Source organism: Thermochaetoides thermophila, assembly GCF_000221225.1.
Source record: "Thermochaetoides thermophila DSM 1495 unplaced genomic scaffold scf7180000011822, whole genome shotgun sequence".
Lineage (NCBI taxonomy): Eukaryota > Fungi > Ascomycota > Sordariomycetes > Sordariales > Chaetomiaceae > Thermochaetoides > Thermochaetoides thermophila.
Window position 1 is genome coordinate 2,836,562 of NW_006383038.1, and position 136,567 is coordinate 2,973,128.

The window sequence follows — 136,567 nt, forward strand, 5'->3', positions numbered from 1 at the left end:
GCCTGCCTTGTGGGCGCCCCAGCACTCCTTGACCCGTTTCCATGTGGAGCCCATCCGAGCCGCTGTGAGAGGCATTGATGATGGATGACAGACCCGGATGTACCTTTGTACCTCCGTAGCCGGGTACCTCAAGCACCCGCGCAGGCCGAGCAAAAGCGGGCGGACCAGGATGCTCCAGGAGCGCAGCAGGCCACACAGGCATTAGACTAGATGGGCCAGTCGCAGCGCTGAACGGCTGGAACAACTGCGGCGGCACAGCGCCCCCCTTGCACCGCACCAAGGCCCGGGGACAAACACAACGACATCAGACCTGGACCAGGGAGACAATGGAAGAAAAATTAGTTTTGCGGCGACCAGGACTAAGACGCAGCAACGCACCTACGCAACCACCTCACATGGATAGCCACCATAGCCTTCGGAATGGATGTTTTCACTGTATGGGGATCTGCCTTCCCCATCGAGGCCACTACATGCACTGCTCGTCCTCCTCTTCCATCTTGTTCTCCTCCTCCGCCATGTCCTTCAAAGTGTGGCATGTCCTCCTTTCCCCCAGCAACATCACTGCCCTCGCTAGACACGACACTCCTCCATACCAACCTCAGCCCTCTCTGATCGTGCCGTGAGCCTCGCGTGCCCGTGCCTGCGTCATCCCTCGTGGCCACTCCTTCCGTTGTCGGTCTCGCTGACAGACAGACCGAGACCTCATCTCCCTGACCCAAGCGATTCTCCCTAAAGAGTCCTCGGCCACCTTCAGCTTGGACCTGTCGACAAAGACAAGCATCCCATCGAGATCCGCAAGGCGTATCATCACGTTCCCCACGTATAACTGTACACAGGGTGTCCGACAGCTCCAGAAGTGTCCCGCGCCCTCGACTCCCGTGCCTCTTTGAGGAGGCCCAGTTCCAACCCTGCGGCGTGTGATGACGAAACGACTGAAGTGTCGTTAATTTTCGTTGATGACGGACTGCTAGAGAGACCCCCTGCTTCAGCAGCCTGAACCCGCCTGTGTGCAGCAGAGCCAGTGACGCTTGCATGACGACCAGGCGTACCTCAGAGTTTGGACGGTCTTCAGATGACACGTGAATGCAGGAGCGTTCTCAAAGCAGTTTTGCAACAACACTCTCCCTCACAGCTTCCACAACTTTATAGCAGGCTTCGGTTCGGGCTTTAAGGAAGGAGCCATCCGATTTTTCCTCCCAGTCCCATTCGGGTCTGCGTGACGCGTGTGTTCTCTAAACTCCCGGCCATTCAGGAAGCCCGCGCCTTCCTATTGTTCCTTCGCAGGCCAGCAAGCCCGAGTGCCCTTCCCCCTCCTCGACCTTCGACTTTAGCCCCACGAAAGACCGCTCGAAGTTAGAAAACACTCCATGTTTTCCGATTCGCGCGGCCAGAGTTTCACCAACCCCGGCCTTGCCCTCCCTTCTCCAGCAGGGTCGTTTATCTGCCATTCCAGCTTAGACGCCATCAAAACCTCGCAGCCACAAAAGCCGCCACAACGCTCGCTACCCGTTGGCCTTTCCACTCCTCCCGCCGAGACTGACAACGCAATGGGGACGACCTACGAGGTGCGGCATCTCGCCACGTGCGAGAACTATCCTCTCTGCCACTCGTCGATTTATGCGTCATCCCTCGCTTCGTCTGATGCCTGCCGCAGCGCACTGAGCGAGAGAGTTGCGAACGAACAGTCTTGCACTCCGCATCATCGATACGCTGCCTTTCCTTCAGCGCAGCCACAAGACTATGCAACTTCGCAGCCATCGATGGTTTCGGCTTCGCGCGTTTCAACTCATAAATTAACCACGGCTTCCTCGATCGAGCAGGATGTCGGTTCCCATAACCAACAATTCGACCCGAGATGCCTTTCACGTGCATCGCCATCCCCGTTGATTAGGTCGGAATCAGACGACATGGAGCCAAACTCGGAGGATTCCAGCTTGACTATCCACAGTATGGCTGTCCCCGGGTGCATCAGCCCCAATGGCGGAAACCTGGCCGACTTTATGGCAGAGATGACGGCGCTCTTCTGGTTCGTGAGCGACAACAAGCTCGCCAAGCTTGAGAAGACGCTTCCGCTTAGCCCCGGTGCCCGGATCGAGCCATTGACCAGCACCGCCGCGGCCGACCATTTCAAGACCTGGGTAACTTCGGTGCTGTCGACCACTCAGGTAACCCTCAATGTGGCCATCCTGGCTCTTCTGTATATCCGCCGGCTCAAGCAAATGAACCCGACCGTTAAGGGCCGTCCTGGCAGCGAGTATCGGCTCCTAACCGTGGCTCTCATGCTCGGCAACAAGTTCTTGGACGACAACACTTACACTAACAAGACTTGGGCCGACGTCTCTGGGATCCCGGTGAAAGAGATCCATGTCATGGAAGTCGAGTTTCTGAGCAACATGAGGTACCGGATGCTGGTTTCGGCCGAAGAGTGGGAGGACTGGATCAACAAGCTGTCCGACTATTGGTCCTACCTGCAGGCGAGCAGGCGTCAATGGTCGCCGTCGCCGTCCCCGTTGCGCATTCCGTCGCCAACACTACTCAGCTTCAGCTCTCCGCTGCCGTCGCCAACAGCCCCTTCGCAATCGACATCGAGCCTGTCTGCAGGTACATCCTTCCAGAGCAGCTCTAGCTCTCTCTCCCCGACCGACTCGTGGAACGACTCTCCGTTCTTCACGGTTCCTCCATCGTCTCCTCTCGCTCTGAAGCCGCAGACCTCTCGCTCGCTCAAGAGGCCGTGTTCGCATGAGGACCTAGTTGAGCCGCCTACCAAACGGACGAATCGGGTTCGAGAAACCAGCATGCCAAGACCAACTCACTCGCAGCCGGTACCACAATGTGCAGCCGTGACGTCTACGAGCTCGCAGCCCCTCACAAACGGCCTGCCTAGCTGCCTGCCGAGTGGCCTTCCGGTTACCTCAAGATCCGCGTCCGTCGCGTCTTCGGATCAAAGTCGTCTGTCCGTGCCCAGCCTGACGCTCAATACGAATCAGGCGCCCGTTACCCACGGTCAGACCTACCCCCCTACCACGTATGTCCCTCAACAGTCGTCGCCGCTATCGCTGCCACCGCTGGTTCCCAGCGTCCGGGCCATGTCGACTGTGTACCCAGCCACGACTTGTTCCTCGTCGCAAGCCATGGCTGCTACTTGCGGGCCGGTGACGACCCCTACCACGACATTCCCTCCCGTTAGCTACAGCACTCCGACCAAGCGGCTCTCTCCACAACATCCTGCGACAACCGTGGTCTTCGGCAATTCATCTCCCATCGTGGATGGAACTAATCCCCCCATGTCGACTCCGAACGCGAATGGCGCCCATACACCGGTATCTCATTCTCCTTCTTACTACCTGCGTCAGCGCAACAGTCCCTATGGACCTGTCCGCCACGTCAACACTTTGCTCTATCCTCCTCCCTCGGCTTTCCTTCAGCAATACCATCTACCAGCCTCTGTCCTGCCGAATCAGATGCATTACCGGCCTCTTGGGAAGCGTGCTGAGTACCGCACCGGCATCGTTCCCGAGTTTACCTCTGGCGCTGTTGTGCTGTCGAACTCGAGTCATCTGGCAACGACACAGGCCACGAATCCTTCCTCGCGTGCTACTGTGTCGGCTCCTACGTCCTATGCCCCTCGATCCGCAACGCGTCTGGCTCCGTATTAGGGCCAGTACTGAGCGGGTTTCCTCTCGCTTCATACTTCTTGCTCTGTACTACTATTTTTTCTTCTACCAATGGGAACATTTTTGCATCGTTTGGCGTTTTGGGGATTCAAGGGCACAAAATTTTTTGGGGTTATTGTAATATATATATTATGGCACAAGAACACTGGGCATTGGCGTTCTAAGACGGGACATACACACACCATGGGAGCATTGCATCTTATTACTACTACTACTGCTGCTGCTGCTGCTGCTGCTGCTACTACTACTATCAAGGGTCGGTTTTACGGCATCAGGCGGTTTACTATTATTCTTATGGGTTTGTGGACTCTCAACGGGATAGGCATATTGAGCATGCAATACGATGATCACGGCGAGGCAAACAGAAGAGATATACTACTTGAAGTTGTCTTAGAAGAAATATATGGTTGCGCAAACGTTATCGAGCGTGGGCTGGATGAGGATGCATTAGCAACATTGATACATGAAATAACGTAGTAGTTGGTGGAAATATAATTGTGGTATTGTGATACCTACTTAGCGGTTTCTTATGATGCACTTGGTGTTATGTGTGTTGCGTGTCATCCCAATCTGTCAGAGCAGGTAGTTTTGTTGATTCGGTGATCTTGTCCCTCTCTGCCCCTTTGCTCCTCCTGACCTCCCAAAACTGCATCATTACCTCACATCTTGACAGGCCCAACAAAGCAGTGCACTCATTCATGCACATGCTTTGCTTACCCAGGCCAATACTCGATCGAGTTGTGTGGATGTTCTAAAAGCCTTGGCACAATATCTATGGAATCTGTGTCCGATGTCATAGCTACCCCTACTGTAATTGCCCGACAGCCTGCTTGCTTGTTCGTCACTCACACCCCGACTATAATCACATGGCAGCAATTAGAAACTGTTAAGAGATGTCAAGTCAAATGGCATTGTGGAACCTACGCCTATGTGATGTGATGTACACTGCATGCAAGCTGTCCACAGGGCACTGCTCAACACAGCTAACTCTCCGTACGTAGAGAATTATGTGGTGTTCAACTCTCCCCCTTTCCCTCCCCCCGGCCCCGGGGCCCTCTTTCGTGACACTTCGGTGTTCATAGGAAGTATGCTCAATAATTCCGATCCATTCATTTTTTTTCTTGCAACATCATCTGATCTATTGAGTTAGTTCCATTAATTCTTGTCTGCCGTTGTTGCCTTTCCCTTCTATCTGACGACCAATTTTTCAAAATTCCTGCGAGATTACACCCCTAATTAATGACCTTAGTCAGTTGAGCTTACCTACCCTCACTACAGTCGTCAGTCAATCTTAGCCCCTTGAACGGATGTATCGTAGTCAAAATCGGAGTCTGGTATCCGACCGGTATTCCTTCGCAAGCAGTCGTCGCTTTCTTGCCTGAATCCTCTTATTTTTTAAGGTCTCTCCATCCTTCCCTGCTGTTTTTCCCTTGTCTGTCGCCTACTCATCCTCATTATTGGATGCATCATCTGGGTTTTTTTTGGACATGCCTTGCATCATTCAGAGATCTGGGCGTCATTGATTTGATGTGCACCAGCCTCGTCATCAACAACGCTGTACTAAAGATCACTCAGGGATGTCCTTTGGACGCGGCAGGCTCAGTTAAAATATGGCATGGACATACCTATGCATTCCTTAATCATGCAACAACTACGTCCATTCCATGGTCACCTACTTTGATACACTATCAGATATGCATGTAGGTATAGCTTATGCGAAACAGCTAAAACTAATCCCAAACCGCCAATCCCAACGTATAAAAAGTAACAGAAGAAAACAATGCCACACCGTGATGAGTGCATCCATCCGTCTATCCAGAGGGGGTTAAGCAGGAGAAATGCTCCATCAATAAACCAAAACTCCTAGGGAGGGGAAAGGGGAGAAATTGTATGCAATCCATCAAATGTGCCAAACGAACGTCAACCCAAGCCCCCGTCTCCTCTTCTAATTAACGCCATCAGATCATGAGCTGCCTGCCTGCTTGGCTACTGAACAACCATATCCTAAATCGGTCAACCACTCCTTCCTTCCCGATCCCTTATACTTGGGCACCAAGCACCATCAGTTATTCCGAGCCCTCCTCCTCAACACAGAACTCAAGCTCAAATCGAGCCTAATCACTGGGCGCTCAATATCCAGACTCCGACTAGGTACCGACCTTCCTCCTGGAGTTCTCGGATTCGCGACATTCACTCGTCCCATTCGGTGCGGCCTCGCCGGGTCGAGCGAGTCATCCTCTGCGCTGCTATCCGACGAGGATAGCGTATCTTCTTCGACGGCGGCAGGGAGACTTCGTGCTCTGGCAGTGGGGGTTTGGGTTGTCGATGATTCAGAGGCCGATGCTTGAGTCGTGACAGTCTCGCTCAGAGTTGTGCTATCCTTTCTGGAAGAACTTGGAGCCGTTGCTGGAACAACGGCATCAGCCTCGCTCTCTCTCACGCGCACCCCAGTCTCCTCGCCCTGACCCTGCGTCGTAGTCTCTAAAATAGGTGCAAGCCTACCACCACCAGGTGCGCTCATCGGCATACTCAGCCCCCTCTCTTCTACCCCATCCTCCCCCTCAGGCCCTCTTTCCAACTCCGCAAGCGGAGCGGACGTAAGAATAGCAGCAGCGGGGCTCTCCAACACATCCGTAGCTGTATCTTTCGGACTACTCACATCGCCCTGCTCCCCATTTGCCTGTCTAGACCGTTCATACGCCGCCAGCCGCACAAAATAATCCGCTAGCCCATCCACGCTCGGCGTGCCCACAATGACATCATACCTCGGCGGGGGACTCAATAGATCATTCGGCAACGGGGGCGGAGGATCGTCTGCATCAAACGCAGGGGGGTCGTATGAAGGAACCTGAACCAACGGCGGGGGAGCGGGATCGTCTTCCGCCGAGTGAGGGGGAGGGGGGGGTGTCGTGATGGTTTCAGCACGGTTCCCATTCTGAGCCACAGAGTTTCTAGTCTGGATATTTCTCGTATCTAGACGGAGTCTTCTCCGAGGGAGGATATCCTCTTCGATTAGGGCTAGGGCGCCGACGGCGCCAGAGGCAGATGGATCAAGGAGTTTCGCATCGGGACAGCCGCACGACTTCTGCGGGCGTTGCTCGGGAATTGGTATCCCATCGGGCCCGCTATAGCGCGGTAGGGCAAGATTTGCTTGGGTAGCGCGGCAGTTGAGCACTGTAAATGGGCTGTCTATGCTGATTTCGAAATGCTTACGACGTCTGCCGTTGCTGTCGCTCTCGTCAGGGAGGGAGACACGAAGGACGATCTGTGCTGTTAGCTTCCATGTTCCATCCTCTGGAGACAGGTAGGTGACAAACCTTGAGCCAGTGGAACACATTCACATTTTTCCAGCTGCAATCCGGATGCAGCTTCAGCTCTTTCCTGCGCTCCATCATCTCGCACGTCGGTAGCGGCACAACCACCTCCATCTCGGTCGGCCCCCAAAAGTCCTCCAGCCCGAGATCCAGCGGCCCGAGTAGATTCTCAGCTACTTCGGGTAGCGACTCTGGCTTACCATTGCTGCTCCTAGCTCGTTCCCTATCCTTGTTCCTTCTCGCAGCCGCCCTGCGCCGGGCCTCCTCACGTTTTTTCGGGTCCGGCTCGCCGCCCGAAATGAAGCGGAATTCACAATTCGAGTACTGATCAGCAATCGGATGCCCAGCTGTCTTCTCGAAGAGGAGGATCTTCCTGGATGGATCCTTGCGCGTAACATGACGGTCATTCGTCCAGTACTCGATGTTTTCCGTCACGAAGATCTTAATCTTGTGAATCTGCACTTTCGCAAGCGGCGTGAGCTTGAACGAGATGGGTATCCTACTGCCGATCGGGAAACTCTTGCCTGATATCGTTATATCGTAGTGCAGCTGGTCGTCCCAGCACCGATTCACCGAGATAGGCTCCGTAGTCTCCAGCGACATCTGGTCCGGGACTCGCACAATCAGCACCTCGCGAGAGCCTTGCAAATTCGGCTTGAAGGCACCCGCCCGCTCAATCCTCGCCTGGAGCTCCCACTTGACTGAGCCATATTGCAAATTGGCCGTCTCCAGCTGGTTGTGATCGATGGGTAGTTCAAACGCATACTCGTATGTCCCAGGCCGGAAGACCTTGTACCCTTTCGCCTGGACCTGGTTCGTCAGGGGCGACTCGCCTTTGCCAAAACTGCGAGAGTTGACCGACTGCAGTGACAACCGTTTCAGCTCCTTCGCAGTCAGCGTACCAGGGACGCGACCGAGGCCGAGATGATGCAACGACGTTTGCGAGACGTTCCCCTGAAGCGACTGCAGCAGACCGGTCGGGCTCGCGCGATGGGTGTACGTGCAACGGTAGCCGTACTCGGTATCCCACATGCCGTCATGCATAGCATGGAAGAAGACCAAGGACTGGGAGCGCAGAATCTGCTCCTCGAACATCTCCGTCTTAGTCGGTGGGATGCCTTCGGGCCATTCTGTCCTCGCCTTGCCGACCAGTTTCAGCGATACGGACTTGATCTTGACATTCTTGGATACGTTCAGCAGCAGCTTTCCCCGCAGGAGAGCGCTGGCCGGGGTCCCGTTGCGCCGGCTACGATGGTCATGGTCGAAGCCAGTCAGATACACGCTAGGCTCGGCAAGCAGAATGGAGCATGAGATGCCGCTGCCCGAAGCAACGGGCTTGTGGGCTTCCGGTACAGACGACCCGGCTATCGTTTTGAACGACCGCATGGAAATGATGCTGTTGCGGTTGTTCTGGGGAAACGCACCGGCAGGCGTGTAAGGCCAGTGTAGTAAGGGCCCTGCCATATCAGGGGTTTGAGCAACCTCCTGGTCTCCTTCTAACACAGACTCAATAGCGACAACGCCTTCGTTGCGTGAAAACCTGCGGGCGAAGCTAGCAAAGCTGGATGGGCGAGGCTGACAACTCCGAGGTCGAGGTCTTGGAGTCGGCGCCGCGGAAACAGGAGACGGTTGCTTCGGGGTGATGGCGAAGACAGCCAAGATCTTGCTGAGGACTCGTCCAACCTTCTCACTACCGGGGGGTAGGGACCTCAGCGACCTTCGCTTCTCTTGCTTCTTGCTCCGCTCCTTTTCCTCTTTCTTCTGCTTCTTCCGGGCCTGCTTCTTGCACTCGCGGTTGGACTGCCTTCTTCTCTCTGGGGATCCCGGAGGGGGCTGGCGAAGCTCGCGTGGCACAAATCCAGAGGGATACGAGATGATATGAATGGAATGGGGACGTCGTTGGCGCGGCTCGATCAGTGGCGGCGGGAAGTAGTCGGAATGTGGGCGTTGCTGTTGTTGCTGTTGCCGTCTGGCTTCGTGATACCGGCTCGGGGAGTAGTAAACAGAACCGTGTGCGGACTGAAAGAATGGCGGGGGACGTAAGCGGTCGTGTTCAGGACCTACAGCGGGCACGGCGCCCCGGTCAGAGAAGATTCTGTATCGCGACGGCATACGGGTGACGTTGGTCTAGGGCTGGCCAGGGACGGGCAGGTGACAAGCAACAAGACCAACAACATCCGGTGAAGGGCGCAGGGATAACAACACGACAAAAGGAGGGAGGGAATAATCACAAAAAAAATTGGAAAAGAAAGAACAACTAAGTCAGAGGTTGAACAACGCACAGCAACCGGGCACAAACGGCGAAAATGGGCCCTCCGGAGCATCCAGGAGCAGGCCGGATCCGGACAGCAGCAGACCGTCGGGCTCAGTGTAAGTGGAGAGAGTCCTCGGGGCGCAACCGTCGGCATCGGCAACGAGGAGATGTCGTTGGGGTGAGATGAGTTGTAACGCAACATTCAGAGGAGGTGAGGATACCCATCCTCCGGCGTGGCGGACAAACGGAGAGAAGCGAGGATGGTCCCGTCGCGTCGCCATGGCCAACAGCAAGCATGACTACGTACGGCAGGCTGTTGCCCCTGGCGAGTTGACGTCGACGGGATGGCGGGCAGTTGGGACGAGGACCGGGAAGGGGCAGCGAGAACAAAGGAAGAACGACAGGGGTGTATCAAGTGAAACACTCAGCAGGCATGACAACAGCGAAGATTTACAAAGAAAGCGAAAGGAAAGAAGAATGGGAGTGGGAAATACAAGAAAAGACCAGCACAACATGACTTACTTAAGAGTTCTTGACTCAAGCAAGAGTAGCACATACCTCAGTCTGAGCGGAGCGGTGATTCATAGTACCAGTATTATTGCTTGCCATGCCACCTCAGGGAAGGTCTGGTAGTGCTTCTGGGGGTGCACTGCTGCTGTCGTGTCAGGGTGTCGATGCGTGTCTTCCGCACCACCTGTTCCGTCGTCATCGAGCCCGGGACGGGTCTAAGAGGCCGTAAAGTCCGAAATGTCTTGAGATATCCTGGAGCTGGCGGCTCTTGATACTCTGATAGTGTCGGCGGGTCTAACGCTCGCTATCTAAGCTTATCTACGGAGTACGATGCTGATAGACGATCTCGTAAACAACCTAGGTCTAAGTGCGCCGATCTGGCCAACGGTTTTGGAAAACCTTGTTGGATCTCAGTCTTTGTTGCAGGCCAGTGTTTGCGGTCTCGACAGCGCGGCGTATGTAGTCTGTGTGTGGCGGCGGCGGTTCTGCTTTCGGAGGTACGTACTGCCAAGCGGTTGACGTCGACGGTATGACAGGTTGGTTGACAGGATGACAGACACACTCAAAGAAGTCCTAAGTACGCCAATGGGACGACAGCGTGCCGCCAATACAACGGTGATGGAGCCGTCTGTGGTATCGCTGGCGATCCCTGGAAGCAAACTCTGGGTCCTGGAATACCGGTATAAAGCGGGAGAGAAAAGGGCAGTCCCTGTCTTAAAGCTAGGCTGGATATCGGATGTTTAAGGGGGATTGGGGGAAGAGGGGGGTGGGGAGGAAGGGAGAAGGGAAGCCTCAATAATGGCGCTGTCGTACTGGTGACCTCTCAAAGTTTGGGGCGCTCAGGGTGATGGCGATCAGGGACAAAGCAGCAGCCCTGATCTGCCCTGGGACTGCCACTGCGACTGCGGGAACTGGCCAGAAGCAAGGTTTTGAAATCGCCTTCTATTCAGCCAAGATTGCCACTGACACCAGTCAATGCACAAATCCGCAAAGAATGGGAGTGGGGCGGGATGAACGAGAGTCGACCGTCAAGAACAACAGAAATTGAGAACCAGCATTCAACATCGCCATCCGCGCAGGATGCGAGATGGTGATGCGAGTCCATGATCAGTCCTTTTCTCGATTTTCGTCTCTGTCTGCAGACGAAAAGTGCGATTATGCAGTCGAGACCGCGGTGTCCTTGCAGCACCTGCTGAGACTTTCTGTAACGCTCCCTCCAGAGTCCCCACCGTTTCCATTGCGGGGCAGCGGGGCGGTCCAATCAGAGGTTTCTGCGTCGGTCCCCTGCTCCCCTCACCGTTGAGGCCCCACTTCTCACCTGCCCACCAACTGAAGGGGTCACGTTGTCGAAACTCACGAGCCAGGGTTGCTGAGGGTCTGGAAATGGCTTGGCCTGGGGTTTAAAGTAATTCCATTGCTCCATTCAACCCATCCACTCTCCATCTGTCCGCTGTCTTGGTCGAATGCCCCTGCCATCGTCAGTTGATCAGGTCGTGCGGCGTCTTTGGGGTTGGGTTGGGCTTGATCAAAAATTTTTTTTCTTCCAGGGGTTGGAGACCTTGGGTATTGAGAGCCCTAGCAGCACAGGCAACACGTCCGAGTCTATGGCTTTCTTATCCCCTCGCTTTGATGCGAACTGACCGATAGCAGGGACGCGCCAGAGCAGATCGTCGACCAATGCCCACTGGACGACCGGACGCAAAGCCAGCTGCAACTGCGCAAAAACGCTCGAAACGCAACACTTCATCCCAAGTTACATTATATTTCGAGTAGCACGACGCCCCAGCTAGCCCCCATCAGCGGTACACCGAGGTTGAAACAAGCCAGCAACAGAACATCAATCATACCAAAGCCAAAGCCAAAGAGCGCAGTGGCAGGCAGTATGTAAAAAAGCTGCATGTGCTCTCCAGACTTCGAGTCATGTGAATCAAAAACGCAACACTGCTAGCCACCATCTCGGCTCACTCCTATACTCTCAAGTGAATACTGCATGCGCAACCGTGGCTCTGATTCGCTACCCGAACCCATTGCCAGAGTTCCAAAGGTCTAAGGGCATGTGGAAATAACAGTCAGCGCCGAGAATGCAAATCAGTACCAGCCTCACGTTGCCTCGCCCGGATGTGCTGGAGAAAATGTCTTGGCATCCGATCGCCCAATCACCAGGTTCACCCCGGTTTCTGCGCATGATAATGTTTCCCTTTGCCTGACTGACGCATCTATTATTTTTTTTTTGCCCGACCCCCGGGCCGGCCGACGAGGCTCTTCGGCATCCCGTCTTGACCCGAGCGTGGCCAAAGGTATTCATCGCAACCTTTTTTGCTCCTGCGAAAGCTTGGATTCCAGGTCTCTGCTGGAATGACGTTCTTGTCATCAGCGCCAGCGCAACCACAGCTCTGGGCGAACCCAGCCGACCGGAGTTTGCCGCTGATTTGGACAGGGGGCTCACAGCTGACATCTTACGTCATAGCCTGGCTGTTGGTCACAACCGTTTTGGGTCGTTGGGTTTGCTTCCTCCCATGCTTCTGGAACTGTTCGGCGATGGCACAGCTGAAAGCCGTCTTTGCTTCAGGCTTCACCCATCCCGAATGCCAGTTCCTATTGGAATTACAAGTCTTGGACATGGAGCCGAAGTTTTCTTCTCACGCCGGAAGACATTGATGCATCTTTAGCCGAGGAGTGCGGCTTTGTTGTCCTAGTCATTTGGAACGATGCACTGATGGTGCTCATCTACTGTTTGCTGTCTGCCGTGTCGTTTGGCAACTAGTTTTGCAATCCGACTGTAGTAGTGCATTCATGGGTGAGGCCCAATCTTCCGCAACTTGCCATCCCTCAGCATTCCTGTGGCATTATGTGGCGTCGATGTGAACTAGAAAATGCTGAAAATGCCATCTCCTCCCTCACTAGCAGCCAATGTAGCCGGTGAATGTTACCGAAACAAGGCCTTAACCGCCCAGTCTCCACCTCCGACCGCCTCTCCGGATGTGTGTCTCCGTATGTGCATTCCGGAATGCTAGCGCCGGCACAGACATCCTGGGTCTCAGTGGAATTGCTCTGGGTACGGTATGATATAAATTGATCGACCCCGCGCGACTACACTAGTTGTGTTGTGGGATTCTGCATGGGCAGGATGGGAATCTCAAAAACGCGAGGAGCGAGCTTTGGTGGGGGAATCGGGAGTCGTTCTCCGCTGACAACGTCCTTGCCCAACGATGTAGCATCAAAGCACAAATAGGATAGATACAATTTTAGCCAACATTCAACGTTTCTCTGCTTTGAGGCCGGGCTGGTTGTGCATCTCTCTATCGCGAAGTGATCAATGCCTGTCCTGCTTGCCATGGCCCAACCAAGCATCCCAACCCGCCAATTAGGCCGCGATGGCCCTACCATTCCCATCCTAGGCCTTGGTCTCATGGGGCTAAGCAGTATGCCTTTACCTTAGCTTCAACATCTCCTCAATGCTGACATCTTCTCCTTTGCAAGGCTTTTACGGAACCCCTCCTCCTGAAGAAGAGCGACTCCAGTTCCTTGACCGCGCCCACGAGCTTGGCTGCAGGCACTGGGACACCGCTGCCCTGTATGGAGATAGTGAGGAATTACTTGGGAGATGGTTTGAGAGAACTGGGAAAAGGAAGGATGTACGTCCTAAGGTACTTTCATGCCTCGGTTGAGTTACGGTGCTGACTTTGAGTCTATATCTTCCTCGCTACCAAATTCGGAAACTACGTCAGGTCTGATGGCGGGAGAGAATTCAGAAACGATCCAGAGTTTATTAGGCAGGCTGTGAAAGATGCTTTGAGCAGGCTGAAGACGGATTATATTGATTTGCTCTACTGGTAAGCCCTCAGATTCGACTCCTCTCAGGAAGAAGATAACAATGACTGATCATTCACAGCCATCGCATCAGCGGCAAAACGCCCATCGAAGACATCGTCTCCACAATGAAAGAATTTGTCGTGTATCACCCCCCCCCCAAAGAACATCTCCCTCGAACCCTGGCACTAACCCCTCTGAAACTGTCTAGCTCTGGCCAAGTCCGCTACCTAGGCCTCTCCGAATGCGGCGCCGACACCCTGCGCCGCGCCGTCCGCATTCATCCCATCCACGCCTACCAAGCCGAATACTCCCCCTTCACACGCGACATCGAACACCCTTCTCTCAACCTCCTTTCAACCTGTCGCGAGCTAGGCATCGGCATCGTGGCGTACTGTCCTCTGGGAAGGGGCATGCTGACTGGGAAATATACTTCCCTTGAGCAATTTGAGGCAGGGGATTTCCGGAAGGCAGTGCCTAGATTTATGGGGGAAAATTTCGAACGGAATATGGAGCTTGTTAGGGCGTTGGGGAAGGTTGCGGCGAGAAAGGGATGCACAACAGGCCAGTTAGTGTTGGGGTGGTTAATGAGGCAGGAGGGAGTGTTCCCCATTCCGGGGACGAAGAGGGTGCAGTACTTAGAGGAGAATTGGGGGGCGAATGCGGTTTATGGGGGGTTGACTGAAGAGGAGGTGAGAGAGTTGAGAGAGCTGATCGAGGGGATGCAGGTATGGGGGGAGAGATATCCTGTCGCGATGATGGGAGGTTTGTTGAAGGATACGCCGCCCAAGGAGTGAGGGTTCATCGCGCTCAAGGAGTCGTGTCATGGATCGATGAGGCTGCACATAAGAAAGTATCCTCAACATTCAAGAACCTATAGCCTATCCCCTCCCCCTCCCATCTACTCCCCCGTCCAAACTACCGGGCCTGGCGGCGTGTACTTCTCAAAGGGAATATAAATATTGAAAAACAACCCTTTATCCCCGTATGTGTACCCCTCATTGAAGTCAAACCCCTGATCCGGCCTCGCCTTCCCGTTCCCCCCAACCTCAACCTGTACACAATTCGGATATGACTCGGCCCCTTTGTCAGGATGCTCCGGATCATCCCCTCTAAAATCAGCCATATGCAGCGCCAACAGCTCTTGCCTGATAAGATACCTCCCCGGTGCCAGATTCCTGGGTAACTCGACCTGCACCCTACCCCCATTAGCCCTCATTTTGATAGTAGCCCACTCACCCCCATCAAACCCCTCCTGGTGAATCTTGGTCCACCTCGGTCCCCTCCCATCCCCTTCGGTATATTCCGCAATATATGTCAAAATCGCCCCTTTATGCGACGGATCGAGAATATCATTTGGATCGTCTGGGTTCCAATGGAACCAGCGGAAGGTCAGTGTATCGCCGGCGTTGACCTCGACGAATTCAGGGACGGGGACGCCGCCACGGGTGTTGCAGACTAAGTCTGGGCTGGCGAGATCCTTGACGGGGGAGTTGGTGAGGGGCGTGCGGATGGATCTGTTGCGGCCGTCGAGGAGTGGTTCGGAGTTGACAGAGACGCCGTAGAGCATGGTGTGGGCCGAGACCACAGGGAGGAGGGTGAGAGTTAGGGTTGTGAGGGGAAGGGACAACATGGCTATGTGTATCGAAGCTTTAGTCGCGAGGGGCTCGAAAATGTAAAGAATGGTCAAAGCTAATCATGGTAACCATTAAGCGGTGATGAGCATCAAGTGTTCATATATCATTGTTGAATTAGTCTATTCCATGGCTGGGCAAGGCCTACACGACGGCTCACACAAGCTTCCCGAAGGCTGGCTCTAAGGAGCCGCTCACCAGCTCTGAGACCACATAGCTCGGCCACATTCCTCGCAAGCTTGACACGTCTGCGACGCGTGAAATGAGTCTGTGGTTTAAATGGCCACGACTAAGCCGTCCTAAAGGTGAAGTAGCGAGATCAACTGATTCTAAGCTGACACAGCGCAGTAGACCTTTTTGTTAGGTCCCGAAGGGCACGGACTGAAGAGCGAGCAGTTGCTCCGGGTCGCGGGGTCGGCCGTCCCGAGATATGTGTCGGGGTCGATCCTGAGAGACAATGTGAAACGGCCGGGCAGGCTGTCAACCGTGACCGCAAAGCCCTTGCATTGAGCTGGTTTCATGAATGGGGGCGCAGGCTTTGGATCAGGATACGTGGTGTGGGAATCTGGTACAATCCTGGAGTCCCAGGCTGGGCTTTATCACGTTCCAGTCCGTCGGAGGGTTCAACTTCGATGACTCCTCAAGCCACATACTGTACGGAGCACCATCGGCTATAGCTTGCGATGGCATAATAAGCGAGATGGTTCAGAACATGACGTCTGGAACCAGCAGTCTGCGGTACTGGCTTCTAGCATCGCAGCTGTATGAGCTCCTCTGGGACCTAGGATTTGACTTGGGCATTCTGGTCGCAAGTCTAGCAGCTGGCTACGATACCCGCTGCGCATGCGTGCCCGATTATGGACCACTAGCTCAACTCTTACACCATCCAAGCCTATGGAAGATTTGGGCGCCTAACACGTCTAGTCATGGGCGTGTGTCCAGTTCATGCTGCCTTGGCACAGCAGATGTCGGTTTATCAGGAGTCGGCCATTAAGACTCGCTCACGGAGTATCCATCGGATTCGCCATCTGCACCGGCGTTGGCCGATCTGACCGAGGGGCCTCATTCCTAGCTCTCTGTCTGTCCTGCAGTGGGCGGTACATCACCCTTGGGTCGTTGTATTGCACCAGCCGATCCCACTCCTCTAGCGTCTTACATGGGCTCCTCAACCAGGCCCTCAGCTCATGTAGAAAAAGTCGGGCGTTATCGCGGCCCAGGAACTCTGACACCAGCTCCTCTGCCTGGCCAGCACTCCCCTGGGTATCCATAGCTTTGAGGATTGCCACAATGTATTCTAACAGAAATTCGGCCCTGCAGGGCCTTTGCACGCGTACCACATCCTCAACACCTCGCAAGTCTTCGTCATCGTTGGTGTACAAAAACCGGAACACGCGCAGCTCACGGCGGATAAACATCCTCGCGCGGGAGATAAGCTCAGACTCTGTAGCAAAGCGTTGCAGCGATAGCTCGGTGTATCTCATGCCGGGCGGTTGGCGGCGGTTGGAGCCGACATGTAGGGAATAGAGACCATAGCGGTAAACCATGCGCCGTCTGCGGATTGCATCGTCTTCCCGAGACGCAGGGGACCGCGGCCGACGACGGCGAAGGTGCTCTTGCACACGATGGCGGACGGTTACTTCGGCACGTCGGACAACGGGTTGTTGGTCCTTGGGCGGCGCGCGCTGGGGGATGGCGTAGACCTTGCGATACTGCCCGTCTTCAGCCAAGTCGTATCCGAGTTCGATGACGTCGCATTTACAAAGGGGACAGGTGGTGCGAGCCTCGAGCCAAGTTGCGAGGCAGACAAAGTCGAAGTTGGTGTGGCCACAGGGTCGGGCTTCACAGGGTTCGGTCAGGTCCCCGAGGCAGATGACGCAGCATTCCCGTTCCGCTCCCTCGGCCGCAAAGACCGAGATTTGTCGGAGGGTGGCTTGGAGGATATGCGCCCGCTCTACATCATTGTCGCTCATGGCGGACTGGCGGCATTGTTCTGGTGGTTGGGGCAATTCCGTCGCGAATCATGTAGTTCGAAAGATTAGTCAGAGCAAGCTTCTCCTGAAAGTCAGCCTTGTCCAACATCAGCACTTCCCGCTCCTGGCTGGTATGTTGTTACAGTGTATGTTACCGTAAGATACCGTTCATACCGTGTAAGGGTTACTTGAATCATATTGTACGTTTGTGTGCAAGCTGGAGATAATCATCGGGCCAACGAAGTCACAGTCAAACTGCAGGATTACCTTGGAAGCTGTTGGTTACCATGAAACTATGAACTTTTCCATTGCTTTTTCGCTGGTAGTTGTTAGCACCTATCTACCTACCCATGCAGCTCGAGGCTTGGACTGGAGTCATTCATACGTGCTTTGTTCTCACATCATGTACCTTGCACAAAACACACAAGCCTGGAAGTCTGATCCGCTCAAGCAGGAGACTTACATTTCCAAGGGCTCCTTTGTCTGTTGAGGAGGCAGTTGTGATGCTGCTCGCCATGCATTGTGTCTGTGGTCAGTTCACAGAACTGCCAATTGTTAAAAATCGGAAACCCAAGGATTCAATTAACATCCAAGAAACTATTATAATTGGACTTTAAAAAACATCTGCGACAATGACTCTCATAATGCCACTGAGCGGGTGGGCAGGCGGGTGCCGCTTTTCATAGAGAGCTTCCAACGCTCACCTGTAGAGATAGTAAGAAAGTCTTGTTGAGAGTTTGACCAGGCGATGGAGTCGATATCACTAAGACGACTTGATTGTATGACCTTCAACTAGTAGTTTGGGGCCTACTGCGCTGCAGAATCCGATTCCTTAGTGTGTTACATTTGAAGAATTGTTAATAGACCATTTTACAAACATCTCTCATCATTTTGCAGCCTGTTCCTGGTTTCCAATGGCATCAATGATTATCATTTACCCGTTTAAGCCCTTCCTTCACTCCTTGCTGATTGAGGTTGATGACTACTGGCTTCATGACAAGCTCCACTCCACTGAACACCAACAACTTCTAACCGAGGGGGCTAACCAACGGGAGGGTGCTGAGTTGACAAACACAGTTATTAATTAATTTATGATCAATTGATTTGCTGGCTATCGGTCAGTCCCCAGGGGGTAATTGTCTGCGAGGTTTCTTTGGATGAGTCTGGCAAATTGAAGTTCTTTAAGACCAGGTCGGTTCACGATTGAAAACAAATCTCACTTTAGACCTTAAGTGGTCTATGATGACAAAACAGAATTACAGAAACTGACATACCTTGTTCTAAGGTGTTGAAAGCAATGTTCAGAAGTGTGAGTAAGCGGTTTGAGCTCCCAGTTGGCCTTTGCAGATGTTTAATACTCATTTACAAGGAAGTCAAACCCGGAGCATAATGGGTCTGGTATGTTCGAAAATTGGACAAATCCAGACAGTCTCGAGCAACTTGCAATTAGGTACGCCTTACAAACAATCGACCGAGACATTAGTCCCAGTTCCAAAGTCTGTGGTCTTTCCATTATATTTCAGTTTACTAATTCTTGAATCTTGAGAAAACCGTTTCTCTTCATTCTCAAAACTCCTGAAACAACTAACAAAGAGCTCAAAGTCTTATAAGGCTCGGTAGTGTCTAAAGAGGTTCTCCTTGGAAGAGAGTTACAAAATTGGAAGTCAGAGAACCCACCCTACAGCACTTATGATATTGTAATCGATTCACTATGTGCGTACCTAACCCATATTGGTGTTTGCTACCGACCCTGGCATCAATTTTCGAAGAATAATGGTCCAAAGATAGTGTGCATTGCTCTCGACCTTCAGTAAAATGGAATGATCAAAGCTAGTACAGTACGGCTTTGCTATGCCAGGATCTTCTGCGCAACAGAATGGCTATCAATCTTGACTACAAACTGTGCATATGATTACCCTGCAGCGTAGAGAGCAGATTGAAGCTGCAATGGCCAAGAAAACTGTGAAAGTGAGGGGGAAGACAGCACTAAACTTTAACTAAAGAGACTGAAGTCTTTGGGAAGTCTGAAGAAGAAAGCATTCCTTCGCTATGAAATCATATGCTCCTATGCAACCAAAAGTTTGAGCTGAACCCCAAAAGCTTGACAGCTAAGGTATCATAATGTACGCCAAGAATTATCATATCACCGCAGTAAAAGGGATAGAGTCAACATATGATTGTAAGCTAGAAGACAAACTATGATGTTCATGCCAAGTTATGTTGAGTTCGATAAGAGAAGGATCATCAGGTATTGGGAACAGATAGATGTACTAGCTACGGGGTAAAGTTGTGGTCTGTAACGACCCATACAGAGCTTCTAGAAATGACAAACACAACCAGGGCAACTTGTAGATATTGGAGTAGTTTGAAAACCCAGACATGTTTATATGAATCTGTATCATTGATAGTTACCGAAAGCATGCAGTTCAACCCTGAAATTTTTTTGTTAGCACAAGACTTATGACGGGGATTATTGTAAGATTTCATATCTACAACCATTGCTTTTTGAGCATAACGCCTCTTAAATTGAAGAAGCACTCAGATGGAATCAAGAGGACTTTCTCTACCTGTTAATGCCGAAATATCCTTCCAAAGACTGTGTTTTCCTACAGAATTTTGAAATTATAGTGTTAATCCTTGTTACTAAGAACTGCGCTAGCGAACAAACAAGGGTTGGATTGTACGCTAACTGAAATTGGCCTCTTTCAACGAGGTCTATTGAAGTAGTTGTGGTATCATGCAAAAGAACATGAGAATGTATGTAGAAGAGGTGTTAATAGGAGGTTGGTTGCTCCCAACTGCATGGCTCTCTTGTAACGTCAGTTTAGGATGCCATTTGTGGGTGATAGGTCCGACCGGTTTTTGATCTGGAAAGCGTGCTTGTGTTTGGTATGGACCCCTGCCTCCAAGGTCAACGACCCGTAGACCCTGGGCAAATGCGCCAAGCCTCGGACGAAAGATGATTGGTTTATATGACAAATCTTGGCTCCACACACTCAGCTGTCTGCTCAGCCGCTCTCGTTCGAATTTCCCAGCAACTGGAGGATGGCAACCTTCTGTTCTCACGCTTCTGCGGCACCACTGCACCCACAAACACCAGCAGCCGCGGAGTAACCGCAGGGCCGGTACATGGCCAGACAACCACCGAGTTTATGACGACCTTTTGTTGAAATTCCTCCGCTCGTTGAGACACATCGCGTTTCGCTGATACTGCCATACCCCCCTTCGACCGACCCTCTCTCGACAAGTCGTTGTTTGATTGAATCGTCGCATTCTGCTTGTCTATCTTGACTGCTTGCCTGCCTTTCGCTTGGCGCCCTCGAAAGTGGACGCTTGGCCGATCGCGACTTCCAGCGCCGATTTCGTTCACGACCTTGATTGATTCGTTCGAATCCTGGATCTCAGTGTCTGAGGTCGTGGTTTTCCCCAGCCGTTTCGCTACAGTCCACAGTCGAGGTCAAACCCGTCCCTATCCTTATTCCGTCCTCCCTGTTCCTTCCTGCACGGTGACACCACCATTCCCCTGATCGCACATCCGACGGCGGCGACGGCAACGAACCAAGGCTACGAGCCCTACCTTGCCCTTCCTCTCACCAAGCTCCAAAGTTCCCACCATTCGTCACGGAGAGAGAGGCCCTGACCGGCCTGTCCTCCACGGACCCCAGTAACCATGGGCGCGTTCGGAGACTTCACCAACATCTGCCACATGGCGCCGCTGCCGCTGTGCTCGTCGATCGGGCCGCGGACGCTGATTGCCAGCGGCGTGGGCATCGAGCCAGACTGCTATGCGCGCAACATTGAGCTGGCCAATACTATCATTTTCCAGGGCGCGTCCAGCGCGATGCATATTGTTGCGCTTGGTATGACGGTTGTGATGGTGCTGCATGTGAGGGGGAAGTTTACGGCTGTTGGTATGTTCAGAGCTCTATCTGGTCTTAACATTGCATTTAGTACGCATTCTGACTTCTGCCTCTAGGACGCAAGGAGATCACCAGCTTCTTCTATCTCTATATGTTGCTCACTTTCCTGTCGCTCTGTATCGACGCTGGCGTGATTCCACCCGGGTCAAAACCATACCCATATTTTGTGGCCGCACAGTCCGGTCTGACGTCGGCGACTGTTACATGTCTGCTTATTAACGGTTTCGTTGGCTTTCAATTATATGAAGACGGAACCCCTCTATCATTATGGATGCTCCGCCTGTGCTCGGCCGCGGCCTTCATCGTTACCTTCCTTATCTCGCTGGCAACCTTTCAAAGCTGGGCAGGTCTGAACCCCACCAATACGGTTGGTTTGTTTGTGGTGCTGTACCTGCTCAACGCGGTTCAGCTATTTGTCTACGTGGTGCTGCAGATCCTCCTGGTTACACGCACGCTCCAGGACCGTTGGCCGCTGGGTGATATCGCCTTTGGCGTGTTCTTCTTTGTTGCCGGCCAGGTTATCCTCTACGCTTTCAGCACACCCATTTGCGAGGCAGTTAGTCACTACCTCGATGGGCTGTTCTTCGCCACGACGTGCAATCTTCTGGCAGTTATGATGGTGTACAAGTACTGGGACTCGATCACTAAGGAGGATCTCGAGTTCTCGGTCGGCACCCGCATGAATAATTGGGAGGTCAAGGAGTTGTTGCCTGAGGAGGATCGTCGCGCCACAGTTTACCACGACGACCCATACGGCCACTCGACCGCTTACGACACCGGGTATTCGTATCCGAGCCCGAACCGGCTTTCGCGATATTAGCTGGAAAAAACAAAAGCCAATAATCGAAGTCGAATGGATATTTCTTTCCCGCGTTTAGACGAAGTAAAACGACGCTTTTTTTAAAAAAAAGGACGTCAGTCTCAATAAACGGGGGGTTCTGTCTAGAACGTAATCTTTCTGTTCTGTTTTCCCTCTCAATTGCTTCCTTCTTGTTCCTCTTTTTCCCATCAGCATAGGCGCGTCGGCTGCTTTGTGTGGATTCTCGGGCGTTGGTTTGGTGTGCTTGTTAGGAATGGTGACTGCTCTCCTGACTGTGATGGACGGGAAAGCTCGGTCGAACATGACGTTGATAATACTGCTTAACCGCATTTCCTATCCGCTTTAGGGCATGATTGTATATAGATTACATCCGTATTTGGGGACGATGCCTATGTTGTGCCTTGTGCTTCAATTGATTCCCTCTGCATAGCCGGCTTGGACGAATATTGCTACAATCTGTGGCACTGTGCAGTTGTAGTGGGACTTAAAGTATGCTGTGTCTGCTAATTTTGCCTACTTTAGTTGCTGGTTAACCTGCCTCAGTGTGTTTGACATGGTCAGCAGACGGATGCAAAAGTCCGAATAACAGGCGATTCCAGGACCCAGCAGTTACGTTTGGCCGGGGAGATGGTGCAACCAACAAAACACGATAGGGTGCCAAAAGTTCAAAGGTGCAGCATTGTGTTGGCTCCTTCGCTCGACTGCCCTCCAAGCGATCGACCAGCGACCAGTAATTTCATTTTGGGGCCACCGAGCGAGCGAGCAAGGGGGTTTGTTGTCCACTTGTGCACACCTCAAATTTCTCATGGTTGCGCTGTCCGCTGCCACCGAACGAGCCACAAAAAGTAGCGTCGTCTTGGAAGTCTGGTCTTTTCTTGGGCCCTGGATTTGGTATGCGCCGATCTCGTGACGAACTTATATAGCGAGCAGCCGTAGATTGCCGCGCCTTATTCCAGGATTCCACTTAGGTCCTGCACTGTTCGGATAGGCTCAGAGTGGCATCCACATCCAAGATGAGGCCCCTCCGCGCTAGGTACAGTAACCAGTTCATCCAATTCGAATAATAATCCTCTTGACGGATACCTTTACCGTACTAAATACTGGGTCTTGTGATGTTTTTTTTCGTGTCAAAGCTCACTTCGACTGGTAGCTTTGACCTCACTGTATCTTCCATTTTTTTCGTGTTCCTTCTGGGTGGCGTCGCGTAAGTGAACCTAACTTAAGGGAGGGCCAGAAATTATATGGGCGGAATTCATCGGCAGCGCTGCCTATCACTGGAGCCAGGTCTACGCCTTTGTGCCTATCAGCGTCCTCGGAAATTTGACGCAACTTTATAGGCTATCAGGCTTCACTCCTGAACTTTCTCATCAACTTCCTATTTTCAAGCTTGCTTGCAATTGCGAATCGGAAGTGAGGAAGCTCTTTTTTTGTCGTTTCCTTTACCTGCCTAGGTCAGTGCTCGGTCGCTGGCCTTTCTGTGCCCGTCCCCGTGTTGCCATCTTACTTTGCTCACCTTCCAAAATTCCATCCATCCATTTAAACATTACCTGCCTTGCGGCGCTACGAGGCACATACACGCCGGCTGAAGAGCAGCGCCGCAGCCAACAACAGGCAGGTTACGACGGCGCCGACGGAACGCTGTTCTGCTCGCCTGCAAGTACACAGTAGCGAGCACGGGTACCGTACCTTACACCGGTGACGTTACCTATCCGGGTAATTTCCTTCTGAGCACTTCCATCCGCAACCACAACCACGCTTGCTCGTAACCTATTCCCAGTTTCCTGGCACGCGTGGGATCTCTCGTCATCAGTCTGGGCCTATCGGCTTCCTCGGTGCATGCCTGAAACATCTCATCCTGCCTGGAACTTCGGGATTGCTAGGGAGCTACAATATTTGCCTGACATAGTTCGCACGACAGATCATAGGTAAGTGATACTGCGTTTAAGCCATAACCGGTTACTGAGATCTCCTATTTTCCCCTATTCTTAGCCTGGACCTATGGCCCTATCATGCACTTTTCTTCTTCAACACTATTTATCGGTGGCGTTATCGTTTAGTTTGGCGCATAGTGCTAAGCACGACACTGCGACTTGCTGGGCTCATGACTCTTGATTGGAGACACTAACGGAGTTTACTCCGAGGGCCGCGTCATTCAGGCACTGGCAATTTCCGACTCGAGGGACTGTGTGGTTTGGCATTGCAGTGCAATCAATCAACAACTGGCATAGTAAGGCCACGCAGTTTGTCTGCTATCAACAACAACCAAAAACGTCACTCATCGAGGTGTTTCTGTTGAGGACGGAGACCGGATGAACGAACTTGGGTTCCCTGAGTCAGTCTTGGCCGTGATTATCTTATCCCCCTACCCCAGAGCAGTCTAAACACCCCAGATGTGGAGAGTTGAGACTTGAGCTTCTTTTCTCTCTTTGTTGCTTACCGACACTTGTCAGCACCACACCTTACGTCAACCCAACACCATCACGAGGTGAAAAACCAATTCCATCAGCATTTTCTTTTTACGAAAATAGAGACGAGAGTTGGGTTCAATATATCTCGGCCCTGGCATTTGGCTGATCCTTGTCGCGTCGCCCTAGCTTGATTTCCCACTGTCACCGCGTCCCTAGGGCTAGGTGGCACCTCGCAACTGGAGAGGCCTAGGTCAGTAATGCATCATCCCTCTGCAAGACTGCAACGGCCTTTCTTGGCTTATCTAGACCCCGCGCTAACTTGTCTAAGGCAGCTTCGTCCGACCAGCTGGTCTTTCATTTCAGCCCGCGATTTTCAATCAAATCAACCATCCGCGCATCGGTCTTCATGCGCGCCAACTCAACATAGCACATCAGCAGTCGGGATTTCTTCCCCCATTCTCATTACGTTCATCTCATCAGACCTCTGTTCATCAATCGATTGATTTCCGCTGGCTGAATCATCACAATGGAATCAAATCCTGCATCGCCAGCGCTCTCTGCAGCCGATGCTAACGCAAACTCATCTCAGTGGGATGAGATCGAGGCCAATTACTTCGCCTCGATGCGCGAGCATCGGGAGAAAGAAGACCAAGATCTTGAGGCTGAATTCGGCGCCAAAATAGATGCCATCAAGCAGGAGATGATAGAGAATTATAATGCCCAGGCCAAGTTGCTCAAGGAGCTGCAGGCTTTAAGAGATGCGTACACTGAGCGCCAGGGCGCTCTAAAAGCTCTTGAGGGCGAGTTCAACTCTGCTCGCGAGGCTCTTGCTGCCAAGCGTGCTGAGGAGGATGAGAAACGGCGGGCGTGGTTCAAGACGTTCCGGAGAGGAGGGTTGGCTTACCGCTCGGCTGATGAGGTTCCAGCTGAGAAGGGCGGTCAGCCAGATGGGTCAGCATCTGAAGACAAAGAAGATAATAATGAGAGCAAGTCTAACCACGAGGAGGAGCCACTCAAGTCAAAGAAAAATACACAGACTGTCTCCCAGGCCGCTTGGGATAGCAATGCTACTACCGTTTCCCCTCAGGAACATGCTGATGGCGAACAGCAGCAAGTCGCAGAGGAAATGGAGATTGAAAAGGCTGGGCCTCAAGCTTCTAATCAGGATAAGATGGATGGGGTTGAGGCCACCGATGCGAACGAACAAGTCGTTTCTGAAACCCAATTGCGAGCCAAGCAAGCTGCTAGCTCAGAGCAACTTACAGATAACCAGAAGTCAGCAGGACAAACCGATGGGGACGTTGAGATGAAGGATGCCCAAGCTCCCGCAGAAGATGACAAAGACAAGCCGGATACCGACAGCGCCAACAATCCGAAGCCCTCCGATGACACTTCTTCACGGCCTGTCCCTCCTCCCATCTCGGTCCCCTCACCAGCGTCATCATCAGAACTCAGCTTCCGTCAAACCACCCCAGAACTGGACACCCCCGTGTCACTCCCCGGCAGAGACCCTAGTCCGGCTCCGCAAGAAAAGCCACCCGGCAGGTCCGGTCCTGACAAGGTCATTACCATCGTCAATGGCCAAAGCGACATAATCGGCATGATGCCCCTCACGGAATCGAGCAACCCTCTCGCGAACCGCGTCATCCAGCGGCCCGTCAAGCGGGACGTCCAGCTACGTTCCATTCGCAAGCTCTCGGCCCACGATTTAGAGGTTATTTCCCGCCCGTCGGCCGCCGACATGAAGGCTGTCAAGTGGCTTGGCTTTTACATTCAGGCGACTGGTGAAGTGCAGGGACAACCATGCTTCAATTGTGGGACAGACGAGGGGCCGTTCCAGGAGTGTGTGAGAGTTGATGACCCGGAGTTACGGAGGTGTGGGAATTGTGAGTGGACGAATAGCAGGTGTGAGGGGGCTGATCTGGTGCCGAGGCCACGGTCAAGGCATTCGGCCAAATTGTCGCCAGTCAAGGTGTCTGGATTTACGGCTGTTAATAGTAGTGCCGTGGCGGCCAAGAAGACGAAGGCAGAAACCGAGGACGTGAATGGTAAAGAGGGAGAGGCTGAAGCACCGCCTGTCAAGAAGCCTCGGAAGTCTTTGCCGACGAGCAGGAAGTTGTTCCTTCAGCCGTCTACTCCCAGTGGCCCTACTGCGAGCGCAGTGTCAAAGCCTGTGATGTCTGCTGAAGAGGAGCTGCCTGAGATCACGAAGGAAAACCTCTGTCTTCGCGACAACGGTGTTGTTTTTACCGATCCGCCTCTCATGCGTGGCGTTCCCCTCGAGAAGATTAGCCCAGAGCATCCCTACTGGGAGGAGAGCTGGAAGAACATTGAAGAGCTCGTTACTCCTCAGATGGAGAAGTACCAAAAGCGGTTTGAAGAGCTTGACAAGATTGGGTCCAAGCATCGCGATAAGCACTTGGCAAACCGGGATGCGAAACGCGGTCGGACGATCCTCAGGTTCCTACGGGAGGGCGAGTTTCATCCTTACCAGCTGGTCGCTAAAAAGTACGTCACTCCCAAGCTGACCAACTACGATACTCTCTTCCGGATGGCGCAGTTGATCCTTGAAGAGCTGCCTAAGTTCAATCTGGACGTCACCCCGTCTCAATGGCTGCGGCACCGTATCTGGGAGGTGTCTCAAGAGCAGGGGGAGAAGTTCAACCTTGCCGCTTGGCTTGAGAAGGCCTACAATGACCCCAAGATCGAGCAGATCCGCAAGAAGTGCGGCTTCCACAGCGTTGGGCGGCCCCCTGTGCACCGCATGTCAAAGGGCGCTGACACTCCTGGAAGTACCGGCGGGAGTGCTAGGAAGGCGGCGCAGCCTCGGCCATTGAAGCGCAAGGATCTGCATTCAATGCCTACAAAGAAGGAAGAAGCTGGGGAGGGTGACAGCATGATGGTGGATGAGCCGCCTGCTTCGGCGACGCAGCAGCAGGACAAGGGCAAGGGAAAGGTGATCAAGCTGGTAATTCCAGCAGAGGATAACGAGGGAAGTGGTCCCAACAGCGCCGGAACGAATGTCAGCGATACCCCTTCGTTTAAGAAGCCTCGTGTCATGCTCACTATGCCACTCGAGCCTGAAGACAAAGACCATGAGGGCGACCGCGAGGATGAAGATGGCAACGATAATAAGGAAAACGAGAAGGAAAACGAGAAGGAAAACGAGAAGGAAAACGAGAAGGAAAACGAAAAGGAAAAGACCAAGGACAAGGAGAGAGACTTCCAGTACACTACCACACCCGCTGCAGCCTCACCGGGAGAGGGACCAGTCTCCCCGACGGCCTCAGCCTTCGAGCATGACGGCTATACATCCACTGACTCTATCTCCAAGGATAACCTCATGGAGATCGACTGGCGTGTACACCAGGTCAAGACGAGACTGATTGCCAGCAACACTCGCGTAACACAATACTGGCACTGGTTGGGCGGAAACGAAGGGTTCTTCGAGCACCAAGTTCTCCGGTCAGTGCGCCCGCCCAAGTGGTCCGTCTTCAAGGATCCGTACGATTTTCATTTGCGAGTGATCAACATGGACAGGGTGGTTTTTGCACGCGGGTCGAAGTACGTGGTGATCGTCTCCAAGCAACAGAAGGAAAAGCAGGGGAAAGGGCATCGAAAGGGCGGCAGTAAAGATCATGGAGCCGGTCACGGTGCCGGAAGTGATCGGGGCGATGTCATGGCGAAGTTTAAGAGAGAGAGGACCAAGAGGAGGTTTTTGAAGTTCCTTCAGGGTCAAGGGGTTAAGTTGGAAGAGGTGAGCGTGTAAGTTTTCCCATAAACGTCCTAGGGCTTGGATGATGATGATAATAGGTATTGACGATGTGTCTATAGGGACAAAATTGAGAGCATGTGGAATTCTCTGAACCCTGAGACGTTGCCATGTGGCGACGAGGACTGAAGCCTCCTCTTTTTCGTCTACTCGATTGCCGTTGCCTGCTCCGGAGCTTTGGACTGGTACTCGAGTTCGCCAAAAAAACGTCGAGTTGATTAACAATATCGGGCGATAAAGAACAAACGGATGGTTAATGGGAAAGCAGCGCTGAGTCTGCGGAAGACATTTTCCCTTTCGGGCATCTTCTGATATGCCCGGATTCCCAACTGCGTTGACTTTCTTGTCATCCTTGGCTGGGGAATAATATTTTTGAATGACATTAAAGTGCCTCTAACACACCGCATAGCCCAGTCACTCTGTAATATTGCATGCTGTTCCATGCTCGTTTGATTTGGTCTTGAGTTGGAAGTTAGGCATGCAAACGTTTGGTGGCTGTGGATGGACGCTTCATCAAGAAAAAAATATAATACTCTATACAAAAATGTAATAATATCTTCTTTTTTCTGTAAAATCAACCATAACAGTTTCCGTTTAGTGGCAGGGCTGAAGGACATCTTCGTTGAGAAAGTTTTGATGCTGGATTCTCCGAAATTCTTAAGACTGGCCTCCCAGCTGACGTCAGGTGTCCAACGGTCGATACCACCCACCAAGAGTGGGTCTGACCTTCCCGAATGGATGGGTGGGCCTATCATGGGGGTCTTGCTTAGTCATCCGCCAGCTGGGCGACCGAGTCCACTCGGATTTTCTGTCGCGAACCTCATCTGCGAGAGGGCTCTTTGGTGGTTGAACAAGCCCCCTCGTCCGTTCCCTGCGCCCTCCCCTCCTCTCCCTTCCCGCGATGCCGCCGAGATTACCTCTCGCCCAGGCGACCCGCAGCGCAGCTGCGGCCGCAATTGACACCTCCGTTTGCAGACCAATTGCCGCCGCCAGCAGTCTCGTCTTCCTCTTCGCCGGCCTCTCGATCCAGTCGTCACAGCAGACTCGCAGCGCCTCGATTCTTTCTAGTCTGTCCGATAATCCCGGGGCGTATCACAAGCGCCAGAGGGTTGGTCGTGGTCCGTCGTCAGGTTATGGCAAGACTTCTGGCCGCGGTACCAAGGGCCAGTGGCAGCATGGAAAGGTCAAGCCTTGGTTCCAAGGCGGCCAGACGCCGCTTATTGTGAGCCATGGTAGGATGGGGTTTATTAATCAGTGAGTTTTACTACTACGGATGGGTCGCATGCTGGGGGAGAGATTTCGTAGGCTAATACTACTCTAGCCGGGCGCCGGATATGCACGTCGTGAACCTCGACCGTCTTCAGGAATGGATCGACGCCGGCCGGATCGACCCCACTAAGCAGATCACTCCCCGTGAGATCATCAAGTCAGGCATTGTCGGTCGTCATATCAAGGACGGCATTAAGCTTCTCGCTCGCGGCAAGGAGAAGCTCAGGACGCCCATCGACATCTGCGTGTCGCGTGCCTCTGAGGAGGCTATCAAAGCCGTTGAAGCTATCGGCGGCAAGGTCACGACCCGTTACTACACCAAGGTCGCTATCAAGCGCCTCGTGCAGGGCGAAAGCATTCACACCGACCAGCCGATCCCCTACGGCAAGCAGCATGTTAAAGAGGTGCTGGAGAAAGTGCGCAACTCGGATAAGTACTATTATCTCTTACCCGACCCGACGAGCAGGAAGGATATCGAGTACTACCGCGATCCTGCGCACCGGGGTTATCTCAGTCATACTCTGAAGCCAGGCGAGTCGCCCAGCTTGTACTTCAAGGTACCAAGCACTACAAATGAATTTGCGAAGCCCAAGTCGAAGAGGAAGCAGCAGGAGATGGAGTACAAGCTGTTCTAAGTGGGTTTAAGCTGGCTGTGGCCACTGTATTTTAACGATTTCACTTCTTGTACAAATACAAAGCGCTGGGATGGAAATGGTTGGTATGTTATGTGCTCATTTGGTTTTCATAGGGCCTCGAGTTCCATGGCATGGCTGGATGGATGATATTACAGTAGCTGCTGCTGCACCCTTCTATGTAAGTACGCCGGACTCGGCATGGAACCACTCAGAGCACCCCACTCAACCCACTATCTTATCAGTATCACGGGCTACGCTAGCGTACCAACCACCACACCCCTGCCTGGTGACGCTTCCCTTCCCCCTCCGCAATCGAGGTGGTTGGTCTGGACCCTCTCGCATCATCACAACAATCCTCTTCCAAGGCTCCGAATCACTGGACCCGGTTCCTGGGACTGTTGGGATCTTAGGATCGTGTCGGAAGACCATTGGAGAATTGGATCGCAGGCTTCACCGCCTGCCTTGTTTATTTTGCTTTGCCGACTTCCGTCCGGCCCATCCACTCACGCAAGCGAAAGAGGGGCGCGCTCTGCGGGACTGCGATACTGCCTGGATTTCTCTTCTGCCGGTCTACTCACTAGGGCTCCAACATCGTCCACAATCGTTAATTTCGAATTCTAATTGACCATTCAACAAGTCGACGAAGACAACGAACACAAAATGTCCCTTTTCGGTAGCTCACCGACAGGCGAGTCCTCCGGCCTTCGCTCCAGCGCCTTCGGTCGGTCCTCCCTCTTCGACGACGAACCCCCCATGACAAGATCAACCACGACAGCCCTATTCGCCGACGATGATCCAAACGACTCTCCATGGGACATTCCCGCGCCGAAAAAACCCCAGACCCGCGCCGAGCTGATCCGTAACCTGCTGCCGCCCTCGCTCATCCCGGACAGCTACATCGAGGCGTTCGATAAGATATTTAGCGAGGACGGGAAAGCGGGGAAGATCACGGCTGCCGGGGTGACCAGAACGCTGGCGGCAGCGAAGTTGGGTGCCGATGCTCAGGCGAAGATTATGTCCATTGTTGGGCCGGAAAATGAGAGCGAGGAGCTGGCGCTGGATCGAAACCAGTTCAATGTGTTGTTGGCGTTGATTGGGCTGGCTCAGGAGGGCGAGCCGATTAGTCTTGATGGTGTTGATGAGAGACGACGGAGTGAGTACACGTTACCGTTGAGAAGCTCGGAAGGACCCGAATTGTGGCGAGCTGTTAGACAGCGTTTTGTCCCTGCCTGAGATCCAACTCAGGCTACTCATGAACAAGACGGTCAAGAGCTAACGTTGCCTTTCTGACTCTTTAGATCTTCCACAGCCTGATCTTCATGGCTTGATTACCAAGTCAACGGCAGCTCCATCCCTTCCAGAACTGACCCCGACGTCCCCCGAGCGACCTACCTCATCGTCAGCTGCTCTGAACCCCCCATCTCCGAAACAACAGCGCGCTACTGTCAGGAAACCGCCAATGGAGTATCCTGAAGACCCGTGGAATACTCCAGACCTCCACAAAAATCACAATCATGGCCCCGAACCGTCGACAACAAACGGTAGCCATGCCCGGACCAGTTCTGCTGTATCCAACGGGGACAGTTTGTTCAGTACCAGCCCGCAAGATACATCCCGGAGAAGCACATCTGCCTTTACCACTGGCAATATCCAAACATCAGCACCTCCCTCTGTAGTGGATAGCACAAATGCTTGGGGTTCGCTGGATGGTGTGCCCGCAGGGCTGGGGGGATTCGGTGACCCAGCACATCAGAATCCCTTCGGTACTGGTCCATTGGGTTCGACGACGGCTCCCAATAGGACCATTGGCGGCGGACGGACCGTGTCGCCTGTGGAGGAGACAGTCACAGTCACATTGATGCCGGAAAAAGAGGGCATCTTCCTCTTCCAGCATCACAACTACGAGATTACCTGCGCGAAAAGGGGGAGCAAAGTCATCAGGCGTTACAGTGACTTTGTTTGGCTTTTGGAGTGCTTGCACAAGAGGTACCCGTTTAGGGTGTTACCTTTGCTGCCACCGAAACGGATTGCTGTGAATGGAAACCATTTTTCGAACGATGGGGCTTTTATTGAGAAGAGGCGTCGCGGACTTGCGCGTTTCCTCAATGCGCTTGTTCGGCACCCTGTCCTTAGTCAGGAGCAGCTGGTGGTTATGTTCTTGACTGTTCCTACTGTAAGTGGCAGAGCGCTGTATTGGGGAACCTTGGCTGACTTTCGAGTACCAGGAATTGTCTGTCTGGCGCAAGCAAGCTACCATTACTATTCAAGATGAGTTCGCTGGCCGCCCGATGCCCCCTGGGCTGGAAGAGTCACTCCCGCCAACCCTAGAAGAACTCTTCAGTCGGACTCGTGCTGGCGTTCAGCGCAGTGCAGAGTTGTACATCAATATCTGCAACATTATGGACCGGCTGGTCAAGAGGACGGAGGGCGTGGCAGCTGACCATGCTCGTCTTGCGCTCTCCCTCATATCTCTCACAGAAGCGAGCAAGGATACATACGCAACTGATGCAAGCGACGTGCCGATGCTCAATGATGGGCTTCAGACCATGAGCCGACACCTCCGGAATGCCCAGACCCTCATGGAGGATGAGGCTCGTGCCTGGGAGGAGGGTGTTTTGGAGGATTTGAAGCGCCAGCGAGATGCGCTTGTTAGCCTGAGGGATCTGTTCGACAGGCGAGAGAAGCTGGATAAGGATAATATTCCGCAGTTGGAGCGGCGCATCGCTGCGAACGAGGCCAAGCTTGCGGCGCTACGGTCCAAGCCAGAGGGGATGGTCAAACCGGGGGAGATTGAGAAGATTGTGGAGATGATTATTAAAGTGAGCATCCTTTCCTAGCTTTATTGAAGTCTTCACGAAGTGCTCAAACTAACAGGTTGAAAAGGACAAGGAATCGATCGTCAACCAACACAACCGGTCCGTCTTCATCAAGGAGTGCATCCGCGACGAGCTTATATACTTCCAACACACCCAGTATAATGTGTCTCGCTGGAACCAGGACTGGGCCCAAGAGCGCGTTAAGTACGCAGAGATGCTGGCTGACAACTGGCGTCGACTCATGGATGGCCTCGAGGGCATGCCCTTGGGTCCTTGAGAAGGATTCAGGGGCACGCCCTCCCATGTTGATTGAACCCCAAATTTGGGGACTCACCTCGCCCTACCGAGGGCACACACTGCACTCCCTTGCCCTTTCTCTGATCTTATGTCATGCACATGCACATATCTCTTTCCCTCGTCACTTACTTACCTAATGACGGCGTTTATGATAAGTTTGTACATGTCGCAATGAGCATGACGTTATCAGGTTGTGATACCCATGGCTCGAATGGCTTTCGAGAAGTCATCGTTGGTCCGTTTTTACTCAGGCTGTTGGCTCATGAACTGTTGTATAATGTCGGAATAGCAATGAAATATGTGTGTTAATGACCTGTGATGCTGGGTTGGATGCTGTGATGTGTGGTGTTGATGTCCTTGATTTCAACAGGATGTTATGATAACCCCTTTGGAATGCTCGGAATGCTGCCTCTTCCCGCGAGGTATTGTGACCTCCAATATGCCGCTGGATAGGCCGTAACAAGCTTTATGATGCTTCAAAAAAAGTGTCAGCTTGCCGCGCAGCACCAGGCCAACCAGCAGGAGGTTACCCCGCCAAGTCGGGCAGTCGGGCTTCATATAGCCGCCTCCACTTTTCTTCAGAACCCGTCCGGACCCCGCCATGACGTTTTTCCCCCAGCCTTCAGTGCTCGCCAGGACGTTCAGGTTCTTTCCCCGCCAATTCTCTGGAGAGTAGACCCTGGACAGCGAACGAACAGCTGGATCTGGAAACGTTCTCCAGCTTCGATAACGGTCTCTTTTCCAACAACTCTGCGAACCCGATTCTCACATCCCTGGGCCTCTCCAGCCCCTAATAACCTCCAACAGTCTCCCGCCTCGATCAACTCGTCTTCTGTCGTGATACCCGACTCGACCGAGCCGATCTCTTTCCCCACGTCAGGTCGTTCGGGTCTCACAGTCTCCTTTTCTTGGCAGGGTCCGTTTCGTCTAGGGCAGCCAGCCTTCGCTAAGGTACTTACAACTTACATACATCGCCGCCTACTCGAGCAGGCAGACAAAAAGGGCTGTTGGGAAATAGCCTAGACCGAGATATCGAGGAGGCCCCCTTTGATTGCAGCGACAAGACTTGTTCTCGACAAGACTTGACACCACCCTGCCACATCAGCATCCGATTTGGTCACCAGCTCGGAGGGAGTACAGCCGCGAACTCTAGAAAAAACCAGAGCCCATCTCAATCATGCCCAGCATCTCGACACAGAGACAACGGGAGTTGATCTCCAAGTTTATCGAGCACACCAATGCCTCGAGGGAAACTGCACTGAATGTGGGTTTTGTCCATTCTTTGTTATTTGCAGCATCTCATCTTTGACACTGTCCCTCGCGGTCTCGCACCGTCCCGACATACACCCTTACCGCTCAAATCGCATGGCCGAGCAGAGGGTCGTCTTTCGGGCCGATACCGATGGACCTTTGATCCTTGTTGCATTAACCTCCTGTTGCTCGTGAAAACTGACTGCGATGCTGGATGCGACAGTACCTGGCTAGCAATAACTATGACATCCAACGCGCGGTGAACCAGTAAGTCACAAATTCCTTCGTTCATGACTTTTTCCGTGTGGGCTTATTCTTGGGATTGCGAAAGGCTGGCTTCAAGTGAAGCCTCTTGGCTGGCCTTGATCTCTTACATCCCCTGCCGCCATCGCGTCCTGTGCGACGGTACGACCGTGGGACTTTTTTAAGTCCGTCGATCATAGAACCGCCGGATGTAGCAGTGCAAGAATTGCCGTCTACCGCGTTCCTCCGGGCCCGTCCGGTGTGTTAGGGCCGACCATTGGAAGGGTTTTGGAAAACGGCTTCGGCACTGTGACGCGAGTGTCTCATAACCTTCACCATCGCCGCCACCAATGCAGGCGTCCATCCATCCCTGGATTCACCTTTAGTTTCCATTTATTCTGGCCATTTTGCTTCACTTCTGCCAATTCAAGGCTGGTATCTTTGGCCGAGACATAGTTCCTTTTGCCTCCTCCTAGAAAAGGGCTCGATCGCTGGCTCCAGTGGAGTCACTCATCGCTTGGATGAATAATCCACGCGCTCATTTCACTTGTGAAACCTCGTGTGGCTTTTATCGCTATCATCCTCACCCTCACTCCTTTTTTTGTGAGAGACTCTCTTATGAGTGAGGCTGATACAGCCAATGTGCCGGCCATGTTCCGGCGTCTCTTTACTTCCTGCTTCCAAAGAAAACCTCGTCAACCTCCCGCTCCCTCAAAGTCGCCCCACTTGAAAGGTGCGACCGAGACGGACAGCAACCACAAACTTAATAATCTCCAATCACCATTATCGTCATCCAATCCCTGCTCTTCTTCACTCCCACCAAATCAGAGGTTAGAAGCCACCTCGCCAGCACCTCAAGAGGCCCAACTGCATTCCTTGCAGGACCAACCCTCCAATATCGCTACACCCAGTATGCCCAGGACTCCCAAGCCGAAGGCGAATGCCTCTCAGCAAAAGCCTTATGCGAAGGGGACTTCGTCCGCGCGGTCCGTCACGATGTTCGATCATGTTATCAGTTGAGCTCTTGATCCCGACTGAGAGACTAACGACGCGCTTCCTTGCAGATACTTCGATAGCAAGGATGCCGGGTATGCGAGGGGATCGAGGGAAGACCCTACTGAGAAGGCCCTGAAGCAGCTGTTTGACTCGCTGTCAGGTGGTATGTTCTGCCTGCCTTGAGAGCGTTTACTGGACGCATGAGTTGACCGACTCTCAGGTGCGAATGAGCTGGGGCTCGAGCAGATAGCAGGCTATGCTGATGCCCTCGGCATCGACGCGAACTCCTTCGAGCTATTTGTCCTGACCGACCTCGTCAAGGTCGAGTCCATGGGCCAGATCACCCGCGATGGTTTCGTCAACGGTTGGAAGCAATTCTACGAGTCCAACCGCCGCGTCACCCCATCTCTCGAATCCCAAAAGCAGCACATCCGTGGCTGCATCGACCAGTGTCGCTCTAATCCAGAATACTTCAAAAAAGTCTACCGCAGCGCCTTTCTTGCTGGCAAAGAAGCCGGAAAGCGCGAGATGGAAATCCCGATCGCCTTCACCTACTGGGAGCTGCTCTTCGAGCCGACGCTGCGCGGTTGGCGTTCGACGCACGTCGATTTCTTCACGCACTGGAAGGAGTTTCTGCGGCAGCGCTTCCGCAGCGAGGAGAAGGCGCGCAAGGACGCCGAGAAGAGGCATGCGGTAGACCCGGACGAGCCGCTTGAGGTGCTGGAGACGGATGGTTGGACAAGGACGATCAGTAAGGATTTGTGGAATCAGACATTGTTGTTTGCGTATAAGACGCTTGAGGACGAGACCTTGGGGTTCTGGTCGGAGGAGCAGGCCTGGCCGGGGTTGATTGATGATTTCGTTGTGTGGTGCAAGAAGAACGGGGTTGTGAAGGGGGATGGAATGGATGTAGATAACTAGGGGGGTGGGGTTCATAACGAGGGGAGGATAATGATTTAAGGGGGCATACTGGTGGAGAGAGTGCGAATGCTAGGGTGTAGCCTAAGGCGGGAGGTCAACGAAGCGTGTATGGCGCTCCGGTCCTTTTTCTCTGACTGGAGCGGCAATGTGAGTTGGTGTTTGGGCAGGGCTTGGGGATGGAGGGCAGGATGGCTAGCACCGGGGAGCTACCTTTGTGTGTTACAGTGATGTTCAATGGCGATACGACTGAACATTGCATGGGTACACAGAATTAGACTAGCAGGAACAAAGAATGGGTCTAGGTGGGAAGGCCTAACAGCATAAGTGTATGCAGGCGAGCTGGCGGTAATTGGCGAGCCGGAGGCTTCCCGGGAGAACCTGAGAAGTCTTGTCGACACAACTGAGCCATAGCCAGCAAAACGCGAGCTCCGCGATTAAAGTCCAGATCATCCATTGTTTCCAACCAGATCTTCCTCATTCCTTACTCCGTCTATCATCCCGTATGGTACACTTGAGCTTGAGTCGGAACATTATTGTACACAGAAACATTTCTCTCACATAATTCCTCTGACAAGGCTCCCACCGACTTGGGGTATCACCAAGAACGCCGTCAGCTCAGGTCTGCTCAAATGGGTATATCCCTCCTTTTCCTGGTGCGGCACTCCTTCAGCCGGCGTGCTGCGGGTTAACGACGTCGTTTGATGTCTGTCTTCAGCTGACCATAATGCCAGCTTATCAAGGGATAATAGCACTGACCATCAAGTCCGTCACACCCAAACCATTTCCCCCATTTTCCCCCCTTCCCCCCAACCTTCACCGGGGCCCCCTCCGTCTTCTGCAACCTTCTACTCCAAGGCATTCCACTGAATCTGCCCGAACTTGCTCAACGTCTCGAGCTTGCCATCTCCCAACTTCACGCCACCGGACCGAATTACCCGCGGGTCGACCTTCAGCGTGTTGGTCACGGCCTGGTGCGTCTGGATCGAGCAATCATAGCGGATCACGAAGTAGTGGCCTTTGTTGTAGCGCACCTGGTTGCGCGAGACGGAGCGGGGAAGCATGAAGACGCCCCAGTTGGCGATGTCACGGATCACGCCGCCTTGTCGGAGGATGAGTTGGCCTGCGGTGAGGACGATTCTGTTTTGATCGGGAGGGGGCCGTTAGTTGAATGTGGGAGGTCGTTCGTTGTAGGAGGGATGGGAAATTGGTTGGGTAGATAGCTCGGAATATCTATGGTCTATAGAATCGGACAAGGAGGGTGGGGACGTACTCTTTCACCTCGTTGAGGGAGCCCGGACGGACCTGGAGTTGAGGCGAAAAGCCTATCAGTAATGAACCTTGTGGGAAGTGGGTGGTCTGGCGGAGCGAAGGCACTCACAATACCGATCGTCTCGTACAGCATCTTGATTGGTTTTTTTACCACAGCGGCAGCAAGGTGTTTACCGTCAGTGAGTGTCTATCCGTTGGAGAGGTACGTCCCCTGGCGATTGGCGGCGGCACTGAACGAGCGAACGTCACGGCTTTCTCACTGTCGCTGCGCTGGATGTCTGGACTCTCTGGCCAGTGAAGGGTCGCGGTCGATGAACAAGGATCTGAGCGCATATCCTGGCGGCGGAAAATTCGGCGGCAAGTTCCGCGATTCTGCCACATGGCTCGCTGCTCACCGCCTGCCGTGTTTAGACTGGAACATGCAACAGGTACGTTGACATCGCGCTCTCAACACCAACCCAATAAGTTTCAATTCGATGTTTATTTGTCGTATTATCAGCTGATGCCAGATTTATGTGGAGATCCAGTCATACAATGATATGATTACATGTTCAAATTCCAAGTGCAGGCCGCTATGAACAGAAAGTAGTGGGCGTGAATTCAGCTTGACCTTGTTTGGGTAATCTGCAGTTGTAGTTTAAAGTTTTATTGATTACTAGTGTCTGGTGCTGTAGAAGAGTCCAGATGCACATGCCAACGGATCAGTGCACGCTGGTGTTGGAACGTCCCTGGCAGTTTTTTATTCGACTCTAACCTCGCATTGCTACTCGCGGTCGAGCCATCATTGGTAATGAGAAGGATTCACGGCGCCACGCCATACCTCACAACCACATAGTGTCAGTTTCATGATGACAACCAAGAGGTTTGCAGAGTAATAGAACCAGAGGAGACAGTCAATGTGTTTTTTTACAAAGAGAAACCTTTAATTCAACTTGAGGGGCTACCCACTGGTATTCGTATCCCAAGGATGTCGGTAACAATCGAACTAGAGCTGAATAACAGCTTCAGTTTTGACTGTCGACGTGTCAACCAGAAGAACGTTATTGTTGATCGTTTTTGCTCCTCTAGCATGTTAGTCGATCATCGCTTTTACTGTATCTTATCTGTTGGACTCCTCCTTCTGTGATGCTCTCCTTTGAGTCCTCGACAAGTATTCTGGGAGTTATGCTCGCATGGTGACAAAAACGAAAGCCCCTAATCGTCAGTGGGACTTGCATACGGATTATGGAATAGTTCAAAGATGAGCGAACAACAAGTGGCAAGGAGTGGGGTATGAACACGAAACAGCCAACCTCGAAGCAGTTCTCAGTTGACCGCTGCAGCAGGGGTAGGCCGGATGCAACAGACTTGCAGTCGATATGCCCTATTAGGATGTGACTGATGGTGCCATGCATGCAGAGTGCAGATGGTCGCCCAAGGCTCTGCTGGCTCCCGCTAGATCCAGGGCTATAAGCCGTATACTTTACCTTGGTGTAACCCCCTCCCCCAAATCAGCCTCTTCCCCAAACCTTCAATTCCCGCTGCAGAGAAACTTGTGTAACTGTTGACATCAAAATTGTGCGTCCCTGAGCACTTTAGTTTGGCATTTATCCGACTCAAACCACATCGTGGACTTCGCCTGTAATTACATATACCATGGTCGAACAGTCAAGCCACAAGACCGCCAACGATACTCCATCTGCCGGCATTCTTCCCGCATCTCACTGGGCACATGTATGTTACTCACTTCCTCATATGAATCATGAGTTTATTGATCATTTACTTATAACAACGCTCTTCTATCTAGCCCGATGATGAACCTAGCGCTGCAGGAAATGACGACACCTCTTCTCTGTACACCTCAGACTCCTTCTCGAGCACTACTTCGGTGGCAAGCAGTCTGCGCCGGTTTCGCAGTCTCCATGGCCGAACGTATCATTCGGAGATAGGCAATGCTGTGTCCTGGACACCAAACGACCAGAAGCATATCGAGATGCTCGATTTAATGCACGCCACTTGTTTGACAGCCATACATGAGAAGCTGTTTTTAGCACCTCTTGATACTGAGAAATTGAAAAGTGTCCTGGATGTTGGCACAGGCGCAGGCCATTGGGCCATGTAAGTGTGACAAACCCACCCGAGTGTCGAATAAAGTCAAGAGTGTTTCTGATTCTAACTATTACTACCGCCAGCGATATGGGTGATTTATACCCGAATGCCGAGGTCATTGGCACTGATATAACGCCCATGCAGCCGTCTTGGGTTCCTCCCAATGTGAGCTTCCAGATCGATGATGCAAACCTTGAGTGGACCTTCTCCGATAATCGTTTTGACTTCGTTCATTTGCGTTTCCTTGTTGGATGTATAACCGACTGGAATGCTTTTTATCGTGAGGCATTCCGTTGTACCAAGCCGGGAGGTTGGATAGAACATTTCGAGGCCTACGTCCACTGGTATGACGACGCGGAACCGATTCCTGAGGGGAGCACGCTGGACATCTATAACAAGGCCTTCTCGGAAGCCGGAAAAAAGGCCGGGCGTACCTTCGACGTACTTCCGGACGACATACAAAAGAAAGGAATGGAAGCAGCTGGCTTCGTCGATATTCAGGTAAAGGATATCAAGATCCCCTTCGGCCCTTGGCCCGAGGATGCGCATGAGAAGGAACTCGGTCTTCTCGCCAAAGCGTACACATTAGCAGATCTCGAGGGTATGCTGCATTCGCCTCTCCTTCCCCCCCCCACCCACCGGAGGGTACCCCCCGCGGTGAATTTTTTTATACCAGTTCCCAGTCTGAGAATTGTGTGCTAATTCTACCCAGGATGGTTGGTCTTCACCTTCACTGAAATTCTCGGCTGGGAGCCGGAATATACGCAGGTCTTCATTGCCCATGTCAGGAAAGAAATTAACAACCCCAAACGAAAGCTCTCGTTCAGATATCGTGTGGTTTACGGCAGGAAGCCTGAGACTTCGTAAATATAAGCATTCTAGGTGATCTTTTTTCGGCTTGTTTCCATGGCTTTGAAAGAGCAACATTACCTACACCATGAAACTGGGGTTGGGCTTTTGCGGCAGCTGCGTTTGGGCCAGATAGTCATCAGTAGAAAATGTTGGTCCAAAGGCATGCAAAGATTATTGTCAGCTGGACTTCTCACTGTAGCGTAGGAAAAACAATAAACTTTAAGCGGCTTAAGAATCCAGATGCAGAAAGGTTGTTGAGGCCTATATATGTTCGGTCAAGCTGTACGCAACTCCCTGGGCGAAGAGTTAGACGAGGCACCTAAGAAGTTCAGGAACCAACCCGTCTTTAGAGTTGGGCTGTTTGCTCCTCCATTGCAGAGCAGGATCACAAGTTCAAACGACTACGTCCTCGTTCCATTTTCGATATCAACAGGAACCAGGAACCTGTAATCTTGATAATTGGCATAATTGACATTTCTGCAAGTTGTAATAGTGTGAAACATCATTAGCTACCGGTACTGCCGAGATATCAGCAAGCCCCGCGCCCATGATAGGATGCATTCAAACAGAAAGATTATGTAAGTTGAAGCGAATAGATCATTGAATGACTGTATACATGCAGAAACTCGGGTGCGTCCACGACAGGTTCAGTGCACACATCATTCCATGCCGCGGTTTGACAAATCGCGATTCCCAATTCCAACATGCTGCCCATATCCTGAAGTTAATATACCGTGCACAACGGCAAGACTTTGCGCCAACCCTCAATTGGTTTCGGGCTTGCGACCATATACAACCCGACGTAAGAAGTAGAGATTGAGCTCCGGATCATGCAATTGCTTTCGGACATGTGCCAAAAAGACCTGGCTTTCTTCTGGCTTCCAGTTCAGGATATTGTTCAATGTGTAAAGCATCCATCCTAGGTGCATTAACTTAGTATCCTTATTCTCGCTGACTCAAGTGCATGAAGCATAGGTAGTGATGCATGTCTTAGTTCTTGGAACAGAGAGAAAGGGAAAATGCTTACCATCGAGGTCTTCCATGAATGCAGCCTTCGTAATGATGCCGAGCTCTTTCTGGAGCTCATCTTTTGGCCAGTTCCCGAACGGCACCTTGATATTTCGAACTTGGATGTCCGTAAAACCGGCGGATTCCATGCCCTTTCTCTGGAGGTCGTCTTGGTATAAGGTGAACGAACGGCCTGATTTTTGTCCCGCTTCCGCAAAGATAGCTTCTAAGCGACCTAGCGGACTATCCGGGGGGATCGGCTTGACATCGGATATGTACTTCAATTGTACCTCCGTCTGTTCGAACCAACCGCCAGGCTTGGTACAACGGAACGCCTGTTTATAGAAGGCGTTCCAATCAACAATACAGCCTAGCAAGAAACGCACGTAGATAAAGTCGAACGTATTGTCTGGAAATGTCCATTCGAGATTGGCATCATCAATCTGAAAGCTAACATTGGGGGGGACCCAGGATGGCTGGATTGGGGTGATATCGGTACCAATGACCTCCACATTAGGATGAACATCACCAAAATCACTAGGAAAGCACAGTTAGAATTGCCCACGAAACGAGATACAATGGTCACTTGAAGTAGAATAGTCAAAATCCATCATTAACGTAAGAATTGTGACTCTCACTTACATTGCCCAATGTCCAGCGCCGGTGCCAACATCGAGTACCTTTTGTATCTTGGCCGAGTCGAGAGGGGACAGATGGAGTTTTCCATCCATTGCCAACAAGCATGAGGCATGTCTATAATAGAAACAAGCACTAGTTAGTGGAACGAGCAACTTGACGTCAATAGACTCTGCGTTTGATGAAAACCGTACACTAGGTCCTGAACCTCAACATGCTTCTCATCATTCGGGGTCCATGACTGGGCATTTCCAATCTCCGAATGATAAGTACGACCATGAAGGCTTCGGTAGTGCCGAAGGCTGCTTGCGACAGATGTGGTGCTCGAAAGAAAACTACTCCGAAACGATGAAGTGTCACTTTGTTCATCCTCAGGCTCCTGCGTGGTCTTCTACATCTCGACGCAAGGTCACTTAGTGAGCAGGTGATAACACACGAGTAATTTCAAAGGACTGTCAAACATACCTTCCCCCAATGAGATGCCGGGAGAACACCTGGATTATTATCTGACTTTCCCATTGTTGAGGATGAGATCAATTGAAGGACCTGGTTTGCTTAAGATTCTTGACGTATGTTATAGGAATAATAGTTGATGGACAAAGAAACCTGCAAAGAGACAGCTTTTGTATGATTTTGACGGAGAAGTTTAGCGAAAGCTCGGAAGGCTGGCCGCTTTGACGATCTTGGGTATCTTAAATCCTCAGAGGTAACGTTCTCGCTTTGGTGACAGAACCGAGTGACCTCGGGGGACTTTCCCGATAACCCCTGCATGCATCGGAGGGGTTCCTCATGTGGGGGTGTTTTCTGCAGGACAGCAGCAGCCGAGCTGCTGTGATTGCAGCATCAACCTACATATTGTTACATATTTTTATTCTTCTATGGCATTGTATATGCATATGCTGGTATGCAACAGGTTCTGTTGGTTCTGAACTTGATAAGGGTGCATGTGCTTGGTTGCTGAAGAGCAAATATCTGATGATTCCAACTGCATGTATGCATTAACAGCTGCTTGAACCGTGGGGGAACTTTGGTTACGAGACGCTGAGGCATGTTGGTATGATTGTATACATGCAGATGTCCATGTGAGATCCGTAGACAACAGCCACGTCGCCCTGTCGGCCTTCGCTCTGTTCGCTCTGTAGGCCGGGACACCGTCTGTGATTGAATACCTACACCTTCAGAGCAAAATGAGTACTGGTGATTTATTGAGACGTGTTCGTACCTTTAGTTGAGATTCAACATTCTACAGCAGCACCAGACGCCAGGCTGCAGAATTTTCTCTTGCCAACAACTCTATCGTTGCGGCCATCGACATTCTTGAACCAGACAACTGCTCTCGAGATTGTGACCACGTCCTTAACGATGTTGGAGTCAGCTAACAATTCTGGCATCTTACCAGCTTCTCATTGGGCAAATGTATATTCTCCCCTCTCTTCGATGTCAGTTCAAGCAAGTTAGGAGAATTCTTTGGGCGAGGGGCAAGCCCACAGGCATAGGATACGTAATCAACAGGATTCGGATATGTCAACTGACTCTTTTGCACATATATTCTAACAACGCAATCGCAGCTCGGGATCGAGGCAGTGTAGCAGGACAAGGAAGATGAATGGTCCGATATTTCTTCGGTACGGGGTAGCCTTGCATCAAGCACTACCTCCATCGCAAGCAGTCTCCGCCAATATCGAAGCCTTAATGGCCGAACGTATCACTCTGAGATTGGGCAGGCCGAGTCATGGACCCCAAACGATGCAAAACACGTCGAAGTATTGGGTCTCTTGTATGTGATCGGGTTGCTATCTGCGCATCGTTGTTTCAGAAACTAATCAGGCTCTGTCCAAGACATGTTTCATGTTTATTAGCCTTGGATGGGAAGCTTCATCTCACTCCTCTCGATGATACAAAGCTGAAAAAGGTCCTTGATGCTGGAACTGGTGGAGGGCATTGGGCAATGTAAGTATTGAAACACCTATAGTAGTTATATGTAAGCTAATCAGTTCCCAGAGACTTTGCCGACCTTCATCCAAACACAGAGGTTATTGGCACGGACATTACGCCAATCCAGCCATCTTGAATTCCCCAAACCTAACTTTCGAAATCGATGACGCCAATCAAGACTGGACATTTCCAAGCGATTCCTTTGACTTTATTCATATCCGTTTCCTCCTTGGCTGCATTTCAGACTGGTATGCCTTCTATAAGGAGGCCTTCCGTTGCACCAAGCCCGGTGGCTGGCTTGAACACCAGGAAGTTGATCCGATTTGGCGTAGCGACACACCATTCCCCGAAGATAGCCCTCTAGGTCAGCTTAACAAAGTATACCCCGAGGCTGGAAGGAAGTCCGGACGTTCCTTCACGCTATATGCTGACAACGTGCAACAAAAATGCATGGAAGCCGCCGGATTTGTGGATATCCAAGTTATGGACATTAAGGTTCCGTTCGGGAACTGGCCAGAAAACAAACAACAAAAAGAACTTGGTATCGTAACAAAAGCTGTTACACTGGCAGATTTGACGGCAAGTCTCCCCTTAAAATTTCAGAACCAGGCTTTGAGCACAGATATCCTTGTTATATCACATCAAACGAATAATCGCTAATTTTATTTCAGGGTGGTTCTTATATGCAATGTGTGAGACGCTGGGCTGGAAAAAAGACGAGGCTCTCGTTTTTCTAGCCCATGTCCGGAAGCAGTTAAATCAGCCAGGATTGAATCTTTACTGTATACGTCGTGTTGTCTACGGTCGTAAGCCAGAGACTTGCTGAAAGCCGGTCGAATGTAGCTTGGAGGGAAATGCAGTGTGTTTTGGTCTGGCCATTGAATCAAAACTTGTTATTCTCAACAGCCCGTAGTCAAACTCCGCTGTGGACTCGAATGTAAAACTAATGCTCCGGTTTATGTGCCCACCCATACTGTGTAATCCCTCCTGCATGAGTAGTCCGAAATATACACCGTGTATCGTCTTAAAAGTTAAGCAGATGCCACTGGGTACGACGTCATGCACTGCGTAATTCAGCATGCAATGTTGACCTAGCTAACGAAAAGTTGCATTGCATGCTGCGTGGGGAAGTGATGCGTGCAGAGATATGCGGCAGGGTTCAGAGTTACCCGGATGCCTGGTCGAGGGGCAGTTGAAGTGGATATATAAGGACCTTGAGCATGCCAGCCAAAGATAAATCAGTGTCTGATTGAACGGATCGCTTTCCTTCTAACATCGGATCATTGCAGACACTCAAGCCTTTTAGTGAAGCCACTTCTGGCCAATATCATTTTCCACTCTTAATAATGACACAGAAATCCAATGATCCTGGCATTCTTCCAGATTCCCACTGGACAAATGTAAGCTTTGATCACAAATTCCCTACTGCTCCCCCGTCATATTCTTATTTTCTTACACTGTTTATGATCTCAGCTCGACCCTGTGGAAATTGAAGAGGGTCCGGACAGCAAAGAAGATGCAGAGTCGATTCTCACGAGTACTGCTTCAATAACAAGTAGTCTTCTGCGCTTCCGCAGTCTTCATGGCCGGACCTTTCACTCTGAGCTTGGTAATGCACAGGCCTGGGAGCCAAACGATAGAAAGCATATCGAGTCATTAGACCTCCTGTATGTTTTCTCCGCTTGAGCATTGGCCAATTTTTTGCTTTTCCCTAAGGCCTATCCGGATCAACTAACTCAAGTACACTCATGCAGGCATGCCTCCTATCTGCTAGCAATGGACGGAAAACTGCACTTTGCCCCTCTGGAATTTCCAAAGGTTAAAAAAGTTCTCGATCTTGGCACAGGTGCAGGCCATTGGGCAATGCAAGTGAAACCATCATCCGATAAATAAACAGCCTTCTCGTGGCTAACGATTTGCAGTGATTTTGGTGATCTTCACCCTGATGTCGAGGTAATTGGCACAGACATTACACCTATCCAACCAACCTGGGTTCCCCCAAATGTCAGCTTCCAAATCGACGATGCAACCCGCGAGTGGACTTTTTCGGAAAACACATTCGATTTCATTCACATCCGGTTCCTGCTTGGATGCGTCATCGACTGGGATGCTCTTTACCAGCAGGCCTTCCGTTGTCTCAAGCCTGGTGGCTGGATTGAGCACCAGGAAGTTTCTGCACACTGGTATTCTGAGAAGGGAATCGACGAAGATAGTCCGCTTGGTCAATATCCCAAGATCTATCGGGAAGCTGGGAACAGAATGGGTCGTACCTTCATGCTTTATGAAGACGAAATCCAAAAAAAAGGCATGGAAGCCGCTGGGTTTACTGATATTCACGTCCGAGATATTAAGGTTCCATTTGGCGACTGGCCAGAAGATGAACACCAAAGAGAGATCGGCCTTATTACCAAGGCTGGAGCGATGGCAGACCTTGACGGTATGTTCTTTTCCCATATCTTATTCATTAACACCTAGAACTAATCACGATCTCTTGCTCTTAGGATGGATCATTTATGTATTGAACGAGGTTCTCGGCTGGCAGCCTGAGGCGTCGCAAGTTTTCCTAGCCCACGTGCGAAGGCAGCTTAGAGAACCAGGATTAAACCTCTACTGGATGCGCCGTATCGTATATGCTCGCAAGCCTGAAACTTCCTAAGCGCTTTCTGAATGAATTCAACTCAATTGTTCATGGGATTTGGGATAATGCGGAAGCCTCAATGAGTGTGTTTTCTATTTCCAAGGCAAGCGAGCTTACGCTGGTCTCGCAATTATTTAGACAATGTATACGAGACTCGCATTTTGAGGCGATCTTTTAGAAGTCAGTTTGGAATTGTTGCAATCTATATGTTACTATCTCTTTGTTTACATTGACTGATCGATTCCGAGAACTGGTCACTGTTTGGGGTTTTTCTCTTCACGACACTTAATTCTCTTATACCAGAAACACATCTAAAGTCCGCTCAACAGCCCGGTAGCTCAGTAATTTTACCCCTAGGCTTGCTCCTAAGTGCTGTAAATGCCATATATTCTTCCATTTCTCATCCTTCTACCCATGTCCTCTTTGTCCTTTATCCTGCGCTCCTTCCCCCCACCCTCCGACGTTCTTCCTTTTTTTCTTCCTGCAGCTGTTCTGTGGTCCATGTTATTAGCCCTGTTCTGCAACCTCTAACCCAATTTCAACATTTGATTCTAGAATCTGCTCCTTGGTCCATGCCCTGAACAGCTAAGTGGCTTTTGAAACGCGGTCGAAAAAGGGTGTCGATATTGGTCACGAAGCTGGAGAGGACGATCTACATCAAACTGTAGCTGGCTTTTAGGTAGAGAGGTTCATCTATTAAAGCCAAGGTACCAAGAAGCAAGGGAGCTGTCGAAGTCATCCTCCCAAAGGCTAGAACTGCAGCAGCGATGAGGGGTGGGTGAGTGTTTGGAAGTGAGTTTGACTGATGCAATAAGGGATGAACCCTATAATGTTATCTTAAAAACAATTGAACCACGACGCATGATCAGGAGACTCGTCAGAGTATTCGGTACGCGAGCTAGTCAATACCGAGGGACAAAAATGAGAAAGCTCTTAGCTCAGAATATTGGCGTTGCGGCTTGAGGGGCTTAACTGGATGATTGGTCAACGGCAGTCCACAAAACCTGAAGGGAGAAGTGGATCTTAAAAAATATAATGCTTTCCTGACACCAGACCGACCTCTTCCGCTCCCCTGAGCACAACTGATGTTCCAAGGAGGGCTAGGCACAATGAAACGCTAGTCACCGTTTAATCTAGAGGTTGATACACGAGATGTGTATATAGTGCAGTTTAAGCAGCCCATAATCACCTCTTGGCCGCCCGTCGTGGGTACGGCCAAGCACTCTCCAGGGCGACATGGGTCAAAATTATACTACAATTCAATTTAATTCAAGTCGATATATGAAATCACTTGAGCGGACGTCCCACCCCCTTCTCCTACGTTTTCAAAGCCCTACCTCTGTGGAAGTCAACGCTGCTGTCTTACTACCTCTATTATCCATTTTCTTCTAGCTCTCCTTTCTGCCTAAACCGCGATATCTCACGACTGCGAAGCCGATTTCCAGTTCCGCGCAGTCCTCAATTTCGAATAAGCAGTGCCACTGGATGGCTGCAATGCCTGGTGAGAGAAGTAGCAAAGCTTGCGAATAGCAACATCTACCATGACATCAACACGTCCAGAGCAATTCTGAGGTCTCTGCATGTTGACTCTAGCCGGCTGGTTGCTGAAGAGCTCGTTCCCGTTACAACCGTTGCTGTTAGCTGCAGATAGCCAGCAGGTTAGCTGCTTCTGTCTTAGGCATTGTTGACTCGTTCGTGCCGCCTTATCTCTCCGTCAACACCTATCTCTATGTCGCCCCACTCCCTAGGCGGCGTGTGGGGAAACAAGCCCGGAGTTGTACCTGCTGATCGAACAGTAACACGCCACGTCACTTCTCAAGTAACGAGTATTCTCGACAAGACATAGGCAGGTACACGGTATGCGACTTCCTTTCTGTCTACGCAGGAGCGTTGACTGCGACCAAGCTCCGGAAGCTTGGTGATTCGCGTCGCGACTCGTAGCCAGGATGCCGGAGATGTGGTCTGACCCAGTGACCTCTCACTGCGAGCCTCGAGGAATCGTTTCGCTGAGGGCTGCGGCTCCATTAGAAGCTTTTATCAAAGATGACAGAATGAAAACTGTAAATTACAACAGAATTCAACTGGTATTGATATTTTAGAACTCTAAAGACTGCCTAAATGCATCGCAGATCGCAATAAGGAAGCTCGGTTTCACAGTCGACGTTATGGGTCCGTTTTCGGCGCAGGTACTGTACCCGGACCGGAGTTTCTCCAACGTACAGGTCCACTTTCTTCCCGTGACCCGGAGACCGCGAACCCCGCTTTACAGCTTAGACTAGCGCCTTCCGTTTCAATCGGGACCGCATCTTCCGTGCCTGTTTATTTTCACGATTAACACGTGTTTTTGGGTCATTGCATGTGATCGCGGGCAAGGACACACACTGGTGCTCGGCCAGAATACTCATTGCCACTTTCCCCTCCTCGGAAGTTCTAAATTCTCCCAGGTTATTACACATTGCTAAGCAGTCACCATCCAGATCGAAATTCACCGCAGCAGCAACACGCGTTTTAGATTCAATCACCAACATCAGACAGAGTCAGCTATCATGTTTTCCATCACCTCTTTTGAGTGGCCCTCCTGCTCTTATGTCGGTCACACCCACGGCGCGGTCCTGTCGACTCCTCGCTGGCTTTGGAAGGGGATTATGCGACTGAAGCAAGAGAACTATGCATATTTTAATCACAAATACCCATAAGACGGGCGGCAGTGTGCTTTCATTGGTCTACCCACAGATTGGATAAAAGGAAGCGGCCGCACCGCTCCATGGCCTGAATCAAGTCCTTTCGTCTTACCTCCCATTCATCCCAAAGTCACCGGCGAGTTGCGAAATTTTGGCCCACTTGTTTTTAGCGACATGGTCGATCGGATTGAAAACAGGAGCTGGATCTGCAGCTTCAATCTTTTAAAGAATTCGGTCGGATCTTTGGATGGCACGCTGCGATGAAGCAGCCAGACTTTTGGGTCCAACTGTATACTGCTCGTGCTGTCGTGGGTCCGCCGATTCTGACGCCACTGCTGCTGTCGCTGGAGGCTCTTCTTCTGGCCCCTTCACTCTGCTTCTCTCCCCCTCTCCTCCCCCCCAAAATGACTTTTGAATCGAATCACCAATGGGATCTCCAGTCGAGAAGAGTCCAGCTGGCCCGCCCGAGCTGCCCTTCTCCGCCAGCAGTTTTGTTCCGTTCCCGAGGTTGCACCCCCAGGATCGGTGGGAGAACCTGCTGTTATCAGTCGGCCAGCCCCACGCTTTTCGTCCACTTCGTCTCCGGCCCCCGCCACCCGTCGTGGCTTGTGCCTTCTTCCTCAGCCGCTTGCCCGGCCTCGGTCTCCTCACCTCCTCTCGTGCCGCCCACACCTTGCCCCGAAAGGGGCTCACTTTCATCCTCCTCCGCTGCTGCTGAGACGCGGCCGCAGCAGCAAGTGTAGGCACGGCACCGGAACCATCTCCATTGAGCAACAAGGCCCTGACTCGAGGAGAGTAACGGGTCTTAGCTCTCCCACATAGGGTGGGATGCTTGGTGTGTGGCAGTTGGTGCAACCGTCGGCTTGCGTTTTTTAGGGCCCCATTTGGTTAACTTGGTGAGGAGGTCTTGATGTGTTTGGTTTTTCTTGCGCTCTTTTGTTTACGATCTTTCTATTGGAGTGGGATATGGGCACGGATGGCATTGTTTCGGTTCTTCTCTGGTTTTTGGCAGAGTTAGGGGCAGAGTTAGGTATTGTCGATGGACAGGGTTAGAGGTAGGAATATGGTTGATGGAGTGTGTTTATGGTATCACATGGGAGCATGGTCATGATTGTGGGTTAGGTGGCATGGAGAGAGAAAAGAGTTGTTCGTCATCATTTTTCCATGTGTCTTCGGTGTGTGATATTGTACTCGCTTCCAGTTCCTTCCCCGTGTGTATTTCCAGATTGGTCAGACCAGATGTCCTCAATTCTTTGGGTCCATAAGCCCCGATCGGTAGTTGATTCCCCGAATGCCTTTGTAACCCAGAGACTCAGAGTCATCGGCATGCTCACCCAATCATGTGCGTCGAGCCCGATTCCAGCCGGGGGATCGACAGCCTTTGGACTTCACCGTACCCTGATAGTGAGTGCAAAGATCTTAAAAATATATGACTTCATTTGGCTGTACGGTTGATAGTCCCATTACCTCTAGCAACCCGGCGTACGCAATATTGCGGCCCTGAAACGATACTGCGATACTAGGGACCTCTCCGTTAGTTAGACTCCGGCTTGAAACCATAGATAATGCGGCAGACGAGATAACAATGCATCTTGGGACCGTTGAGTTACGGAGAGCTGTCTCAACTCTGCCGTCCAGCCCATTATCGCTTGATGCATACAATCGTCAGCAAGTGTCCTCCCAGATGCAAACCATTAGCATACGGATTCGTACATATTGGCACGATAGAAGCTTGTGGACGAAAGGACTGGAGTCCTGCAGGTCAAGAAGCCTGGGAATGAAGAGAAAGACGAGAACGTGCCGTCAAATCTTTAGGAAGACAACTATATTTCTGATCCACTGTTGGAGATCTTACTCTGCTCCTCAGACCAAACCAGTCCCCTTACGATGGAATGGTTAACTCCAGCCCTCGCTGTCTTTAACGTTGACAAAGCCTCTTTCTTCCCGGGCCATCTCGTTCTTCGGCCGGATTATCTTCGAACGGTTGGCAGCTATCGTAATTATGTTCCATCTTTTGGCCTTCCATGCTGACTAATAGATACGAAAATTAGTTGGTTGTTCTTGTCATCGTCAATTTGGAAGGATAGATTGGGTCATGGGATCCATCGGGATTAGATCAGAGTTAGCCATATCCGTGCCAAGAACTATGGTGGAGGAACGTATGGCAGTAAAGTCTCTGGGACGAGAAAGAGTTAGCGTAGGGGGCTTGGTGATGGAAGGGGGAAAGGTTGGGTGTGAGTTCTTGGGATGACGGGGGATGAACTTGGAGGAAGGGCAGAAGCTTGGGGGACATAGAACATTCATCATCCCGTAATGCACTACATCGGTACTTCGGTGTGCATCCTCTCCTTTCGTATCCAGGACTGGGCATTGCCAGTGTCGGGATGATGGGTGTGGCCATGTAGGCTTCGGAATCGTAACACATTGATTGTGCTAGAGGGCTGTGCTTGACAGGGGAGAGGATACAACGTTTTCGTAGCCCTTTTCGCCTGGTATCTTTTTTTGTGTTCGAGCTCTAGTTGCGGTCGAGCTATTAAAAGAAGTGATAACCCTCGAAGAAGGGGCATTTGTCAAAGATGACAGGTCTGTGTCCAGTGAGAAGCGGGTAGAAGTTTGCTTCTATGGCTGTTGATGACGCCATTGTAAGTGTAGAATATGGCCAGCGCGAGAGTTGTCGGTGCGAAGGGCGAGTAATGACTTATGAATCAACGACGGTCAGTTTGTGTGAGTAAGGTTGAAATTTGACTGGAGCAGCCTTTCTGCTATATCTTTGTTAAGACTGTTCGTCAGTGTGTCGTCGAAGTCAAACAGACCACTGCGCATGAAAAGGCTGCAAACATAGGTAACTCTGACAGCATTTCTGCGTCCAATTGGGCAATTTTTTCCGTAACACAGCGTCCAGGGACCGGCAACGAGTGCTGCAGTGGCTACGTAATGTTGTGACTTGGTTGTTGTTGCAGTTTGAGGGTCGGTAGACCGCAATATCATGGGTTCTGTTGGTCGAAAAGCTTGCTGCTGTTCTAAATGAGAGGCTGGAACCCGGCGATGATCTCATGATATCGGTTACAACTGGCCGATCATGATAACGATGCAAACAAGACTTAGAAGTGCTCAAGCAGGGATGGGTCCATGTTTGTAAGTGTGCTTCGAGGTCTCGACTATGCCAACGATGCTGATCACTCTCAACAACTCAATGGGCAGTTTGATCTTCAGTTTTCTTGTGAAAGTCACGAGAATTATAGCTTGAATCCTTCTTCCATGACTTTCGCGATCTTCTAGTTCTATTGACCCATTTTCAACAAAGTACATCGATATCCTGCTTCTCTGTGTTGCTGCGCTACACGACCAAACACATAAAGGCTGTGTTCGATAGGATCTGCTGAGTCCTGGCTTTATCAGAGTTCTCCCAACAATACTGCATCTCGCTAGGATGGAGCTAAGTTATATTATATTGTTAGTCAACTCAAGACTCTTGAGATAACTAACTAAGCTCGCTTTAGGGATACAAAGTGGGACCATGGAAACCGTTTTGGGTGGAACGATAGTAATGCGCTATGTGAGCTAGCCATCTGCTGGCCGCGTCTCACCCAGTAACGGCCCGTCTCCACATCAACCGGTGGACAATCGGAGAGTCGAGGTGTGCGATCATGCCCCACAACTCCGAGGTGGGGCCGAGCCGTGGGTCCTTTTTGGGTCGGAGCGGCTGGATCCGCAAATTCGGGGCGGCACCCGGTATACTTGCAGGAGATAAATGGCATGGGGGCCAAAACACTCCTTTATGGCCGCCACACTCTCGTGTTGGATGTGTTGGTGTTTGGATGGGAGCGACAGGTGCTTGCGGAGAACAGCTCTAAGTGTTTGTCATGATATGCAGGCGTGCGGCAAAGCGGGGTGTTTTCGGGATACGGAACTCCACTTTTTGGAGCTGGGTAGGGGGAGGAATAGAACTTGTCGCTCATGGACCCTGAACCTTGTCAGGGGAATGTACCGGGTAGGTTACACAGAGATGCACGGTTGAACGGGCTCTTAGCGTTCAGGGCTGGGTATAATGGCCATCATTGCTGATGAAGTGAGTCTAACTAAGTACACACTGAGATTCAAGATCTTAACAAAGATGTGCAAAGAACAGAGAGCAATCTAGATGCGAAGAAGACAGGAAGAAACAACACACCAAAGTCCTACGAAGTCTATCTCATCGTCTCGGATCCGATCAACCATGGCATGTTAAGAAGTTGTTGGAGGAATAGACGAACAATCAGCGCCTCAAGCGCTAAGAAGAGAAGATCAAAACCTCAGCTATTGTTGAAGTGCACCCTGATATCGCGTCGCTCTGTTGGATATCACGGTTAATAAAGATCATGTCCAACTTATTGAGTCCGGGGTTTTTACTCACCTCTCCCTGACTGCCTCCGATCATCTACCCCCTAAGACCTCCCCCGGTTTGTATGTCCCAGGGGGACAACACCATCCTCAATGCTCACAAGTTGGTATATTTCTTGAGCAACTCCTCACAGTCAGGGCAAAGCCCATAGCTGATGCCAGGAGTGACACGATGCTGGTTGCTCTTGGTAGGCTGGCAGGGACCATAGGTGTGACGCGTGTATTCCTCACACGAGTAGGGCACCTTGACGATGACGGAGTGCTTGCACTGCTCGTAGTAGATGTTGTTCCACCAGCACATCGTGAGGGAGTTGACGGATGCAGTTGAGTAGTGATGATCGAGCGAGACTCGAAGGTGCTTGTTGGTTAGTCAAGGATGAGTGCCCAAATATCGGACCGGACGCTGGTGACCGTGTGTAGGATGTCTTCCTTAGTGCCGAACCTGCTAAGAGCGTTCTTATAGCTGGCTATTCTCTGTTTTCTCCGATATCTCTGAGCTGCTGACGTCGTTGGTGAGGAACCGAGTCCTTATGGGAAGACCAGACGGTCCTTTTATGTCCCTTCACCGCAATTGCGATGGGAGGTAGCTTGGAATACCTATTGTGAATCAGGAGAATAGTGTGATGGGCTGAGACATCGACATGGCGGAGGGCATGTGCCCCATACAGCGTGACTGGTGACAGATCGGACTCCACATCACTGAGGGCGACATACAGATCTTTTAGACATATAGCCAACAACATATGCATGTTGGACGTGGCTTAAGGAGAGATCTATCGAAGCATCTCGGTGCGGCAGTGCCCCGTCCCAGCGTGAACAGACTGGTTAAAAGCAGGGCCTTCCCATATGGGAGACTACTCACACGGCCGCCATGGCTGCTGCAAGGCAAATAGGTAGTAAAGCCGTATCATGGGGGTTAGGAATGCCACTTCGCTATGGGAAGGGGGTTGCATCTTCCTGCACCAACAACATAGTTAAAAGATGGCGTAGAAGTGGCCATGTGGATTTAATGCTAGCAAATATGTCCATGGCTGCCACAGATCGAGACTTCTTGGAGTAGAGGGTGCCTTAAACGTGCAGGTAGCGAGGGGGCGGTGCGACGTTGCGACCAGATTAAAAAATGCAAAGACGGCAGCCGGGCAGGCAAGCCAAAGATCGAGACATGACAAGACGCTGTTGCGAGGCTCAATACATTCTCTAGCTCCAGCTCGGTAACGTTTGTTGGGAATCAGTTGAACCCTGGATGTGAATGCCGGTAACCTCTGCTTCGGGCTAGCCTGGAGGCACGGGGCTGCAGATAGGGTCGCATGCGGCAGACAAGGTCGGTGTGGGTCAGTTGGGTCGCCGAGATGGTCGCGGAGGGCGAAGTTGCGATGGAGATTGGAGTCCGGCATTCACGTAGGCGCATTTTAGAGCCCGATAGACGCAATAGGCGCCCAGCCCTCATCTTCCGATACAGAACCGTTGTAATGATTGGTGGAATACCGCGTTAATGACTTCGAGTATGAACTCGTGCTCGTCTCCATGATGGAGCTGATGGCGCAGCCGCGATCATCCCAAGGTTACACAGGATTTCAGGTCCTGGAAAACAGAGAGTGCTAGGACATAACGCGAAACTACATGTTCGACAACATGGCATGATTCTTCAAGAAACGCCACATATGCAACCATCGAGCCTCCGAACATGGGGACTCAGCCCAGTTGCCCCAAGCTTGACCGGCTCAGAGTTCGGCAATTAATGTCATGACGATCTTGAAGACTACGGCGCTTGGCACAGTCTGTAAATGTTTATATTTTCCGCTTTCTACTTTGATGTGATTAGTTTGTAACAAGAACTGAAGACGTAAAGAACGATGACATCTCTTCAGGGAACCGTTTCGCAAGTTTGGGGCTTGAGAGTCGTGAGTCTTCCACTGGATTTCTTTTTATGGTTCTGGGATTCTGTTGAACCAGTGTGGACTGGGTTTTTGGCCGCAGTGCACCCTCAGGGGTGGGATCGGTCGAAAAATAGAATTCAATTCAATTCAATTCAATACTCCAGCATACCAGTCTATATGTTCAACTAAACGTCTCAACTGTAGATCTCTTTCTGGTTGCCCGAAGCTTTTTTTCCTGATCCGAGTCCTTGTAGAAACTCGATGATTTGCCGAGCAATAAGCTGAGTTTCTCTTCATTGTACATGCAATGGCTGACTTGGCCATGCGATCTCTAAGCCATCAGCTTAAAAGCTGTCGCGTTGTTGGCCGCAGATGTCGATAGTAAACCCTTGGAAGCTTCCATGTCGGCGGTGGCTGTGTTTTCTCAGTAGTATCCTTGTAACAAGTGATAATGAAGATCTTCGAGTCCTCAAATTGACTTATACTTCTATTCGAAAGACGTAGTCCAAACGATCCCATTTGCCTCAATTGAGATATATGTGAGGGCCAAGCACATCACCATCACAAGCTCAATGCAGTGGGAAGGTTGATGGATCAATGCGACGGGAAAAATGCAAAATCCAAAAATGCGCGTACTGGGGGAATGATCGAAACGGCTGGTTCATCTAGATTGGTCACTTAAGCGCCGACCGCACATTCGCGGTGGTCGCATGCAGAGGATGTGTGGATGCAGCTAACAGTTGCCCCCAGTCGCGGTGGCTCCTCTTGGCGCCAGCCTCGTCCTAAGTCAGGCACCTAGTACGAGGATCGTGTGACTGTGCTAGGGTTATGGATGCAAGATCAGTTTGTTTGCTTTAACACCTTTCTAGAAGCCCAAGATCCAGAAATGATGATCATGGCCGCTTTAACCGGGCTATCGTTTTTGTTTCTTGTTGATAAGACGACGTTGCAGACAAGATTAGAAGATAAAAAAATGCATTATTCCCTTTGGACAAGCCCATGGGTAATATGTCTAATCCGCAGGCTTTTAACGTCGTGTAACCAGTGTCACTCGATGTAAGCGAGTAGAAGCTGACAAGCACGATCCTACCGGCATACCCGGTTAGATTCGCAACCGGTCAATATAGAGCCCAGATTGCCCTTATATTCTCAGGAAGCGAGCTGACAAGTCAATAACCTAGAAGACAGTTATGGACTGGTGAGGAACCCAGTCTTGTGTGTATATGAGTTGGCAGGCAGGAAAGTAGAGATGATGTCCCAGTCATTCTCGATTTCTCCAACCTCTTTTAACCAGGGGTTTTGTCAATTGTGCACATACTATCCTGGTGATGATCGATCTGACCGAAGATGGATACCTCAATGATTTACCGCACATTACTCTCCAGCCTCATGATCACTTTCTTTCTGCCTGTGGCGTCTGCTCAGCGGGATCACTTCCCAGGTGCCCCAGCCTGTGCATGGGAGGGCACCCGGCAGGCAACTGACGCATTTATCGAGGCCCTCCTGGCACCAAGCGAGACAATCGACTTTCTATCAACCTTCCCTCTCTTCACAGCATCTCCCAACTTCAAGTATATAGAAAACGGCAAGCATATCGCTTTCCTGGGTGAGGAAAGCCTGATCCATGCGTGGCCAAACGAGGTCGCAGATACACTGCAGGATGCCTACGTGCACAGTATTGTCGATGAACAAGACAGATGTACCGGCTTTGTGAAGATCATTGTTCCCCTAGGGCGAGGAAAGACAGGCGGCGAGGGTGAGGACATGGAGTCTGTACAAGCGACAAATGCGACAGCAAGAAGTTACCTAGCTGTCGGTGCATATCTGGAATATAGCTACGATGAAACTCGCCCTGGACTGGAGGCCGTCTTGGCCGAGGAGATCAACTTGGTTTACGCCAGGCTGCAGCCTGCTTCTTCTACAAAACTCCCTGATAATGCTGACGCAGAAAACCTCTTGCAGATCATGAAGAAAGAGCCTTGGGGTGTCGTCGGGACGCCCGAGCAAGACAACGTTCAGCACTTGCAGGCAGTGGCAGAACGGTATCTAAATATTGTTGGCGGGGAAGAGAACTTCCAGGATAGTACCGATGTACAAGCTGTAAGTGAGGATGACTCAGGGGAAGAACTCTGGGGCAAGCCATGCTCAAGGCTAGAAGGTACGGTGCTCACTGTTCCGGGGGAGACCGAGAGATGTGGTAAGGGGCTGCAGCTGCCCCCAGCAGGGGAAGGCAAGGGCATCACGGACAGAAAATGGACTGTGGATGAGGCACTCGGTGCTGTTGGGGTGGTAGCGAAGGATGAAAACAAGGGAGGAATATCAACAGTGATAGAGCTGAGGGTTGAGGGAGGAAAGTTGCGGTATGTCCATCAGTTTTGGGCGAGTGAGCGATGATAACGGAGAAGCAACTCCAGAACACAGTCGGAAACGGGATGTTGTACAGCAATTTCTGAGCTCAATTATGTGGTTCTGATCATGGAAAGAGGTTTTTGTGTGAAGATGTGGGAAGCGTTTCAGCGATGACTGTGATGCCGCTGAGCGATGTGTGTGCATGTCTCGATGATGGTGATGCCACGTGTGGCTGCTGTCATAGGGTTCATCTGAGATTGATCTCTACGAACTTGCAATACCGAGGCTTCAATAAGGCTGATCGGAACCAAGTTTGATACTTTTTGTAATTCTCTACAGGAAACTGGCGGAGTCCCCCAAGTTGGCAACCAGGCCGCATAACAGGCCGCATCGGTCGAAACCCAGCTGGCCAGGCGTTCCTCAACGACAAGGCATTTTCCAAGTCACTTTCCGTGATATGTCACATGTTCTTGAGCCCCTTGTCTCTTTATGAGTCATTACTGTCTTGATTTTAAACTACGAATGCTATCTAGGTGACATGGATCTGACCGTGACTCGGGGTGGTATCTGGTGAGAAACTTCAGAAGCTGTGTCTTGCGACGGGTTTCTTAATTGGTTGTGGAGTATGATATGCCGTAAATGATGCATTTAAAGCCAAAATCAGAAGAGATTAGAAATTAGATGATGGGGAGTTTCCTGAGGATATGCAACTTGCGGTTTTCAGACCGGCCGCACCCATATCATCAACTCGCTCTTTTGTTTCATTACTTCCCGGAATAACTCCAAGTTGGCCTGTTCAAGGGCCGGATAGACCGTTGGGCGGGGTAGTTCACCTGTTTCTTCACTTATGCCGCCGTGCTCGACCGCAAACGCATGCATATCCTGCCGGAATTGACAGATGTTGGCCGTTTCCACGCCAGAAATTTGAGAGTAGGGCGCTAAATTGTGATAAATAGCGCCGAGTCCAGCAGCCCACATGCGTCTAATATGCTCTTGGCCGGAGGAGCGATGGAAATGAGGGTTGAGAGTGCGGATCTGTAGGATTTTCACAGGCTTCTTCAGCGGCTGGGCGTGAGGAAGCACCGCCGACCTGGTTATTCCATTGAGACTGAGCCGCTTGACACTGTTAGACGACTCCTTTATCCCTTGTCTCAGCATGAAACAAGCGCGCTCAAGCAAATCCACATAGTGGAATGGCTCGATGGCATAGCCGGCGGCAAATCTCAACTTCAAGGCCAACTCCATGGTCATGGCATGTTCCCCCGCATTTCCTGTCGACACGAACGGCTTGAGGTCGTCTCCATGAGATGCATCATTTGTCAGTGATACAGCTGATGATAATCGTCTGCTTTGTTCGCTGAAGTACTGCTCTGCTCCTGGGTTGAACAACTTGTTCAACCATCGATTGACAACTCTTGAACACCTTCCTTCCGAGACGAACTCGAACTCGCCGTTGCGAAATTTTGGCTTTGACGCCCAGCGCAAGCGGACCATGGAATGCTCAACTTCAGGGTCCGCTGACATAGCAAAGCCGGCGGCATAGGCTCGGCAGTATTCACTCACAGATCCCGGATTAAAGTTGTCAGCATCGACGAAGCCGACGTAGCGGTGTTTTGGGAAGAAGCTGGCCGCAACAGCAATAGCCAGAAGCATACCCTCCCCTTTGCCATCGCGAATGGTGCCGTCTACCGGATCCAACAGCTCCTTCATACCAGAAGCTGCGAAAGCAGTTGCTGCTGCAGCGTCTTTTTGATGGATTGAGACCATTAGTCGCCTTGTTCTGCTGAAACTTTTCTTCAGCATGTCCACCTGCAACAAATACTCGTTCCGCGGAGAGTTGCTGACCAGAATAACCGCACAGGAAGCCGGGATGGCTTCAATGACGTTTCGAATAATATCAAGATTCTCGTTCATGCAGGGGACAACAATGACCATGTTTGATAGAACCTTATCCAGGCTCTGGTGAGAGAATGTAACCGTCTCACTGTCCTTATACCCATTGCTATCCCGAGTATCCCCATTTCCGTCGACGGTTAATGAACGTTGGCCGAATGAGTCTAGCTCAACAACGCGAATCTCGTCAAAAATTCGCAGTTGACCATAGCTGCGACTCCGGACGGGACGTGTTAACCGCATGGTTCCCTGCTGCAGACTGTCCTCCTTGAACGCTCGACTTTCCCCAAGTGGCTGTCTGAGCCGTCCCAATAGTGCGGATGTAATTCCTGAATCCGATATTTGTGTAACAGCCGGGGCGATCGTTGGCCATTTTGGCGGATCGAAGCCAGATGCCAGTACTTGGCTCTGGTTTTTAATGACGATAGCTGCCATTGTGTCTCTTGTGTAAGTCGACTGGAGGCAATGAGGCCAAAGACCATGAGTAGCTTGTGTAAGTATAAACTCGGTTGAATGTGCAATGAGAACAATGGCAATGTATATGGCTTTCGGGATAGACTTTCAGTTCGTTTTCAAGGTCACCCCTAGAACAAGGAGGGTCGAACGCGGCATGGAAACAGTTGGTGCCTGCATCCTCGTGGCACGAAGGGCCCCTCGGCACCGCAGGTAGTACAGAGGGAATCTTGGCCTGGTTGGTTTGCTGTGTCGCACAAATCCCACACAAGGTTTGCTCCAATGAGATTAACGTGGCTGAAGCATCATTCCCCCACGTAGTGTGTGTATATGACCCGTGGCTGTGGTACGCTAGCAAGGGATCACAAGCCCTAAAATTGCGAATCCCTTAGAACACAGGCGATTAGGGCCGTTGATTGGCATTTTTCTACAGGTCTGACCTTGAATTCGGTCATACCCTCATGACCTGCGCGCTGGGGGACCGGACGCCTTCGGGCTTGAGGAGTGAGGCTGGGATATATCTTCGGAAATTGAAGGAGAGTGCTATGTTATCAGCCAAGATCCGCTCCTATACTAGCCATGGCAGCGTTGTTCTCTCTCTAGTCTTAGTCTCAGGGGCAGTTGCAGCGCTCAGATAGGCTGGCGAATAGGCGCTCTGCGGTTACGAGCTAGCTCTGTGCTTGTTATGGTCCGCCAAGCACTAGCGCGGCATGACGTGCTTACTCGCTTAGCCTAGTGTCCTAGACCCGCTAACGCGGTTTGTCCTTGCTAAAGCGTGACTCGACCAACAAAAACATCAACCTGGAGCTCGAGATATTATCTACACTTCGCGTCTCGCAGAGGTCAACATATATCTTGTAAGATGTTAATCTTTTTTATTTGCGTTCCACGATGACGTCGAGAAGATATCTCCCCCATCACTTTAGCCCCTTCATGTGAAACATAGTGTTTCGGGTAAGCACCCTCGTGCACATATTTAATGAGTGGTTGCTTCGTGTAGAGATAATGGCTTTCCGCTCATAGCTAGCTCCACTCGGACATAGGAGCCATTGGATGCGTCCTAATCTTGGGTCAACCCAGATGCATACGAGTGAATCGACATGCTCGACGCATTGGCCTTTACTCTGCAGTAGGCCGGAAGTTGCTATGCCGATTGAGGAAGGACGACTTACTCTAGATGGGTAGCAGGTCGTGAGACCATTAGAGCTAAGATTGCTGTATTTCCCCTACGATCTAGGACTGGACATATACAGAAGTATAGCTTGTCTAGATTTCACAGCTGAGGTCGCGATAAGTTTAACAATTTCAACCTTTTAGGGACAGTAACCTCTTTCGATTCAGTTCGATGTCGGTTCGAAGAAGAGGACTCTATCGGAATTCACTCCTTGAAGATTGGTCTATTATCCCTAAACCTCTGGAGTCACACCTACTTGAACTCTATATCCCGGCCAGAAACTTGCGTCACCAGCTTATCTTGTCCTCAATTCCCCTCAGACTGAGACAACAGACCGGCTCCTGTTGTGCAACACCTGGCTGAATGTGTGATACACTCATTGGTCCAACTTTGACGCACTTCAACCACGACCGCCCGCTCACTGAGGTGGGAGTTGATGGCTATGCAGGGCAACAATATATATGCAGAGAGCTACTGCAACGTGAGAGAGACATTTCTTCTCATAAATTTGCCATTGGGTACTATCAAAGATGCCCTGCAAGTAAGTGTCAGAGAAACAACGCATGTCGACTTGGCATCAACAACTTGCGAGAATGCTGAGTGCGAGTCATGCAAAGGCATCAAGGCGAATGCTGTCTGGACACTTACAATGCTCCTAGCGCCATCGATGCTTATCTGTTATTAGTGCGTAAAAATGACTTGGACGTATTCTCGCCATCGTTAGACCCTACCTTGGGGGTTCGTACGAGGGTGAAAACAAAGGTTGCAGCAACAGACTAGGCTCGAGAAGGCGGAGTGTATCTCAAGATTTTCTTACGTTGGCAAACACGATGAAGTTAAGGACTATAAAAATATTATCAGGGAGAGACCGATGCAACATCTCTCAATGCAATGTTCCCTAAAGGAGTTCCGAAAAAAAGTATTCCATGATGCAGGTGAAGGTTACGTTGACTTCATCAGATCAGGAAGCTTTATCGATAAGAGTTGCGATAACAGCCGTTTCGGCACCCGGCGCTGGCCCCCGTCTCGCTCTCTGCCAAGCCGGACACGGGTCAATAACTACAGCCAATAATAGGTGTGAAAAAAAGCCACAGTGGGTCAGCGGAAGAATGTTCGACGAAGCCTCCGTCGAGGCCCCGCTTTCGACCATGCGAACCGGGGCGATCTTAGTTGCTGGAGCGCATAGTCGACGCCACGGCTGTTAGCGCTATCGTTCTCGCATTTGGTCGTCCGAGAGGCGTACTGAGAGCTTGAAGAGATGGTGTCCATCAAAACGGCAAGACGAAGATAAAAGGGGCCCGAACCCTGGGGGGAGAGGTAAGGGTCTTTGAGGAAACACTTTAGACGCAACCTCTCAAACGCAGAGTACAATGTCAGACGCGAGCAAAAAAGTAATCCTTTTCCTTGGGGCTACAGGTGGCTGCGGTCTCTCAGCGCTCCGGCGGTCTCTAGCTGCTGGCCACACCTGCATCGCACTTTGTCGGACTCCGAGGAAACTTCTCCTCCTCTTGGGATACTCTGAGCCCTCCTCAACCTCACCAGCACCGCCCAACCCTCCACCACCCAACCTTCACATCCTCCAAGGCAATGCCCATTCTGGTTCCTCACTCCTACATGCCCTGACCGTCTCTGGATCCTTCTCAGCTCATCTGGTTGACATCGTCGTAACCTCTCTCGGAGCACGACCCACACTCAAAGGCATGGACGATCCCCACGTCTGCGAGCGCGGCGTGCAAGCTTTGCTGGATGCCCTACAGCGGCTACGAAAGGACCACGGACTTGAGGAGACTTCTCAGGGGGTGCCACATATCGTGGCTGTCTCATCCACAGGGTTATCCGAGCGCACAAGAGATCTACCGTGGTTAATGATACCCATGTACCGGCTGCTTCTGGGCACGGCACATGCGGACAAGAGGAAGATGGAAAAGATGTTGATAGAGAGCGGGGAGAAGTTCACGGTTGTGAGGGGGAGCTTGTATGCGGGGAGTGGTGAGGGAAAGATCAGGGTTGGTGTTGAGGATTTAGTGAAAGGGGTCGTTGAGAGCACCGCGATTGGGTATACTATTAGCAGGGAAGATGTGGGCAGGTGGGTATTTGAAGAGATTGTTGAGGGCGAGGCCGGGAAGTGGGTTGGGAAGGCGGCTACTATTACTTACTAAGGGATCTGGACTTGTGTTGTTGAAGGGATAATGTTGGCCAGAGACTCAGGACTTCGGTAGACGGTTAGAACTGGTTGCGTGGTTGCTATGGATTGCATACTGATTAATGGATTTATTGCTCATCAGACTTGCAGGAAATTCCGGACCGACGAGAAACATCGACGAGTTGACTCAATTGTCTGAGTTGTTGCGGCGAATGTTTTATTGTCCGCGTTTCCACAAATCGATTCTTATTTTCAGCCCTATTCCTAGCAAGCGCAAAGGCAACCTGTCGCCTTATACCAAGTCACTTCGTGTTTCTCGTGTGTTGACGAAAAGTTCAGGAGCCGAAATCCTCTCCACCATCATACTGTTCAGCTCTTTAGAGCATTCATGCCGGAACGTGATAAGTTTGGCAAAGACACAGCTCTACGGATTTCTCTGGCAGAAGTTTGCTTGAGGCCTAACACAGCTGAGGACTTCAGAGTTCAATGAATGAATTGAAAGTGAATTGAGGGTCATACGTTGCTGTTGGGTCTTCATGAGACTGCCTTGGCATGCCTGAAAGACCAACCCCCGCTAACCAATGTGTCTGCCTCATTTCCGGCATGCATGCGGCAGGTCCCGAGTTGGCCACCTGCTCACTTGGAACGGAGGGCTGTGCAGACATGTACACACACCCGATCGTTCACTGAATTGACCAGTGAGAAGATAGGCTGACATGAGACAGCGGCCAACTACATTACAAACGGGCCATGACCAAACAGAAGCAGACAAGCTCAAATTTTCTGTAAGTAAATGTTTACATCGAACTAGGCTTCAAAGTGAAGATTCTATAAGGTTGAAGACATCCATGTCCATCCAAAAGAGCCTAAAACTTTGAGGCATCAAAAACCCTTTTTAGTCACTAGCGAGTCACACCTAAGAAGGGCGCATAGAATTTTTCAGCGTCTCATTTGCAATCGTCAAAGTCCCGTTGACATGGTGCGTCCCAGAGCTTGGACATGCTCATATGCTTACAACAACAGGTTATGTCCTTAGCCGACTTGCCGAAGAAATCATGACCCCAAAGTTATCGAGCGGTGGCGGGCAACCAACGGGTCCAACCTGTTGGTTTCTGTTCCACGGGCGCTGTATGCACTACCATTCACCTATCTGGTATGCCCATCGCAACTGTGATGATCCTCATCGCCATCATTGCTATAATCTTGTCGTCACGCTTAATCAATCACAATTTAGCATTGTTATTTGACGTCTGCGAGAGGTGTGCCTCCAACAGATGGCTTGGAACCTATAAACCAGGTCTTGTGAGCTGTTAGGATCTGCTTATAAATTGCCATCCCGCATATTGCTCAAAAGGCACCAGAACCTTTCTGACAGATTAAAACCTAACCATGATTTCAGCACTACAACTTATCGCATCATCATTTTCTCCTTACGATTTCAACTCTTTCCCCAGTATAATTACTCTGCTGGCTGCTTATTGCAGTAGAGGAATGCCTAGTCCACAATCAAAAATTGGTATCGTAATATTGAAGCTTACTGACAGTGTTTTGCTGTTTCAGATTCTCTCAACCCTCTTTTTGAAAGCACCCTACAAGCTCACCCTACATCCCCTAGCAAGATACCCTGATCTTTGTCGTCCCAAGCGTCATGTATCACTCAAATCCTGTGCTTTTCTGTGGGGATGGACCCTGTAAGGTGCTTTCCCTTCATAAACGATATGGCCATGTTGTTCGAGTAGGCCCAGATCATCTTTCATACACCGACCTCAGACATTCAAATGCTGGGAAAGATCCACCATACGAAACGGTACGCATGGACAACCTCGGATATTATTGGCAACTTGGTTCTTGTGGGATGATTGGTGATTTAGAGAATTATGGAGACCATCCATTTGTGAAACTGGACAGTGGTGTCGGTAAGAACTTGAGGGCGCCTTGGTCTTGGTTTTCTCGAAATCATCGCAAAAATTTTTGACAAGGAACTACCAGTCTAGGCTTATATTCGGTTGATATAGGATGATATAGGATGATATCTCACCCAATTCTGGTGCGACTTGGTCAGTTCTTGATCTCTTTCTGCCTAAGTAAGGCTAAGAAAGCGAACAGTTAGGTACAACTCGGGGAAGGCGTCTAGTTTTGAAATATCCAATTTTGACCCATACGGTCTTCAGGACCGGCACCGAAAAGGTTGAGAGTTGAAGGTTATTCAAAAAACAGAGACTTCAAGCTAAGTCTTGTGGCTTCCAGCCCTTCAAAGAATGTCTGCTACAATTCATTTTTACTGTCCAGTTATATCTTTTTAAAGCTGCCACAGTAGCTCAGAACTCTGTGGCTGTATGTTGTATTCTTGGCAATGCCCCTGGCTTTGACCCCTGGCACCTGGCCTACATGCATGTATAGAGACGAGGCATTTCACTCTTTTCCTTGTTGTTGAGCTTGATATACCTCTTCTCTCTTGACATTTTCTGGCCCAATAAAACCCAGTGCCTTCTCCCAGCCTCGCTCAGGTCGCATAATGTCCCACCTCCGGATATAGCGTCATCCTGGAGGGCCAATAAATTGAAATCCAACCTCTGGGACGGCCCTTCGGCTAAACCTTTCCTCAGCCTGTTTGACAGGAGGTGCCTCGCTAGGTGGCTTGCCGAGGTATCAGGACACAGTGACCTCCTCAAGTATCACGTCCGGTTCAACCACCCGCCGAGTGCGATCAAAACTTGCTCTTGCGGCGAGACGGTATCCAGAGGCCACTTCCTCTAGTGCCCACTCTCCTCCCTTGACAGCCCCCTTGCTGGACGCCTAAACCCCAGAGCGTTTTGGCACTCATATCAACTATTCGAGAATAGAAAATCACAACTCGAACTCTACGGCTCAGCCAGGGACCATAAAACAGGACACGCCATCTCTACTCAACGCCCTCCCCACTCTCCCTCACGCATGACCTTACAATCTCGATCGATGCGCACCCCTAACAACGAAGAATCAGAATCGTAAGGGTTTAGTTTGGACATCCACATACTTCACATCGTTGAGCGATCTCGAGGAGATGTTCCATGCTGTTGCTGCACTATATAGTATAGGGTCTTTATTGTTGATGCGCTGCACAAAGTTAAATGAGCGACAATGTTCGTTCAAAGTCCATTGAAACACTCCTCTGTCTTCAACCCAGAGAAACTAATATCAACCTCCTGACCACATCCCGCCCTGTACCTGATATTGCGGCAGCTTTTGATGGGCACTCCCGGCTCGAGATCATAGCCCAAAGGGATGACATCGAGGGATATTTGCGAAATCGGATGTCTAATTTGCGCGCTGTCCCAAAGTACTCAGACCTTCAACGCAAGATCATCAGTTGCATTGCCAATGTCGCAGATGACATGTAAGTTGTCATTGTCCCATCAACTATGGTTTATTGATCCAATTGAGCTTATGCTTACACAGTTAGGTTTCTACTCGCTCATCACTTCTTCGAGTCATTTAAAGATAAGGTTAGCGCAAAATTTATCCGATAACACTATACGAGCTTCCAAGCGATTCTATGAAAGAGCCAAAGCTTACCCTATTACACCGGGCATATAATAACGCAATGGAGCTGATCAATAAGTAACCGACTGGATACAAGGAGCTTGCCAACCATGTGCTATTTTGGATCATCTGCGCCAAACGTCCCCTCAAAACGATAGATGTTCAGTATGCATGGGCTGTCAAGGATAGTGAGGACATGTTTGATGAAACCGCGATTCCTGATGCCGAAGATATGCTTTCGGCATGTTGTGGGCTCGTTGTCATCGACAAAGAAAGCGAAGTCATTCGACTTGCTCAGTACACAGTTCAGAGTACTTCCAGAATGCTTTGACTCGGTGGTTCCGAAACGCCCACCTCGGTATCGCAAATACATGCGTGTCATACCTTTTGTTCAAAGACTTTTTTTGGCCCTGTCAGAACGTATGAGCAGGCGCATGAACGACTTGAAAAAACCCTCTCTTCGCCAATGCTGTTGACTGCTGGGGATATTATGCATCTGCATGTTGTGTCTGCACTTCTCAGCTGATTGAATTGCTGACAAAATCGGAATGGGTTAGTATGATGTTACAAGCTTTGTATCAAATTTTGCGAAATCAGAAAGTTGTCTTAGTTTTATTCAGAGAATTTCAGACCATCTCAGAATGCATTCAAGATAGTTTGTGTCTACGGGTTCAATAATATCGCAAAGGAACTTCTTGTGCATGCCCAGGATATTGATCTAGACCGACAAGACAACTTTGCCGGACGCCGCTGAGTTGGGCTGCAAAGTTTGGCCATACGAAGGTTGTTAAAGCTCTGCTATCTGATGGCCGAGTTCCTCCAATAGGCCTGGACATCGCTCAGCACTTTTTCGACTCCTCCAAAAGAAAAAACATCCACACCAAAGACCTTGCGAGGTTTGTCTGCAGGCTGCTTGCAGCTGGACAGTTTGGTGAAGCTTTACGCTTTTGTGCGCAGAATGATCTCTCCACACTGCTCTGGCAGGGTCTCCCCGAAGGACATGGAGCACTTCTGAATAGAAAGACTCCCCCTGATCTCTTTCAGAGAGGGGTAAATTTTGTGTCATATGACTGTCAAAGACTGGGTAAGAAGGTTCGAACGTTCTTGAACTGCGTGATGTATTCGTGTAATGAGTCTGATTTCTGCAGCTGTTGTTTAAGGGATGGAAATACATTAATGAAGCATGGAATAGTGCCTGGGAAAGTGCTGAGGCAAGTGAGAGCGATAAGACAGCAGAGTCAAGCAACAGAGAGGCCTGGACTGTGTGCGGCCGACGAGTGATGGGTACATATTACAAGAAAGGGCGGTGATACTCGATTTGTACATTTGCTATTAAACGATATTAGGTATGGAGCTTGTTTTCTGTATTCTACGACACTAGAGGACCTGGTTATTGAAGTGAATATATCTGCCTTACGAGTTGCTCTGTGAATAGGCACCACAATGTTCGTCTGCATCCATCGGAGTTATTGTCCCTAAAGCCGGTGGCAATAACTATGGCCCGATTGTCGATTTAGTTTTGACTGGCTGACTATCTCCGGTTGGCTACTATGCTAATGGATTGTTCGCCTACCTAAATTATAGATACTTTCCCATTTCTCAGATAGCAAGGACGATCGAGGGATTGGAGGTGGTATCCCTATAAGGGATCCGCTCTCTGACGTTGGGAATCGTATCTATTTATTTATCCTATTCTTCGACCGGGTCTACCCTTGAGGGTGCTAGGTCGTGCCCACGACGACGGCGAGCAATAGCTACTGAACTAACCTACATACAAGTAACGCCGGAGGAAAAGCCTGCACTTGAGGCAAAACCGGTGTAAGCCAAGGGGGGTTGTGTATCCTGGGTTGAATGGGAGGTTCACACTTGTACGAACCCAGGGATGTGGATTTACAGCTCCGACTCCAAATCCGAGGAATCGGCGTCGGGGTCAATACCCCTGTGGGACTGTGATCGCGTACGGAGGGGGAAGTGGAGGGGTCTCAATGTTGGGATAAGGCGCCCCGTGGCGGCATCCCAGGCCTGGCCCCAGAGCCCGATCTGGGAGGCCCTGGACATGAATAGTTGAAGAGAACCAGAACACCCTCGGGTTCAGCCTGCTGGCGAGCGGGTTGTTAAAGGTAGCGAGGGGGCAGGGGAAGAAGTGACCTCTAGATGCTATTCTGCCGCAGGGGCACTTCTCTAGCGCCCTTCGGGAGTAGTGGAATCGCACATGGTATTCTGAGAAGTCGCCATGGCCCGAATCCTCCGCTAGCCAGCGGGAGAGACACTGCCGGGAGAACCTTTCGAGGAAAGGCTTGGCTGTGTGTCCATCCCAAAGGGCCGAGGCAGGCTTGTTAGTGTCACATGGACACGGCAGTCCAAGGAAAGGGATGTCCCCGACTGCCAACACAAGGGACATCAGAGACAGGATGATTGTGAGCGGCACAAATACGTGGCTGATCCTGGAAGATGTCTAGAGCCAGATGACCGAAGAAAATGAGCCATATGGCCGAGGCATGATGAGGATTCTATAAAAGAAGCTGCCCGGTCATGATAGACTTCCCTTAATCCCTCCTCTCCCTGACACAAGGACACTGAGGACCAAGAAAGATTATTACACGTAGTAATTGACTTCGCTGTGCACCCCACATCGTCAGTGACCATCATCTAACCCATTTGACCTATTGTCGATCCCTGCCTGCACCAGACCAAGTCACCCATTACAGTTAGCCCGCCACAATCCACGCATGCCTGGGGGAAGGCACTCGGCGTCTCTTGGGAGCGTTGGTGGGGAGGCCGAGCCACGCCCTAACGCCTAGGCGTTTGGGCTCCCACTGGGGCCTAGCCTCGAGACCAGAAGCTGCCTGATGCAAGCGGGACCAGCCGTGGTAAGGGGGTTTGGGAATCTTAGTCTGGCGTTAAAGTCCGTTGTTTCCATAGCTTCCGCTTCTGCTGAGCCTATTGCTGTATTCCGGTTAGCAACTCCAGCGCCGGAGACACCTTCGAACTGGAGGAGGTGCCCGCGGTTTGGGGTTTTGGGAGCCAGGCAGCTGGTGAGTCTCTGGATGAAGCGGCCTGTATGATAAAGATGCTCCTTACCAAACGGAATCTCTCGAAGCCGGAGCTAGATGCTATGCCTTCAACTTGGATTAATCTGCTTGATCTTTTTGAGCTTGTACCGTGTCAAGACCAACAAAGGCTCTATCTAGAAAAGTGGGTTCCGTGCAACCAACGGATCAGGGGAAAAGGGAGTTGTGACGTATCAAACCCAGATATCTGCCCCCAACAACCCCACGCATTGGGGAGTAGTTCCTCAACGCCAAGAGGTATTGATTCTCAACACCTAAGGATGTTAACCCTCAACAGTTTGTGCCATTGAGCAGGAAGAAGCAAGGGATGCCACAAGGGTATATAGATTCCAGGCAGGGCCATCTGGCCAAAGAAGCTCTCCAGTCAGCAATACGAACAATTTGTTAGACTAATGACTACAGGAATCATTTTGACTGTGTGAAAACTCCTATATCTTAGGTCCAGCGATCTGGTATGTCTCGAACCCATCTGAAGAGGTCTGTCTGGATCGTCACATACAGCTCATTACGCCGGCAGAAGCGTCGGTAGCCGCTAAGAACGATAGGAAGGGGTGTGAAAAAGGTTCTAAGATAGTGTAGAATAACATGCTTATCTAATATTCTTTCTTTCAAAGTGGGCTCATAATTAACCCTCTAGGGTACTAATGTTATACTTGTTTGTTTTTGATTTTTCACTTCATATGCTCTTTATTTGAATTTGTATAAGCGTTTTTAACACTATGTACTATATAGGTAGTCGGTTCTAATAATCTCTTTTGTTCAAAAGGTTGAATAAAATATTTGAAATTGAACTTCATAGGTTAAAGATAAAGTCTTCTACAGTTTTAAAGCAACTCTAACGATAAACCAACCATTTATCGAGAATGTGGCGACTAGCTCTTTATATAACATCCTTCTCTTGACGTTATGAACAAGACATGAAAGAAAAGCCCAACTTGCAAGGGAGAAAGGACCCGAGATAACTGGGCCATCAGAAGGCAGTCATGCATGCCCCGATAATAATTACACAGCCAAGAGTGGTAGTTTATTACACAGGTAGGATAATCATTCAAAAAACAGTGATAGTCAGCATGGGGTAATGGTCAACATCGTATATATAAGGATACAGCTAGCCACCTGTCCAAAGAAGCCCACAGGGACTCCAGTCAGTAACAGAAACAGTTGGTGCCCCTGACTAGTGACCACAGTGTTATATGATCTGTGTGGAAACTTGTCTCTCATTCCCTAACCTGGTGATCACTTTCGAACCCACCTCAGGAAGTTGTGAAATAGTCACATAGGTTGACGGTGCACTTTTCTCCTCTTATATGTCAGATTGTGAAGGAAAAGCCGATAGTACCTATCCATATAGATTTATATCTCCCGCTGATAATGTTCACTGTGAAGGGAAATCTTACCACAAATGTTGCACTCATTCTCATGACAAGTTTTTAAGCTATATCGTTTGATCTATTTGTAAACTGTATCGCTAACAACGGGAAGAAAAGGATCCGTTTTCGGCCGCCGATGCTTATCCTTTTTTATATTCCTCAGTTCCAAAAACCCAAGGATTGATATCGCATACAATCAGGGTGGCTCCCACGAACCAGTACGTTCCCCTTGTTGGAGTTCAGATATCTCTTCCCCCTTCCCCCAACACCCGCGTCAAAGACCTAGGTAATTTCCATCCACAGGTCGACTCAAAATGCCTTTTGTGATGAGGCTTGTTGGTTGCCTGATTCAAAATTTGGGACTGATATGCTTCTAGTGCATGGGGCGTCTACATGCATTCGTGCTATGCTTTTCCATAACATGATCGAGGAGCGACAACGGTTCAAACTGGAAGTTTAGAGGACATTGCCATCGCTAACGTGAGCTGGTTGCCGTATCTCACGGTTTTGTATATTGAAGGGACTGTACCACCGTCCTCAAGCTCCAAGTAGCTTTTAAGATAGGAACAGCCATGTGGCCGTGTGGTTTGCTGGGAACGTCTTGCTGTAATGGGTGAGTGATCCAATAATGCTGTCATAGTACTTTTCCATAAGTAAATAGGCTCAATTTGACTAACATATCGTTGCAGACAACAACACGCCATGAACTACTACTCTGGCAATTGGACTAATGACTCATCCTCTTTCTTCTCGGAGCGATAGTTTATGAAACCTTATGACGGCACAGTAACTCAAGCCCGCAATCAATCAAAGAACTACCTGGAGTTACTTGGAAGATGGCCAGCATTTTGCCATCTGTCCAGAAGATTGTTTGGGGAAAATAAATCTTCATTTGGAGGAAGCAAATCTTCAAGCGCGGGCTATATCCATAATATCTGAGTGATTAAGAGTATGAACAGCCTTTCCATGTTAGAGACGAATTTGACCATCGGTCGGATAATGTTTGAGTTTGACACAACTCTGGCACATGAGAGAAAGGATTGAATGAAGAAAAGTGAAATGCACTCAGGGTAATTCATGTCACTCCTGCTCGGACCTAGAGATATGATAGTATGATTGGAAATACACGAGTTCATTAGGCTGTCAGGGTGACTCATTAAAAGAAGTAAAATATGTGAATGAGAGACAACAAGGTGCACCCCGTAAACAAGCAAACTTCATCGGCCTCAACCTCGCCCCTGACATACGAACCTGTCTGAGTAACTCGACCTACTCGTCTCTTCTCACCCCGGACATACGTACCTGTGCAAAGTGATTCAGCTCGTCTGCTCCTTACTTTCCAGCAGCTTTTTGATCCTGGCCTCTGCTCGCTTATACCCCGGTTCCTGCTCGAGTCTCTGCAGATATTCCCACGCCCTAGGATACTTGTCGACGATCTTCCCTTCGCCCTTGCTAACTTTGAGGCCGCCGGCCCTTTGCTTGGTCAGCTGCAGGGGAAATGAGAGCAGGATATCGGCGGCAGTAAGATGTGGCCCGCAAAGGTACGATCCGGCACGTGGCGATGTTGCAAGCTGCGACTCTAGGAAGTCGAGATGCCTTGAGATCTCGGGAGCCAGGTACGCGGCCTGCAGCTTGTCGACGACGGCTGATGTGATCGGGCGGATGAAGATCGGGATCTTGGGGCTCTTGAGGACTAGTGTGCATATGAGGGGAGATTACAATTAGCAAATGGCTTGGACTAGTGTAGCAATGTCAGAGGTGGCGTGGTCGACGAGGCTGCAGCCTGCAGGGCGACAGGCTAGGCTAGTACAAGTACGACTACCTAGGCCGGTCGCTGCAGCTAAGATAGTGGTAGCCAGCCGTTACAGATTACGTGAACCTCAACACTCACTCGACAAGATTAGGCCGACCAGCAGCTGGGGCATGAGGCTGCCTTCGGCGTAGTGCAGAAAGTACTGGTAGCGCATCCATTCGTCCGTCTCGCCACCTACGATGCCCTCGTGGCTGCTGTCGCGATACCTCTTTGGGACCAGATCTGAGTTCTGGGCAAAGTGATCGCAGAGATACTGGACAATGAATCCGCTCTCTGCGAGAATTAGGGGTTTCTCGGCGCTGGGAATCGAGATGCTGACGACGGGCGCTTTGCCCAGAGGATGCACATCTCGCAGGTCAGGGGGCGCACGCATGTCAGGGGTGCGCTGGAAGAGCTCGACGTCATAGTCTAGTCCGAGCTCCTCCAGCAGCCAGGCAATTCGCTGAGACCGCGAGGCATTGAGCCTGGGAAACGTTGTCAGAGAATCCGATAAGGGACAGAGTAGCACAAGGCACTGTGATAACAGATAAACAAAATAACATAAACTACATCAGTATAATATGCCCAAAATGAGTATTGAGGCAGGGGAAACCAGATTAGAGCAACGGACCAGTAGAGCTTGATCTTGGGTTGTCCTGGTTGACCTTTGACGTGCTCACCGGGAGCCATGTGCGCCAATGCGGGGATGGGCTTGTTGGATCTTGGTCAAGGGCTTGTCGTGTCCAGATCTGGAAATCCTCCGTACCCAAACCCACTTCTACCTGCAGGAGAGGGGCCCAGCACGCGTTGTGATTGCTACGCTGCCCACCAGGGTGTCAAGGAAATCGGACTCGAGATGGCAATTTGCCTAGGTAATCTGCAATTTGGAGAGGGGTTTCGTGAGGGGTAAGAGCACGATTGTCGTGAACCTTGAGTCCAGAAAACCCGGCGAGTCTGCTTCGGGAATAGACTCTTGAGCCTAGGAAGATAGGTATCTTGCTCAACACGCAATTTATATGCGCAAGAAGATTCTGGCCGGCCAGATTCATGGCTCCAAGTCCGAGTATCACAGAGCTGATTTCATAATCAAGGTGTTGTTGGTTAGAGAATTGGGCTCGCGGTCGCATTCGCTTTTCGCTTTCGTGCCGTTCAACGGTTTGAGCCAGTGGCAACAGTTTCAGGGCCAGCCACAGGGAAGCCGACATGGCCGCGTCAGCCGTTGAAAAGCCAATCATAGGATTCGGGCACAAGCCGACGTGAGGGGAGAGGACGGAACGAGTCATATCGGAATGAGAAACGCGTGTGTTACGTAGGTCGCTAGGAAGTTGGTAAGAGGATTTGTTGTTAAGAAAGCAGATGACAAGACAAACAGACGTTGGACTTGGGGAGATGCCATGGAGCCATTCGACTCCACGTAACTGACCACCTCGACGACCTGTCCACACACTAAAAGCCAAGGCTTGTTACAAATGTGCAACTTACACTATCTCGAGGACGGCATTCTCAGATTCGCGAATCGCGATCCGATACTGATCTTCGGTTGATCGGTGGCCAGCCCCAACCCTTACCCAAGTGCAGGCCAGGCTTTGCTTGGTGTGGTTAGACTAGACGAATCGCACGTTTTGGGCAGAGGATTCTCCACGACCGACCTGCACTCCCGGTCATCGCAAGCAGAGTCCACCAAGCCACCTCTGTATCCACAATCCACTGCAAGTCCACATTGCGCTGTAGTTCCACAACTTCGACACTGAAGTCTTGGGTGCTGAACTGGACCGTCCCGCGATTGCTGCGCGACGGGCCTGGAACCTGGCAGCAGACAAATTGATGACCGGGATTCTGACCATCAGCGATATTTCATCAATTGTACTTTCAGCTGTGCGTGATTTTGACTCTCACGATGGCATCAGCCCGCGTCGCGTCCATCTTGCAGCGATCGTGCAGCATGTGCAATTCCAAGACTCCGATAACCACGCAAATAAAGTGTGAGGCGCGGGGATGGGGAAGGCGGTCGGGGGAGCGGCTGTCTTGGTCTTGGTGCTGTGAGGAGGAGAACGGTGAGCCTGTGAGGGGTGCAGAAAGCCAGCTGCGAGTCGCGTCCTGGGGGCTGGATGACAGTGATGGGGACTGGCTGATGGCACTCTGATGCAACTCGACAAGCGCCAAGTGGGGTTGGCGTATCCTTTGGGCCCTCACTTAGCCACTGGCGTGCTGCGGATAATCGCATGAATCGCATTGAGAATGGCTGCCAAGGCCACAGAGTTGCATTTTCTCCAACGTCTTGCCGCGATAAGATGCTAGCGGCAATCCTGGCAAGTTTAGCGTCCAGCTGGCCCAGGTTTTCGCACAGTGTCAATCGTAAGATCGGGCCAATCACGTGCGGGCCTGGGTCTCGACGCAAGCTGCGGCCACAACCCTCCAGGTACTCCTAGAGCCCAGCAACAGCAGCTGGAACCCATGATCGACTCAGAAGGAGGAGAGCCCCGGTCGGTGGGAACCAGCAATGGACACCGGTCCAGGGCGAGGGTGTGAGTTCAGCGATGGGCTGGGCGGAAGCCCAGGTTGTACTTGCACCAGCACCCATACTTCGCTGGCTGGCACTTGTTTCTCACTTGCACTCGCACCTGTACGTGGAACGTGGAATTAGGGATTCTGTCAGATACCTTCCTTCCCGAGCGCCTGGCGGCCGTTTGCGCTTTCGCTCGAGGGTTCGACTCTTGGCTGATTCTTTCCATGCTTTCCATGGAGCCAAGAAGCCAAGGCACTTGGGAAGGAGCCAGGAGGCGGCGCCGCGCGCAAGCTCCTGCATGTCAAATTGACAGTCAGTTCACCAACGCCTGCACTTTGGCTGCATTTTGGCTGCACCTCTGCAAGACTGCAGGACGGCAGGACCAGACCGACCGGTAGCTGCCCAATCGAGTGTCTAGGCCGGCAGCTAGTAGGCACACGCCCATACTTCACAGGCTGCACTATCCTCAGCGGACTCTCAGATCGGACGTTTTCTGTCAGCCCCAGACTTCCTAAGTTCCTGCCATCCATCCCGGAGTGTCCTGTCCTGTCTAAGGCACACGCCCTACGCAGCCTTCTCCGCACTCCCATTCCTACCGCACTCCCACCTACCGCGCACGCGAGTCCCACGCCGACGGGCAACCTACGGCAGTCTGCCACTCGGCCTACTACTGCACGACCTAACGACCTAATCGGCCTATCACCTAATCTTCGACCATCCGCCGACTAGCCCGCTGCTTGTACGACATTGTACGACCACAGTATCATCCGGGACGCCGCGAGGCGCGACGGAAGCATCGCGATATAAGTTGAGCGCGGCCCGCTGCCAAACTCGCATCACTCCTCTTGTCGTCGACAGTTGACTCGCCGCGTTGGGCCTGACAGCTTCTTGATTTGAGTCTTTGACATCTTCCTCATAAGGACTCTTGCCACTCATCATACCACCATCATTGGGCAGTCAGGCAACGCATCACTTCACATCCCCAGACATACTCATATATCCAAAATGCTGGGCCTCAGACCGCGGTCGAATTGCCCCTCGGCACCATCTTGCTACCGCCTCTTCCCAGTCTCATCATCATCTTCACCTGCACCTTTACCATCTTCATCCCAAATCCGTTCGGAGCCAACCACTCAGACATCTCCTCTGCTGCGTCTCCCTGGCGAGATCCGCAATCAGATCTACCAGCACCTGCTTGTCCTCCCGGAGCCTGTCCACATCTACAGGAGAAGCGATGCTCAGGGGGAATCAGATGATGGCGTTTCGCTCCATCAGAGCCTGGTCTCCCTCTTCCTGACCTGCCGCCAGGTCTACCTCGAGGCCAGCTCGGTCTTCTACTCTCAGAACAAGTTCGTCCTTCCGGCCGACTCGTCTGCCGCGCCACACCAGGTTCAGGCCAACTTCCTCTTCCGCTGGTTCCTTGACTGCATCGGCCCTCGCAACTCGGCCTTCCTTCGTCATCTGGCCGTCCCCTTCCCAGTGGACCCATACGCTCTCATCCAATCTCACCTGTCCCCCAACAAGGAGATGGACAGTGCTCTGCAGACACTGATCCCTGCCCTCCAGAGGCGCTGCCCTAACCTCGAGACACTCGAGTTTGACGTCCGCTGCAACAACCACTGGCTGCGCTTGCTCCACCCTCACACCTCCACCATCTCATCCATGTTCAGCCAGCTCGATGATACCCTACGCTCATCCTTCCCTCGCTTGAGGCACATTGGCCTGTGCTTGACTGGCCCCACCCGGGAGTACACCTGGACTCTCTATGGTGACAGCACTAGTATGGAGATGCCTGAGGAAGAGTATGAGTGGCTCCGGCAGGTCATTGAACAAGAACATGGCTGGGAGCTGAAAGTTGCCGAGTCCGAGCTGGAGACAGTTTTTGGTTCGGATATTGAGAGCGAGCTTGGATACACTCACCGCAGACGCACTCCAACTGGGTGGTCTACCCTCTGGCTCCCCAAGACTCCAAGGGATCCCACTGCCGCTCTATATGAACGGCCCGAGACGGCCAGCATCCTCCCGGACGACACCTTCTCCTCAAAGGTCAGATTTGCCCGTATCTGGATCAGGTCTCCCAGCCGGGCTACCCAGAGCCGTGAGGATCTTGAGGAGTGGCTCCAATGGAAGGAGACCATGCTTGCCCAAGCTGGCCCCGGAGTGGGACTTCACACATCATACTGTTTTGGCAGCAGGCACAGTCTTGTACCCGCGGAAACCTCCAAGAGGAAATTGGAAAAGCTCGCAAGCAAACTGCGCAGCATTGTAGCTTTCTGATGGAATTACAACAAAAATCGAGACTCTCGGATGCTATAGCTCGCACTTTCTCCTCGGGGACCGCACAATCGGGGAAACTTGGTTGGTTTACAAGGCGTTTGGATGTCTTTTTTTGGGCTGGGTGTCACGACGCACAGGTTCATGGATTTGTGTGTGTATACCTACTGGCTTGGTTACTGGGTTGGGAAGGAGAAGGGTTGGAATTGTTACCTATACCACTGTGTTTTGGGATTTTAGTTGATATCATGGGTCATGGCATGTACTCTAGATCTTAAGCATGTACAATTTTGAATATGTGAATTACAAGAGGAACCGTCCTTTTCACCCCATCTTTTGGCTATCTCACGAAGTATCCCTTGTGTGTCCTTGGTATGTCTAAAAGAGTCACCTGGGCTCAACTCTGCCAGTTCGCCTCTTACCTGAACACTCCTCCAAAGCTCTAACCCGCCTTCTCCCTTTTTTCCTGCTTTGAATCCTCCTCATCCTGTCATCATAGCTCATCTTGTTTGCCGTCGCCGATGGGATGCTTGGCTGCATTGGCTTTCGCGCCTACTACACCTGCATGTACAGGCCGTCGTCCCCATTTGGCCGAACTTGCTGCCTCTATCGTGTAATGCTGCATTCTTCCAGGCCATGTAACCTGCAACAGGGGAGAGGACGAAGAGGGCACCTTGACGACAGCGAGTGGACCGAGGATCACCACGCCGATGTAACGCCAATGATGCACCCATAATGTCCACCCCCGCCGGTGCGGGACCAGCCACATGTCCATTCCGCACCAGACCTTCGACCCAGCGGCTCGGCGCAGGGCTGAGAACCTGAGACAGGGCGCCGATGTGGGCGGCCGTGTGAGTTGGGATGCTCGGACTTGTTGATCTCTCAGAACTCTCCCAACAGCAGCTGCTCACCGAGGTCCACTTTTATCAGCCACCGCGCAGCCAATACCAGCCATCCCCGCGCGCCAACCTGAACATGGCATCGTCGATGTGTTTGACCTCAATTCCTCTACAACACAATACTACTCTACACAGTACCTACTCTTGAATTGGCTATCGGAAAACGGTTATCGGTCTCTCCACTCTCGTTCCTGGACCGTCTTGACTCCTAACATCACCTCTTCATCCCTCTGCTCCCCGATAACCGCTGCTAAACTACACTAGGTTATCTGACAGCTAGGGGTGGGTCCCCAAAAGAGAGGAACAACACCTTGGCTAGCGCCGTTGCATGCCTGTGCGCCGCACCACACGTGGGCGGGATCATGGTTGCCACGCGAACATCGCAGATCGATCGATAGCCGACTGCAGACGGCAGTCCTTCCTCCTCTTCTTTTCAGTGCATCTCCCCCTCCCGTTTGAGGATATTAACGGCGATCGTACCTGGCTTTGTGCATGCTTACCCCTGTATTCCCCCTGTGTCCCCCCTGCAGTAGTATCCTCGTGGTCAGGGCCTGAAGCACGCCAAACCTCCATCAGTCCGGCTTCACAGACCTAAAGCATAGCGTTCATACTATAACGTTGAGGGTGCGTGATAGAGAGGGAAATCTCCGAGACTAGACATAGGTTTAGATGCAGGATTAGCCGCAGTGATGCGTCAAGATCGTGCCATCGTCTCCCTGGGGAATGTTGCGTGATGTTTGATGATGAACGGGAAGGCTAGATCGAGGATAGAATGATTTCCGATCTGGGGAGTGGTGATAACATTGAAAGGGTGTTGAAGAGGATGGTTTTTGCGCATGGGGGTTGAATCCAAGTCTCTGCGAGAGAGATAGCAAAAGTTAGATAACACACCCAGCATCCTCCCTCTACACCTATGACCCTTGCAGAGCGAAGGACCAGTAGTGCTAGCCTGAACTCAATTTCATACATCACATCCATGCTACACATTCAGTCTCACATCTTGGCGGTAAGCCCATAAGTTTCAGTCTCACACTCATACCATTCATTCTTGTCCCACTCACACGCTCACTCGCGCTCACACTCACACTCCTGTTCACACTCACAACTCAGCTTTCCAGACTCCGCTCATGACCATGAACTATGAAAGCTAGTGTATAACCACGACAACCACAGCAAGTTCTCAACTCGCATTTTTGACAATCGCTTTTGCACTTCAGTTCATTAATATCCAATAATAGCATCCCAGCTCCTCTCGGCCCGCGGGCTATCATCCACCGAGCTCCTTCACCAATCAATAGAGATAAGGATATTCCCAGCACGCTTTTCATCCACTGATAAGTATCCGTACCCACACTAAACTGTGATCCATATGCACATCACATCCGATGTCGATCCATACCCACAGCCCAAGTCCCCATCACAGCGAAAGCTCCCGTACTCAGAACGTCCATGGAACGAACCCCTACCCGCGAGCGATTGAGCGAGTGTGCCAGTCTCTTCCGGCGCTGATGAGCCGCGTTCCAGCCCTCCTTTTGCTTCAGACAAGGAAAGAATTTTCATGAGATGTAAGGCTGAGGGCCACACTAGGCTGAGCACGTTTTTATCTGTGGATCTTTATCGTTTATCGTTATCGCTACTACTAAAGATACCTCTCCGCTCAGCTGGAGTTGCTTCATGTCCACTGTTCTAGAAGTTCTTCCGTCATCTCCGACTTGGTTCACGTCCATGGGCATGCATGCAGTACAGCAACGTGCAGTGTGACGACGGGCATGCTGCATCCACGCTCCCACCCGTCCATGCCGCACCGCAAGCCGTCAAGGTGCTTTGATGTTGCGACGTGAGGGTTCTCACTGGCAGGTTTTGACTAGATATCAGAGACCTATGCACCATGTGCTGATGCTTGCCGCACACATGCTTACCTAGTTGCCTTACTGGGAAAGTTTGGGGGTTGTTAAACTCCGTGGGTAGACACAACATCACGCGATGCTGGGTTGATTGTGCAGCGTTGGGTTTGTGTTGGGCGGCGGTGGGGGTGCATAAGGTGGTTGCTAAGGATAGTGCTAAATGCAGAGGATTAAGCAAGTCCTAGGCACGGAAAAGGGAATGTTAGTGATGGGGAAGAATTGTTAGTGTAGAGTATACCGACGCGGTCGGTCGGTATACTGGTAGAGTATAGATCGTATACCGAGCAGTAATGTGGATGTGGTTAGACGATAACGAGACCAGCAGTTGTCGACAGGACCGGAGGGGTTTCGGGTCGGATACTGCACTGGCCTTATCCCTATCTTGCCCAAGCACTAGGGTCAGAGTTTTTATTCGATAGCTCGGCTCGTTGCTTGCCGAGATCTGGGATTCACTCTTCATGGCTCGATTCGATCTCAAACAAACCCACGATGCGATTTTGGCTTCTTTCTTCAGGACAATCAGATCGAATGTTTGCTGAAGTCATAACATGAGTGATGTGTATTTGTCCTCGTCCTGATCGAGCTCTCGGCAATCGTCAAATGCTGATTTGCCGGCGATAATCGCTTTCGCGTGGGGGCCTGGTCTTTTTCCACAAAGCCTCCACAGCTTGTCCAGTGTGTCCTGGGTGGGTCTTTCAGCGGGAACGAAACAAGAGAGTGGAGTTTATGAAATAGAGAGGGGAACTTACCAGAACAGAATGGGATGGTCAGGGGTCGAGACTCGCAGGGGATGACGAGATTCGGGGTTGGGGATGTTGTCAGCTTCTAGCGTCCTTTTTTTCACAGAAGAGGAATTGTGGTTTGGGGGATGTAAGTGGGATGATTGGGATGTTTTGCGATGGTGAGCTCTTGGGGATGAGACCATTCCACTGCATGGGGACGGACAGAGACGCCAACGGCCCTGACAATAGGGATTTAGGTGATCTGGATTTCTGATGTCTGAATTCAGGATGAAATCCCGGTCCGCTGGATTGGGATTGTGCGACGACACGATCAGGTGAGGATTTCAATGCGGATACCGAGACACCATCGTAGGAGTGCATACGCAACCAGGTTGTTTGTGGGAAAGCGTTGGCAGGGATGCGTGGGTTAGGCCCAGAATCCCATGCGGAAAACTTTCCCATCTCAGCCTGTGACAACGTGCTGTGCCTGGGTCGGGCCCAGCGAAACCGGTAGCAACGAATGCATAGGCAATTATCGATTTACTCCGCCAGAGAGGCATTTTGTCAGAATGCCATCCTGAAGGGGGAGACAAGACTTGTCGATGCCATCAGGCCATCTTTTGGCCATCGTGCCATGTGCGCGGGATGAGATGAGAGGGGGAATGTGGCTGAGATTCACCATCGTCCAGGGTCAGGGTTCAACGGTATTAGTTGGAGTGAGCATCGTCGTCGTCGCGAGGAAAAAGTGAGCGCATTGGGGATTTGGGAATTCCCCACCAGTTGAGACTATGGCTACGATGGCATTGAGAATGGCTCGATGTTGCTGGACATCGTCGTGTAGTTGAGCCGGTGTTCTGGACGGGAGGGCTAGAGAAGAGGGAGTGTGTGCAGCCAGTGCTACGCTGTGGGAGTGTAAGACGGAGTGATGGAAGCCGACGAGGTAGCAACGTAGCAATGCACTGTGAACTCTCTTGAGGTATTAGGATATCGAGACGCTTGTTTAGTGAGTTTCGATGAGCGAGGGTGTCTAGTATATGAATGTAGCGAGGTGTGAGACTGAAGATGACTGAGGCAGTTAGTCTGATGTGGAAGTGAGTATGAGTTAGTGATTCAGGGAGGAAAAAGGTAGCCAGAGAAAAGAAAGGTTCGATCCAAGTGAAGTCGTGTTGGAAGCTTGAAAGCAGTGTTGATGGCTGTGCGGATTAATGAGTATATTGACACGCTTCGGAGAATAACTGAACAGACCTTAGCAACTGAGCTCGCACACTTAGTTTAAGACAGCTTGCAACCGTAGCTGCTGCGTATAGTCACCATATGTGAGAGATAAATTAGCCACCATGAATGATGATCCAGGAGAAGAGAGGCAGTCTTTGGATTGTCGGCCGGGTATTCGCATCAGACATCTGACAGACTCAGATTCTTCGTGGAACATGCGACATGACTGTTGAAAGATTAAGTGTATTCCAGAAATCTGAGACAAACTTCTTAATAACGGTTACGAGAACCTCTATGACATTCACTTCCATAATTGCCTTTCTCCCTTCTAAGGTTTACACGATCTCTTGTTAGCAGAGGTCATGAGATGGCAGGACACAGGAACTTAATGACGCTTGACTGACGACGTGCAGTTCTGAGTTAGAGACTACGCAGAATTGCACTTGAAAGTCCCAAAAACCGAGATCTGTGACCCCTGGAAAACTCAAAGGTCTATTTTTCAAGTTCATTGACCGAGATAAGGTGCTAAGATAGAAGTAGCTCCTTCATCATCGACCATCAACCCCACCTGAACCGGGTCAACTCGATGAGTGTGCTTCATGTTAACTCTGTTGTTTTTCCCAGTTAGAGAGCTCTCTCCAGCTCTTAAACGCTGTTATAGAGCTTAATGGTCGAGTGGCAAAACTGGACCCTCCATGACCGTCGCCGGCGTGGAGATGACATCATGGCTCCTTCCCCTCACGAACCCATTCAGAATAACAGCCCAACATTCCCAGAGTGTCTCGATCCCTCTCCACAATCTATATCTTCCTCTTCAAATTCTTTTTCCCCAAGCCCACTTAAAACGACCGTATATTAAAGCTCACCTCAACAATGGCAGCAACCCTCCAACCGCAACTCCAACCTCACCACCCCCCAAACCCCATTCCATACACGAATACGCTGGTCTCGCCAAACCAGCTCACCTCTCACGCCTTGAAGCCTCTTCCCGCAAGCACGTGCACATCGAGCCCCTCTCCATCGACGTTGATGACAGCCAAGACGGCTTCGTCCCAGGCTTCTTACACCTACCCCCTGATTTTTTGTCCGATTCCAATGCTATCCCAGGACAGCCCTCGCAACCACCGACACATCATCATCGCACGGCGGCGATTTTACTTTCGGGTGCTGGAGGCGGGGTCACCGGGCCGAGTGGGATGTATATCAGTCTGGCGTGTAAGTTGGCCAGTCTGGGGAAGGGGATCCCAGCGTTGAGGCTGGACTATCGGTACTCTGCGCAGATCAAGCAGTGTGTGAATGACGCGAAGGCAGGGATGCAGTATCTGAGGGATATGTATGGGCTGGATAGGTTTGTGTTGGTTGGGTGGTCATTTGGCGGGGCGGTTGTGTTCAGCGTGGCAGCTGACGACCCAAGGGTGATTGGCTGTGCTACTGTTGCAAGCCAGACCCATGATGCGGAGGGGATTAAGCATCTAGCTCCCCGACCGGTGATGTTGTTGCATGGGAGCGGGGATAATACATTGGCGGTAGGAAATTCGCAGAGGTTGTGGCACTGGTATGGGGAAGAGGGGAAGAGGATGTTGCATGTGTTTGAGCAGGATAATCACTCGTTGAGTCGGAATGCGGAGAAGGCTGAGGAGATGTTGTGTGAGTTTGTGGCTCAATGTGCTGGGCTCAGGGTGCCGGAGGAGGAGAGGAAGAGTGTGATCGGAGTTGAGGTAGTTGAGGATGGGGAAAGGCATGAGTTGATGGAGAAGGGTGGGGATTTGAGGGCTCCGGAGCGGGAAGACTGATGGAAGTAATTGTTGTTGGTTTGACTTGACCAGACTGTCATCTTTCTAGCTGTTTGAGATAGTCACATGCAGGATGATGGCGTTCGGGAAGGTTGCGAGGTTATGATGTCTGCTTGAGCTCGGGCCTTAGGGGTAGGGGGCAGAGATCAGAGAGACTGTCCTAAAGACTCATAAACCTTTAACTAGGTACTGGTACACCAGCTCTTAGCACAACGGTCTTTAAGATCGACGACTGCCAAAACAATTAGCAATATAGTGATAGTAACATCTGTTAGCCATAGCTTCTTGACTTCGCTGCCAAGTCCATTGTTCGAGCATCCTTTTCATGATCAAGAAACCCACACCTGAACGGATATCCGAACAAGTGGGGAGTGGGATTTGACTCTCGAAGAGTCCACTTCCCCAGACTCCGGAAGTCTTCCGGCACTACCGGCTACCAGTGCAAATCACCCGCGGCACTCAAGCACGTGTGTAACAGCAAAGCGCGACGTGCAGAACCGTCAGCAATTAAACCATCTCCAGAGCTCAACAAACCTGACGTCAACCAGGGCATCCTGTGTAGGTAATCTCTCCCGCTTTTATGATTTTATCCAACCGACCCACGACCTTCACAATTTCACATCATATCATGGCCTCTCCCGAAAAATTCGACGTTCTCATCTGCGGCAGCGGCTCCGCTGGACTCTGCGCCGCCGTCTGGCTGGCCAAATTCGGCATCCCCTACAAAATGCTCGAACGCCGCGACGGGCCCCTACGCATCGGCCAGGCAGATGGAGTCCAGACGCGCACGGTCGAAATCTTCGACAGTTTCGGGATTGCCGAGAGCCTGCTCAAGGAGGCGTATCACGTCCTGGAGGTTGCGTTCTGGGCGCCTGATGCTGAGGTGAAAGAAGAAGGGGAGGATGGATTCAGGCCGATTAAGCGGACAAGGTATGTGGCGGATAAGGAGACAGAAATAAGTCATCAGCCGCATGTTATTCTTAATCAGGCGAGACTGAATGAGTTGATGATGGGGCTGTTGGGGACAGAGCCGCCGGTCGAGTATGGGTGTGAGGTGAAGAGGGTTGAGGTTGAGCAGGCGGATCCGGAGGATCTTCAGGCATACCCAGTGAACGTGACTGCCTTGAAAAATGGAGTAGAGAAGACGTACCGGGCGAAATACGTCCTAGTAAGTCAGCACGAGCCCACTCCTACTCGACTTCACTAACGACAACATGATAGGGCTGCGACGGCGCACACAGCACCGTGCGCCATTCCCTCGGTTACAAAATGGTCGGAGACAGCACCGACGCAATCTGGGGAGTAATGGACGTCTATCCACGCACAAGCTTCCCCGACATCCGCAAGAAATGCGTCATCAACTCCACGGCCGGGAGTATCCTGATCGTGCCGCGCGAGGGGAACTCGATGGTGCGCATCTACGCCGAGTTACCGCCTGGTACCAAGGTCAGCGACGTGACACTGGAAAGGCTGCAGAGCCATGCCAGGTTGGTGTTCAGGCCGTATGAAGTCGAGTTTGCGGAGACCGCGTGGTGGTCGGCCTATGCGATTGGGCAGAGGCTGGCTGATCGGTTTCATAAGGATTATCGCGTTTTCTTGACGGGGGATGCGTGTCACACGCACTCGCCGAAGGCGGGGCAGGGGATGAATGTTAGTTTGCAAGATGGGTATAATATTGGGTGGAAGCTCGGGATGGTTTTGAAGGGACTGGCTCGGCCAGAGTTGTTGAGGACGTATGTGCTGGAGCGGGAGCGGACAGCACGGGAGCTGATCGATTTTGATCGGGGCTTTACGAAGCTGTTCAACTCGAAGTATCGGGCCGAACATGGGATCACGCCTAAGATGGTTTCTGAGCAGTTCATTAAGGCCGGACGGTACACCGCTGGACAGGCGATACATTATGACGAGTCCAAGATAACTGCAGTTGGGACAAGGGATAAGGAGGTTGCGACGAAGATCACCGTGGGCATGAAGTTCCCGACCGCGCAGGTCGTGCGGTTCTGTGATGCCAAGGCCATGCAGCTGATTAATGGGATGCCCGCCAACGGGCAGTGGTATGTTGTAGTGTTTGGGGGCGACATCAAGAAGCCGGAAACGGCAGCAAGTTTGCAGAAGGTTGTACTCCCCTCACCCAAGCTGCCGGGTTCTCGCCACGAGCGCTGACAGACCCTTAAACAGGTCGCTTCATCTCTTGAGAAAATAGTCCAGAGGTTCACTCCAACAGGATCATATCCCGACAGCGTCATCGATGGCGTGCTCATTCTCTCCTCAGAAAGGAAGAGTGTTGAGCAGGAAGAGATCCCCGAATTCTTCACCCCGGTAACGGGCAAGTGGAACATGAGATGTAAACGAACACCCCTCCTGACCCAGGCCTGACCCCTGCCCCTGGCTCCCCTTTGAATGGTCATATGCTGATAGTGATCAGGTCTCACCAAAGTGTTTGTCGACGACGAAAGTTACAACTCCGGCCACGGACATGCGTACAAGGCTTTTGGCATTGATCGCGAGCAGGGGGCGCTGGTTGTCGTCAGGCCAGACCATTGTGAGACTACTCCATCCCCTCCATATAGGCAAGGTAGCTGGGGCAAGGGGGAGAGTTACTGACATGCTTTCCCAGATGTTGCGAAAGTAACGACATTAAACGATGCTGAGTCCATTCAGGAGTTTTTCGAGGGCTTTTTGATTCCTGCTGTCCGGAGCTGAGGCTGTCGATGACAGGAGTGAGCCTGGTTTTTGACTGCCATGGTTTTGTGTTTGTGACATGCGAAGGCAGAATATGGGCTACCAGCATGCCCGTAACGTCTGTGATGCTGCCAGTATTCTGGCAAGCATCAGTTACTGAGCAGCCGTAGGGATCCGAGGTCAAGTGACGTACCCTTGGGCAACAACAGGGCTGGTGCTATGGTGTGATCACATACGTCTATGTCTAAACCTTCGATGAGCCTTCCGTTTTGCTCCTAAGGATGATGGATGCCTTAGGAAGTTGATGAGCGAAAGGGAATAGAGCGTGAACCGGATATTGGCTTTCAAGGCTTCGGAGTAACCGGGGTCAGGGACTGCATGCATCAGATATAGATATAGCGCACCACTAGTATAAAGATGACCTCCGAAACAAGAAAGCTTGGCTGAACCGCAGCCTTTGTTCCTCGAATAGATTGATGATTGGCTTACTACACTGCCTAACGCAAACAGCTATGCTCATGGGGTATCAACTGGCTCAAGCGAGCACCGGACACCTTGTTTAAAGAAATTGTTCTGAAAAGATGCGCAAAAACACGCCAAGGGGCTTCTGATAGCCCTTGCTCATGACATGAAACATTCGTCTGCAATGCTGCCTAAGAGAAACAGGCTCCCGCAAATACCAGAACACGAAGTCCAAGACACCTTGGAAGTAGCATCAGATGATGTCATACACATTAAAGTCGAGAATGCACCCATTTAATCGTCGGATCAAAGACATTTTCCATCACCTAGCCTTCAGGAGGAGGCAATAGGCTTGTTCAGCACATACGCGAAGTCCTGCCTACGGAACGACTCCTCCAGGGTCGACATGGGGCAGTCGAAGCCAGCCTATTAATCACGTCACTGTCAGCTCCCATTCTCTCTGATCTCATTTGCTTCAGAAAACTTTACCTTCCGCAGATCCTCGACCGTAAGCAACTCCATCCCTCCGTCATACCCGGGATCATCGCTATACTCAAACATGATCGCCACCTCCAAGCCCACATCCTTATCGGGAGTTTCGTTGACCATGTCCTCGCGTGTGACCTGCTTATATGTGATGGTAGCACCGGTGACGCTCGCCCAGGCGGCGGCCCACTCGGGCCAGGTGCGCTGCTCGCCAGCCATGTAGGCCTTGCCCGGGGGCATCTTGCTGACGGCGTAGACAAAATTGCCCAGGTCGTGGTTCACGTCGAGGTGCCAGGTCGGGCGGTCAGGACGCATGGGGAAGCGCATTTCGAAGGTGTTGTCGGCAACCTGGGGGCGTGTGAGCAGGTCCTTTTGTGTCAATGCCGTCAGGGTGACATGAACTGGGGAATACTGACCTTCTTGAAGTACGAGTCGGGCAGGATTAGATGGCTGGTAGTAAAGAAGCCGGTATGGATGCACGACATCTTGGCTGCCAGCTCGGGATACTTCTCGTTCACATAGTCAGGGAAGATCTCCGCCTTGCAGTCAAAGTGATAGAGATTGGTGAACCGGCCATTACTGCACTTCCCCGCATGGCTCAGGGTCGACACCAAGAAGCCATTCGGCACGAGCGTGTCGACAACCGTGGCCGCAGCATCAGCAATATTCCTGCCGTGCTGCAGCTCAACCATTCCAGCATACTGCCGGATGGAGACGCCCAGCTCCTTAGCCTTAGCCCGGCAGTCCGGCCGGGAGTAGGGCTGCCAATACTGGGTGACGCTGAAGATGACATTGGCGCCCTTGAAGGCGGCCTTGAGCGATTCGACATCCTCCAGCTCGGCCTTCACCATTTCAGCTCCGAGCGCGGCGAGCTCCTTGGACGCCGGCGACTCGGGATTGCGGGTCAGGCCGCGCACGGCGTACTGAGGGTCCTGCAAGAACCGGCGGGCCACGGAGCCGCCCTGGTTGCCGGTAGCACCGACCACGACAATGAGTTTCTTCGCCTGCTGCGTGTTTTCGGAGGCCATGATGCTGATCTTTGCTGTGAGTGGTTGATTGGTTGGTGGTCAGGGTTCTGGTGGGCCGGTAAACGCTGTCCCAAACTCCCAGTGGCGGTCGGCAATCTTTGGTTTTGGTGGCAACGATGTGCTGTTGATGAATGTGAATGGGTCTGCTGTCCCTGACAGTTGGCTGGGGGTCTTCCTGATGCGGGCTGTCAGCTTTACAACCTGGCCAGCCCTTCTAAGCCTCTGTCTTCTGCTGCTGTCAGCCTGTGCTTTCTGTGCAACCTGGAACGCTGACGTTCACTAGGTACCTACACCGCGACGAGCTCAAGCTCGCTTCTGTGTACCGAACGAAGAAGAGAGCAAGTTGTCCAGTGACGACGAAGAAAAAGACCACGAAATCCCAGCATCCAGATCAGCGAGCCTCTCGCCTCTTGATACTTTTCGCTGGCCACTGCGCCTCTGGTGGCATACTGTTCGAGAATGCAGGCCATCGTTCTCTGTCACTAACTATCGCTGGCTCCCGCCCCGTGCAGAGAGCCACGAGTGATGCACCATTGAGCAAAACGTACCATTTCCAAGGACCCCTTTCCCTGTCGGATACCCTCTTTGGGGAAGACGAAGCTGGACGAAGGCATAGGAAGCTTGCCCCGCTGCATGCCCAGATGATAGTCGGGCGCCTTGAAGCTGCCAGAGAGTGAGGGGTGAACGCGGCGGTGGAGGGGCTAGTGGAGTGACGCAGAGTCTCGGCAGAGAAAACGAGCCAAACACACTGAATTTAATTGGACAACAACTCAGAACAGTGGAACCATGGTGGGATCGCTTTACTAATTCAGGCATGGCCCGGTAGGATGGCGGCAGCTAAGACACCGCTAACAAAAGAGCCGGATCCACGACATTATAAAATGCACGCATATCAATCAGGTCTAGCTCCGAAGCATTCCACGCTTCAAGGAACCAGGCCGTCCCAAATCCACAGCCATGGGACTCACCATATTCGGCTTCCATGCGATTTGGGGGGCCCGTCCCCCAGCAGAAGTACCGCTGCAGTGTCTCGCCCGCGGGGGGGGGGGGGCGAAGAAGTGACTTAGGGCCAGGATTCCCAGGAAAAAACGGGGCTTTACGGGGCCGTTGGAGCCTCTTCCTGTCTTCCTTTCCTTTCCTTCTCAAAAGAGGGGGAACCCCGAACAATCACGATGCGAAGAATGAACCGCAATGTGCCCAGGTAACGAGAACCCCACAAACAATAGTCCTTCGCAGTCGTCGCCTCGGTCGGCGTCCGCCCCATCGGCATCGCAGCCCCGCACCGCCGACGGACCTCACGGATCCGGATCGGATTCCTCCGGGTCACCCCACGTGGTTGCCGGCCAGGTCGGCGAGGCCGGGGATTACGATGAGGTGCCAGTACCAATTGTTGTTGATGTAAGTCTCTTGTCTTCAGTCTGTATCCAATCTTCCGACTCGGCCTCTCAAGGTCCAGTCAAGGACACCCCCTCCATCACTGAAGGCTTTTCTCTAGACTATTGAAGGATTTGGCCTTATTTTCCTTGCCCCTATCCCAAAAACACACGTGGATACATCTACTAACCCCCACCCCCTCCAGAACGACAGTGCCATCTGGCACGAAGACGACACCAGAGACGACGACAACGCCAGTGTCTTCTCCGACACCGACTCCGCCTACGAGTCCCTAGCCGGCTCCTCGCGCACCGGCTCGATCACCTCCTCCATTTACAACTACGTCTACGAAAACGGCCGCCGCTACCATGCCTACCGCTCAGGGCAATATGTGTTGCCCAACGATGAGGCCGAGCAGGAGCGTCTCGACCTGCAGCACCACATCTGGCGGCTGCTGCTCCATGGCGGCTTGTACACCGCGCCGCTGAACATCCCCGCCGAAGAGAGCGATGCTTGGGGTCGGCCGGTGGGAGACTTCCGCATCCTGGACCTCGGGACAGGAACGGGCATCTGGGCGATCGACATGGCGGAGGAGTTTCCGCAAGCCTCAGTCTTTGGCATCGATCTCAGCCCGATCCAGCCCGACTGGGTGCCGCCCAACTGCCGGTTCCATGTGGATGACTACGAAGACGACTGGACGTATCGCGAGGACGAAAAGTTCGACTACATCCACGGGCGTGCGCTGTCGGGGACGGTGTCGGACTGGGCGCGGTTCTATCGACAAGTACGCACACATCTCAAGCCGGGTGGGTGGTGCGAGATGCAGGAGTACGATGCTTGGATTTTCAGCGACGACGACAGCTTTGAGCGGGCGGTCTGGACCAAGAATTGGGTCGAGAAGCTGGACGAGGCGAGCCAAATGTATGGGAAGCGCCTTAACGTGGCGCGGTTCCATAAGCAGTGGATGATTGAGGCGGGCTTTGAGGATGTCCAGGAGAAAATGTTCAGGGTGGGTTTTCCACATACTCGGTGAGCTTTTGTCGTCCAGTATACGCTAACATAGGGCTACAAACACGACATACAGATCCCCATTGGGCCTTGGGCGAAGGACCCCCACCTCAAGGAACTCGGTCGATATGAGCAGCTGCATATGCAGATGTCGGTTGCCTCACACACGCCAGCCTTGTTCTCCCGTGTCTGGCATTACACCCCGCAACAATGCCAAGTGACTATCGAAGGCGTCAAGAACGAGTTCCGGAACCCGAATCTGCGCTTGATCACGCAGTACCGCTTCATCATTGGGCGGAGTCCAGGTCCGCCTTGAACCAATCAATTTCATCCCGCTTACGTACTAATATAGATATGTATTTGGTGGAGATATCTAGCTAAGATAATAGGTTGGGTAGAAGTTGGTATTTATAACAGGTATCCTTCGGTTGGAACAGTCAATGTACGCAATGCCTCCATGTATCTGATGCGTGTTCGAGGAACTCATTGAATACATTCTTTTCATGACTAGTTACTCCCCCATCCTAGCATACCCTCCCAAGTCTATTGGATGATTAGATCCCGTCGAGGCTTCGTTGCTTTGTGAAGGTAGACAAAAGTACAGGTCTGGATGCTGTGGTTGTGGACCATGACAAACACTGTTGGTGGTGATGCCAATTAGAAGCCAGCAGTTCTTTCTTACCACTAAAATGTGACTATCATTACTTGGGCAGCTGGGCATCGATGCTGAAAGGCTTCTAAAGAGGCCCGCAGTAAGTAGTCAAAGGGTTTTCGTTCAATCTGTTATGAAACCATGTTCAGAGCAAAATCATATATCGTGCAGATTTAAACCATTACAAGCAAATCCAAGCAAAGCATACGGATTCCGATATATTAACCGGTATATAAAGTCTTATATATCGTTGACTCTTCATGTCTGTCCAGGTCCTCCTCCAAAATCCTTGACGATACGGGCCTAGCATGATGAAAAAGTCTTGGTTTGTCTTGAAGGAACTATTCAAAGTTACTTCCCTTGATGTGAAAATCTGATATCAGGATGACCCGGGACAGCTCCCTTGACTCTTGGCCACTTGCTTCACAGCATGAGGGGGTGATCAACCGAGACCCTTCTGTCTTCATCACTTCTCTCCCCCCCCCACCCCGCGGCCCTCCCCCCGGCAATGGAACCATTGGGTCCATAGACCATCCAAGACATTGTCGTCACTCAAGAAAGAAAGCTTAACATCAGTGACACGGCCCAAGCTGCACTCCCAGTAAGCGCAGTGATGAGTCTCAACACATTAGCCACCGTTTGTGGCAGTGTTGGCAGAAACTCACATGCCAATATCATTTCCCAAGACTTGACGCATGGAACAGTCAGACCAACAGACGACTATGTTGCTGAACGTCTCAAGCGAATGGGTGTCGCAGATTTCATGACATAAAGAAAAACTCTAGGCCTTTAACCTGTACCCTCTTCTTGGTTACAGGTCTCATGACTGCTCAAGTAAAAACAACCTCGTCTCTTCTTGATGGATCAGTGATGGTTTGGAAATAAACCTTGCTATGTAAGTAATCTAGCTCGAAGCCGTTTAGGTTTATTCATTATTTGTAATATATTGAGCATAAATTGTATCATGAGGTCCCAATTGCCCCAATCCAGGCCAGGGTTGGAGTAAATCTGAGACACCACGACAATACCTGCTTTTCAGCAACATATATACTTATGAGTTTTTTTGTCTTACACTTTGACAAAGATCAAGAATTGCCGGCTATTGAGAAAAAAAGCAGTCGATTGAACACAACATTCGGTGTAACGGGTGACTTGGTCTAGTGCAGACAGGGATCGACAATGGGTCAAATGGGTTAGATGATGGCCACTGACGATGTGGGGTGCACAGCGAAGTCAATTACTACGTGTAATAATCTTTCTTGGTCCTCAGTGTCCTTGTGTTGGGGAGAGGAAAGCCCAAGAGAAATCCTTCATTGTGTCCAAGTACCCTCCCTTACAAGATCCCTTTGCCCTTGTGAGTACCTCGCGGTCTCCTATAATCCTCAGGGGTTCTTTGCAGCGTGACAAGGTTATCTAACTCATTCTTGCCACCCTTCATATTTTCCGGGCTCTACCAATCAGATATGCCTTTGCCCTTTTCAGCTCTTGTGTCACTGGTGTTCTATATGTCGATTGTCAAAATTATTTCTTCTCGGACTGCCGTGTCCATGTGACATTCGGCGAGGGTCTTGGTGGGACAACCCATCATCGTCACCAACGAGTCAGCTGGAAAATGAGCCAGGATCCAAGACAGCGACTTTGATTTTGCAAGTCATTATTTGGTTGTTGGAGGAAATGGTTGCCCGGGTTCTTCTAACTTCTGCTTTGAACCCCTCGAATTTGTCAAACCACGAATCAGTCACCTCTGTATGCTGTTCTCGGTCAATGCGCTCAGTCGGACAAAGACAGACGCTTGATGTGCTTATGCAGTCAGGAGGATGAGTTTAGTTATGTTATATCGGAGAGGGAGGAGAGTTTCTGAAGATCTTCAACACCACCTTCATCAACGGCCCAATGGCCTAGGAGATGCGCGGTTCAACTTGATAAAGTTCCTCCATTAACAGGTACCATTGGAGACGGCCATATCAATCGTGGTCAACTAAACAAGCTGTACACCGAAGCAGCAACGAAGGGAGAATGAGTGCATTAAGCGGATCGTGTCACTACCAACAAGGGCTCTATCTGGAAGAGTGTGTTCCGTGCAACCAACCGATCGGAGGAAAAGGAAGTTGTGAACCATCAAGCCCAAATATTCCCCCCACCACAAACGAGCCCATGCATTGGAAAGTAGTTCTTCAATGCCAGGGGGCATTGATCCTCAACACCAAGGATGTTGACCCTCAATAGCTTGTGTCTTTGAGCAAGAAGCCACAAGGGTGTATAGGATGTAGATAGATTCTAGGAAGGGCCATCTGGCCGAAGAAGCTCTCTAGCCAGCACTATTACAAACAGTTGTTTACCAACTAGTCACCACAACGGCCATTTTGGCTGTGTGAGAACCTTTGTCTCTCAGGTCCATAGACCTGGCATCTCTTGAACCTATCTCGGGAAATTTGTTTGGATCGTCGCACAATGGGCGAAGAACCCCGCTCTAGTCTACTACATTCGAAAGGTTTAGATTTAAAGTTTTGAGAAGCGTTTATATTACGGCTCAGGTGCGGACCAACACCTGGCCAATGAGAAAGCTCCGAGGGATGTCGAAGTGCGGACCAATCAAAGGCAGGGAAAGATTATTAACAAAGTAAAGAGTCGCCGATTATCGACCTCAACTCTCGACGATAATCCTAAACTTGGCTGGCGATAATCTAAACGTCAAGATAGGCGTGTCAACGACCTCTGGATATACACATTTATATATATTTACCCACTTCCAGGATCATAACACGGACTTCCTCAATCACCAATAGAAACAGTTGTCAACCAACAACTGCTGACCGCAAGCCAATCACACATACTACTGTGTGAGAAACTCAGTCCCTCAAGTTCTATAACCTGGCTACCACCTTCGAACCATCTCAAAAGGTTGTCATATCGTCACAGCTTAGCTTGAGAATTGTTGCTAACGAATCCAAAGCACTGATACCTCTCACTATAACTTAACATCATTTTACTACCAAGCCCCTGAAGCTATTGCTATCTTTAGTTTCATCTTGTATTGCATTATAGCTATGTTTAAACTTAGGTTGTTTATTAACTAGTATCTCTCTAGACAACCGCTAGTAACCCGCATCATAAACGTTACAAAGCTGCTATCCGAAGGCATTTGTGCGACGATCCAGACAGGCCTCTTGAGATGGGTTCGAGAGGTGCCAGGCCGCTGTGCCTGAGAGACGGAGTTGTCGCACATTCAGAATGATCCATGGTGATCACCAGTTAAACAGATAACTGTTTCTATTGCTGACTGGGGGAGCTTCTTCGGCCAGATAGTCCTGCCTGGAGTCTATCTACATCTTATACACCCTTGTGTCTTCCTTTGCTCCTTCCTCCTCAATGGCGTTGAGGAACGCCTATCCAATGCGTGGGATTATTGAGGACAGATTTCTAGGTTTGATGGGTCACAACTCCCTTTTACTCCGATCAGTTCGCTGCACGGGACCCCCTCTTCCAGATAGAGCCCTTCTTAGTCATGACGCTTTAGGATTTGCAATATGCAATCACTTATCTATGTTGAAACGAGAATTATATCATGAATGAATGTTGTTTTCTGACATTCTCCAGGTTGTTGGCGCTATCTAAGTAACTCCGGTGTTATCCCCGCAGCGCTATCACTCGAGACCCCTGGACCTCTAAACTCCTGAATCCCCACAACGCACACAAGAATTTTAATCCCTCTTCAACTCCCCACACGTATCCGCGCAACATCAACCCTGTTTCCAAACAACAATCCCACAATAACAACCAAACAAGCGATGGGCGTGTAGCTCAGTTGGTAGAGCGTTCGCTTAGCATCTCTCCGAACCAGAAGCTTCCTTACCCTAACAAACAGCGGTTTCTGGTTAAAAGGCGTATGCGAGAGGTCCTGGGTTCGATTCCCAGCCCGTCCAAAGTAAACAAGCGGTTGCGCCCGTAATGGGTTTGCTTTTTGCTTGGTCATTCTTTTGGTCTGGTCAATTGGTTCATGGCGTTAGTGTCAATATGTTGCACTTTCATCGCTTATAGGTAGGACATTGAAACTAGATCCCCATCCTCGTTATTTTAACCCTCACGCTGGCAAGAACAAAAAAAAAAAGGAAACATACAGCATGGTATGCATGCACACACTTTGCATTTTTCTGTAGACTGTGACGTCCCACTCAATACTATACCCCTCCCACAATACCTAATCTCCTTTCAAGTCTCTGTTCATCCCTACTTCACCTGAACAGCAAAAAGCCCCTGCGCCCCGGTAACATAAACCGTTCCCGTGTCCCCCTCCCTTCGTCCAAACGCACACGCTGTACTCCCTTGCACACTCCCGATCGTCTTCCTACTCTCCTCCCCCACACTCGGATCCAACTCGACCAATGAATTCCCCCCCATATTCGTCGTCACATACACCTTCCCTGTGTCCCCTGAGAGACACAGGTCATCACCCATCAAATTGGTCCACCACGTCTTTACTACGCCCGTCGCTTTCGCGGTGGTAGGTTCCACAGGGAGGGAGTGCAGACTGTTGCGGAAGATGTTGGTGTACCAGACTGTGCTTGTCTTGGCATCATATTTTATCCCGTCAATGCCAAAGGGGATGCCGCCTGTGGGAGTCATGGTTGGGTCAGAGAGGACTTGTTCGTAGCGGGCGTTTGCTACATTCAGTTTGTACACAACACCACGTCCTGCGTCGGCGAGGAGAACGGAGGAATTGTCAAAGACGGCCAGGCCGTTGAGGTTATTTGCTTCCTGGATTGTTGCAATCAGGGAGCTCGTTGGCGGGTTGACGGTAAAATCTACTTTATACACCTGCTTTGTCCCCCCAATAACTGCAAAAACATCTGGTGTGACCTCGCCAATGCCTGAGAGGCCTGGAGACGCGCCAGAGACGGTTAGGGCAGCAGTGTAGGTCTTGGAGACGGGGTCAACGGAATAGAGCTGGGCTGAGTTCATGTTTGTGGCGAGGATTTGGCCATTGGAGCGAATGGCGAGGTTTTCCAGGGAGGAGAGGCTGACGATTTGGGTAGCTGCGCTCTGACGGGGGGTCAGACAGGCCCCCTGGACAAGGGGGGCTGTTAGGAGGAGGATTGTAAGGCGCATGGTGGGTGTTTTGAGTCTTTTCTGTGATCTTTGGAAGCTAAAAGCGGGATGGCAACGCCGAACTGCTGTAATGGTGTGGTTTGTTTTGTTAGAGAACAGATATATCCCCCCGCCCCGATGACGACTACATTGCCTTCAGTCATTTTAAGGCGCAAAATCACCTCCTTAAAGCCTCTCCGGAAGCATTATGTTGAGTAGTATCCAGCTCGTGCCACCACGTGAAGCAATTTGCTGCATATTGTTTGCCGTCGTCGCCTAAAATCTGGGGTTTGTCCTGTATTGCTTCTGATAGAGGATGTTTGTAAACTAGTAATATGGCTAATAAAATCATTGTCATTGAATGGTCTAACGCACGCCGTGTTACACATGTTCCACAACATATGGTTCGTCGTTAGGGGCCGGCAGCTAGTAGTTAGTCCGATGCGGGCATTTCACTATATTTTGGGGCATAGACATGTTCCTGTGAGAACTGTAGATTGACCTAGCTTTATGAATGCAGTCATGTTTTCCACGGAGCTGAACAACTCCGGGGTAATCACTCGGGTGCTACCATAAATGATGATCCGAACGGCTGGTTAGATGACAAGGATCAGGGGTTACTGGTAGCTCTTCCGAATGTGTTGGCACTGCAATCCTATGTTCCATGTCTTGGAACAAGTCGGACAGAATACACAAGGTGGGGAAGCTGCATGGCTAGAAGCCCGCGTAACATCGTACAACAGGATCAGGAACACAAACACAAGCACAGGAACGACGGATACAAAGACAAGCAAACGACGCTCAACCGCAATCGTTGGTTGACACTAGACTTATTACTATATACATACTGTCGTCTCCTCCACAGGGTATTCATATCTTCTCAATCAACTTCAACCTCCCCTTGAAGGACACTAATAAAAAAGAAAAATCGTAAGGGATCGACTTTGACAACACTCCCAACGCCAGCGCTGATCCATCACATCCTAGTAGAGACATAGACAAAAAAGGGGGCACATGCCCACATGAGAAAAAGGTAGTGATACAGATCCAGAAGACTGAACCAAAAAGGAAGCGAAAATAGTAAAGGAATGTCGACTAAGCCGCATGACCACTTGTCATGAGGGCCGCCTCTTCCCCAACGCCTCATCTGCCTGCCGGCCAGCCTACCGCTTGCTTGATGTTGTTGCCATGACTTGTTGACTGAACCTTCTATGATATCCAAAGTTCCCGTCCATTCATCCAAGCTGTTTCAGAAAGTATATCAAGGAAACCAACCAAACAAAAAATGCCAAAAGGAGAGAAAACGCTCACTGCGTCAGCACCCCCGTCCCTGTCTGGAACGTCAGATTCATCCCATACGCATGATGCCCATGATTCTCATCCCACTCCCAAGGCTGCTGCCCGCTCGCCATTGACATTCCAACACCAGCAACGCCCCCTACCTGAGCTTGCCATTGATTGGGTCCATCCCACACTTGCCACTCCCTCGGCGCACACCCCTCATATTCCCCATCCTCTCCGTGGCAAGCCGGTGGCAGGGGTGGACAATGCGGGTGGCTCATCGACGAGGTGAGGAGATGTAGCCCACGGCACTGACTAGCTACACCCTGCTTCACCAGATTCGCAATCGACCTCTCAGAGCCATCGAAGACGTCAAATGGAAAGATCTCGCTGCGTTCGGAGACAAGCTTGCTCTGGTCAAAGGCTCCGTTTTCTAGGAGGATGACTGCACAGCGGAGGTAGCGGGCTTCCATGTGGATGTCGGACCGGACGTCGGTTCGTTGGATAGCAAATTTGACCAGCTGCAGGGGGGTGTTGCCGCAGTTGTTGAAAACGTTAACTTGGGCGCCTTTTGCGCACAAGAATTGCACGGCAGGGACAAGGCCGAATTCTGCGGCGTAGTGCAGAGCGGAGTTGCCTTCTGTGTCGCGGCGGCCGAGGTATGTTTGGAGGTCGAAGTCAGGCTGTTTCGAGGCAGACTCAAATAAGCTCTCGAGTTTCTCAACTAGCTCCTTATCTGGAAACCCACGCCCTGAAGCTGCGCGACGGAAGAGCTTCATCATCGGGGTCCGACGAAGGTTCTGAGCGCTGTTACGGTCGTTCGGATCGGGATCAGAGTCGTTTGGATGGACAGAGATTGAGCTTTCGGAGCCAAGAGTTGAGGTGTCTGCTGTAGAGGGGGCTTTGGTCTCACATGAAAACTCGGGAAGATACCGTCGGATGAACTCGAGTTCGTCGCCGAAGATGCGGTGCAGTTTCGGAGCAGCCTGGTCCAGGTTACGACGAATGCTGTGCCATAACCTCTCGCCATTGGCACAGCGGTTGGCGACGAGGAACCTGGCTGCCCCTTGGCCAACTTCCCGGAAGACATAGTACAGCGTCTCGACGGGGAAGCCTTTTTTCGCGACGAGTGGTTGCAAGAAGGTCTGTTTCTCGACGTCGCGATGGCAGAAGTCGAATCCCCGTGCCCGCAACTGCCGCAGCAGGTTCAAGAACGAGACCGGTTTCATTCGAGGGTCTTCCGGAGGGTAATAGACATGCAGGAAGGTTTCACCCCGATGGTTGACAGCCTGCACATCGTCCGTGTGGCGCAAGATCAACAACAGTAATGAGATTCGAGCACCCCAGCGTGCCGCAGTATGCAACAACGTGTTACCATATTTATCGACCATATTCGCCTCATCATCAGTCAGCGTGAAATGCCTGAACGCCGGTCCCTCAGTGGCCTGGGCTTCGATAGCATCTGATAACCTAACGTGAACACAGTGCTGTGAGCTGTCGTTACGGGCATGATTGGCGCAGCACATGCGCAGTATGGCCATATTGAGCTCTTCGTCGGGCGGATTCGATGTCGAGTACCGCTTGAACAGGCTGGTTGGGAGGGCGCTGCCGAGTTTGCTGCCCTTCTTGATCGGTTTACTGTCCTGCAGGGATGCCAAGAACTCTTCGCGGGTCATCTTGCTGAGGGCGGTGTTGACGCCGGAGGGGTTGACCACGATTTGCTTTGATGATGCTGATGAGGACGACCGGGCGAGACTCGAGATGCCGGACGAAATGCTCGATAGTACCGATGCCCATGATCTCCTCTTTGCTGACTTTGTTGATGACGGTGCCGAGGATGCTCGGGATGGTGACTTGTCGCGGGGATAAGAGTCTGGGGGACTGGCGCTCGAGGTAACGAGGGTAGGAGGTGTTGATCCGGGGGATTGTGATTGTTTGATAGCAACGGGGCTGTCGAAGGTCTGTGGTTGATCGATGGGAGAGAGTAGCTTCGCGTCCTGCTGTTGTATGGATACTGGTAATGGGGAAAGAGACATCACAGGTTGCGGTGACAAGGAGCTGGCATCGTCAAACTGGGCGCGGGCCATCTCCAGGCGCATGCGGTACCGTCTGTGTCGCCGGCGGCGCTCTTCCCGGACTGACCTCAGAAACCGGACACGAACCAGCATGGTCGCCAGGTCACGCGGCCGCCAGTCATCAATACGACGGTCTGGAAGCAGGTTCTTCAGATGCTTGTGGGAATTGCGTTGCCTGGGCCGTCAGCGGCGTCCAGAGTGGCACGCGTGGAAAGTGAAGGGGGACACGGACTCACCTTGGATCAAACGTGCTATCTTTCAGACGCTCCAAGATGCGCACCAGCGGCAAGCGCTCGCTCTGAGTGCAGACGTAGAGACGCAGCAGCTTCTTCTGCTTACCTGGCGGCCACGGCTTCTCGCGTCGGCCGCGGCGAGGAGCGAGCGCAGGCGGCGGGATGCCGCTGCTGGAAGAGTGCAGGGAATCCATGACGATCCTGCGGCCGTGCCGTCCTTCCTTTTCCCGTCTGTTCGTCCTATCCTTCGTTTGAACTCTTTTTGGTTCGGTCGATTGGGGGGATGAAGTCGATGTTGAGGCGAGGGTGAGGAGTCGAAGTGAGTCTCCGTGACGTGTCAACCAGTCTGATATTAGTCTCGTGATCGCGCAGTCCTCCCTCCCAGCTCCCAGCAAACAATCATTGCCTGCACAGACACACCGTCGCACACACTCACGGCTCTCTATCGTCACTGTCCTCGTCGTCTTCGTCGTCGTTCAGCGATCAGCAATCGTCCATCACTTCGTCGCTCGCAGTTGATTCACACGGGGATGGGCAGTCAGCGGTTGTTGGCCGTTCCAAATGAAATCATTCCAGTCATGATAGGCTCCAGCACCCAGAGGGTCTCGAGAGCAACCGCCGTTTTAACAGGGCCCTTCGGCAGCGCAGTGTCGGCCCAGCATTGTTGCATCAATAGTGCAGCAGGCCCTAAAACGACCCTTTCCCCTCCAGCGGCGTCCCTAGCGCAAAGCCCCCCCTTCTTCTCCCCGATCGGACCCCAGCAAAGCCAAGGAGTGCAGACCAACGAGAGCCAGCACAGCGCCAAAGCCAAACTGCGACCGGGGTCCTGAAAAAGGCTTGGAAGCATGTTGGACACGGCCAAAGGCCTTCCCCAATCGGTTCTAGAAGGGCGTCGGCGGCCAATCGGCAGCCAACAGTCAGCCGGCTTCCATTGGATGCCACTCGCTACCGCACGCCAACCCTCGTCAATGCTCGCGGCCAGGCCGTTAAGCAGCGGCATCCTGGCTGGCAATTTCCCTTTCGCGGAGCAACCCCCCTGGAGAACGTGTCTGCCCTATGCAATCCGGTCGGAGACGGCGACAGTTGATGGGACCTGTGATCGTTTCACTTTCTCATTCGAGTCTTGGATCGAGGTCCTCCTTGTGGTGTAGTGCTTCGCTTGAAAATGCGAAATCTGGAAGCTAGATGTGTCATTTAGGTGCAAGGCCGACACAGAAACTGTCAATCTGGTATGGCCACTTGACATTCTTTCTGGGACGGAACAGACGGCGAGCTAATTTGTGATGGATCATGTATGGGCCATGGCTGTTCTGCGTCCAGAGTTGCAGTTCACTCCCTTGGCCTCAGCTTTCCGCCTCGACTCACAGCTTGTCACAGATGACAACGGGAGAACACAGGCTTTCCCAGCGTCGTGGCCTCGATGTTCAGCTCGGCATCAGAATCGAAAAACAGCCAAATTCCCCAATTCCCCGACTGCATCCCCCAGCATGTGGCTGTGGCGCGCATGACAGCGAGGCAGGCGAGCCGGAAGACGAGGATCATCGATTTCCCGATTCCCTTCTACGGGTTCTGAATCCAAGCATGGCCTGGCCCATGCCAATTCTGTCGAGATGGTGTGGTGGGCTGGGGTGGATGGGATGTGCTGATGTAATGCAGCCGGCGCCGTCGATTGTCAAGGAAATGCTGTCGTTCCCATGGCTGCAGATGATCGCGCCAGGGGTCAAAAGCTTGGCGCAGATTGGCAGGTGGGAACAGCTGGCAACATTTGTTGAAACCGGCTCACTTTTATTGCCAAGTTTCTTTTTAGCAAATTACAGCGCGAGAATCCATTGATGCGCCCCACAATATCCGAGCGTAAGACCCTTGGCCGGTCTTGGCATGGCCTAGCCTGCCCTTGCCTAGTGTCGCAAGCATGAGCCTTTTCAGGTTTGGTTCCTGCCCTCGGCAGCTGTCACCGAGTCTTGGCAGCTGGGTGATTTTCGATTTTTTTTCGCTGCCGTTGATCTGTGCTTAACCATAACCAGCAGAGCCCTCTGCTAAGCTCCGCGACAAAATAGTGCAACACCACGATAGTTTACATCACAACAATTAAAAGGGAGTGAGATAACACAGGAAAATGTGTGGGGGAACAAGGTCTTGCGAAATCTTACCCCAAGCTGTTCCGTCTTTGTTTTATGCCAGTGCCTGATTCGGAGCCAGTATCGAGAGTCCGGCGAGCTCTGTCACTCGACCGACGGCCCACAAGGCAAGAAAATTGGCGATCGAGACTATCGCCGCCAGCTCAAATGGAATCACTCCGACACGGTCGCCACCAATGGCCCCAACGCACGATGGGCGATCCCTTGGCCAGTGGCTGCGCCAAACATCTCTAAACAGCGTGGGGGTTGCCGGCTGCCGATGCCAAGCTGCCAATGGCGATGCTGGTGATCGTTGGGCCCTAAGATTGCTTTTAAGCATCTGCTACGCGTAGAGAGTGTACTTGCTTGCATTTTTCTCTTTCGTTCGACTTGGAAGTATATGCTGCTACCGTCCCCTTTACGTACAAGTAGATGTGCTGCCTTGACACGTATCTCCTGAAGAGTGCAGGCCAATCTCCACCAGCCGTCACAGTATCGAGCAGATTTGGAAAGCAACCCTCCTGAAGATTTTCAAGACTGCAGGCTTGCCTGATTAAACCGATGGGATCAGCATGCGATCGCGATAAGCCGGATCGTCGGCGTTTCTTCCCAGCCTGCTGTTCTCAAGAATCATCCTTTGAACTCCCGGGGTCCGATTGACAACTACCCACAACTCTACGGTTGCTAGCATTCCCAGTTGCTCTGAGCGCTAGTGTAGCCAGTCATCGTATCCTGCATTTCTAATCCTGATACACCAAACCGCACGCCTGACCCGATCGAAGATGGCAGATGACAAAACGGGAATAGAACACAGCTAGAATACAGCAACCCGTCTAGACAAAATGATTCAGAAGACTGCGCTCTTGGTCTGGCGAAGGGGCGGTTATAGTCTCTGAGGAGCGAAATAGCTCTCACCCTTTACTTTTTAGTCAAGTTGACACATGGGGCATATGGAAATGACGGAAACTCCGAACATCAGTTGCTGCCTCGAAGCTGACTTAAAAGAGACTGGTGAAACCTTTACATCGCTCCTCGTTGCCCGTCAACAGTCAGAGCCCGATAAACATCTTGCACTCGACTGCCCGCAAACGGCAGCCGCAACGTCAAATCCAGACCAGGCCTCATGCCTGTGTCCGATCTGTCCCAACCGGCACGATGACAGCTTGAGATGCAGTCCGCCCGCCCGCCTGCATGGAGCCATCAAACATGGAGCCATGGACAAAGGCTGACTCCGACGCTGACCACACTGTGTTACGCACTTAGCCCATCTCTGCCATTTTTAACTGTCTTCCTCCGCCTTTGTGCTGTCTCTCATCATCGCAGGCTGCCACTGGGCTCCGATGACTGCTGCTGCTGCTGACAATAGTAACCGAGCAGTAATGAATCCTGACTTGATAAACCTGACAGGCATATCCGATGCCGCAGACCACGCCGTCGGCACGCCTGGGAACAGTAGGATCCAGCGTTGCTGCGCCTCGTATTGCCTGACTCGCGCCGTCCAATGTCGTGTCAGCGCTACCTTGGCTCCCTACCTCCCCGCTGTACTTCCTCATCTTGCTGTCTGCTGGCATTTTGGGTTATTCTTATCGCGAGCAAAATCTCGTACCCTACCCAACGTGTTCTCAGCTCAGCAGCTCAATTTTGGTGTGAGTAGGGATTGCATACCTAGCTGGCAGCATGCTGATATGGGCATGTCTCTGTACTCCCATGACAACACGTGTTGCGCTTCGTAATCCCCTTACACAGCCCACCCATCACAACGTCGATCACGAGAGTGCCGGCTACGAAGCAGCCAACGGCTGCACGCAGATTGGCTTGTCGACGCTTTGCTTCCAAGTTCGCTGTTTGGCAAAGTGTGGCGTCAAGGGAACGCAGGGCTGACGGGGGCCCCTCAGTGGAGAGGGACCAATGTATTCCCTGCTTTTCACTGGCGCAACAGCGTTAATCAGTGGAGTCGCTGCGGCTTACCGGAGCCGCGGGACAGTGGACATTGGAAGATTGGTCACCGGCTGTCCCACTGGATGTGGATGACGCTGTGGATGGACGAGAATCCTTCTCCGTTCTCCATCCGCCGAGAGCAGAATGTGTCACCGTTCCCACCGTTCTATTCGTCTGTCTGTCGCTCCTTGTTGATTGATAAACTCGTCTTGTGTCTCGCTTCCACGCGTTCCGGTCGGTCTTTTTTTTCTTTCATCCACATACTTCAAAAACCCACGTTCGCTTTTCCCAGTCGTCATCGTCGTTCGCTACACCAAAGACAAACCTTGAATTTTCACCACACTCGTTGAACAGCAACTACTACAAACCTAACCACATAGTTGGTTTAATCATACCCACAACCACAGCCAAAATGCACGCAATTTACAGCACCCTCCTTCTTGCCGCGGCCCTGGCCAACGCCGTTAAGATCACTTCCCCCGTCAAAAACGAGAAAGTCGACCTCGATGATGGCGTGACCGTCCGTTGGGAGACCGTCAGCACCGACCCGGCCCAAGCCAAGCTGCGCCTGGTCAACCTTGCCGGCGGCCACACCCCCTTCGAGCGGGACATCGCCACCGTTGACCTGTCTAAGGGCAGCTACGTCGTCAAGCTGGACGAGGTGCCCAACGACGGCGGCTACCAGTTTAACTTTGAGAGCGTCGAGCCCGGCAACACGGGTATCCTTGCCCAGTCGGAGCAGTTCGAGGTTATCGACTCGGGCGATGCTACCGATGATGAGGATGATGTGAAGAGTTCGTCTACTTCTTCTGCCTCTACTGCTACTACTTCTTCGGCGACGACCACCAAGGCCTCGTCGGAGACGTCGTCTGAGACGGCTACTGATGCGACTATTGCTTCGACAGCCACGACCCTGACGACTGCTACCACCACCGGCACGGCTACTGGCGCCTCTGTGACCTCGTCGGGTGCTGCTTCGACGTCGACTAGCACCGGTGCTGCCCCCGTTGCTACCGCTGGCAGCATGCTTGCACTGGCAGCTGCTGGTATCTTTGCCGTCCTGGCTTAAATGTAAGACATACCTGTTGGTGTGAGGAGGAGTTGATACGAAGATTTAAGGAGGGCGTGTGGGATTGTTTGGGACATGAATGGATATAGACGGATGATGAATGGTTCACGGATTGGGTGGGGCGGTATTCTGGATTAGTTTGACTGTCGTAATGGGGGAAATGCGCAAAGAATCTCCCAGTCGCGGTCGAGTCTCCTCTGGCCAGTTGCGAATGACTTCACATGTCACCTTGCCGTTCATAAACATCTCGGTTGTGTTAGTTCCAGAAACCACAATTGTGGGTCGCCCAGGTCATGTTTGCTTATAATGTTGGTCATAATATAGTCATGTTGGAAGATCAAACTGGCGTTTCAATAGTAGAAGAATTGAGTATAACTTAAAATTCCGAGAAATAAAGTTGCGATCAGGCTCATCAAGACAAACTGGCCCAAAAATAAAATAAAATAACAAACATTTGAAGACAAACTGGTTAATTACCCTTGACCTCCACAGTTGGTAGTTCCTCCACTGTTGTCTTTATTCCAAAGCTCTTGTCCAGTGTCATAACCACATTCGCAACCCCCGCTGTCCTCCATGCTCTCTTCATCCACATCAGTTGTCTCCATGTCTACCCTAAACCTCCTGTGTCTCCTGCTGTCCAAAACTTCCATCTTTAAAAGGAATTGATGTCTTCATCAGCGACGCCCTTGGGGAACCAGTAAGGATGCCACCGGAAGGTATGGCTTTCATTTCTCACAAAAGTTGTGGGAAGTGCCACGTCGTCAAGTAGCCCAATGTCAAGGAACAGACGACCATCACCTCCAAGATCCGACTCCTCTCTCAAATGCTGGCCATTCCTGTTGAACCAGATCTTGCTTTCTTTTGGAGTCGACTCCAACCCCAGCGGTGCCACCTTCACGATAGCGCTTGTCTTCGTGAATGGTTTCGTCTCTTTGGCGAGTCTGCCACCCATAGACGCGGCCAAGGTGTGCATGATAGCCCCATGACACCGCCCGACGTGCTCCAGCTGCTTGTGCGAGAGTACCATCCAGGGAACTTGATGGCCGAATCTCCTGGACTACAGAATTTAATCGCCATTTCCAGGTATTTTTGGGGGGTATTGCCTGTTTCGCCAATGATTCCAATGCCATATTCTCCAGCAGCTGTTGGGAGCTCTTGAAGACTTACCGTAAAGTAATAGCCGCCAAGTCTCAGGGGGAATTGGGTGGTCAGCCGAGATGCAGACACGCTTGGCGCTTGTATGAACGATTGTGCAACCGTTCGCATCGCTGTTATTCGAGGCTTGTATGCTCCTGGCACCGAGAGGAGTGGTTCCAGGGAACTCAGCTAACCAAGGGCTCGGGAGCTGCACGCGTTTTCCAGTTTGGTTTCTCAGAAAGGCCTCCGTTTCCTGATGGTTGAAGTGCTTCGCAAGATCGGCTAGTGTCCATCCACCTATCAGGTCTGTCAAGAGGTGCATCGAGACTGTGAAACTTTTCAAGAAGGTTTGTGTTTCCATTAGCCGTCCGAATGGCGACCAGCTCCGGATCGTTTCTTGCCATCTCCAGAGTCGCATCAATGAGAATATGAATAACTGCTTCGTAGTTGGAATCGATGTTGTTGATAGACCATTGCTATACGCAAGCTCCAGTGCAGTTCAGTCATTATTGCCAGTAATGGCAACATCTGCGCCAGCCTTGACCAAGACATCGACACAATAGCTATTATTGCCTTTCATAGCGGCCCGGTGCGCTGTCATGCATTTCTTTGTGTCTCATGCAACGATGTTCAAGTGAGACTTGTCATTGCCCTCCAAGGCCAATTTGGCCAGCCATTCAACAATCCCAGAATACCCTCGGTCTGCAGCCTGGAGAAGGACAGTGCGTTGGCTGCGGTTGGTTGATCTATTTATCTCTTTGAAGCACGTTCCTTTCAGTTTGTTTGTGTAAGAGATACACAGAAGCCCATGAGCCGAAATCGCTCCGACAAGAGCAAAATTGAGACGACCATCCATTCTACTCTCGAGCGCTAAGAGTCGTGATGTCATCGCAGTATTCCAAACTCTCTCGCTCTCAGTAAGTGCTGACTGGAGGGGTCTGTCACCAATGAAAGACACCATCCTAGTCATAACGGAAGCCTCACGCGCTGCCAGTTGCCCAGCTCTTCTCTTTCTCCTCCTAGAGTTTCGTTTGAATATCCCTACGCAGGCCGCGAGACTTGTCATGGTCCTCGTTCCCAAAGATGAGACTCTTCCAAAGCGACTTCTGATCCTCAAGGACAACCAGATCAACGAAATGACGCTTGCTATGATCGAGCAATCCAGCAAGCCTGCCGTTATGGGCGTGCTCAAGAACCTTCAACTTCGCTTTCCAATCAGCCTTCCACTTCTGATTCTTGACAGCCTCGAGGACAGTGGTGTACTCCTTGCACTTCACCTCCGTGGCAACAACATCCAACAACCTGTCACGCTGCAGCACAGATTGCATCTGTGGCCACCAGCTGGTGCCTGACTGTGGAATAGAAACGATTCCTCTGGTGAGAAGAGCCTGCAGCCGGGTATCCATCAGCCCGTTGACAACGACCCACGCATCCCAGGACGGCGCGGCGCTCGCCTGCGTGGGCTTTTCCTGCGGCAGGTGCACAAAAAGACAGCGCGAACAGGACCCCGCATACGGCCTCGTCGCTCATATCCGCCAAGTAATTGAGCAACTCCTGTCAACAGCCAATCCTCTCCTCGACTGTCGGTCGACACATATTAACCTGCAGCACCCCCGACTCACATTGCAGCAATTCTATGGCAAAAGCGCCATCCACCCCATTGGCTTCCCGTTCTCTCGCTTCCCAACGGCCACAGCACCTTCACAATCTCTGTACCAACCCATACTCCTGCGTACTTTCTTATCGCCCCCACTCAAACGTATTCTCCTCCGTATATGACCCAAGAGTCTGCACATAAAGCTTCTCATCACCAAAGATCAGCCAGGCGCTAATTGGCTGGTGCTTAATTCGCAAATGGACGTCGGCACGAGCGCGGAATGCGACAGGCTTATCGCGGAAGCGGATATGCTCGGCAGCTTCGACGACAAGGTCGAAGGCATGGTTCTTGCAGATACGCAGAGGGAGGGGCTATAATGGATCACGCCGAAGTACGTGAGGAGGGCGACCAAGATGGTGTATTTGGCCGGGTTGAGGGAGAGAATCGTCGGCGTTGAGGAAGGCGGCGGGAAGGGGCCGTTGATGTTGGTGTTGGTTGGAGCGTTTATGGAGATTATTGGGTGGCTGGTGTGTTCTGGTCGTCATGTAAGTGTTCTAGGATATGGCTGATGATGTGACGATGCTAATGCTGGTGAAATGAGTTTAAGCAAATGCGGGGAGCCTCGGCCTCAAGTACTTTTTTTCAATGGGTCCTTGGAGAAGTGAGCCTGCCGTCCTGTCAGCCATCAAGTTCTTCATTACATATTGCCAAATGACACGAGTCGTTGGTGATGCTTGGGCATTTATCGGTAAGTGATCTCTCCAGGCAAGCATATGGGCAGTTGGTCCTTCAGCTGTCTGATGACAACAGCCATGGTATGCCCGACGACAGATAATGGAGCGAACTGACAGGGTCCCATGCGCAGATGACCAGCCGAATGTGCTTGAGCAGAGAACGGGAAGACGGCTGACCACTTGCACTTCAGTTCTAGGTCCGGTGCAAAGTTTTGGCCGGAAACTCAGGCCGGCTCGAACACTCGATGCAGAAGCAACAAAAATGACCCGTTGTAAAACATCATCACAGTCTATATATTCAGCCTGTTGCTGTTTACACGTATTCATGAAGATCGGATTTCAAGATTTCAAGAGGCTTGATTCCTATCAAAAACCCTAACAGCATTCAGGGGTAACATAGGAAGTAAATAAACTTGCCTTGATAACCACATGAACTGCCCGCAAACATTTGATGAAAATGCTGTTATACCGAATGCCATCAAAATTTGTTTCTTCAGATCTCAAGAATTACACATTCTAGGAGTATGGAAGGTGCAAAAGTTTGCTAAAGGAAGATGTGTTGTCAAATAACTGTCGCTCTCCCAAATTCTTCAGTTTTCTTCCCTTTTCCTATCCTTAATTGCTCAATATCAATTCCACACAATAATAACTTCCATGGCATATCTGTAACAGAATAAATCATACCAACCATGCGCAAATGATGTACGCGTGAGCAACCGTCATTAAGTACAAAGCCTAGCAGACTACAAACAGCTCAAACACCGCACTTCATGATTTTTTTATCTAATCTACCAAAAACCTAGTCGATTTCATTCCAACATCCAAACACATGCCTAAAGAATGGGAGAATCAAACACCAAAGCTGCTTTTTCCACTGGGCGATCGCATTCCATAACTCTACACCCATTCCAGTTCTATAATACAGATGGTTTGCATTCCTGCTGGATCAGAGTTTTACTTGTTATTGTCATCATGAACTGCATTTACAGGACATTTGAATATTGCTTTCATTGACTTTGTTGACAGCAACCATTCTTCCATACACATCACGAGTTGCCAACCTTTTACTCTTCCTCAACTAACCTCGTCTTCATCAACCCAATCACCCCTGGATCTCCCTTCACCATCAGTCTTTCTCATCTTCAGCCACAACTTGCTTACGAACAGAACCCCATTAAAACACATCCACATCCTCCTCTCACCTCATCAAGTCTTCTATCATCTCCCAACATGGACTCTCTCCCTGCTCTTCCTCCATGTGTCAGTCATCCTCCTCTCCTTGTCACTAACGTTCTGATCCTCTGGACTCATCCCAACGCCCACCTAACCTTTTTCAAGACGCTTGATAATCCCTCATTGTACCCATAAACAGCACATTGCACAAGGTAAGCAATTTCCCCCCCGGCACCACTTTGTCCGATACCTCCCCCACCCTAGGACACATCCTCCCCTTCGCATCCTCACCGCCCGCTCCGACGCAGGTTTGTGAGCCTGAGGAAGGGTGTACCCCTCATAGAGTACATGTAACTGCTACAACAAGAGTGACTCGAGAGACCATTTCGGGCTGTCGCAGCCGTATCTGAGGGATCATAGTCTCCCACAAAACCAAAAGTGGCGATCAGATCCTTGAAAAGGGGCAGTAGCCTGTTTCGCTGTCGGTGATGTATCTGTGCCAATTGAGCACCTTAACTTTTTGCATCCCTAAGGGTGTGTGCATACCAAAAGCGTTGAAGTGCAGTTTATTGTCTTCAACGCTAGGCGACACCGCAAAAGGGCGATGCACCGCATGAAAATGCTGTTCCTGTGTTTGCAGAATGATCTATAGTTTGAACAGAAACGGATTTGCCTCGGTACTTCGATGAAGAGGTCGGGGGTGAAGAGTTTGTAGGCTGTGCAGAGGACATAAGGGGCTGGAGTAGGTCGTCCCTATGCAGGCCAAAATGGCGAGGAAATTGTGGCATTTGGCTCGATATCGGTCGTATTCTTGTGAGAAAAGAAACTTACCGGTGTAAGGAAGCTTGGTGTCGGTCATAGCGGATGTGGTAAAAGAGCCAAGGTGAGAGACTTTTGAAGGTGGTCAGAACCTTAGGCGAATGGGATCAACTCTGCTGCAATCACATACTAATTGATCGAAGAATGGGAGGAAAACTGCTAGCGACAGTTATTGTCTATTACTCATGGGCTTTTAGCTAGTACTAGGTGAAGCCCATTGAACCTAGCATCAGCTGGAACGTCATTCCACGGCAGTTAAGACAGGTATGGTGCTGATGTCCCTCTGTCGAAGGGCTCTTATAGAGATACCTGCAAGCCAAACTCCATATATCCCTCTTTACTCTTTGTTCTGTCAATTCCATATCCTAACTTCGCGATGACCAGTTGGGATAAACCCCTGAGCTGCATCCTGGGGTAAGTAACACAAAAGTAAACAAACCGTGGGGTGCTGGGGGCAACCAACCAATAATCAGCAGCGGCAAACTGTTGGGCCCACATGCCACAGCGCCACCTCCGCTCATAATTCTGTTGATTTGTTGGCGAGCTCCTTCTAATAGCTCTCTGACATCATACAAAAGGGCTTCACATAATGTACCTCACTCATATGCTTATTAGGCCTCGCTCGACGGTGCGCACGCGGTAACTACCTTACTCACAAAATGAAAACAGAACAATCTGTGAACCATCAGCCTGGGTAAGTCCAGAAGAAAAACAAAATGAACAGTTTTGGTCCGGCACGCCGACTATAACGGGTTTGCAGGATATAACGTATGCAGTCAGTTTGTACTTGCTCTCTACAACTCAACAGATTGGCAAGTCATTGCATACCTCCCAGTGTACAAACCATCTCAGACATGAGGACAAAAATTATGAAAGAAATCTATCTATCAAGACGATATTACTAAGGAAACAAGAAACATATCCATATCACTTGAGCCTTGGCTCCCAATGTCCATTTCTATCTCATATCCAACCGTTCCTATGGCGGTAGGTTTCCCCAACCCCCAGCTAAGGCCAAGCTTACAATGAAGAACGTCAACCAATATCATTAACTTGGATTAGTTACAGCATGGAAAGCAACGGGAAATTGGATAAAACTCGGCGCTGAGATATAGGTGATCTTCAAAACAAACTCTCCTCCCAAGTATGGACAGATCTAACGAGGGGTATCATCTAACGCGACATTCAGTGTAAAATAAGATGCAAAAGAGAGAGGAAGACTGGGGAGGGGGGGGGGCGGGGAGCAGAGGATGGAAGAAGAGCGGGACAAAGAAGCAAACAGGAGGAGGATTTAATGGAGGTGACGAGCTGGTGAGAGGGAGAAGAGCAACGGTAAAAGCCAAGACAACAAGCAAGGGGAGAAGGAAGCAGAAAAACATAGAAGGGCAGAAGGAACTAAGGGCAAGGAACATCGAGACAAGAAAACCGGAATGGACCATCCCAACCCACAACCCAGGCCGCTCCCCATCATCCCCTAACCACACCCGGCCTTCTCACCTGACCCTCCTCCAACCTCAACTTCGTCTTCACATGGTAGAGCAATTTCACCAACGCCCCATTCCTCTTTTCCTCAGCTACCTGCTCCAGCTTCCAGAGGACATCCTTCTCTGAGCACATGCGTACCACCTCCTCGGCGACAAGGATCCCTTCAAGATCCCACGACATATTTCCCGCCTGTGACACATCGGGTAGACTGACGTTTCTCCGTACAAGCTCCAACATGTGATGGATGTCAGAAGGTACGGCCGGATCGGTCTTCAGCAGTAACTGAATGATGTCGCGGCGCCTGGCTGCGGCAGCGTACTTGGCAGCATATTTGATCGCTGTGTGTCCAGCATGGTCGCGCGCGTCGGGCTTGGCTCCGAGCTGGAGAAACATCCGGGAGGCTTTGATAAAACCGTTTTCTGCGGCCAGCATCAACGGTGTCACGCCGTTTCTATCCCCCATCTTGATATCGCGGCGCCTGGGTGTCCACGATGCAGGGTCCTCATAGAGAGCATCGATGACAGCCATTGTGGCATCGTCGGTGAAGACATCTTTTGGGAAACCGCGGTAGACATAAGGCAGCATGTCGACGTCGTTGATGTTGGGGCACCGCACAGCGAAGAAAAGGACGGAGCGATCCTGATCAGTCTTAGCCGCATAGTTTGCGCCGTGGCTGAGCAGCAGGCGAACCATCTCAGTGTTGCGCTGGAACGCAGCATAATGGAGAGGTCTGGTACCACCGCGGGCCACACAGTTAGGGTTAGCGTGCGCCGCTTTTAGAAGAGTTTCTGCGCGTCTAATGTCGTTATCTAGAACGGCATAGTGCAAAGGGCTCAGATTGAGGTCCTGTAGCGGGTGGTATGCGGGCATACTGTCAGCTGTGGACATAGCCTCAGGGTCCAAGGTATTAGACCCAGAAGACGCAGTGCTGATGGTCGCAGTCTCGAAACTTTCTAGAGGCGACCATGTGTTGTGCTGCTGACCGATAAGGGCCTCTGATGATATCAACGCCGTCTCCCAGGAAGTATGAGGAGGTTGATACCCATAAAAGGGAGCGAACTGCTCGGACGGCGGGGCAGGTTCAGGATGGAAAGAAGGGATGTTTTGACATTGATGAGCAAGCACAGCAATGCTGTTAAGGGAAGCCGGCACTTGCGGGCCCGAGAAAGCATTGGGGATGAATGTCTCAACGTGGTGATCCGAGGGACCGGCAGTGGAATAGGTTGTAGAGTTTTGGGGCCAGGTTGAGCCAGGCTCATAGGGATGAACAGCCCTCGTTGGAGGACAGGTAGAGGCCTGAGGGGCCTCAAAATGATTTGTGACAGGCATGCCCGAGGCTCGTTCCTCGTTGACAGCCGAATTGGTTGCCGATGGGACGGAAGGTAAGCTTAAATTCTGGGGAAGTTCAGGCTCCGGTGTCATGTACTTGACGTTTTTAGGAGTCGCCACTGATGTGGGGAATCAGGATGCTGCCTAAACAAGGAAATGTGAAGCATCAGCTTTCTCTTGACATACCTGGCTCTTCGTTTTCCGGGTCTATAGTCTCGTCCGGGTGACGACGAATCCAGCGGTTCAGTTTGTGGTATGGGAGCAGTTGGCCACGAACTATGAATATTGTCTTTTTGTTATACAATCGCAGACGCCGCCTAGCGATGATGACGATGGCCTTCATCACTTTATTTGGGATGTATTTGCCGAGATCCCAAGATTTGAGATGTTTCTTATACATCTTCTCCCTACAGGAGGATGTTAAGATCAGCAAAGGAAAGAACTGATGCAGGGAATACTTACGATGCTTTGAAGCCATACTGTGTCTCCATGATAGGTTTCAGCACCTTGAGGGGATACTTCCTATAGAGCTCCTCGATGAAGGAGCGGTGACCCTGCCAGTCAAGACGCCGCATAGCACCGGTGCCCAAATGGATAGGACCAATGTCGTAGATCTCCGTTTGTCAATGTCGAAGTCGGATATGTATAGCAGGTGAGCGCTGTAAGAAAAAAACGAGAAACCGAAGGGAACTGGGTAGCTCCTCAGTTATATACTGACAAGGAGGTAGTAAACAAAGGTTGGGGGGGGGGTAGGGCGGGGCACGGGCCCGAGAAGTTCGACCGGCAAGTGAGGTTGATAGCTGCAAATTGGACAGACCGCATCGTCTTGATTGCGGACAATTTCGGGATCCCGAGCCATTCAACGACAACTACTTGTTTCTCGATGTGGCTTTGGGATACCTGATTGGGCTTAAGGTCACACTGCAAGACTGGCAGACGCTATGACTGGACAATATCTGGTTGTCAACCAGTCAACCAGTGAGGAAGTAAGTAATATCAAGCGCCGAGAGACCATAAGAGCATGACAGGGCGATCGGGGGCAATGAATGGAGTCTTTGTGTCACAAGTGGAGGCATGTTGGACCCGCGGAACTCGTCCCGGACGTAGAGTCCAGCCGAACTCGATGCTTGTTTGTGTGGGTGATTGTCAAAAGGCTCTGAGATAAGCCAATACGCTTCTTTGGGTTGAGTCTGGGGCTGAGTGAGCAGAGCATATTGCACACCGCCATAAGTAGGCTCAAGGGAAGTGGGGTGGGGGGAACAATCTCGAATGGTTGAAGAGAAATGGCATGGGAAGAGTCTGAAGAAGGGCCGGCGACGGTATCATGAACCTTGCCGATGAGCAGAACGTCGGATCGAGAGCAGCATAGCGACCCGACGGTAGATGTCCCATTTGATCGGACAAAACAGCCGAGACGTGTGGAGGAGAGAGGTTGGAAGAGATTAAGCTCTCAATATGTCGAATCTGGATACTCCAAGCTGCAGCCCTGCGCTGCCGCTTTGTACTATACTTCACGGAGCCTTGTGTGATTACAAGATAAGGTTGCGATTTTGGAAGAGTTTAGAAGCCACTTGACGCAAGCGGCGGGCTGACTTGAGCCCTGATGCTGTCCTACTCTTCCGGCGACGATTCGGTGAAGCGTGAAAACGCCGCGATAAGGCGAAGTCAAAGGAGAATAGCAGCCGCGCCTCATGTCATGATCGTGGTTTCCAGCGAATCTTGAGTGCAGCCGAACGTCAACGAAGAGGGGCGGCACGCTTGGAAGGGTGTTATTGTGAAACCCGGGGATGTTGGGAGACTGCCCCGGTTGAGTTGGATTGCGCTTGGATATGTTGAGTTGGCAATCATCAGCGTCAGCTGTTTTCTTTAGTATGCATATCGTTTCGGCCACATCAACTCCGGTACAGCTTCCGGGGATAACAGCCACCTCGGTCTCTCCCGTGCTTCTCCCATCCTCCTTCTGCCAAGGTTGCTTTGTTTGCGGCTATCTTTCCGGGGGATCGTCACCAGGGCCTAGGCGGCAAAAGTCCTCGCGAGCTTGAATTCAGCCCAGCAAACAGGCACATGGTGGGGAAGAAAGCGGGGGAGGGGTGAGCTGGAGCCAGGGTGTTGAGACAGGAACCTGGAAGAAGCGGAGTCAAGTTAATTGCTTGCTCGAGTTATACCTGTAACTGCCCACGTGTGAGTACAAGATACCGGCTGGTAAGTTGAGGTGGAAGTTTTGGGCCACGTGCAGTTGCAGAGAGGGTTGGGGCTCGCGGAACAGAACCCGAGAGGTTGGCAGGGGAGCTCAGAGAGAGGCTATGCCCGGAATTACCAAGAGAGAATCTGCCCAATTTTTTTTTCTCTGGAATTCTGCAACACCCTTAATTTCACTTTCAGTAGACGTGACAAGAAATGGAAGTTGTTGGCCAAGCAACAAGGCAACCGAATTGCCAATTTGAAAACAATAGGAACCCGGAAGTACAAGTAGGTAAATTGTTCTTGAGTCCTTTCATGAATCCTTGTCGTTGAGCGGAATGGCCTGAACAACAAAAGCTGGCGCTGTATATAGGACTGGCACTCAATCGGAAAGGAGGCCCTGAAAACCGTTTCCATGCAAACGACACCAGTGAGGAGACGCTGCTGCGATGACGCGCAGTTTCCCGCGGACCATTCATTCATCGTGGTCGTCAACGCCTGCAAGGCGGCCAGCCTGATTCTCCAGATCTGCTTGGCATATGATCCGTGCGCTCCTCGTAGAAGCACGGGCCCCCAGAGCCTTACGGGATCATTACGGTAATTACAGATATATATATATATATAGTAATTGGATGTGGCGATTAATTACAGGGCATTTGATTATGACATGATCAAGAATTGCTCTGTTTCGTTGGACTTGATTGCGCAATTGCCAACAATATGTTGAGTTCCTTTGGGTGATACCGCTGGAGAAGTTCGCCTCTATGTGGAAGCGGACTGGCACTCCTCCGTACATTATCAATCGTCGTTGTATAGACACACGGACCAAGCGGCGAGCCCACCAAGAAATTTCCTTGGCACTCGCCGCCTCCAATACGCAACCCATCGTAACGACAGCACCAGTCGCTATCCACGCAAAGCAAAACAGATCATTAAGCCAAAGTCGCCTAACACCTGTGACTCGCATCCCAGCCGCTGGCATGCCACGGATCATACCAGTACTTTCGAAGCATTGACTCTCTCATCGAGCTTGTATCCACCCCACCACTCGACTCCAAACGCCCAAACAAATCGAGATACTCCCAACGGCAAGTAACCGAACTCCTTTCCCACGCGATCGCATCGTGTACGCATTGAGAATTCCTCTCTGCAACACACTCTGAACACCAAGCATCCGACAACCTCCCTGACACAACTTCGCCACCCCCACATCAACCCCAGCTTACAACCCCCTTCTATATACGTATCCCCATATACGTACGGTTATAATATGTCCAATTTCAATGCCAAAAACCTCCAGTACCACTCCGCACCACCTCCCTTCCTTGCCCGTCTCAAAGGTGAAGCCTCTTGCATTTACGACCCCTCGCGTCCTGACCCAATACTTGTATCCAACCGGCGTGCAGCAAAACCCCGTTCTGCAAGCGAAGAGGCAGAGGACCTGCCTGTGGTGGTTGACGAGAGGGGAGAGGTCGTGGAGGGGGTTGTTGTGGGGAAGGATGGGGATTTTAAGGGGATGAAAGGCGAGGATAAAGGGGAGGTGGACATGAAATCAAGGGAAAGGGTTGAAGGGCAGGGGGAAGGGGAGGGGAATATGGGGGAGAAAAAGGGAGTGGTGGCGAGTATTGGGGCTGGACGGGCGGGGAAGAAGAGGAAGGCTAGGGTTGTAGGGGGGGGTGTCGATGACGAGGGGGACAAAGATGACAAACGGGGGGATGGGGATAACAAGAAGAGGGAGGTTAAGACTGGGAAGACGAGTGAGAAGGCGGATGAGGAGGGCGCAAAGTCTGAAGTTGGGACAGCAAAACCGGCCAAGATGAAGAAGGCAAAGAAGATTAAGCTGAGCTTTGGTGAGGATGAGGGATGAGCTGGGACGCGGTTGACGGTTTACGGCTGAAGGGGTTGGAGGAAGACGGGGCTCTGGCACGGCAACCGCGAGCAATTCTACCAGGCAGTACAAAGCCTGCCCATGGAGCTTGCAGCAAAGCTCATGGGCTATGGTCGGGAAGCTCGGCATCTTACTAGGATACTGGGACGGCAAGGCTGAAGAAGGCGACGTTGCATGCATATCCCAGGGCTCACAGTCCCGAGATATGTCTGAGCCTTCAGCCAGCTCATTACTTGCGTCAAATTCAAAGCTGCCCAAAAGGCATCAGAGCAATTCCAATGCCTCTTTTAGCTTCCGTCTCCCCTCGATCATGATTCCAGACACAGGGTCATCACACCGGCCACTCCCCTCTTGGGAATCAAGTCATAGATAAAATCGTCTATACACACCTCACCTGACGGTATCTTTAATCTACAACGAGCTCACCAACTCCCCCTGTATAATGCCGAACCAAGCCCCCCTCATTTTTAAAAAGGTTTAAGCGCACGAGCGTTTAAGCCCACTTGTACTCAGGCTTGAGGTAATCAGCCCAGGTCTTGGGCTCGGGGTACTCAGGCTCGACGTGGTGGTGGTGGTGGTGGCCGTCGTCCTCGGGGCCGACGTAGTTGTACTTGTAGACGCTGCCGCACTCGGGGCAGCGCTCAATGGGGTCATCGCGGGTCATCTGAGTTTGTTAGGAGGCGCAATTGAGCAAGATCAATGGGGAGGAAGAGACTTACGCGAAGCCAGACGACGATGTGCGAGTCAGCAGGGTAGCCAGTGCAGCCGGCGTACTGCTCCTGGCCGACGCCGCGGACAGGGATCGGGTTGTCGAGGGTGCCTGCGGGAATCTGATCAGTCGGCGGTCTCAATTGACTCCAGAGTTGTGGGAATTATACCCTTGCGAGAGGCATCCAGAGGGCGCATATCGAAGACATCGACACCCTCAGTCTTGCCGAGAATCTCGAGACGCTCGAGACCAGTGGCCTGCTCGAGATCGGTAGGGACGGTGCCAGGCTGGGCACCTGGGCCGATCAGGTCCTCATCGGTCTTGACCTCTGTCAGATGTTAGCTCTAATCTATCTCCCCAACTGTCGTTTCTATGCTGCAGCTCAATGAAGCTTATTCAAGCTCCCAACTGAGCAGCAACAAATTCCGACTGATCCGCACCCGCGGCGCCAATTGACGCAGCTCGGCTCAGCATACCAGCAACTGACGTCAGAAGCTGGCAGCCGCGGGGTCGTAACACTTGTAAAGCTAGCCAAGAAAAAAACACTTCGAGTTGAACAAGCAGGGCGTAGTCAATTCGTACCGCTCAGAGACTTGAACTTGCGCTCCGGAACCTGGTTGCCTGCAGTAGTAACAAATCGCGTGTTAGCCTTGCATTGTGGCCGACTAATTGACTCTCATTTGGAAGTGATGCGGTGTTTCGACGTCGAGGGGGGAATAAATTTAGTTGTCTTTGCGTTGCGTTGCGCTGCGTTGTGTGCTGTCGTCGAGCTGCGCGAGATTTCCGGAGCTCGGTCGGCCCAGTGGGAAATTTCGGGTTTTGGCAGCAGCTCTTTTCGCTCGCGTGGAGGGGCAGCCAATCTTGGGCGAAGTGAGGGAGAGCAAGGGCATAAAAAACTTACGGCGCACGGCGGTCGTGGCCAGGGTACGGCGAAGGGCAGGGGCTACAGCGGCGCGACGGGCCAGGGCCACGGCAGAGCGCTGGAGGAACATTTTGGCTGCTTGATTGTATGTTATCGAGAGGGACGACAACGGTGAGGATGGTGGTTGTAGTGGGCGGCGGGTCGAGGAGTTGGAAGGTGAAGCCGGCTCCTGCAGCGTGAGAAATGGTCTGATCTGGCCCCAGCGAGAGCTCCAGCAGCCGAGCTTTGCCTGCCAAGACGTTGAGCTGTTGGCTTGGAGCGCACGTGTGTCAGCACGTGACCAGCACTGCACACGCAAAAAACTCGTCCCGAAGAAGGGCCTAAAGAGATTTTTTTTGTCTTGAATGGCTCTGATATCAACTAGAAACTTTATGCTTTACTTTATGACCTGGTATGTTTGAAGTACCATCGTTGTGGTTGCGTCATTGACATCATCACAACCCTAGCTATCAGACGGTTAACCCTAACCCTTTGTAGCCCACCGGAGCTCCCCTAAGCTTCCGATCGATGATCTTTGAGGCTTGAGCATCCGGCTTTTCCCCGGGGAAAGCAAAAAACTTGGAGAGAAGAGGTCATACTTCATCTGGCAATTTAGGTTGAGATATGAGTATTGAACGTCTGCGATGTATTCACAAATAAGGGCTAATATCTCTCCCCCTAAACTCTAACTCGAGCAAAAAAACAGATGTATGCCCCCCCCCCATAGTTTACCTCATCCATCCGGTGTATATCTAGCTGACAGACGATATCTTCTAGTTTAACGAATTGGACCTCTTATCTATGCCCTCGTCTCTAACCAACAGCCCCTATGCTTGGTCTGAACTTAAACAACCTCACTGCCCCTACAACTTGCTTTCCCTCGCCTCCCCCTCCTCCCTCTCCTCCCCCTCATCCACAAATCCCCTCTCATACCCCCTAATCATTCCATCCTGATACTCTGTCGCCACATGCACACCCCTTGGACTCCAAATCTTACTTTCCACAATGCCCCTGCCCCTCCCCGTCCTAGGAAACCACAACTCCTGCACCCACCACCCTTCCTCCTCCCTCATCACTGCCTCCTTCGCGCCCACATGCATCACAAATGAATAGCTCAGACTCGCCGCCTTTTCCAAAGTGAACCCGAAACCCATATTATTCGCCACCATGAGCAGCCCGTTGCGGTCCGCGACGTACGCGTGAGCCACGACATGAGCATTCGCATCCCACTTCCCCTCATCTTCCACAGGCAAAGGGGCGTGCAGCTTATACAAAACCAACTCCCTCCTCTCATGAAGAGGCTTTCCCCTATTCCAAGCCCGCATATCAACCTTTTTCATTATGGCAACCGGGAACCGTCCCTCCTGATGCGCCCCGACGAAGGCCACAATAGCCGAAAGATCGACCGGAGGAGCAGGGGGCCACTCCTCCGGCCTCCTAGACTCTAAAATCTCCTTGAATCTCACCTGTGGCGGCTCTTCCTGTGTCTCAACCCCTGCACTATCATGCTCCGGTTGTTTTAACGAGATCATGGCTGTGAAAGCGGGCTGGGCGAGCGGAAGGGAGGCGTCGGCGAGGGGGAACCCTTGGTTGATGGCGGCCGGGCCGGCGGTTGAGGACTGGGTTGGTTGGCGGGCGATGACGCTGAGCGAGGCGAAAGTTCGGGTCGAGGTGAGAGGGGTTACGTCGTAGAGGAAGGGACGGTCACGCGCGCCGGGACGGGTGAAAAAGCCGTGGATTGTCTTGAACTCTGTCAGCACCATTCTCTCTCAGTTCGACGGTCTCGGGGGAACTCACGTGGAGATCCAACCTCTCCTCAGGCTTAGCCCCCCGTTCCCGCTCAATCTCCCTCCATGTCCACGCCGCCGCCAGCGCAGATTGCCCATACACATGTCCACCGAAGGCATTGGCCCTGTTCATCGGCAGTTCGCCATCGATTTCGATGTCAGATCCCGGCAAGTAGGCCGCGCGCGCGGCCATGAAACGGCGGGTCTCGCCTTGGCGGGGGAGAGGAATGAGGTCGAGGTTTTGTTGGAGGGGTTCGGGGGGAAGTTTGGATTTGCGGGTCTGGGAGAGGGCAGCGGGCTCCGAGGGGGTTGCCATTGTGATGGTAGTTGGTTGGGAAAGAATTAGGATTGGAGTTGTCTGCAGCTGGTTGGCTTGAATGGAGGATTCGTATTGCGAAGGTGGGTGGTAGAACCGGCTGCCGCGACAATGGAATCACAGTCGAGGAAACTCAAGTATAGCAGGTGGTTGTCCGTCACAGAGTGTCGTCTCCATCTGCGGCCCGGATCGGCGCTCACGGCCCGGCGTTGCAGTCGGCAGCGGCAGGGGAACGACGTAACAAGTCCGGCCCGTAAAGCAGCAGCGGAGTCGAAGTGATCGCGATTGGGGGTATCACTAATCTCCCAAATCTCAAGAACGACCTAGACACAATCATATGCAACGAAAAAAAAGAACAGCCGCTGTGATACAATAAAGCGCCTGCCTCAAAACCCCTCCGGGATTACGGATCTCATCACCCGGCTACAGCCCCGGACCCGGAATTCCACTCTTTCACTTTAGTCTGCTATGACCCGCAACGCGGTGATCCTACCTTTCTCAGAACGACGACGCGTTCAACGGCGCGGAACCACACACCTCGGCATTCGGGACTCGGCTGGTGGCCCCACTTCCGGGCCACGGTAACCCGATTTATTAGGAGTCTGAGACTACCCGGTGGGGCGGGGCAGGGTGGATGCCGAGGTATTGCTCCATGTGACCATTCCAGAGAAAGGCTTGGTGATAAGTGATAAGATTATAAAGGGTAAGTGATATCATATGGATAGAGATCTTCCAGGTAACCTCAAACCAAAGAAAGACACCAGTTAGAGAAGCTGGCGATGTGCACTTTTCTCTACAGAGCTGGCGAGTTGCTGTCATGAGGGTCGCTGGCACAGGGTTGTGAAGACAGCACACATACCTACACTGAGGCCAAACCTTTGATGCACTCTCAAAATATGAGAGAACATCAAACTTGGATCTCATACTCCGACCTTGAAGGCAAGTCCTGTTTCAGCAGAACAGCTTGGGAAGTTCCATACGAGCATCGTGTTTCTTGCAAAGAAGCTTGTCGACCCTCATTTTAAGCACTAAAGGACATTTGAGGCCCGGGGCCGTCGTCAAGACACGGAGAGAAAATTTCAAGTAGCAATACAAACCCAGGACATCGACTCAAGCAACTTATACAATGCAGGCCAATGATGTCAGCTTCCCCTATATGTCTATCATAACTTCATAGAGCCAAGTAAACTGCAGCCTTTATCAAGTCGTTGCTACATAATATAAAAATCAATAAGACTGGTAGATCGCCCAGCAACCAACCAACCGTCTTAAGTCTTCTAATCCCACTCAAACGGAGCTTCCCACTCCTACTTCCCTTCAACCGCCCAATCCCAACACCTCCTCCCTCCAACGGCAACAAGACGGGGCGCTCACAAGCGAGTTAGCGAAACCGAAAGATGCTGCAGCGAACTCAACACATGAAGGAGGGGATGACCCCCACCTTGCAGAACCTTGCCAACACCAGAAGCTAAGTGCGGCGGTAGTACAAATGTGGGGCGCCCCCCTCCCCTCCATCCTCCTTTACAGACGCATATGTACCTTCGTAGCTTGAAGCTCCCCCTCCTCTGCGAACACTCCTTCGGCCTGAGCGAAGCTGTAAACCCATCTATCCATCCATCCGTCCAGCTTGTCGGTGACCGCCGACAGGCTACGTATCTGTAGTTTCAGGTTGGGAGGAGGGCAAGGCTGTCAAGATTTGCAATCTTGCATTGCATCCTATTCAGCAGGAGGGCGACACATCTATTCTAGTGGACCAACAGCAGTATTCTACAGACTGCTGGCCAGCAGGGCAACCGACCCATTGGGCTACATGCAGAACGCTAGGATCTGAAGCGCTTGTTGAGAAAAAAGTTCCCGGAATCGGCGACCAGAAACAGCGTCGGTGTCCCAATGGCTCGGTTGATTCCGCTTTGGTTCTCACCGAGAACGGAACAAAGTAAGACAGTGCCGCGACGCTGGGTCTCAACTACGGAGCAGACGAGTGTCGGTTTGGAAGGGGTCGGTTTTCGTAAATTGCCCGGCCCCGCCCATTTGATGAATGTATATTGAAGCCTTACTCTTGGCCCTACCTTAACTGCTCCGAACCAACGTCCAAGTAATGTAGAGAGCTCCGCAGCGGTACAGGACAGCCTGGCTGGCATTCATCCAGCATACATTTTACATACAACAACGGCAAGCGAACCATTCTCCTCGAACTCCGGTAGCTAGGAGCTAGAAGCCGGTATTGGCTCTCGGTGCAACGGTGGAGGGTAGGCAGTGTAGCTTGACCGTTAGATAACCAATTGCTTGTCTGCTTCTCAAACCTCAAAATCTGGATGGTTGGTCAACCAAACTACGGTCCACAGAGCGTGTGGATGCGTGTGTGTGTGCGTGTGTGTATTTGTGCTTCCGTCTTCCAAGGATGCTATTTCCAGCAGCACGAGTGTCCAGCTAGCTGGGAAGTTTATGCTGTCAACGTCAATGACGCAAGCGGTGAGCCTTGGAGCAGACGACGACATACCGTCCGTCGGGAGTATCTCTCCCGACGCCGAGCCAACCGAAAGACTCCACTTGGATATTTGATGACGACTGGACTAGAGTAGGAAGCTAAGATCCGAAAGTCGGAAGGCTGTAAAGATAGATCACCTTCATCTGGATGAATACGTCAGGCAGCTCGCACAGCATCGTTAGACTGCACTTCCGAGCTGCGAATAGTTCAGCTGCCAGACAGACGAGGCACCAGGTTAAGGTAGTTGCATACATGCTAATGAAGAATTTATCTATGATGCGTCGCCCAGGCTGTTTTGCTGCAGACCGCAAGACGGTAGGACACGTCTTTGCTTATTGTCGGTCGGGAACATAGCTGACTGCTGTTACTATCGTCGATGTGCAGCAGCATCAATTTCTCACGACGCAGCAGCATATTCTCCAGGCGGTCAAGCAGGCAAGAGGACAGCCTGCGTGAGATATGGTGCGGCGGTCGGATATACAACCATCACGGACATGGACTTGGAGGACGGAAACGGAGGAGCAGTGTCGGCGAAGTGCTGGTGAGCTGACGGAGCTTCCCCATAGTGCGACCGTACAACTCTCGCCGGGCCTCATTAGCTTTCATGGTCGCAGGAACTGCGGAAAGAAAGCCATATGCGTGACCGCGGAAGCGCTGACGAGATGTCAGCATGAAGTATCGCATCCAGAATTAAACCTCAAAAGTCGAAGTAGTTCGGTCAGGCTGGGGCATCATCCATCAGGCTGGGTAGCACTGAAAGTACCTAAGCCCAAAGGGGAGCGCTGCGCGCAGGCCTGGGGAACAACCAGGAGAAGAACCGGGGGTTAACCAACCAAACAAGCAAACAAGCAACGTGACATTGGAGGAGAGAGAACAGCGGAAATTGGAGCGCGCTGCGCAACACAGGGTAACGCTGGGCGACGTCTTGGGTCTGGAGAAGACGTGCGCGTGACCGCGGGCAGAAAATGCTCAGAAATTGAGGGGAGCCGTCCGTGGCTGAATTGGGAGACGGTGGCTTGCATGTGGCGATTGGCTGCAACCCCGCTCATCAACCTCTTCTTCATCAAGACACTTTTCAAAGTCTTTGAGAGTGAAGCTTTGCCCAAAACGCCACGCTCATCAAACTTATCGCAGCCGCATGCCAATCCGCAGCAACACTGAGAAATTTTCCGTGTTCATCTCAAGAGACATGTCAAGATGCCAATGCACGACACAGATAGACTTGACATATGTCCCAAGCCAAACCACGGCTGCGGAAATGGCCGGCATTTCGAGGTCAACAAGAACGCTTCTTTGGTGATGGCCGACGGGTGTGATCACACCTGTGTCAGGCCATGGATGGAGCATCGGTGCAGGAGAGAGCCGCTAAGCTGCGGATCCGCGCTGGACATGGAGCACGGAGCAGTTGGAGAGAGAAGGGGGGGAGGGACTGTTTTTGATTGGCTTCGCGAGGGTACCATTCCCCGCAAATCGAGGGCACGAGCCAGCCGTTCAGCGGAGACGCCCCGTTCCAACACTGTGGAAAGTGTTGTTGTGGCGTAACATACTGTAACCAAATTACAACGAGAAACGCAAGACCAGCGCAGCAAAAAAAAAAAAAAGCAAGGCAGCGTTGCGTCGCCGGCTTCCGATATTCTGCGACCACGTCTCGGATTTAAGGATCACGGGGTCCTGGGGCTGGATAGTTCTCTCGTCAGCAAGCTTGTCATTGAACAAGGGAAAGATTTGTTGGGACTTTGAGGGAGACAGAAGAAGAGGGGAAAATAGTCGCGCGTAGTGTGAGAATTCGACACTTTGAGAATCATGCATGCCGCCAGGCAGTTTTGGTGTTAGGGCGTTCGGGACGAAGCGAGACAAGTTGCTGCCGAGCTTGACAGCTATGTGTAGCGGCCGGCAGCAGCTGGCAGCGCACCCAGAAAGGCAGGAGAGCAAATGCATCGAACGGCGCCTGCCACTGCAGAGGATGATGGAAGGGAAGCGCAGGCAGCAAATGAATTGGTCTTGCAATTACGACATGGAAATCGCCCACTGGCTGAGCTCTTCTCGCAGCCTGCGTCTATACTATGCAGTCTGAGTAGTCTGCGCTTTTCTCAGTCAGATCTCGGGGCTTTCACTCTCTCTCCTCTCACGACCTGGCCTGCCCTGTCAGATTTGCCGATCCTCTGGGTGTGATTCGACACCGTCGGCTAGCTTCGCCATTTCAGCTAGTACCACAGGCTGAAATTACCTTACACAACGTAATCCGTATGCGATGAAATGCCATACTGTGGGCGTTATACCCGATGCTTTACTCCAGCCAACAGTCGATATCTGGCAAGCTCCGACGAGGACGATAGAGATGGATCGAACGACATTAGTGTTGGAAGCATGGTGCTGATGTCGATGCCGTGATGATGAGAGAACCTGAACAGCGAGAGCTGTGAGCCGTGAGATGGATGAGATGGTGATGCTGATGGTGGCTGCAGCCAGATTCTCCGCATTCGCCTTGCCTTTGTGGTCGTCAAGCTAGTCTTTGGACAGCGACGGCGCCCCTCGATGAAAATGCAACGCAACCGCATGAAGAAACGAAGTCCGTCTTTCTTTTCCCTCCCAGCTGGACGTCCTCGCTGCCGCCACCCGCAGCCAGCCAGTCAGCATTGGGCGTCGTGCCAGCCCTGGCCCCGCCTTGTTCTCTCTCCTCGTCTCTCCCCATACAGTCTCATGCTCTCGAAAGGCCATCCCCAGACTCTTGCAGCGAGCTTCCCCTTGTCGTCCCTTCTGGCATGCCCTGTCGTGCAACCTCAGCCAACCCCGGGCTCCACTGCGCCCATTAGCCTTCATTAGCGTTTCTGGCACCTTGGCGGCCCGGGGCCATCGACACATCGTGCGCATCGTGCTGATTTACCATCTGTTGCTCCCCCAGATCTCGGCCTGCTCAGTACGACCTCGCCTGGCACCTGGCACACGGCACACGCACGCCCAAAAAAAGACGACCAGAGAGAAGAGGAACGGGGTCAACCTGCAGGAAACGAGCCACTCTCCACCTGGCGCCGACTGGCTGGATCGAGCAGAGCAAGAAGAGGGACACGAGCCAGAGAGCTGATCGCCCAGCCCGTCAAACTTTCCCTTAAAAAATACAGCCACCCGCCCCGGACTGCCGTCTTCGTACATCCTCTACAGACGCATGCCTACCTTATGTACACGTACTTCCAGGACTGACTGCTTCTGACCTCACCTGCTCAGTCATCCCATCCCGCCCTGTTCTTCCCACCCTTCCCAGTTCCGACCCTCTGGATCACTCCCGCGTGCGCAGGCTTCAAGGCACGCATCTCGCTGACTGGTGCGACCTGGTCTTCAACTTTTGCACTCGCGCGTACTGTTCGTCAGGATCCACGACGGCACTGAAAGATACACTCTAAGTTTCAGTGAATAGTGCAGTTGGCCCAGCAGCGTACGAACGATCCAGCTGGATGCTGCTGTCCTGACCATCTGACCATACACTACCACACTGATATGGTCTCTGCGGACCGCTCTGCACACTCTCGACACGTCGGCCATGCGTTGCTGATACGGCAACGAGTCATCGCGACCTAGGAGGACTGATCGGTGGGATCGACTCACCAGAGATTCATCGGGGAAGAGGACGAGTGTATGTCAGCCGCCATGGGAGTCCAACTAGAGCCCCTCAACCAGGGCTTGAGCGAGTACGGCCCGTGGCACTTTCACGACATCCGCTTTCAGCAGGACCAGCGCGCCGAGCTCGAGGCTGCCCTGCTGCAGACTGCCTCCATTCCCGGCCTGAACGACACACTGCGCGAGATCTCGAGGGCCGGTCGGCGGGAAGCTTCCTCGGGCTCGACGCATCGCGATGCTATCATCCCCGAGGTGGTCCTGTCGGTGTCCAAAACCGCGTCACGACCGCCATCGCCAGGGCCTTCAACAGGCCACATTTCACCACCTGCTGAGACATGGCCTTCAACGCCCCCGACGACACCCACGACGCCCGTGAAGAGCTATTTGCCTGTTTTACCGGACGCCCCGAACCCATACTGGACTTTCCGGCATCTGTCTGTGCCCGAGGGTCCGATTCTTACTTTTCCACTGGAGAGGGCTTGTGAGCCTGTCATCCGGCCGAGTCTGAAACGGCGTCGGCCAGACACCGACGTCGACGGCCCTAACACGGCCTCGCTGAGCTGCAAGAAGCGCCGGCTGCTCCGTAACCTGGTCACGTCACGTCTCTCGCAGCCCTTCTCCCTGCCGGCTACGCATATCGTCAATCGCGAATCGGCAGCAACCGGCGACAAGCGCTTCGCCAAACTGGCGGCCATGATGGCTGCCCGGCGGATGGTTACTACCACACTGGGCCAGCAGCAGCAGATGCAGCAGCCGAGCCCGTCTACCTGGCTTAGACGGGCTGCTGTGCTAAACCGTTTGCGCCAGAGGGTCTGCGCCGAGGCTGCCGAGCGAGGAGGCATCCTGGCGACTGCTGACCTAGCTGCCAAGGCAGCTGCTTTCCGGCAGCAGGGCCAGGCGACAGCGACGATTGTGGGCGGTCGGTATCTCGTCCAAGACGCTACGCCCAATCGTCTGGCACCGGGGTCTGCCGTCAGACCAGCCACAGGTTTGCCCCAGCCAACGGCGATCCCCGTGGTTGTCAGCCCTGTGCCTTGCTCAAACGCTCGACCGATTCATCCCTTGACAACAAATCCCTCACCCTCTTCGTCAGCACAAATCTCAAAACAAACGCCACCGCCACCCCCAACCGGACCAACCGCCCGCCTGCGCATCCCCAGCCCGCAGCTTAGGCCGTTGCGATCCCCTGAGCTTCGCGTTACAAGGCCGTTGGTGCCGCTTGAGCTGGAGGATTTATCCAAGCTCGACGAAGGCTCAGTACAAATACCGGCATGCCCGCCATCCGACGATACAGATGATGATGGCGTTGCATTCCCAACTTCAGAGCACGAGAGTCGGTATATGCATGATGATGAAGAGGAGGTGGGAGTGTATGCCGACTTTAGTGTTATATTTGGGGGAGGGGGAAATGATATCGAGGAAGAGGAAGGGGAGGGAGGTGATGGCGAGCATGTGGAGGATTATATGGATGATTTGGATGGGATTCCTTGGTGTGCAAGGTGTTGAACAACGTTGAACATATCATCATGATGGGAAAAAGGACGGCGGTTTTGAAGGCAAGGGTTTAAAGGACCACGGGGACGGCACATTCAGATGAGATACCGACGAATGACATCAACAACCACAGTATGCGGAGTTTTGGGCATCGGATGCAAAATCGGACATCAGACATGATTTATATCATTAGCATTGGCGATTTACTCAGCAAAAGGGTAATGCGGTGAACCTGGAATTGGTGGGTTGGTGGGTAGCACGGATGGACGGACGGTGGCAATCTGATCTGGCTTGGAGTTACATTCTGACTATTGAGATTTATATACACGCATTGCATTATATTGGAGTGAAACAAAAATGATATGAATGGAATAATCCATTTTCTTTATTCGGATTTCTGGTGCTTGATATTGTGTTGATGTTTTGTGTTTTTTGACCGCGTGTGCGTGTGTTACGTTGGCAACAGCTAGCTTGCCAGTCCAGAGAAGAGATATGCCGGATCTCTTACCGGATCCTCTTGATCAATCGACCACTCGGCGGGCTCCGACCGACGGTGGAGAGGTGGAACCGAGATCGGATCGGGGATGTGCTGCGCCGATCGACGTCATTCGTCGGGTTCCTATGGTTTTGGTTGTGGGGAAGGCGATCCAGGGCCATGGGATGGCAAGGCCACGGATGTGTACCACACACCTTTATCTTGGTGCGACCATCCATCCCAGCTCGAAGACCAGGGGGACTACTTATGGGTGTTATTGCTTCTATTTGGGGAGTGCTGACTGCAGGAATAGCACGTTCAAGGAACGCCAACCAGCTTTCAAGGTTTCAACGCCAGACGCTTCGACTTGATCTGTCCTGTTAGAGAGCTCCAAAATCCAAGACCTTTCAGCGTGCAAGTGGTATAACATCAGTCAATAACAGCACAACTCGACACACAGTGTTTGACTTCCCAGAGCAACCTTGTCAACTCTCGAGCAGCCCAACAACCATAGCCGATTCAACAACAACAAAACACGCCACAATGTCCCTCCCCGAAATCTCCTCCCTCTCCCCGCTCCCCGACGACCAGCTCCTCTCGACCCTTGACCTCCTCTTTGAGCCCTCTCCCTCGCTTCATTCCCTTGCTCTCCCCATCCTTCGCTCCAGCCAATTCTCTTCCTACGCTGAGCTAATTACCTCCGTCGGCGAGCAACTCCGTTCCCTCTCTTCCAAGGCATTCCCCTCTCAAGACAGGTCCATCAATCCGGGCGTTCCAACAGGGGGTGATGAAGAAAGCAAGAAGCAATTATTGGACATCCTGGGATCTCATCCCCGCTTGGGAGAAAAGAAACTAACGGCCCTGAGCGGATTATCCAAGGAAGAGCAGGGGCATTTAAGGGGCGAGATTGAGAGGCTGATGGAGATGAATCGGGTGTATGAGGAGCGGTTTCCGGGGTTGAGATATGTGGTGTGGGTTAATGGGCGATCGACAACGGAGATTGAGGAGAATGCGGGGAGGAGGGTTAACAGAGGGAATTACACAGCTGAGGTGGAGGAGATAATCCAGGTAGGTGACGACTGTTGCTTGTCATTTGGGTTTGAGGTCTTTAGGGAGAAAGGTGGTTGGGGAGAGTTCGGGGTTGAAACAGCTTAAGCTAGTTTTGGAAAGATCCCCAGAGGAGGTGCAAGGAAGGGCTGGATTTCGTCATGAATGTAAAGCTAACAATGGGTCCGTCAACAGGCCATGTGCGATATTGCCAAAGACCGGGCACGGAAGTTGGGTGCGAACTGAACTATTACAGCAACATCAAGCAGGTTTTTAGATCCTGCTCCGCGGGAGAGCGCAGTGCTATAAATAAAGAGCCATATTGTTCAGGATCACACGGAAAGATATCAATTTCGACGTCCAGAATCCCGCACCTTGACACTCTGTGGCCTTGTTTCGATTTGGGAAGACGGCATTCGCGGTTCAAAGGACTGGTATCATGAAGAGTGTGAGGAGTACGGGACACAGAATTGAGAGAAACCCGGGCTTTGGTTATGGGTGGACAGAAGGGCTCCATTAACAAGTGACTGGGTTGGTCATCCAGAGCAAGTCATCTCCACTGTGCCCATGTCTTCGGTCGGTTTAGTTACACATAGAGGAATGATAGAACGATTAGAGATGTTTAATGTGATGTGTCTTGTCTCCACAGTCGAAGGAACTCCTCGTAGAAGGGTAAGGGGATCATCGCCCCCCAAAAAGGTGCCCTGGTCCGGTCCAGTCCGCAAAGGAGTGTGGCCGGGCCCCATCCTACATCTCACGGGCATGGGACCTGTTGTCCTATTGTCCAGAACACACGAAAACACTCAGGGAAGGGACAGTTTGAACATGACCCAGCTGTTTACAGTCCCCAGCCGCATGTTCCCGCTAATCAATGTGGATGTTTGATAACTAACTGTTCTTTCCACTTACCTGGGTCTACGTACCGGTAAGCACCGGTAATCCTTCCATGTCCTTTCACATGTCCGCCCATGGCTTTCACCGGTCTTCTTCAGCCTGTCTTCTCAATGCTATTTCTTCAAGCACCCGTACCACATTCCACACCCAGTCAATTCATCCATACAATGCCATCACCATCATCTTTATCTTCAATCTCTTAACTGTCTTGTCTTGACGCCCAAGCACAGGCAATGGACATGTTCACCCTCCCCTTCCTCTCAACCCGCTTCTGTCGCTTGAACCAAGCCCAACCTCGCGGCCGTCGCCAGCAACAACAAGCCCGTAACAACCTCCGCATTCACAACCACTCGGAGGATCGCCAGGACCACGAAAATGGCGAGGTGGCTCATCCGACTCCTCACACGCCTCTTTCTGATCCAAACCCTCCTCTTCATGGAGGTGCTTCGCTGGCTGTTTCCGGATCTGTATACCCAGCTAATGATTGGGCTACTAGGTCCCCCGGGCGTGGATCACCGTCGGGATCCTCCTCTTCCCGGCAGAAGAAGGCCGCCGAGAGGGGGACGGAGGAGGAGGACGATTTGAGGGGTAGCAATGAGATGGGAGTGACGAGGACGCCATGGAATACGCCTGTTGGGTCGAGGGGGCAGACGCCAAACGCAAGTCCAGGATCGGAAGGGAGGGAAAGGGTACCGCAGACGCCGAACAAGTCGTCAAACTCATGGTCAAGGTCAAGGTTGGCGACGTGGTTTGGGGTTGATGGTGTCCTCGATGAAGACCAAGACGATCTTCCTGGACTAGATTGTGACTCTGGAAAGGATTATTCAGAGGACATGTCAGATGAGGATAGTAGCGACAACAACTCTCCCAACATTGAACCCTGGAGGTTCCTGCGCGCAGCGGGGCCATCCCCTTCCCCAAGAAGGGTGTATCAACATCTTCGGGCCGCTACCTCCCCGATAACTGGCCCAAGTTCAGCCCCAAACATCGGCTCTAGCCCGCCATGGCCTCCCCTTGTCCCTCCCACTCCAATTCTCGATGATCAAGCTCGAACTGAGTTCAAAACCCCATCGCAATTGACTCTCCCCGAATCACCTCCTCCGCCAACAGCTCCTCTGCCCCCTCCCCTACCGCCAGGGCCATACCCACGACTAGCTGAAACAGAACTATATGCCTCACCGCCTATGCCGGGGACAACCATGGGTCCGGGTTCGGTGTGGGGAAAGAAATCATCACCGCGATATGCAGTTGGACGGACTAGGGCGTCCCGGGGAAGGAAAACAAACCTGAAGGGAGGTCCGCTCGCAGGGATGGAAAGTCTGGCGAGGATTTTGGAGAAGGAGAAAGATACTAGACGTCAGACTAGGAGGATCAGGAGGAGCAGGAGGAGTAGGAGTGGGAGTACTCCAGTCAGGGGCACGCCTTCGAGGGTAAGGTGAGAGGGTTACCCGTCAACTCCTCAGACCTGAAGAGAAGGAAGGGAGGTTGACGCCGGGGGGGTCGACTGGGTCTGTCTGTGGTCGAAAATTGAGTTGTCTGGCTTTAGCAGCCAGTGAGTCAGGAACGCGGCAGTAACAGCAGTAGCAACAGCACGATAAGAACTGTCAATGCAACGACGAAGGCCAGCCGCATAACACTGTTAACGTTTTGATGCGACGGGAACCCAACACACAATGTCATCAACTAGATGACAGCAACATATCAGGGAGGTTGTCCACACTTCTGGAGAGCAGCACGTTGCCACTCGGTGCGGGCATCAGAACACAGCATTGTCTTGTGAATGCTGGCGCCAGACGGTCGTCTTCTGCTGGGAAAAAAAATGGATGGAGATGAAGTTCATATGATCAACGCGAGTCTTAGGATTTGTGTCCTGTTTGGGAGGAGGTTGAGACAGAAATGGAAGAGTTAGGGTTGGGAGTTGTCCGTGTTGGGATATGTAAAAACGAGGTCCGAGACATGGAAGGCCGCTCGATATCGCAGTCTATCATGATGTTATTGGTATGAGTTGAGGAGACTTGGAGATGTTTGGGGCCTGGGCTCATGGGTTGTGTGAGGTTAGAGAGAATAAGATATGACTATGACTTGAAGACAGCGATAGGAAAAAAAATGACATAGCGAACAGACCACTGCCCTATCCATGTCATCTGCAGTGTCTCTCCGATAAGAATTCTCGAACGCCAACCAGGTTTTCAATAGACCGTCCGGTGATAATAACCCCCATGTCTCGGCACTCGGCAAGCCCAACCCCATCTCAACCCGTCCCAATTGGATGGAACATACCGAGCCGGGGTTGGGCGTCGATCTCAAACCACACTTCAGGTCAACCACAACAACTATGGGCAGTTCCAACCACATGCACGCATCCAGCCAGCCATATCACAGGGTTAATGCCATCATTGATATCCGAAAGGGAGCAGCACTTTGCAGCTTGTGATAGAGGCCCGGGGTTTTCTATTGGACCTCACGCTGGCACGCTTGATAGCGTTAAGATATCGACATTCTCAGTTGACAGTGGCTCTTTCTCAAAAGGAAAGAACTGGTATTTCCAGTCCAGATCCAAAGTCTTCATCCATCAGCACGGCACGGTGTAGCAAGCAACAAGAAGCGACGACGATCTTCACCTGTGCCTTCTTTTCTTGGATTGGATTGGATAGAACCTCTGCTGCAAAGCATGACAACATGAGAGGCGGAGAGATCGCCGGCCTGTCAGTGGTCCTGCCAAGAGCTGAGGGACTTGTGCTAGGCCCTTGTCGGCGGTTAGTGCCTGGCATGCAGGGTTGGGGGGCTGGGATCAGCTGGGTTTGGGGAAGCCACTACGCTAGTCTAGTGTAATACAGAGTGCAGACAGCCAAACATGAGAAGCCACTTTTTGTGAGAGGGCACGGGGCATTTGTGGATTGTGGACTGGAGGAGTTGGTGGTTGGGGACGTGCAGAAGGTGTTTGTGTTTTGGTCTGGCAATTGGGTCATGTCATTGGGCCAGACAGAAACCGACACGTTGATAGACGAGAACTGAAGGGAAGGAGGGGGATATCTATACAGTACATAAGGGCGAGGGGCCCAGTCTATCTGCCTGGGTTATGTCATTGAAGAGGGGATTCTAAGGCGTGAGTGAACATACTGGAAGGACAAAGATGCCCGCACCGTTGTATACCCAACTATCTGGGGCCAGCGCCAACAAGAACGGCCAGCCAAAGAGACTGATTGTGTGTTGCGATGGGACGTGGCAGGATTCTCTTGGTGCTAGGGAGTAGGTGTCTCCTTCTCAAGAAGAGCTGAAGAACACTCTACTAAGACATTGTATAGCCAGGAACCCCCCTCCAACGTGACGCGCATCTCCCGCGTGCTCTGCCGCACTTGCAGCGACGGCACCCACCAAGTCATCAGCTACCACGCTGGCGTGGGCACGGCCAACTCGCTCGACCGCTTCACCGGCGGCACCTTCGGCATGGGCCTGGACCAGGATATCCGCGAGGTCTATAATTTCATCTGCACTAACTACGTCGACGGCGACGATATCATTCTCATCGGCTTCTCGCGCGGAGCGTTTACTGCGCGCTCCGTTGCGGATATGATCGCCAGCGTGGGGCTGCTGACGCCGGACGGGCTGGACTATTTTTACGAGATTTTTGAGGACTACGAGAATATTGGGAGTACGTCCCGGCCGGTCGAGGAATTTTTGGTGGGGGATTTGGAGAAGTATGATGGGAGTGTGGGCACGAAAAAGGGGGAATGGGAGGCGAGGAGGATGGAGAGATATAAGAACGCGCTGAAGGAGGTGAGTGTGGTAAAAGAGGGGTAGACGGAGGAGATGCTGACTGGACTTAACAGCGCGGATTTACTCGTGATACCTACCAAGACGGCAGCACAGTAATTAAAATTAAGGCTCTCGCCGTTTGGGATACCGTCGGCACGCTGGGCATCCCCCCTGCCCCGGTGATAGGGGTCAGGGGATCGGCAGATCAATAAGTGTCTCCCTAGGTCTCTAGAACGTTTGGTCCATAACTAACAACTTGTACGTGGCGTTTCACCAACACGCAAATCTCCAACAAGG

General features: G+C 51.7%; 34 protein-coding genes and 1 non-coding gene across 35 annotated transcripts in view; 22 read left to right on the top strand and 13 right to left on the bottom strand.

Moving 5' to 3' along the window:
• Positions 1-1,367: 1,367 nt before the first annotated feature.
• On the top strand, positions 1,368-3,656 carry CTHT_0072110 (uncharacterized protein; the record flags this gene model as incomplete). Its single annotated transcript, XM_006697409.1, has 1 exon — positions 1,368-3,656. The coding sequence occupies one exon, from the start codon at positions 1,368-1,370 to the stop codon at positions 3,654-3,656; it is 2,289 nt and encodes a 762-aa protein (XP_006697472.1).
• A 2,080-nt stretch (positions 3,657-5,736) lies between these two features.
• On the bottom strand, positions 5,737-9,523 carry CTHT_0072120 (uncharacterized protein; the record flags this gene model as incomplete). The annotated part of the gene is made up of 3 exons (XM_006697410.1): positions 5,737-6,939; positions 6,992-9,048; positions 9,271-9,523. 3 exons carry the CDS (start codon positions 9,521-9,523, stop codon positions 5,737-5,739), a joined length of 3,513 nt encoding a protein of 1,170 aa, XP_006697473.1.
• A 3,563-nt stretch (positions 9,524-13,086) lies between these two features.
• CTHT_0072130 (aldo-keto reductase-like protein) lies at positions 13,087-14,359 on the top strand (the record flags this gene model as incomplete). Its single annotated transcript, XM_006697411.1, has 4 exons — positions 13,087-13,174; positions 13,233-13,326; positions 13,481-13,585; positions 13,645-14,359. 4 exons carry the CDS (start codon positions 13,087-13,089, stop codon positions 14,357-14,359), a joined length of 1,002 nt encoding a protein of 333 aa, XP_006697474.1.
• A 104-nt stretch (positions 14,360-14,463) lies between these two features.
• CTHT_0072140 (putative cellulose binding protein) lies at positions 14,464-15,195 on the bottom strand (the record flags this gene model as incomplete). The annotated part of the gene is made up of 1 exon (XM_006697412.1): positions 14,464-15,195. The coding sequence occupies one exon, from the start codon at positions 15,193-15,195 to the stop codon at positions 14,464-14,466; it is 732 nt and encodes a 243-aa protein (XP_006697475.1).
• A 1,002-nt stretch (positions 15,196-16,197) lies between these two features.
• Positions 16,198-17,166, bottom strand: CTHT_0072150 (putative RING finger protein; the record flags this gene model as incomplete). Its single annotated transcript, XM_006697413.1, has 1 exon — positions 16,198-17,166. One exon carries the CDS (start codon positions 17,164-17,166, stop codon positions 16,198-16,200), a length of 969 nt encoding a protein of 322 aa, XP_006697476.1.
• A 3,670-nt stretch (positions 17,167-20,836) lies between these two features.
• CTHT_0072160 (uncharacterized protein) lies at positions 20,837-21,906 on the top strand (the record flags this gene model as incomplete). Its single annotated transcript, XM_006697414.1, has 2 exons — positions 20,837-21,077; positions 21,143-21,906. The coding sequence occupies 2 exons, from the start codon at positions 20,837-20,839 to the stop codon at positions 21,904-21,906; spliced, it is 1,005 nt and encodes a 334-aa protein (XP_006697477.1).
• A 2,934-nt stretch (positions 21,907-24,840) lies between these two features.
• CTHT_0072170 (uncharacterized protein) lies at positions 24,841-28,215 on the top strand (the record flags this gene model as incomplete). The annotated part of the gene is made up of 2 exons (XM_006697415.1): positions 24,841-28,079; positions 28,149-28,215. The coding sequence occupies 2 exons, from the start codon at positions 24,841-24,843 to the stop codon at positions 28,213-28,215; spliced, it is 3,306 nt and encodes a 1,101-aa protein (XP_006697478.1).
• A 772-nt stretch (positions 28,216-28,987) lies between these two features.
• CTHT_0072180 (mitochondrial 54S ribosomal protein uL15m) lies at positions 28,988-29,990 on the top strand (the record flags this gene model as incomplete). The annotated part of the gene is made up of 2 exons (XM_006697416.1): positions 28,988-29,340; positions 29,408-29,990. The coding sequence occupies 2 exons, from the start codon at positions 28,988-28,990 to the stop codon at positions 29,988-29,990; spliced, it is 936 nt and encodes a 311-aa protein (XP_006697479.1).
• Positions 29,991-30,650: 660 nt separating this feature from the next.
• CTHT_0072190 (uncharacterized protein) lies at positions 30,651-33,083 on the top strand (the record flags this gene model as incomplete). Its single annotated transcript, XM_006697417.1, has 4 exons — positions 30,651-31,143; positions 31,289-32,163; positions 32,216-32,809; positions 32,874-33,083. 4 exons carry the CDS (start codon positions 30,651-30,653, stop codon positions 33,081-33,083), a joined length of 2,172 nt encoding a protein of 723 aa, XP_006697480.1.
• Positions 33,084-35,509: 2,426 nt separating this feature from the next.
• CTHT_0072200 (uncharacterized protein) lies at positions 35,510-36,514 on the top strand (the record flags this gene model as incomplete). Its single annotated transcript, XM_006697418.1, has 3 exons — positions 35,510-35,583; positions 35,662-35,756; positions 35,814-36,514. The coding sequence occupies 3 exons, from the start codon at positions 35,510-35,512 to the stop codon at positions 36,512-36,514; spliced, it is 870 nt and encodes a 289-aa protein (XP_006697481.1).
• Positions 36,515-37,359: 845 nt separating this feature from the next.
• CTHT_0072210 (mitochondrial 37S ribosomal protein bS6m) lies at positions 37,360-37,916 on the bottom strand (the record flags this gene model as incomplete). The annotated part of the gene is made up of 3 exons (XM_006697419.1): positions 37,360-37,651; positions 37,785-37,816; positions 37,893-37,916. 3 exons carry the CDS (start codon positions 37,914-37,916, stop codon positions 37,360-37,362), a joined length of 348 nt encoding a protein of 115 aa, XP_006697482.1.
• A 1,502-nt stretch (positions 37,917-39,418) lies between these two features.
• CTHT_0072220 (uncharacterized protein) lies at positions 39,419-40,738 on the top strand (the record flags this gene model as incomplete). The annotated part of the gene is made up of 4 exons (XM_006697420.1): positions 39,419-39,496; positions 39,570-39,880; positions 39,955-40,472; positions 40,584-40,738. The coding sequence occupies 4 exons, from the start codon at positions 39,419-39,421 to the stop codon at positions 40,736-40,738; spliced, it is 1,062 nt and encodes a 353-aa protein (XP_006697483.1).
• Positions 40,739-45,648: 4,910 nt separating this feature from the next.
• On the top strand, positions 45,649-46,958 carry CTHT_0072230 (uncharacterized protein; the record flags this gene model as incomplete). The annotated part of the gene is made up of 4 exons (XM_006697421.1): positions 45,649-45,702; positions 45,776-45,969; positions 46,225-46,739; positions 46,804-46,958. The coding sequence occupies 4 exons, from the start codon at positions 45,649-45,651 to the stop codon at positions 46,956-46,958; spliced, it is 918 nt and encodes a 305-aa protein (XP_006697484.1).
• Positions 46,959-54,098: 7,140 nt separating this feature from the next.
• CTHT_0072240 (uncharacterized protein) lies at positions 54,099-54,302 on the bottom strand (the record flags this gene model as incomplete). Its single annotated transcript, XM_006697422.1, has 1 exon — positions 54,099-54,302. The coding sequence occupies one exon, from the start codon at positions 54,300-54,302 to the stop codon at positions 54,099-54,101; it is 204 nt and encodes a 67-aa protein (XP_006697485.1).
• A 2,965-nt stretch (positions 54,303-57,267) lies between these two features.
• CTHT_0072250 (uncharacterized protein) lies at positions 57,268-58,272 on the top strand (the record flags this gene model as incomplete). The annotated part of the gene is made up of 1 exon (XM_006697423.1): positions 57,268-58,272. The coding sequence occupies one exon, from the start codon at positions 57,268-57,270 to the stop codon at positions 58,270-58,272; it is 1,005 nt and encodes a 334-aa protein (XP_006697486.1).
• A 675-nt stretch (positions 58,273-58,947) lies between these two features.
• On the bottom strand, positions 58,948-60,363 carry CTHT_0072260 (uncharacterized protein; the record flags this gene model as incomplete). The annotated part of the gene is made up of 1 exon (XM_006697424.1): positions 58,948-60,363. The coding sequence occupies one exon, from the start codon at positions 60,361-60,363 to the stop codon at positions 58,948-58,950; it is 1,416 nt and encodes a 471-aa protein (XP_006697487.1).
• Positions 60,364-63,117: 2,754 nt separating this feature from the next.
• Positions 63,118-63,906, top strand: CTHT_0072270 (uncharacterized protein; the record flags this gene model as incomplete). Its single annotated transcript, XM_006697425.1, has 1 exon — positions 63,118-63,906. One exon carries the CDS (start codon positions 63,118-63,120, stop codon positions 63,904-63,906), a length of 789 nt encoding a protein of 262 aa, XP_006697488.1.
• A 9,263-nt stretch (positions 63,907-73,169) lies between these two features.
• Positions 73,170-74,335, bottom strand: CTHT_0072280 (glutathione S-transferase-like protein; the record flags this gene model as incomplete). Its single annotated transcript, XM_006697426.1, has 3 exons — positions 73,170-73,546; positions 73,745-74,130; positions 74,277-74,335. The coding sequence occupies 3 exons, from the start codon at positions 74,333-74,335 to the stop codon at positions 73,170-73,172; spliced, it is 822 nt and encodes a 273-aa protein (XP_006697489.1).
• A 2,821-nt stretch (positions 74,336-77,156) lies between these two features.
• On the top strand, positions 77,157-78,428 carry CTHT_0072290 (uncharacterized protein; the record flags this gene model as incomplete). The annotated part of the gene is made up of 1 exon (XM_006697427.1): positions 77,157-78,428. One exon carries the CDS (start codon positions 77,157-77,159, stop codon positions 78,426-78,428), a length of 1,272 nt encoding a protein of 423 aa, XP_006697490.1.
• Positions 78,429-85,586: 7,158 nt separating this feature from the next.
• Positions 85,587-87,661, top strand: CTHT_0072300 (uncharacterized protein; the record flags this gene model as incomplete). Its single annotated transcript, XM_006697428.1, has 5 exons — positions 85,587-86,126; positions 86,180-87,076; positions 87,137-87,302; positions 87,384-87,500; positions 87,576-87,661. 5 exons carry the CDS (start codon positions 85,587-85,589, stop codon positions 87,659-87,661), a joined length of 1,806 nt encoding a protein of 601 aa, XP_006697491.1.
• A 774-nt stretch (positions 87,662-88,435) lies between these two features.
• On the bottom strand, positions 88,436-89,616 carry CTHT_0072310 (uncharacterized protein; the record flags this gene model as incomplete). The annotated part of the gene is made up of 3 exons (XM_006697429.1): positions 88,436-88,528; positions 88,592-88,957; positions 89,005-89,616. 3 exons carry the CDS (start codon positions 89,614-89,616, stop codon positions 88,436-88,438), a joined length of 1,071 nt encoding a protein of 356 aa, XP_006697492.1.
• Positions 89,617-90,807: 1,191 nt separating this feature from the next.
• Positions 90,808-92,314, top strand: CTHT_0072320 (uncharacterized protein; the record flags this gene model as incomplete). Its single annotated transcript, XM_006697430.1, has 3 exons — positions 90,808-91,014; positions 91,196-91,999; positions 92,075-92,314. The coding sequence occupies 3 exons, from the start codon at positions 90,808-90,810 to the stop codon at positions 92,312-92,314; spliced, it is 1,251 nt and encodes a 416-aa protein (XP_006697493.1).
• A 4,126-nt stretch (positions 92,315-96,440) lies between these two features.
• Positions 96,441-96,573, top strand: CTHT_0072330. The gene is made up of 2 exons: positions 96,441-96,477; positions 96,538-96,573. It is a non-coding gene; the product is annotated as a tRNA-Ala (tRNA).
• Positions 96,574-96,877: 304 nt separating this feature from the next.
• CTHT_0072340 (uncharacterized protein) lies at positions 96,878-97,756 on the bottom strand (the record flags this gene model as incomplete). The annotated part of the gene is made up of 1 exon (XM_006697431.1): positions 96,878-97,756. The coding sequence occupies one exon, from the start codon at positions 97,754-97,756 to the stop codon at positions 96,878-96,880; it is 879 nt and encodes a 292-aa protein (XP_006697494.1).
• A 1,286-nt stretch (positions 97,757-99,042) lies between these two features.
• Positions 99,043-101,518, bottom strand: CTHT_0072350 (uncharacterized protein; the record flags this gene model as incomplete). Its single annotated transcript, XM_006697432.1, has 2 exons — positions 99,043-101,266; positions 101,328-101,518. The coding sequence occupies 2 exons, from the start codon at positions 101,516-101,518 to the stop codon at positions 99,043-99,045; spliced, it is 2,415 nt and encodes an 804-aa protein (XP_006697495.1).
• A 4,273-nt stretch (positions 101,519-105,791) lies between these two features.
• Positions 105,792-106,448, top strand: CTHT_0072360 (putative UPF0619 GPI-anchored membrane protein; the record flags this gene model as incomplete). The annotated part of the gene is made up of 1 exon (XM_006697433.1): positions 105,792-106,448. One exon carries the CDS (start codon positions 105,792-105,794, stop codon positions 106,446-106,448), a length of 657 nt encoding a protein of 218 aa, XP_006697496.1.
• A 2,201-nt stretch (positions 106,449-108,649) lies between these two features.
• On the top strand, positions 108,650-108,937 carry CTHT_0072370 (uncharacterized protein; the record flags this gene model as incomplete). Its single annotated transcript, XM_006697434.1, has 1 exon — positions 108,650-108,937. The coding sequence occupies one exon, from the start codon at positions 108,650-108,652 to the stop codon at positions 108,935-108,937; it is 288 nt and encodes a 95-aa protein (XP_006697497.1).
• Positions 108,938-113,375: 4,438 nt separating this feature from the next.
• CTHT_0072380 (uncharacterized protein) lies at positions 113,376-115,297 on the bottom strand (the record flags this gene model as incomplete). Its single annotated transcript, XM_006697435.1, has 3 exons — positions 113,376-114,841; positions 114,909-115,129; positions 115,185-115,297. 3 exons carry the CDS (start codon positions 115,295-115,297, stop codon positions 113,376-113,378), a joined length of 1,800 nt encoding a protein of 599 aa, XP_006697498.1.
• A 2,876-nt stretch (positions 115,298-118,173) lies between these two features.
• On the top strand, positions 118,174-118,770 carry CTHT_0072390 (uncharacterized protein; the record flags this gene model as incomplete). Its single annotated transcript, XM_006697436.1, has 1 exon — positions 118,174-118,770. The coding sequence occupies one exon, from the start codon at positions 118,174-118,176 to the stop codon at positions 118,768-118,770; it is 597 nt and encodes a 198-aa protein (XP_006697499.1).
• A 514-nt stretch (positions 118,771-119,284) lies between these two features.
• On the bottom strand, positions 119,285-120,492 carry CTHT_0072400 (cytochrome c oxidase polypeptide-like protein; the record flags this gene model as incomplete). The annotated part of the gene is made up of 5 exons (XM_006697437.1): positions 119,285-119,455; positions 119,511-119,611; positions 119,670-119,828; positions 120,083-120,121; positions 120,402-120,492. The coding sequence occupies 5 exons, from the start codon at positions 120,490-120,492 to the stop codon at positions 119,285-119,287; spliced, it is 561 nt and encodes a 186-aa protein (XP_006697500.1).
• A 772-nt stretch (positions 120,493-121,264) lies between these two features.
• CTHT_0072410 (uncharacterized protein) lies at positions 121,265-122,504 on the bottom strand (the record flags this gene model as incomplete). The annotated part of the gene is made up of 2 exons (XM_006697438.1): positions 121,265-122,143; positions 122,199-122,504. 2 exons carry the CDS (start codon positions 122,502-122,504, stop codon positions 121,265-121,267), a joined length of 1,185 nt encoding a protein of 394 aa, XP_006697501.1.
• Positions 122,505-128,634: 6,130 nt separating this feature from the next.
• Positions 128,635-130,110, top strand: CTHT_0072420 (uncharacterized protein; the record flags this gene model as incomplete). Its single annotated transcript, XM_006697439.1, has 1 exon — positions 128,635-130,110. The coding sequence occupies one exon, from the start codon at positions 128,635-128,637 to the stop codon at positions 130,108-130,110; it is 1,476 nt and encodes a 491-aa protein (XP_006697502.1).
• Positions 130,111-131,116: 1,006 nt separating this feature from the next.
• Positions 131,117-131,866, top strand: CTHT_0072430 (uncharacterized protein; the record flags this gene model as incomplete). Its single annotated transcript, XM_006697440.1, has 2 exons — positions 131,117-131,641; positions 131,816-131,866. 2 exons carry the CDS (start codon positions 131,117-131,119, stop codon positions 131,864-131,866), a joined length of 576 nt encoding a protein of 191 aa, XP_006697503.1.
• An 887-nt stretch (positions 131,867-132,753) lies between these two features.
• Positions 132,754-133,953, top strand: CTHT_0072440 (uncharacterized protein; the record flags this gene model as incomplete). Its single annotated transcript, XM_006697441.1, has 1 exon — positions 132,754-133,953. The coding sequence occupies one exon, from the start codon at positions 132,754-132,756 to the stop codon at positions 133,951-133,953; it is 1,200 nt and encodes a 399-aa protein (XP_006697504.1).
• A 1,694-nt stretch (positions 133,954-135,647) lies between these two features.
• The window catches only part of CTHT_0072450 (uncharacterized protein), a gene marked incomplete at both ends in the record, with an annotated part of 2,180 nt that continues 1,260 nt past the window's right edge, over positions 135,648-136,567 (top strand). The window contains 4 exons of the mRNA XM_006697442.1: positions 135,648-135,763; positions 135,820-136,291; positions 136,345-136,458; position 136,567. The exon at position 136,567 is cut by the window's right edge and continues 177 nt beyond it. Coding sequence (XP_006697505.1) covers positions 135,648-135,763; positions 135,820-136,291; positions 136,345-136,458; position 136,567 — 703 coding nt within the window. The remainder of the gene's footprint in view (positions 135,764-135,819; positions 136,292-136,344; positions 136,459-136,566) is intronic.